A 121,896-nucleotide genomic window follows, 5' to 3' on the forward strand; every position below is an offset into this window, starting at 1 on the left:
GCCGGAGCGCATGACTTGGGGAGCATAGAGTGGATCCCCATTCACCCCTGAGCTGAGCACCCTTGTGCAGGGCACAGCCTTGGGGACCCTAGGAACAGCATGGAGTTTGGAGTTAGGTAGAGTCTACTTTGAATATACTTCCAGACATTTACTAGTTATGATCCCGAGCCAATTACTTAACATCTCAATTCAGAATTGTGTCAATGCAGGCAAGTTCTTTCCATGTTTGGCTGAAAGAGCAGACAATATCGTCACATCCCCAGGAAAGCATTCCTCACCTACCCCCTTAAAGATTAGGTCAGGCCCCTGAAATGCTATAAAGCATCCCATAGAATGCCATCCCACCAGCCACACACTCATCCTTGTTTAAAATTTGATGGATGTTTTTCTTTCCCTATAGTTCTCAATGGACTGGCAATGTCTGAAGACGTTTTTGTTTGTTACTCTGGGGAGTGGGTACTAGTGTTATTTAGTGAGTAGAGGGAGCCCAGGGATGCTGCTAAACATTCTAAACTCCACAGGACAGCTCCCACAAAAAAGACTCATCCATCAAAATGTGTGTGATGTCGAGAGAGAAACCCTGCTGTGGAATGCAAGTTCTGTGAGGACAGGGACTTTGTTTTGTTCACCACTGGTTCTAGGCCTCACGTAGACTTTGCCACAGCGAGGTATTTGGTACATATTGATGACTGATGCTTGTGTAGTCTGTTCTCTGGGGCTAGACTGACATCAGATTGAACTTTGTTTCCCAAGGGCTGAACTCAGGGCTCAACATGTAGTCAATAAATCATCACAAATGAGTGAATGAATGAATCCTTCCATCCACCCACCCACCCATCCACCCACCTGTCTACCCATCCACCCGTCCACCCGTCCACCCACCCATCCATCCATGAATAACCCCCATGAGGCCTCATGCCAAGAATACTTCTGTAGGGTCTCCTGACACCAGTTTCGGTTTTACTATTACCCACCTATGTCATCTTATGAATTTGGCACGTATTTTTTTAGACCAACATTGTCCAATAGAACTTTCTGTAATTGAGGAAATGTTATATATCTATGCAGTCCAATACCGCAGTCAGTAACCATATGTGGCTACTGCACACTTGAAATGTAGCTAGTGCTATTTTACTTAATTTAAATATAAATAGCCGCATGTGGCTAGTAGCTACTGTATTTCAAGAGCATAAGTCTAGATATTTTAGAAGATTTTTATATTCAGTATTATATCACATATATTGTACCCATGTAAAAATAGTATTGTTGTATGAGTTTTTATGTACATATATTTTTCACTTGGCTCTTTGATTCATTCTGTTCTTGACATCTGTCCACTTAGATCTACTCATTCGTGCTTTATGGTATGAATATTTTATGTTTCATTTAGTCATTCCTCTACTGATGGATGTTGTGGTTGTTTCTTTCTTTCTTTTTTTCTCTCTGACACAAATAGTGCTGCAATGAACACCTTTGAGTGTCTCCGTAGGCTTCTTCTTGGTAGCTCTCAAAGGCGGAATTGCTGGGTCATAGTGTGTGCATAGGTTTAATTTCATTAGTTCCTGCCAAAATCATGCCCTAATTTTTCCTCCTGGAAAATTAGAGGGGTTCAGTGGCTTCTAAGGTTTTCTCCCCCAGCTCTAAAACCCAATCTTTCTGAGACAATAGAGGTGAGAGGCAGACTTAAAACTCCTGGCAGTGACCTGGCATATACTGTGCTCGGATTCAGCGGAAACAGATAATATCCAGGGTCATGTGTTCCCAGTTCTCTCTCTCTAGGTCCCTGGGAAGAGAAAGCGCCAAAACACACCAGATCAAGTTTTCTTTTAATCCTCTAATGAAGTGGATAAAAGTTTCTGACAGTGGAAAACTCCAATTATTCAATTACATTAAAATAAATCTGTCACTAGGCTTGGAAACTCAAGCTTTGCTTATATAGCTACAAAAGTAAAAAGGTTTCCATGCTACACAGTTTTTCTAACTTCCCCCCACGTGATTGTGATTTAGAGTCATTTTACCCACTCACACCTGCTGTTACCCAACTGTTAATATCCATGCACTGAATGATAAAACAGATTGTAAGAGAAATCCTAGCTAATCCCAGTAAATATCTCATTTCTACTCATTTCGAATGTGTCCATTATATCTGGGTAGTAACCACAATTCAGGATATTAGAATATGCCCACACTTAGGCAAATATATATTCTATTCTTTAGAAATTAAAGATACAATAGACTTTGACATCTGTCCATGACTCATTTCCGTATGATTACAAACTCATGAGAGGGTTTTAACCCACTTATCTGAGTGGGGAAATAGTGTTAGGACAATATGGGCTTTCCCATCACCTATTTAGTTGTAGATACTCAGTCCTAGACAGTATATTAATAAGAATATATATAAAGATGCATAAGATAGTTCGGTGTTGATTCTGCACTGATATACGTTAACTATCTCCAGATATTAGGATTAAGTTTGCTAAAAACAAAACTTTAGAACAAGACAAAACAATTTGGTGGTTTCCCTCCCACGGTAGACTTGCTTATTACAGAAGTTTTGGAAATTATAGAAAAGCAGAAGGAATAATAAAAGGATGATCACTATTACTATTTTGGGGTAGTTCCTTCCCATTTTTAAAAGAAATTCTTTCACATTTTAAAGTTTAAAAAATACAAGAAAATACAAAGGATAACAACAACAACAAAAACCCACACCCATACTCTCACCATTAACTGAGAAATAACCATTAACACTTTGTAATATTTGCTAACAATCTTTGTTTTGCTTCTCTATTTTTTTAAAAAACAGGAAATATTGAAGATAAAGCTAAAGGCTGATTTAACCACCACTTCCTATCATGAAGCTGGAATTTTCCCTTCTAGTTCTTTGAAAATATATATACATACACACATGTATGTGCGTTTATATAGAGAGATATGCATATACTATATAGATATATATACATGTTTTATATAAAACAGTACATATGAGTGGTTTTTTAAAAGTTGTTCTTATTTATAGTTTTTATTGATTTATTTATTTCGATCTATGCTGATGCAGAGTGCTGTTGTGGTATACTGATACTATACGGATTACTTTACATCTTAATATTCCTCTTGAGGAATGGGAACCCTGAACAAGATAGGACAGTAAAATCTCAATTCCCTCATCTGTGAAATGGGAACAGTAACAGTGTCTAACTCAGAGAGTAGATGTGATGATTAAATGACAGTGACTGATAATATGTATGAACATTGAGAACTCGGGGCCTGCCTGACGTGTGCGCTTCTCCTCATTTCCCTCCAGCGCCGGCTGCTTGCTTCACTCCCAGTTCTTTCTGTGTGACCTTGAGCCACGTCCCTGACCCCTGTGAGCTGCACTTTTCTCATCTTTATAATGGGCATAATAATAATGGTACCTATCTCTAGGTTGTAACACATACAACCAGCAAAGGCTTTGTCTCCAGAATATATTAAAGATGCTAACAAAAGGCAAAGAACTCAAATAAAAACGTGGGCCAAGGAAACAAACAGAAGGAGAATTTAAATAAATTTCTGAAAAGATGCTCAAACTTGTTAATAATAGGAAACTGCAAAGTCAAGCAATGAGATACATACATGGGATGGCACACTTCACCAAGTACAACAACAGTTACTGGTGACGTTTGTGTTACAATATTGTACTTTACAAAGCACTTTCTCACACTTTAGCTCATTTTCTCCATAACTCTGTGAATGACAAAGGTATTGTTATAACCCCATTTTGCCGAGGAGGAGACTGAGGTTTCAGAGTGGTTAAGAGATTTATGCATTTAGTAAGTGGCAGAGTGGAGAATCAAAATATTGTGCTTTTTCCACCTGCCCTGGTAGTTTTTGAGCTCCACTAAAGCAGATAATGCCACCTTTTTCCAGTTTAGAGTAGAAAAAGAATTAACTGGCCAAATTTCTTCAATTATAATTTTTTTCTGATGAGTTTTTCTTAAATGGATACCTCATGCTTGTCTGTACAGAGTTGTCTTGGATATAGCATGAAGTTATATATTTTGTGATTTTAAGTTTCTCTATCAGCATTTCTACAGTGTTCTGCAGAGAGCTTGGATTTCCAGGTGTTGTGCCATGGGAATATATTTTTAAATTGTTGCATTATGTTATGCTGAGTAAGCCCTGGAACCTGCAAGTCAAACACATTTTAGGTTCCAAAATAATGGTAAAAAGCTACTATGGACTTGCTTCACTCTCTTCCATTACAAGCATTGTTTCTTCTTACTGCTGAGCAAAGTAAAATTTATTGGGGGGTATATCCAAAGGAAGTAATTTTTAAAAGGCTATAAACACAGATTAGCTACAAGGATGTTCATCTCAGTGGTATTTACAAAGGTTTTCAAAAGGAAATAAGCTAAATGCCAAAAGAAGGGGATTGGCTAATAAATTAAGATATATTATATAACAAAATATTCCTCTGCCATCATACATTATTATAAATACTTACTGATGTGTACTGATGTTCACAGTTGCATCGAGAAAGCAGGATAACAGTATACACAGTGTACCCCATTTTTGTATATGTGATGTAAATATATACAGGCAAATTCCAGTATGATATATAGTAAATGGTCTTATCTATGTGGTGGTTTATGAGTTTTTGAATAATTCTTATTTATTAACTTCTTATTTATATTTTCAGCGATTATTTTTAGATAATAACACATATTGCTTTTGCAGTATATAACCACATAACTTATTTTTAATTTTTAAATAAACCCACTCAGGCCTTTATAAAGCATTAGTAAACACATTACCTGCTGCGTTCTTTCAAAGTAGAGAGCAAAGGAAGAGGGAAATGGCATGTACAGAATTTAATTTAGACATAAGAATTTCCTGCAGGTAAAACCTTTAATCTGTTAAAATGGGAAGGGTTTAGGTGAAACTATTAGGTGAAGGGAGGTGGTCAGAGTGCTGACTCCTGAGGCTGAGCTGAATGTCCAGTGGCGGAGAGGCTTTGAAGGTAGAAAATAAAAGGCTTTCTAAAGCTGGCTTCCTAGGATACAAATTGCCTTGGTAATGATTCTGAGATGCAGTCAGTTCACAAGCATGCGCTGAGGACAGAGTTTTGAGGAGAGAAAAATAGAATTTCAGATTTCAATTATTCATTCATTCATTCTTTGCTCAACAATTATTGATTGCTCACTCCAAATCCAGCACTGTGCTAAGTGTGGGGCTCTGCTCTTTACACATTTGCAATTTAGCTGGCGAGATAAAAGATGAATATGTGAAATCATTTGAGAAGGACTGGAACTCAGAAGGAAAAGCTAGGTAACTTAGTACAATTAAGAAGCGATCAGAATAGTTGTGATTAGTAAGAATAGGCTTCCAGAAGATTGGAATTAAAAAACCTTAAGAAAGTTTCAGTGAAGAGATAATAACTAAAGAGCTTTTGACTAGTAATCTGATATCTCACATGTACCGATTGTCATTTCATTGATGAGATGTACGTCTGCTTCTCCAAAATTTGAGATATTAAAAAAATGTGCTTTCCACAAAAATATTTAGCTCTTTCCTATTAAGAAAGGATCAGGTAAAACAAGATAGAAAAATATCAGAATCTTACAATTTCAGAGAGGAAGGTTACCTTTGCGATTATGTAGTTTGTGGCAGATACTGGAATTGTCTGTCCAACATCTGTCCTTCCCCTCTTCCTTGCCAACTGACCCCCAATTGTGTTCAGAGCGTCAATGTACTCATCTGAAAACACCACACATTTCCTAACTTTCCTTTCAGGTGGAGGGACCATGTGACACAGTCCTGGCCAATGAGATGTAAGTAGAAGCCACCATGTGGGTCTTCCAGGGACCAGAGTTGTCCCTTAGGCCCCTTAGCCTTCCTTCCTCCTCATGCCTAGAATGCAGACAGGATGACTAGAGGTGACAGCCGCCTTGTAAGCATGAGAACAAGGGCCACTTGGAAAGCTGGCAGAGGGGAAAGCCTGTGTGCCTGTTGGCATCATGGTCCTGCAGATTTGTCCTGGATTGCCTAATCTGGACTTCTCGCATGAGAAAAATAAAACCTCTAAACCACCGGTGTCTGTTACTAGCAGCCAAACACAATGCCTGTCTGATAAATAATCTAACCCACTTATTTCACAGAGAGGAGACAGAGGCCCAAGAGAGTTCCATAAACCTGGGCAGATTGTATCAAATTAAGACTTTCTCACTTTGCAGTGACAGAAACCCAATCCCAAACCTCTTAAGCGCGCGCACACACACACACACACACACACACGGAATTTATCAATTTGGATAATTGAAGTCAGCCATGGCTTCCTCCAGAGACTCAAGTTAATTTTTTTCAGATTCTAGTTTTTCTCTCTCCCCAACTCTAGGCAGTGCTTCCTCTGCTCCCTCCACATCAGAGAGGCCCTTTTCTTTTTGTGGCAAGGTGCTGCCAGCAGCTCCAGCCTCACCTCACCCAGGATTAGGTCCAGAGGGAAAGTAGAAACGCCTCCTTGGAGGGGAGTCACACTGCTCAGGAGAAATATGACTGTTTGCTGGGCATCCTTGAACTAGAACTTAGGACTCCTGGTTCCAAGTCAGTTCAGGTTCTACTGCATCAAATAGCCCTTGATAAACTTAACATAAATAAGTACAACTACCTATCAGATATTTCGTTGGAGCCTGTGAACGAAGACATGCTCCTTTGGTAGCTTTTGACCACTGAGGTATGTGAATACTGTAGAGAAAACACAAAGTCTATCTAGAAGAAATTAGACTTAATTGGGTGCCATATCTAAAGACGGCCCCCAACACTGAAGACCAGGTCAGATTTGGGGCTCTACCAATAGTTTGGACAAAATGCTATGGAAACCCAAAGGAGAGAACAATTAATATTTCTTGGAAAGGTTCAGGATGAATTCACAGATGAAGTACTATCTGAACTAGACTTTGAAGGATACAAATAGGATTTTTGCAGGTAGAGTAACTGAAGAGTAAATAAATGAACATTCTCTCTCAGCCTCATAGTTTATAATTAGCCTCTTACACCTGTGGGCAGATCCCTTGCATGCCTCTTCCCTGTTTGGAGCAGTCCCCACTCCCTTATTCAGCCGAAACGAATGCTTCTCAGGTGGAATATGTTATTTCTAAAATAAGTCTAGTTTATCCAATAACTTCAACGTAGCCCTTCCACTCTGAGGCTTAGTTGTGGATGACCAATTCAACTATTTTATCATTGCATCCTTAGTCTAAGTATTTAGCCATAATCCTCAGCAAGCTGAAAAAGGACACTGTTTCTTTGACCACCCACTGACAAAGTCCAATGAAGCTCAGGTATTTCTTGGGATATTTGTATCAACACATAATGGCTGTGATGCATCACAATGTAAACATTTGTATGTCAGGACTTTGCCCGGCAACTGTCTAGCCTCTTGTAATCACTGTAGGACCCTGGGGTTGCAGTGAAGGGATATCAGCTCTGGGTAGAGAAAAAAGAGTGGTGTGTGTGTTGAATGGCATTCCTTCCTCTTTCCCTCTATCAGCTCACTAAGAAACCAAAAAGGTAATTTACTTCTAGATACCTGCACAGGACTCTAGCGTAGCACCTGTCACAGTGCATGTCTTTGCTTAAAAGTCACCTCCCCTGTCAGGCTGAGAGCTGACTTCTTATATTCATCTTTGTAATGTCTTTGTATTTCCTGCACCTACCATGGTTCCTGGAGCCCATTTATGGAAAGAGAAAATAATGGATTTGCTTCATATAGAATTGGGTTATGGATCTTTCCCTCCTCTAGAAATCTTATGAAAGTTAAACACCTTTTTCCAAGGGAAAAGATGCATGTAGGTGGAAGCTTGCAAAACTTTGTATACACGTTTAGGGAGATCACAGATGCCTTGAAACAAACCCATAGACCTCAGGTTAAAATGCCCTGAATTAAGAGAGAGGGTAATAAGAAATTGTAAAATAACTTCTCATTCATATTCTTGGTCAAACTAATATCACAGCTGAGGTGGGGTTACTAGACTCAAATAGTATAATTAGATGTGGAAAGGTCATCTTACAAACCCAAGGGGGCGGTATGAAGGCCAGTGTGGGTAAGGGCCTGTGCGCATTTACATAGGTCTAAACCGCTCACTGTTGGGATGACCTAGCGACATCTTCCTTCCTTTCTTGGTTTAATGGGTTCGGAGTTTTTTATTTTCCCATTAATATTTCTCCTCCCTAATGCACCCTTCGAGTTTCTCTGGCGTTTACTTCCTTTCTCACTGCTGAGTCCTCCAGATTCAAGCCGATTGCACCCTGTCTCAGGACTTGCAATTATTCCAGATCTTGAGAGACAGAACTGGTCTCTGTGAGACTTCAGAGGAGAACTCTGACTCAGACCAGCTCGTAAAGTACAGGAGCACTTCATCCAAGTGAACGAGGTGACTGATGATCAGGTATCGGCACTTTGAAAGACGTAAGCAATGAGAATGTTCTAAACCCTATGGCAAGACTATCAAAACAAATTTCTCCTTCAGAAATATTTGCTAGAACACGTTCTTGAGGATAAAAATTGACATATAATCAAATAAGACTTTGGTTACAATTTCATCACAAATGCTATTTCCCACCACTATCAATTCTCCATTATTATTTTGTGCTCCCAGGGTGGGGCAAAGGTAATTTGCAGTTTACATTTTTTTTTTTTGTCCATGACTTGAATCTTTCTGGAAATTTTCCTTTCAGGTTTTGTGTTTGTTTAGCAAGTTCTTTACACTATACGTGTGACTAAAATCATTTTAATAGCCTTAACTGTATTACAATGACAAGGATCCTGTAGATCTTGTGACAACACATTCCTCTGTTGAGTTTATTTAATTTCTTTTCAGTGGTTGATACTTGAACCTTTTTCATTTGGAGTAGATCCAGCAACACACAATTCACCAAGTGCCTGAACAGGTCCAGGAGGGGTTAAAGAACACACCACCAATATAAAAACTGCCACTCTATTGTGTAATCTACACAACCTTGTAGTTGAATCTAGGTTCTTGTGAAATTTCAATCGAGTAACTTCAGGAATGTGATATGACGATGGGGAAGTAATACAAAGAAATTCTACAAACTACGAAATTCGCTTTACGTTTTGTTCCATAATCCTATTGTACTCTCCAAGGAGAGGAAATTTCCAAATTTTATGGCTTAAAGTGTTATTTTTCATCGTGCACACAGGAAGTTTTATGAAGGTATATGCTTGGGTGATGGGGTGGTTTTTAAAATACAACATGAGACTATTTCGAATATCAAATAAAAGGGGAAGCAACAGACACTAATGACTACAGAGGGAAATAACGTTGGAACTAGGGGTAGAATGTAATTTACTAAAGATACAATGATCAGATAGTTATTTTTGATAACCCTGAATATCATGTAGGTCATATAGTATTTTGTGATCAGAGCTGAGCAAACACTGTTTACTAATTAATTTGTGTTTTTAGTCACTGACATTTTAAGGACAAAATGAAAATCTAGGTCTTCATGCTGTTGCAAAATGTGGCTGTGAAAACTATCCGTCTAAGCAGTTTTTCAAAAAAAATGTATCTCTCTAAAAGAACATGGTGGGGGCGGAGGGGGGGGAACCACTGAATTTTCAAATAGCCATTTAGATATAATCACTGCTTATTGCAGGGCCTGATGGGGTGGGGCTCAAGCCCAAAGAATCACAGTCTAGGAGAATTCACAATCCAGGTCAAGTCACACTTTGGGAGACCCCTCTTCACTTTGCTCTTCGCTTATTAGGGGAAATCTGATTAACATATACAATAAAAGCATTTGTACTAGGAAACAAAAAGAGGAAGAGGCCTTGCCAATTTCTGACTTCTTAATTAGGGTCAGGACGGTATCTGGGGATTTCCTATACCCTAAGTTTGTTGAATGATTACATAGGTCTGGGGAAATGGAATATGCTGAGTGATTCACCCAACTTTTTTTTTTTTTAGTATTGGGGTTCTGCCTTGCAATTTCCTCTTCTGGCATTACGTGTTGACTAATGGAGGGGGTAGGTCTCCAACAGGTGTTTACTCGTACTTGGATTCAAAAGCCTTGGCCTAGGCCTTGGCCTCTTGGGCAATGTGGGGTTTAAGCCTTCTTCTCTCAAATGAGTGGGTCTCTGATCAGTTATGAAGGGACTTCCCTTGAGACTTATTACAACAGCATACCGTGGGATGGATATTTGAAGGTAGCTTTCTGTTCTGTTTCGCCATCTTGGGGTGGCTCTGAAAAGCTTTCTTACCTCTGAGAGGAAGAAAATGTGGATAGGGTTGATTGATTACTACACAGAATGCAGTGAAGATAATTGGGCAACCTGAGTCAGACGTTCAGATAGAAAGATAGGTAGACTGTGATGACACAAGTTTAAATTCTAGGTCTGCAGGTAAAGCTTTGCAAAGGGCCTCACCCCAGAGACACCTGCAAAAGGGCCTTCTTTGGGCAGGGTTTCTCCCCCATCCCCAGCACCCCAAGTCCAGACCGATTGCCTTAATTCCTGGGGAAAAGGGCTCTCTCTCTCTTTACATGTACATGTTTCTGTGTGTGTGTGTGTATACTTGTATATATAACAACAGACTGTTTTTTATGATTCGTAACTATCTTTGTAGATAAAATAACAAAAGCAAAACCAAGTCAAGTATCTTAAAAACTTTGCTCCGGTGGCGGCTGGCATCAATATTCTACACGATTAAAATGATTTCCCAACATGCATACCCTTCACTCCACTTGATATCTTAATAGCTTGATTAAAAATTTCTCATAAGTCTATTAGACTCAGGAAACGGTCTGCGGTGTAGGTGAGGATTTTCAGTTTTTGCAATGGAAACTTTTGGCCCTATGAACAGAATAGCAAAAACTCAATGAAATGTGCTCTTCCTGCCATCCTTGCTTCGTCCAAAGGTAAAAACTGAAAAAGTGCTTGGAAGAGTGGTGGTTAGTTTTTTGGCTCTCCCTCCCCCCCCCCGCCTTTTTTGCTCGAAAATAGCAAGGTGGATTCATATGATCCCATTTTTAAATTATCTTCTATCTCCCACTCCGAATAAGCAGGGCCACCTTAGCCCAATCAGAAAGATCTTTTATTATTATTATTTTCAGCCTCTAAAGGACATAGGGCGGAGTGGGGTGGGGGAAGGGCAAAGAAAGGCGTGAAGATACTTTAAAAACAACTTGAGGTTTTTCGAATATGGTCTGCCATTTCCTAATTAAGAAATTAGTTTGACAGTCCTTTGGCCAACTCAATTTAGACACCGCTATGAAAACCCCAAAGGTCTGGTGACCGTCTGAGCGACGAAACTCCATGCCCGTGCTGGACCCAAGCCGCGCGCCCAGCCGCCAGCTCGGGGGTCCTTTCCCTCCGGGCGCAGACCTCTCGGCTCCCCAGGTCTGTGGCCAGCGCTCAGCTCAGGGCTGCACCGCCGGCCCCGGGCTCGCTCCCTCCCGGGCGGACACCCCCCCGTCTCCCCCCTCCCAGCCGGCGGGACCTATTCCGGGCTGGGCAACAGCGGCAGCCGGGCCGCGGAGGCAGGAAGCGAAGCCCTCGATGCTGTTCCACCGGCGCGCCTTCCCGCCCTCCCGTGGTAGCCACGGCTCTTCCGGTCTTTGAGCTGCCCCCTCCGCGCCTGCGCAGTGCCCCGCGGGGGGCGGAGCTCAGATTCCTGTCAGCAGCAGCGGCGGCGGAGGCGACCGTCAGTTTTCTCTGAAGAGAAGCACCAAACGGACCCGTTGGCTCTTTCCCCTCCCTCCCCCCCGCCCTGAACCCCTCTCCTGGCTCGTCGGGATTTAGTCCCTGTGGAGTTTCCTCTCCACCCTGCCACCGAGTCCTCGGTCCTCGGCCCGGTGGAAGTCCCTGCCCTCGAGGAGGAGGAGGAGGCAGCGGCAGCCGCCCTCGCCTCGCCGCCCCCGGTTCGGTGCCCGCGGTCCCGGAGAGGAGGTGCCGCCGCCACCGCCGCTCCCCCCCCCTCCCGCTGCCCTCGGGCCGGGCTGGGTCGAGCTGCGATGCCCTCGGACTTCATCTCATTGCTCAGCGCGGACCTAGACCTGGAATCTCCCAAGTCTCTCTACTCGCGAGGTGAGTCAGGCTGACGGCTGGGGCGTGGGGGCGGGGAGGCCGGGCCCGGGGAGAGCCGGAGGGGTCCCGTTTCGGAGGCGGAGGGACAGCCGAGCCCTGGCCGGGATGGCCCGACCTGGGGGGTGGGGAGAGTCCGCTGGGGTTGGGAGATGGTGGAAGCCGCCGGGGAGGAGTGGCGGCCCCTCCCCCGTGGAGCCGCTGGCCGCTCCGGGCCCAAATGCCGTCGGCCCCCGGGTCTCTGCGGCACCGGCCGCATCGAGCCGCTCTGAGAGTCCCTCGGCCCGTCCGGCCCCGCCACGCTCCTGGAGCAGCCGACAGCGCCCCCCCCCCCCCGCTCCGGGATCACCCCCGACTGGGCCCCGCGCTCGCGCCACCGCGATGCGTGGGGCCGCGGCTCCTGTTACCAGGACCATCCTCCCCGGCAAAGTTGCCCCCAAACCGGCGGCGAGGCCTGGAGCTGGTGCTGGGTGCAGGGTCACCATTTTCTCCCCCTCCAGGTTGTTTGTGCATCGTCGCTTTACTCCCCTCTCGCTCCGGCGCAGTCCACTCCCTCCCCTTGTTGGGACGGCCCCCCTTCGCCCGGGCGGTCTGCCTTTCCTCGTCATCTTATTGCTGGAAGGGGCCCGAATTTTCTGTCTTTTTCTCTCCTACCTCCCTGTGGCATTCCCATTACTTACTTCTCCCTCTCTCTTACAAAAATAGGGGTGCCGTCTCTGCATTAGTTTGATTCCTCTCCTGTCCCCCCGGGGCGCCAGCTCAGGCATGGACGCTGTCCTTTGAGAATTTTCTATTTCGTGGCTGTTGAAGGGCTCGTCGCAGGGAGAGGGGCACTGGACAGAGATTCCCATTTAAGAGTTCTTTTGGCTGGGAGCGTGAAGGGGGCTCACAGGATCTAAAATATTAATACTTTAGCTGATCTGTACTGGGGTTAAATTCCTACACTGGACACCACAAGAATGTGTTAGAACAGGTTCCCTGGGCAAGGGGCGTCAAACCAAAATGTTCCCACTGCCCTCTTCGCCACTTTTAAACTCCTGGGAGGGGGCAAAAGACGTAATTGGGTTATTAATGATTGATTTCACCGTGTTCTTAAAAATTACGTGCCATTCTGAGCCTCCTTCCTGAGAAATTATACGTTTGCTCAAGTGTTTGGTTTGATAACATCTATCCACTGATTTCACCCCTTCCAAAGAGGGGGACTTAAGTTTCCCATTCGTGTATTTAAATTGTTTAAGTGAATCGGAGTGAGATGGTTTACTCCGCAAGGTCCTGGACTTTATTGTAGACTGATGATTGAGTTTGTACACAGAGTCCTACTTAGTAACTATAGCCATTGTCTGTTGCTCTGATGACTTTAGTTGGCAGTCACCGTCCTGGAAGATGTTTTTTGGGCAACGTTACCTGAAGTAGTTTGGAAATGTAGCTTTGAGTGTCGGAAGGCGTTATCAAGAGATGATTCTTAGAGGAGGGCAAATGTGGTACAATTGGGTACTAAAAATAGTCAAGACATTAACACCATTTGGGCAGTAATCATCAGATAATTTTCCATGAAAGAAATGCTTTATGGAAATCTAAGTTTAGCATAGAGACCGTTGTACAGACAATTTAGCCTTCTTTCACAGAGAATGTATTCACAAATACGGGCTTTAGCTCCTAAAGATACATGGCAGTTATGTAAGAGATGTATGCTATCCTTGGCTGAAAAAAAAAATCATTCAGCATAAAAAGTACTTAATGCTTTTTGTGTTTTTCAGATTCTCTGAAGTTACACCCATCCCAGAATTTTCATAGAGCTGGACTATTGGAAGGTCAGCAGAGTGCCATTTTAAAGCATATTGTGTGAGTATGCAAAGGCTTTCTCTGAAATGGAGTTTAAATGAGAAAGTGTGAAACTTTGCAAACTCATACAATGTAGTTTTCTCCTAAAGAGCCTGATCCTTCTTTTAGAGCAGCTGAATGTTTCAGTGGATTTTGTGGGTTGCGTTTGATGTGATTGTTAGCTATTGTATCTGCTTGGAGAAGCCTTGAACCCCTCCTCACCCTACCCCCCAAAAGCATTAAAGATTATGTGTTGGGTGTTCTATCTTAGAATTCCAGATATTTAGTAAATAGCTTTTTACAAGCAAACTGAATATGAAAAGGCTCAAACAAGATCATGAATATAACTAAAAGAGTGACACCAAACACATACTTAGTTTGAAAATTCAGTTTTTATATGTTAAGCATTTTAAAGTGATATATTAATTACTTATTATAAAAGCATTGATGTCATTACTATTGCATTATTTTTAAAGATGAGGAAAGCCAAGTAGTAGAGATGATGATTGAGCTGTGCTTAGAAAAAAGGGTTTTAGAATGTTCTGGAAACAATAGAATATGTAGGATAATACAGACAATTGAGGATTACTTCAGAAAACTTTATTTTGTGTTGTTTTTAGCATTTTAAGATAAAAAAATGTTTTTATAATTCTTGAAGTGATTTCACATGTATTATCTTTGACTCTCACAATCCTAGAATTGCACTGCAAGGACATTTATTTCCCCAATGTAAAGATGAGTAACCTGAGGCCGAAATTAAGAGACTTGGAAGGGCGAGGAGTCACACAGTACCAGAAACAATGCTTTTTGTATTTTAGTTGATGTCCTTTACCCAAAGCCAAGCTGCCATTGTAACATATATATGTAACCAGTGCCCTGTGGGGGGGGGGTGGGGGTGGGCTCAGGTTCTTACACATTTTGTGGCCCACTTAAAAAGGACCCTAAATATTTAAGTTTGACTTAAGTGTAGGTGTTTGTTTTCTATATGGTAGTCTGGTATAGGGGAGAAAGATGTGGGTTTTGTAATTGAGCTTAAATTTGAGTACCAGTTTGGCTATTTATTAGCCCTATGACCTTGGCAAGTGATTTTACCTCTCTAAATTTTGTAAGAGTCTATTTATAAAAATGTATATAATCACTTAAATTTAGTGAGCTAATGTTTATGACAATGTCTAGTATAGTATCTGGCTTAATAAATTTTTTGTTTGTTTGTGTAAGCTGAATTGTTTTAACTATAGTTTAGAGCATATAGAAGGTTCTCAAGTTATTGATTATATTTATACTTACAAGAAGCCCATAGATATATATTAGTTTGAAAATCAACTACAATATTAGATGAGGAATTATTAGAAGTGTTTCTTAGTGAAGTAGATTTCTTATTTTTGTTCATACTGTTCAATTTGTGACCATGTTGTAGAGTCATATTTGTGTGTGCAAACCCATCTATTCTCTGGAGAAAGCAGGGGGGGGGGGAGTTAATTATTTAAGCAAATATTTTTAACAAGTTGTTAGAAATGCAGACAACCATTTATTATGTATATTTATGTGTTTGTGCCTAAATTACTTTCATTAATTTTAGGTTTTGGTTGTGAGAGGATACATAGATATTTAAAGTAAGACCACTCTTTTACAGATGATATATAAAATGATATATAAAATGTATAAGTATCAAGTATGTCATGTCCTTTTATATGTATGATACAGGGTATCATAAGAAAGATGTTCGCTTCTGTATGAAAGTCTTTAATCTGTGTAACCAATGTCTACTTTTAACCTTTAAATGGACATTTTAAAGAATACACAAAAGTAGAGGTAATAAAATACTGAACATCCACCCATCCGGGAGATTGCAGCACATACCCGGGTCAGGGCACATACCCGGGTTGTGGGCTCAGTTGCCAGTACGGGGGGCATGCAGGAGGCAGCTGATCAGTGACTCCCTGTCATCATTAATGTTTCTCTCTCTCTCTCCTTCTCCCTTTCTCTCTCTGAAATCAATAAAAACATATTAAAAAATAATGAAAGTCCATATACCCATCACTAAGCTTTGTTAGTAATTGATGTCTAATCTTGTTCCTGTTATCCTCTACCCTTCCCCAAGCTGTATTATTTTAAAACAAATCCCAGACATCATATCATTTTATACACAAACACTTCTGTGTTATAGTGACATTTCTTATATTAATTTAAAAAATATTCTCTTTTATTCCAGGAAATGTGTTTCTAATTTATTTTAACAAAGTCTCTGTGTCTTCCCTCCTCCCTTTTCAAGATATAATAGAGCAGGAAGCTACTGCTTCTAGTGTATAGTGTAATTTCTAATCTGTGTTGAAATTATAGGCCATGCCTGGCCAGGCGTGGCTCAGCGGTTGAGCATTGACCTATGATCCAGGCGATCGGGGTTCGATTCCCTGTCAGGGCACATGCCCGAGTTGTGGGCTGCAGCCAATCAATGACCCTCTCATCATTGATGTTTCTCTCTCTCTCTCCCCCTCTCCTGTCCTCTCTGTGAAATCAATAAAAATATATTAAAAAAAAAAGAAGAAGTTATAGGCCATGTAGTCAGATTTGGGTTCAAATCCTTGTTCCAACATTTGTGTATGCCTTTGGCTTAGTCATTTTATTTATCTTTTTGTGCTTCAATTTTCTCATCTTTAAATGGGGACAACAATAGTATCTTCTTTATAGGTTGTTGTTGAGGCAAATTCATGTAAAGCCTTTAACATAGCATATAGTAAGAGCTCAATAAATGTTGGCTAAATTTTTAAACAACAGCCATCTATATAGTGCATACTTTTTCCAAATTTAAGTCCTTTCTTTAGGAAAATAAGGTTGGAAAACCTGCAATTGGGTATTAAGCTTTAAAAATAGATTTAGACTTAAAATGTCTTTACCATTTAATTAAGTTTGCATTTATCCTGCATATCAATGCTGCTCCTTCTTGTTACTACCTTTTTTTTTTTAAGATAGGAAATTAATTTTTTAAAATTGAGGTATAGTTGGCATATAACATTGTATTAGTTTAAGATGGACACTGCGATGATTAGATATTTGAACATATTGGGAAATGATCACCACAATAAGTCTAGTTAACTAGGTTACCATACTGCTTTTTAAATTTAATGTGGTGATTGCCTGACAGTGGGAAAAGGAAGGGTCTAGCTATTTAATGCAATCATACATAGCCATTAAAATGTTTCTGATGACCCCATAATTACACATGAAACTTTTAATAAAATAAGTAAATAAAAAACATACTTTTGCAATTATGTTAAAAATAACTTGCAAAAAGTATCTTGGACAAAAGTATATGCTAGAAGTTTCTACTTTTTGATTCTATTTTTGCATTTTCCCTACTGTTAAAGAAGATAGTTTGTATATATTAAAAATAAAAAGATGATTTACAGTTAGGGTGTTCAGATTTGAAGACTAGGATTCCTCTTTGGAGTACCTAGACAAAAAGTTCAATTACAGAGAGAAAGGTACCATTTCTTACACTTTCAGTATTGAAAAATATTGATTATGGCATATATTGTTTGCCATATAAAAACTGAAATAAAAATTCAACTAAGTGGAAGTATACAAATAAGATTAACTAAGAGATCATCCTAGAAATATAGGGGTGTAAGATAAGATGGTAGAAAATCAGATAAAACAGGAAAAACAAGCAAATTGGAAAAATCAAATAATAAAAGTAGATTAAAAAATTTAAATGCTTTTAATAGTGTGAGTTAGATTATGATGGATCAAAGTAACTGGTTACATGAGAACTAAACACCAATATGATGCAGTCTGGTATGAATTAAACATTTAAGATTAGAAAATTTTAAAAAGAAAATATGAAACATTACAGTGAGTTAGGGGAAACTAAACTTTTTTTTTTTTTTTTTTTACTACCGTCAACCTATTTGATATGGTATAATGCATAATTATGCTTTATAGTTCACAAATGGAAATCCTAAAAGTAGTAGCAGTGTCTTACTGACTTCATGGAATATTTCTGAATTGCCATTAGGCCTGATTTATTTCTTTTCCTAGGATCTGTGTTAGTAAGGTAGTTAGGCCATTAACTCTTACATGATGAAATGTGTGAAGATATCTTATTGGAAAGGATTTCTTGAAAATATTTAACATTAAAAATAGTCTATTGGATTCTTTTCTTGTTTAGTATCTATTAACCTATTGACTCATACCTAGTAAACTAAAAATATCGTTAGGGAAATGAAGCTCAGACATATGACAAAAGTCATACAGTTCATCCCAACTTTTTTTTTTAATCCCATGCAGAATTGTGGATATATGGAAGCAGAACTGAGCTTTTTTTCTTTTTTAAATATGATTTTATTGGTTTTTAGAGAGAGAAGAAGGGAGAGGGATAGAACCATCACTGTGGCTGCCTCCTACGTGCCCCCTACTGGGTATTGAGTCTGCATCCGGGCATGTGCCCTGGCCGGGAATTGAACCGGTGACCCCTCTGTGCATGGGACAACTCTCAACTGAGCCACACCAGCCAGGACCATCCCAACTTCTTGCTTCTAGGATCTATCTCTCTGATTTCTTACCGTTTGTTTTTGTGTCCCTTCCTAAACTCTGCTTTCATGATTTTTCTTCAGTCCTAGAATTCTGTTATTACAGTAAGAGGATAGAAATTCGTATTTAATCAGGTGGTTCTTGGCCTGCTCTTAATTGACTCTTGACTATACTGTAATTATTCCAGGAGTCCCCTAAAACTTGAAAGTGGTAGTACGGAAAAACGTTTCTTATTGTAATCAATATAATATACAGGGTGGGGCAAAAGTAGGTTTACAATAGTTCGTATGGAAAATAATACAATGATTAATAAATAATAATACAAGAATAAACTGTTTATTTGCCCCACCCTGTATAAAAAGCCACTTTTATTAGGAAAATTTAACTCATCATATGCTTTTCTATTAAGAATTAACAAGTAATTTGAAAAAAAGAAAACATCAAATTGATATGTGAGACATTAGTTGGGCCTGATTACTTACTGACAGAGGATAGTCTTGTTAGCTCAAGAGAGGTAAAAGGCATTCTTCAATAGAAATGTTGCTTATTAAACTTACTGTCTTTTCTTGTTGCTAAGGTTTTATTTCAGGTTACGTAAAAGAGATTTATGTCTCTTTTTTGTTTGCTGTTTTAATAAAAATCAAGGTTATAAAAGGTATAATAAAAGGTATAACAAAAATATAATACACTAATTATAAACATGTACTTGAATGAAAACGACATTTTCCTTATGGATTAACTACAGATAATAATTTCAGCTCCCAAATATAAGTAAAATCTGATATTGTGATAAAGGATCTATATTTTTGATGATTTCATCTGAAAATGTGATTTTCAGTTACTTTTATAACTATTGAAAAATAGATTTTTTTCTCTTGCTTTTATTTTTAATACAATAGTCCCACCTTATCCATGGTTTTGCTTTCTGAGTTTAGTTATCTGTAGTCAGCCCCAATCTGAAAATATTAAATGGAAAATTCCAAAAATAAACAATTGAGACGATATTTTGAGAAAGATCACTTCCACATAATGTTTATTACAATATATTGTTATAATCGTTCTATTTTATTTTACTTATTGTGGTTGATCTCTTACTGTGTCTAATTTATAAATTAAACTTTCTCATAGGTAAGCATGCATAGATAGGGTTTGGTATTATTTGAGATCTCAGGCATCCACTGGGGATCTTGGAATGTATCCCCCTTGGATAAGGGATTTACTTGATACATAGGTGGTGATTATTACTGCTGGCCAGCCATGAATGTTTATTGCATCTTTCCCATTCAGAAACGTTATGGTTGGTCTTTTAGTACATTTGGGACTTGGTTTTGAAGGTAAGAACAAGAACAGAAAAGTTTCTAATAGTGAGCCAAGTTGTTGATTATTCTTATCTTTATAAATTTGGCTTTAGGTTCAAAAATCTACTTAAAGCAGTCTTTGTAGGACATTTTAAAAGAAACAATGTTTGTAGTTAAAGAGAAGAAAGAATAATAAATTCAGTGTTATTGTGATTGAAAACATTTTTGAGCAGGTATGTGTATTAGCATTTTATAGATATTTTTCACATTTAATTTTCAGAAGAACCTTATGAGATAGTATCAGTATCCCTACTTCAAAAGTGAGCAAACAGGATTTACTAATTTCCCCAAGGTCGTATAGCTAGTGGCGGAGGCTGGAATTTGAAACCTGACAGTTTTACTCCAGAATTTTGAGCTTTTCCTGACTTTCCTATAGTACAAACAATTTATAATTGTCATTTACACTTTGGGCCCTAATAAGTTTACACCACTGTTCAGATAGTGTGAGAAGAGTACTTTGTATAGGATTCTTTAGCTAAGCAATTTCCATAAAGTAATGTGAGAAATTCTGTAAGCCACACATAAAACTCAGTAAAGAACGTGATGATGACCCTTTGGAGGAATATTTTAACACTCAAAATTAGCAAATCATTGCCTAACTTCATGGGTGTCTTTAAGATTTAATTGAAGCACGTTGCTGGTTGAACCATCTCTGTCTTGACCAATGATGGTCTCAGGAGTGAAAAGGAAAGCAAGCCACAACCTAAGGAGAATTACTTTAGAAATGGAGGATGCCATGGGGCTCTGATTTCTTTGGCAGTAGTTTTATGGAAGCATAATAATCATTTTACCCCATTTCTGCTGGTATGTTTCATAGCCTAAGTTTGAAAAGAAATGAGCAACAGAAAAAAAACAGTACTAATAGAGCCTCAAGAGTTGGTTTTATTTCTTGATATGGTTGGTCTTTGCTTCTGAACTTCCTGAAAATACTGTGTTAGGTATTTTTAAAAAAGAATTTTAATTCTAGTTTGGCCTTGAGACCTTGTAGAAAATCATGTAACCATTCCTTCTCTTTGTCAGAGAAACTATCAGTCTTGCTTACTTAAGAGTGCTGAGGAAGAACAACTGAAAGAATGTTAGAGGACTTCAAAAACTATGAAATGCTATATGAATAGCAATATTTTACCTAGGGCCCTATTAATTTGCTTTGGTTTTTCTTTTCACTGTCCTTCCCCCAAACCCCCTGCTTTTTTTTTTTTTTTATCTTCCCCTTCTATGCATGTCTGCATTTTCTCATGGTACTCTCTACATTTTGCTTGTTGGTTCTGCTGTTACTACTTGTATCTTCTCTTTCTCTTCTCTCTCTCTTTTTTTTTTAAACAAACAAACCATCCTTATAGAGGTACAGAGGAACACCCATTTTAAGTGATCCATGAATTTTTAACAAGTATATACATTTGTATAATCATCACAGACAAGATACAGAGCATTTCAATCACCCCCTAAAGCTACCTCTTGCTTTTTTGTACTCAGTTCTGCCCATTCTAGCCCCTCAGGCAACTGCCGATCTGTTTTTCTTACCATAGATTAGTTTTGCCTTTTTTGGAATTTCTGTAAATGGATTTATACAATGTATACTCTTTCCTCTTTAATTTTCATTGTTCAAGTACTACAACCTTCTAAAAAGGAAAGCTATTTTATAAAGGACAAAAGGTAACAAGACCTTTTTTATTCTCATTTATTTCTATATTCTATAATGTAGCCAAATCACTAAGATTTTTGCCTGCCCAGCCGGGCGTGGCTCAGCAGTTGAGCATCGACCTAGGATCCTGAAGATTGAGGTTCGATTCCCGGTTGGGGCACATGCCCGGGTTGAGGGCTTGATCCCCAATGACTCTCTCATTATTGGTGTTTCTATCTCTCTCTCTCTCCCTCTCCTTTCCTCTCTCTGAAATCAATAAAGATATAAAAAAAAATTTAAAAAAAAGATTTTTGCCCATTTAAAATACAATTATTTGTCTTTTTATTGTTGCATTGTATGAGTTCTTTATATATTCTATATACAAGTCCCTTATCAGATATATGATTTGCAGAAATTTTCTCCAAATCTGTGAATTTTCTTTTGACTTTCTTGGTATTGTCTTTTGATGCACAAACATTTTTAATTTTGTTAAAGTCCATGTTTTCTATTTTTGTTATTGCATTGCTCTTGCTTTGTGTCATATTTAAGAAACTGTTGGCTAATCCAAGGTTGTAAAGATTTATACGTATGTTTTCTTCTAAAAGTTTTATGGTCTTGGCTCTTATAGTCTTAGGTCTTTGATCCATTTTGAATTTTTGTATATGGGTGTGAGATTGGGGTCCAACTTCATTCTTTTGCATGTGGGTATCTATTTACCCTAACACTATTTATTGAAAAGACTATTGTTTCCCGTTGAATAGTCTTGACACCCTTGTTGAAAATCAGTTGGCCATAGATATATGGGTTTATTTCTGGATTCTCAATTCTTTTCCAGTCATCTCTGTGTTCATCCTTATGACAGTAGCATACTGTCTTGATTACTATAGCTTTGAAATATGTTTTGAAATTGGGAAGAATGTGTCTTTGAACTTTGTTCTTCATATATAGGATTGTTTTGGCTATTCAGAGTCCCGAGAATTTCCATTTGAATTTAGGATCAGTTTCGCAATTTCTGCAAACAAAAAATGAGCTGTGATTTTCATAGGGATTGCATTGACTTGATTTGTCAGTTTGAGAAGTATTGCCATCCTAAAAATATTAAGTATTTCTCTCTATGAGGTTGAGATGTCTTCCTTTTATTTAAGTCTTTAATTTCTTTCAACGTTTTGTAGTTTTCATACAATAAATTTTATACTTTGTAAAATATTTATTTTTAAGTATTTCACTCTTTTTAATCGTTGTTTTAAGTAGTAATAAAGTTATGGAAAGAATTTGAGGATAGTTCTCTCAAAATTTAGGAAAGCTATAGTTTTGAAGTCCTAGAATATGCATATATTCAGGAAATGAAACCCAAATCATGATAAGATAATTAACTGTGAAATACTAGAATCAACCACAGAATTAAAGCTGCAATAAACCATAAAATACATTGAGTGAAGTCCAGTTTTGTTTTAAAAGTTATACTGGATGGTAATTTTCTCAAGGGCAGCGACTGTACCTTGTATTCTCATAGCATATGGCACAAGTGCTTTATATCTGAAAAGGGCTTGATATTTATTGAATAAATGAATGAATATCACATCCAGAAAAGAAGGAAGGAATGGTATTGGAAGTCTGAGAGAACTGTGCTCTAGTTTTATACAGCTATATAGAAAGCTTCAGTTGAAATAATAATTGCATTAAAATGACTACCAATGGAAACCTAGGCTGTTAAAGAATTGGAGCTATTTAGTCTGTAAAGACAAAGATTTAGATAATTAAGATGAAAATGGAGGTGGATTTGTTCACTAATACTCAAATAAGCAAGTTCTCTTGAAGCATGAAAGCGACAGCTCAGGGCAAAATGTATGACTATGTAATGTAGAGAGCAAAAGTTCTCTTAAGGGAACTTTTATATGTTACAGACTGGGGAAAAAAAAATCTAGAATGGTTAATTAAAGTAATAGATAATAGGACCACCATGGGTAACTGAGAAAGCTAGAGATAGGACCTTAATTTTATAGCATAAAAAAATTGTCTGGTGCCTTTTTCAGAAAATATAATTTTTCCCAACAGAACTTTTTTCCCACTGTGATCGGGAGGATTTTTTGGGGGGGAGAGGAGGTGGTCTTAATTTAAAAAGGGGTTTTCAAAAGCCTGTGAACCACAGAACAGAATAATCAATTAATATGAGGTGATTGTGAAACTGGAAATAGACCTATTTGCTCAATATTATCTCAATTCTTTTACCAGGCATACTTTCTCTGGGACTTTAGTAGAGTGAAGTGGGGAATGTGTGTGGGTACATGTAAGGATCACTTCTGTCAAACCCCAACCCACAATAACTATTAAATTAATCTTGTAATTTTTAACTGTCATATTCCAGGAACAAACTTCACTTTAAAAACATTAAGTCAATGGGAAGTAGGACTTAGCAATATTATTTATAGATAGATTTTTAAATATATCTATTTCATGTGCAGAAACACTGCATAGAAATTTTTTAGCTTTTAATTTCTGCAGGGTCCTAGAAACAGTGAGTGTAGCATCTAAAACACTGATTTGGGACTACCAAGCTTGTGTTATTCCACTACTTTTGGAATAATTGTATTAAGAGATAAGAATGCTTTTTAAACTTTTTTTTTTCCTGCTAGGAATTAGTCTTTGAATTGTGAGATATTTATTTATTTACTCTTCACCCAAGGATATGTTTCTTGCTTTTTAGAGAGAGAGGAAGGAAGAGAGAGAGAGAGAGAAAAATAATGTGAGAGCGAAACATGTATTGGTTGCTTCCCATATGTTCCTGACTGACCAGGACCCAAAACCTATGTATGTGACCTGAATAGGAATTGACTCCACAACCTTTTGGTGTATGGGACGATGCGCCAATCAACTGAGCCACACGGCCAGGGCTTGAATTAGGAGATTTTAAGTCCAGAAGAGTTGGAGGTTTTTTGTTTGGGCTTTTTTTGGGCATTTTACTCCTATGATTGATACTTTTTTTAATTAAAACATTTTTGAGATATAATTGATATATTAACAGTGTATTAATTTTAGATATATAACATGATTTGATATATGTATATATTGGGAATTATTACCACAATAACTTTAATTAACATCCATCACAACACATAGTTACAATATTTTTTCTTGTGATAAGAACTTTAAACATGTACTATCTTGGCAATTTTCAAATATACAATACAGTATTGATAACTATAGACGCCATGCTCTTGTACATTACATCCCCAGAACTTATTTATCTTATAACTGGAAGTTTGTACCATTGACCACCTTCACCCATTTTGCCCACCCTCTTCTGCCCCTGCTCCCTTCCCCTGCCCCCTTTCCCCTACCCCCTGCCCCCTGCTTCTGGCAACCACCAATCTGTTCTCTGTATTTAGTAGTTCAGTTCTTTGGTTTTTGGTTTTTAGATTACACACATAAGTGAGATTATTTGTCTTTGTCTGACTTATTTTGTTATGTGGTATATCCATTTAATAGAAGAATATTCAGCCATAAAAAGGAATGAATTATTGATACACTCTACAGCATGGATGATCTTTGAAAACATGCTAAGTGAAAGAAGCCAGTCACAAAAGACCATATATTGTATGATTCCATTTATATGAAATGTGCAAAGTAGACATATCTATAGAGGCAGAAAGTAGATTAGTGGCTCCTAAGGATAGGTTGAGGGTTGGGGGATAGAGGGATGATAGTTAAGGGGTTTGGGGTTTTTGGGGGGTGATACAAATGTTCTAAAATTTATTGTGGTTTTTGTACAACTCTGTGAATATACTAAAGCCAAGTGTCTATCAACAGATGAATATATAAATAAAATGTGGTACATACTTAAGTATTCCCCCTTAAAAAGGAATGAAATTCTGGTACATCTTATAACATGGATGAACCTTGAAAACATATGCTAAATGAAATAAGCCAGACCAAAAAAGTGTTTCCCCAACATCAAATATTGTATGATTTCATGAATCCATGATTCCATGAGGTATCTAGAATAGAGACAGAAAACAGAATAGTGGTCACCAAGGAAAATGGGGAGAGGGCAATGGGGAGTTACTGTTTAATGGGTACAGAGTTTATGTTTTAGATGATGAAGAAGTTCTGGAAATGGATACTGGTGATGGTCATGCACAACATTGTGAATGAAGTTAATGCCATTGAATTGTACACTTTTAAAAATGGATACAATGGTAAATTTTATGTATATTTTTACCACAAAATATATGTTAAAAACAAAATTAATTTTAAGAGTCTGAGATATACCAAGTGTTTGTAAAGTTAATGAGGCAAGACAGAGATAATTGTGTGGTGGCACATGGAAAGGAGACTGTTTTCATTTTTCCATTTAACAGAGTATGTATATTTTAGTTGTTTTATGTTTAATCACTTATGGTTTTCTTCCATTTTTATAAAGTTAGATTTTCTCTTGCTTTTCTACATGGGACCCAAAATCTTTATCTTTAAATGTAAGTGCAATGACTTAAACACCACTGAGTGTGCAACATCTCGGATAATCAAAACAAATTTTTGATGAGCCAAACTAGGCTACAGATGACTTTGTGAAAAATTCATGAAGTAGACACATTAACCTCATTTAGATTGGAAAATTTTTGATTATTAATATGCATGGTTGATTCATTTTGTTGATTTCTGGAAAGCAAATGTTTATAGTATTTCATAGTAGCAAGAAGATTGCAGTTTTCCGATAAATGTCACAGAATTGTGGCAGTGAGCCAGGAAGAAGAAAAGCTGCATTAGTGAAGTGAGAGACACACTTCTGTAACTATGGAAACTATAAACCCTACTAAGTCTCAAAAAGGTATTCTCTTTGTATTTGTATTATTAATTAGACATTAGTAGAAGTTAATGAGGACCCTGGATAACTGCTGGACTAAATATAGGTATAATTGTATTCATCACAAGACCTGGGTAAAAGGCACTATTGGGTAGTATTTGTTTTGTATGAATGTTAAAGTACTTAATTTATTTATCTTTGATTTATTATGGTCCTCAACCACTAGAATACTTTATATATAAAAAGATGTTTTCCTGGATTATTGCCACAGCTCAAGTTTTAAGTTTATCTGAGAGTGAGAGAATATGAACATAATTTAAGTTAGTAAAATTAAATTAATCTTGACTGGTACTTGTATGTTTATTGGTAAATGCATATTAATCTGTGCACAAGTAAATTTTATGAATAAATAATGTTTTAGGTATAAGTTGGCACACTGGTAATTTACAATAATTTTTATAAAACAACTAGTGCTTTCCTGATGGATACCCTGACTGGCCTATAAGTTTAATGTTTCCCCTAATTATAGAAACTGACTTACTTCTAAGAATACTTAAGATTGGGTCTGTAATCAAGGTTGCCTGTACTCATTTGGTGGAATTATAATGGGCTGTTGAGGTCGAAAGCTTCAGAAGGGAGGTGGTGGCTAATTCTAAAAATAGAAAGGTAACCTAGAGCTGAAAGACAACCATTGAGTAATTGTGTTCTCACCATATATGTTTACTTATTTGTGTGTAAGTCCAAAAGTGAATTTTCCCTTAAATTCAGTTGTGTTTTGTTCTCTTGTACACTTCTACTAGGAAGTATTTCTTCAATTTGCTAGGCTTTTTTAGAAACATAAATGGAAAAAGAGGTAATTGTATTAGTCCAGGTGAGACAGATCAGGATGGTAGTAGTGGAGGTAGCAAGAAGTGATGGAATTCTGGATATACTGTATCTTGTAGGAAAAGCAGACAGGATTTGTTTATGGATTGGATGTGAAATGTGAGAGAAAACGTTGAGTGAAAAATGATACCAAAATTTATTTTTTTTTAAAATATATGTTTATTGATTTCAGAGAGAGGAAGGGAGAGGAAGAGAGAGAGAAACAACAATGATGAAAGAGTCGTCATTGACCAGCTGCCTCCTGCTCGCCCCTGACTGGGAATCGAGCCCACAACCCGGGCATGTGTCCTGACCAGGAATCGAACTGCGATCTCCTGGATCCTAGATCGATGCTCAACTGCTGAGCCACGCCTGGCTGGGCCCAAAATTTGTGAATCGAGAGACTAGAAGAATGGAGTTCTCATTTAATGAGATGGCAAAGACTCTGATGGGTGGGTAGGTGAGGGGGAAGTAAATCAAAAGATTGGTTTTGGACGTATTAAGGATGAAATGTCTATATAAGTATCCAAATGGAGATATTGAGTAGGTATTTATATCTATAAATCTGGAAGTAGAGGCAAACGTTGATCATCAGCAACTTACAGAGATCATTGGAGTTACAGTTGAAGTTGAAATTAACAATCAGGAGAGAAGAATGAGAAAGAAGGTTGAAGATTCATTTCCCTGGGGTGGAGGGGGCAAAATGTTTTAGGGGCATGCAAAAAGGAGTAAACTAAAGAGGAGTCAATGAGGGAAGAAAAAAGAACAGCAGAAGATAGTGGGAAGAGGAGTTACCAGAAAGCAGTAGTCACTAGTGTCAATTCGGAGTTACTGGTAACAGAAATTTTAATGGAGTAGTGGAACAGGAGCCAAATAGTAGTTAGTTCGGTAATAAATGTGAGTAGAGAAAGTGGAGGCAGCTAGTAAAGGCACCTTTTGTTGTATTAAGTGTGGTTGTGAAGGGAACGGAAGGTGGAAGCTAGAAAGATTCAATACGAATAGAAATCTTGTGGAGTGAGGGAATTAAAGATAAAGGATAGGAAAGAAAGTTTTGGAGGAGTAAGGAAGAAAAGGGTATCCAGTACACAAGGTTGCTTCTTTTCTTGAGCCTAAAGAGACAGAGGTAAGGATAATTTATATCTGGGAAAGGATGTATGGGAAATTCATGCCCTATTGCCTGTGTTCTCTCTGGAGAAATAGACAAGTCATTTGCCAAGAATGATAGATAAACAGTGATTTTAAGAGCATCATTGTGAGGAGTGGGGTGGGGGATTGCTGAGGAAGAATACTTAAAATAAAATAAAAAGATTTCCTGAGCTAGATTAAGGGAAGCTAGAGAAATCTTGGTTATCATTTTTTGTTTAATATTTACAAATGAAATCTATGTTTTTATTATAAATCATGTATCAAAGAATCTTTAATGATAGAAGGAAATGTTCATTATGACTTAAATTTTTAAAAAGGAAGATATAAACATTATTCCAGTTTTATTTTTAAAAAAGACTAATAGGAAATAGACTAAAATGTTAGAATGACGATCTCTGAGAATTGGGATTTGAAGCGACTTTATTTTCTCCTTTATACCTAAAAAGTTTTCCATCCCTTTTATAACTTAATAAACCATAAAGATGTTAAAATAGGAATCTTCATATATTAGAACATTCTTTTTTATTTATTTTTATTTAATTTATTGGGGTGACATTGGTTAATAAAATCATATAGGTTTCAGATGTACATCTGTATATTGTATTGTGTGTTCACCACTCCAAGTCAAGCCTCCTTTCATTACCATTTATCCTCCCTTTACCCTCTTCTACCTCCCTCTGGTAATCATCATACTGTTGTCTGTATCTGTGAGGTTTTTTGTGGGGGTTTTTGCTTAATCCCTTCACCTTTTTCACCGAGTCCCTCAACTCCACCTTCCCTCTGACAACTGTCTGTCTGTTCTCTGTATCTATGAGTGAGTGTTTCTGTTTTGATTGTTTTGTTCATTAGATTCCACGTATAAGTGAAATCATATGGTACATGTCTTTTTTTGACTCGCTTATTTCACTTAGCATAATACTCTCCAGGTCTATCCATGCTGTTGCAAAGGGTAAGGTTTCCTTCTTTTTTATTTTTAATGGCCGAGTACTATTCTATTTTATAAATGTACCACAGCTTTTTTACCCACTCACCTACTGATGGGCACTTGGGCTGCTTCCAAAAATCTTGGCTATTATAAATAGAGCTGCAATGAACATAAGGGTGCATATATTCTTTTGAATTAGTTTTTTGGGTTTCTTCATATACATTCCCAGAAGTGGAATCTCTGGGTCATAAGGCAGTTCCATTTTTAATATTTTGAGGTTACTCCATACTGCTTTCCACAGTGGCTGCACCAGTCTGTATTCCCACTAACAGTGCTCGAGAGTTCCCTTTTCTCTACATTCTTGTCAACACTTGTTTGTTGATTTATTGATGATAGCCTTTCTGACAGGTGTGAGATGATATCTCATTGTGGTTTTAATTTGCATTTCTCTGACGGTTAGTGACGTTGAGCATCTTTTCATATGTCCACTGGCCATCTGTATGTCCTCTTTGGAGAAGTGTCTGTTTAGTTCCTTTATCAATTTTTTAATTGGATTGTTTGTTTTTTTGGTGTTGAGTTGTATAAATTCTTTATAAATTTTGGATATTAACTCCTTATTAGATGTATTATTGGCGAATGTTCTCCCATTCAGTGGGTTGTCTTTTCATTTTGTTGGTGGTTTTATTTGCTGTGTAAAAACTTTTTAGTTTGATGTAGTCCCATTTGTTTATTTTTTCTTTTGTTTCCCTTGCCCGAAGAGACATCAGAAAAAATATTGCTACAAGAAATGTCTGAGATTTTACTGCCTATGTTTTCTTCTAGGATTTTTATGGTTTTGAGTCTTAAATTTAAGTCTTTAATCCATTTTGAGTTTATTCTTGTGTATGGTGTAAGAAGGTGGCCTAGTTTCATTTTTTTGCACATATCTGCCCAATTTTCCCAGCACCATTATTTATTGAAGAGACAATCTTTACCCCATGATATGTTCTTGCTTCCTTTGTCAAATATTAATTGACCATAAAAGTGTGAGTTTATTTCTGGGCTCTCTTTTATGTTCCATGGATCTATATGTCTGTTTTTATGCCAGTGCCATGCTGTTTTCATTCCTGTGGCCTTGCATACTTTGTTATCAGGTAGTGTGATTCCGCCAACTTTGTTCTTCTTTTTCAAGATTGCTGTGGCTATTCGGAGTCATTTTTGGTTCCATATAAATTTTTGGAATATTCTTGTTCTGTAAAATACGCCATTGGTATCTCGATAGGAATTGTGTTGAATTCATAGGATGTGTCAAAAATGTATACACACTTTAACAGCTGGTAACTCACTTAATTCTCACTCCTTTTCAGTGTTTATAAATTACTTTATAATCATTCAAAGTGTGTATACATTTTTTTGGGACACCCTATATAGATTGCTTTGGGTAGTATGGACATTTTAATGATGTTAATGCTTCCTATCAATGAACACAGAATATGCTTCCACTTATTTGTATCTTCTTCAGTTTCTTTCTTTAGTGTCTTATAATTTCCCAAGTACAGGTCTTTTATATCCTTGGTTAAATTTATCCCTAGATATTTTATTTTATTTTTATTTTTTTAATGCAATTGTAAGTAGGATTGTTAAGTTTCCCTTTCTAATAGTTCATTATTAGTGCAACTGATTTCTGGATATTTACTTTGTATCCTGCTACTTTACTGAATTCATTTATCAGTTCTAGTAGTTTTTGGTGTAATCTTTAGGGTTCTCTCTATGTAGTATCATATCATCTGCAAATGACGACAGTTTTACCTCTTCTTTTCCAGTTTGTATGCCTTTTATATTTTCTTCTTGTCTGATTGCTGTGGCTAGGAGTTCTAGTACTATGTAGAATAAGAGTGGTGCAAGCGGACATCCCTGTCTTGTTTCCGATCTTAAGGGAAATACTTTTAGTTTTTAGAATGACCTTTTGTGTCTGGCTTCTTTCATTTCTTTCAGCATAATGTTTTCAAGATTTATCCACCTGTAGCATCTGTTAATACTTCATTTCTTCTTACGGATGAATACTATTCCATTGTATGGATACTGCAATTTGCTCATCCATTCATTTTCTGATGGCCATTTGGATTGTTTTTACCTTTTGACTCTTCTGTCTAGTGCTGCTAGTCACATGCTATGAACATGCATACATATATATTTGAATTACAAGCTTTCAATTCTTTTGGGTATAGAAAGTGAGTTTTTTAAAGTGGCTTTTATTGGATTGTTTAAAATTCTTAAAAAACATAACCAAAATAAAATGGAAAAGCACTATGTTATATAGAGTACATATTTGTATTCGTATCATCTTGCATGGAGCCTTATACGTATTAGATGCTTAGTAAATTTTAAATTGAACTGTTGGTTTTTGAGAAACTGCTTTCCAATTCTGATTTTGCTGTCAAGTATCTGATTTTGGGCAAATTCTAAATCTCTGGCGCTACATAGATATAGTTTCTATATCTATGAACTATATAGTTTCTATATATATAACATAAGGGAATAGACTGGGTAAACTCTTTAGAAGTTGGATTTTAAATTCTATGAAAGCCTATGCTTTTTTGAAAAAAATGTTTTTATTGATTTGAGAGAGAGAGGAAGAGAGGTGGCGGGGGGTGGGGGGGAGAGAGAGAGAGAAACACATTGATAGGCTGCCTCCTGCACACCCCGTACTGGGGATCGAGCCTGAAACCCAGGCATGTGCCCTGATCAGGAATTGAATTGGTGACCTTTTGGTGCATAGGACCACGTTCAACCAACTGAGCAACACCAGCCCGTGCAAGTCTATACCTTTTTAAAAATAGGAAGTGTTTTGGTACTACGTCTTTATTTTACTCTCTGGAAGATCAGGTACTTACCAGCCCTTGACCATTGTATACAATTTCTTTCTCATTATATTTGGCTTTGGAGAGGGATCAAGAAAGTTGAGACCACTGTTTTAATCTTTTGTTTTCCCCTCCTCCCATTTCAGAAAAAGACCTCAACCTTGCAACTCCTAGTATAGAAATTGGAAACTCAGATGCCTACAAGGACTCAGTGTAATATAAATCAGTGAAATTGGCTATATCAGTAACTGGAAAGGACACTAAAAGAGGCAGCTTCAGTTTTCCTTGTGGGAATATGTACTTAATGTTGCCAGATCTTGTGATTCATCAAGAGAAGCCAGAAATCGGATTTTTATGTAAAATCCCATTATTAAATGTTGACATCTAATTCAGAATGTTTAAAACACTGTTCAGGCCAAACAGAACACTTCTTTTTAATTTTTTCCTGTTCATTTGGATATCTTTATTATACAAATTTTTGATCTTGCTGAAATTAGCAAGTCTTATGTCTACATTTTTTGTTGTACTGATTAGAGCTAAATAAAAAGTATATTACTTGCTTCCTTAAATTTATCTTAAACATATATTCGTTTGTAGGACCATAAGCCATTGGTTTGATTGCTACCTGATGCAAGCTTCCTGAAAATAACTATTAGGATAAAACAAATGTTTGCATTATTTTTAATTGAATATTGGGTTGACATTGGTTAATAAACTTATTTGGGTTTCAGGTGGACAATTCTATAATACATCATCTGTATATTGTATTGTGTGTCTCCTTCCATCACCATTTATCCCCACTATACCCTCTTCTGCCTCTCCCAAGCCCTCTTCCCCTCTGGTAATCACCATACTGTTGTCGTCTGTGTCTATGAGTTTTTGTGTGTGTTTTCGTAATCCCTTCACCTTTTTCACCAAACCCCACAACCTCCTTCCTCTCTGACAGCTGTCAATCTGTTCTCTATGAGTCTTGTTTCTATTTCAAACAGAACGCTTCTGCAGTCCAGATTTGTACCATAGAAAGTGCAAGACCTACAGAAAGAAAAGCTGTGTATTTTGAAGTGAAATTAGAGTCATCTTGCAATGGGCATGAGGTATTCACTTGATTGCCTTTGGAATAAAAGAAACAATGCTCATGGAATATCTCAGTAACACCATCTCATTGCTTGCCCTTTTGAGGGTAGGAATTATGACTTTTATTTTTATTAGTAGCTCAAATTAATATATCTATAACTCAGTGGTTCCTAGTAATCCCTCAGTGAATGCATGCAATTTAAGCAGATGTGGCTCCATCTGTAACAGAGCTTATAGGTTTATGGTGGAGACAGTCACAGATTATAAACAGTTTACATGTAAACTTTTGGCACATTTTAGGTTGGGGAAACAGCTGCAGTACTGTATTGTTAATGTGTGTTTAGCTCTTGTTTACCCTCACATCTGTATTTTTAGTCTTCCTAGGGCAATAATAATTATTGTGGTATTTTTTACTTTGTTTCCCTTCCCTAAAAACTGAACTAATTTGAATAAGCAGAACTTAATTGTTTTTGTTTTTTAAAGGGACTGGCCACACATTAGATACTCCTCTTCTGAGTTATTTTATATGAACTATTTCATGCATCCATTCATCAATAAACATTATCTTAACCTTATTAAAGGTACCAAGGCCTGGAATGATCTGCTCTCTCTCTGCTAACTTTATCTCATGCTAGCTAAGGGAATTCCTTGATTACTATAGTTTAGCTACACTGTGCACCTTTAAGTTACTCAAATATGCTATGTCTTTTTCTGCCTGAGGACTTTTGCACATGCTGTTGTCTCAGATTGTCTTGCTTCTTTCTCTACTCTTTCAGTTGCGGTTCTTTCTTATTCTTAGAAACCTGTTAGAGAGGCCTTCCCTGATTATCATCTCTTAAAGTTGTTTCCACATTATTCTTTTGTTTTGTTTTGTTTTTGTTAATCCTTACCCGATGATATTTTTCCCATTGATTTTTAGAGAGTGGAAGGGAGGGAGGGAGCAGGAAGAAGCTGGGAAGAGAGAGAGAAACATTTATGTGAGAGAGAGACATCGATTGGTTGTCTCCCTCATGTGCCCCGAACCTGGGCTGGGGATCGAACCTGCAACCCAGGAATGTGCCCTTGACTGGGAATCGAACCCAAGACCCTTTGGCACGCAGGCCATCACTCCAACCAGAGACACACTGGCCAGGGCTCCATGTTATTCTTAATTACAAATTCCTGTTTGTTTTTTCATAGCATTTATCCCACTTGGAATTTAGAAAAATTATTTCCTTCTCTTTTTGTTTCTGTCATTACAGAAAAACTCAAGGACAGCAAACTGTTTTTGTCGTACTTAATTTTGTATCTTTGGCTCACAGTAAATTACTTTGGAATGAATTAATCATCAGCATAATAATCATAGCGTATGCCTATGCTATTCTGGACAGTGCATTCTAGTTGTATTGTATATTTTATTGCTAGCACTCACAACTCTACAAGGTAGTTATTACTGTCATGTTATAAATGAGACAACTAAGAAAGGCTTAGTATGGTAAGTAACTTGCCCAAAGTCAAGAAAATAAGTGATAGAACTAAAATGAAAGCCCATTTCTTACTGCCTTTGCTCTTTTATTATGACATGCTACTTACCTCTTATTTATTGTAAATAATACTGATATCCTGACACAAGGATCATAGTTTGTATAGTGATTGTAGATATTTCTAAGGAACTTGTGGCTCTTTCCTTCATCCTTTATCCCCCTTCATGCAAAAAAGATTACAATTATATTTGAATGCCTATGAATCATCTGCTATATATAGTACATCCTGATTTCGACTATCTGATCAAGCCAAATGAGAATTCATGTACTTTTGTTTAATAATAATATCGACATCTTCTAGTATCAGAACTTTTATCTCAGTCTTAATTCCTTAATTATTCTGTATGATATAATTGGCCTTTTAAACATTAGTAGGTATAGAAGAGCTTCTTAACTGCCTCTTTATCATCTTGCTTCTAGAGCATGGTCACAGGCAAATAGAAATAATTGAATTCTCTCCTAGAGCACTTTGAAGCCATCTCACTGAAGTCCTTCAATTTTTTACCTCTTCATCTCAAAAATTTGTTTATGTCTTCTCACTTTCTATTTTCTATTTCTCTCATGTCATTGGAAGAAATGCCCAGTTTTTTCCAATGCATTCTCAATCTCCTGAACTTGATTTCATGACATACTTTACCTCACCTAAATATTTTCTGACTCTCCTTTTTCATTATTTTCTTTCACGTTTTGTTTCCTAATTGTAGTGGTTGTCAAACTGTGTGTAGCTACGCTTTCTTTGGAGATACCTTTGCACATGATATCATTTCAAAAGAAATTAAACTGAAAGTTAGAAAATGAATTCCTTATAGTATAGTATGGTTTAATCCTATACTGCCCTAGAAAACTATTGTATTATATTTATTGCTATACTGATTTCAACTTCTTCACCATCCAATTGTCCCTTAACCCTTTGTTAGCATCAGGCACTCTCTAGGAGGTTCAGTTGTGATTTCACAAGTGCCAAATTTGATGGTGTTTTCTTAATTAAATCTATTCTTATGTCCTCTCTTGGATCTTCAAGCTTTTTTCATTACTGGATATTTTCCTTATTCTGTCAAGTATACACAGTTTTTTCTTCCACACAATAAAATAAATTTTTTATTTGGCCCTGTCTTCTTATGTCTCTGTTTCCTTCTCTTTGGAAGGACTTTGTGAAATAGTAGCCTATATTTCTGCTTACACTGCATTTACTTTCTCACTTCTGTTTGGTCTTCAACTTTGTGCCTCTGGCTCTGTCCCCATCACTCCCTTGATACTTCTTTGGCAAAAGTATCAAGAAGTACCTTTTGCCACATCAAATAAAATGCATTCTTTCAAGTTTTTTCTTATTTGAACTAAATGAGGCATTTTCATTTTTGGCAGTCCACTCCCAAGACGAGGAGGAGGATGACGACTACTACTCCTTTTTCTTCTTCCTCCTCCTTCTTCTAAAAATATGTTTTTATTGATTTTAAAGAGAGAGGAAGGGAGAGGGATAAAGTGACAAAAACACCGATCAGCTGCCTCCTGCATGCCCCCTACTGGGTATCGAGCTTGCAACCTGGGCTTGTGCACTGATTGGGAATCAAACCAGTGACCTCTTGGTGCATGGGACTAGGCTTAACCAACTGAGCCACACTGGCCAGGCTCAAGACTTCTTTTTTTTGACACTGTACTCACCAGGCCCTCCTCTGACTCTTCTCTAGCTTCTCTCCCGGCTTCTTTTGTCATTCTATCTGACTTTCTGCCTCCTCATTCTTTGTACAGTCTTTCAGCAATTTAGGTATTTCCACAGTTCGGTTTTCTTGCTCATTTTTTTCCCCCAGCAAAGTAATTTTATTTCCTAGTACATAATAAACATATACACCCAGTATCTTGCATGTTTATTCACAAATGACTTCCAAATTCCAGTAACTGCTTTGATATATAAGCATGTACTAAAAGTCATCTTAGCTAAGACATGAAAAATGCTTTTGTACAGTTAACACACTGTATATATTGGATTGGTCACAGCAGAATTTGCTTTGTTAGTTAGATTAGTCCTATAAATTTAAAGCTTTGAAAAGCCACTGCATTCATCAAACAAATGTTTGTTTGTGCTAAGCACTGTGCTATTACTGAGGAAACGTAGTGAATGAGACTGACACAGCCACTGTCTTCATGATGTGTGTAGTCTAATAGGAAAATACATATGGATAAAGTGGAAATTGTGGAACAGTGTGTGACAAGTATTTTGGCAGAGGAAATACATAGGAGGGATACCTAACTAAAATTGGAGTGATCAGGAAGTGTTTCTTGGGAAGAAGTAACAATTGAAAGGGGCTGTGGGAACATGGTCAGTGTTTCAGGTAGAAACTATAGCATTTCCAAGGAAATAAAGGTAAGGGAGTAACTACGTGGCTGAGAATTGAAAGTATCATATCTTGAGAGTATGGAGGGAAAGAAGAGAATGGAGAGGGATAAGGCTGCAGGGTCGCTCATAAATATTCATTCAACAGATATTTAGTGTTCTGTTATTTTATAGCTCTACTGCCACATAATTATGCAATTTAATAGCCTAGTTTGTATTCTTTGCAGCAACAAAGGACAGTCAAACTAGGTTTTATAAGATATCTTAGTCTGTGATATTTGCTTTTTCCTATAGACTGGTGTTTGATAGGTTTATACTGGTTATATTACTAGACCTGACTCAAAAGACTCAGACACTTTTCTTTTTTTAAATATGTTATTGATTTCAGAGAGATGAAAGGAGAGGGAGAGATAGATAGAAACATCAATGATGAGAGTCATTGATCGGCTGTCTCCTGCACACCCGGTGCTGGGGACTGAGCCTGCAACCGGACATGTGCCCTGATCTGGAATCAAACCGTGATTTCCTGGTTCATAGGTCGACGCTCAACCACTGAGCTACACCAGTGGGTATGAATTTTACCCATTGACAATCATTGGTTTTACCCAGGAGAGATAATCCTAGAACATTTCTCTCACGCTCAAAATAACAAGAACTGTGCTAATTTATTTCATTATTTTAGGTATTATTCAAGTCTGCATGTATAAAATCTAAGTGTCAAATATCCAAAATTAGCTGTGTGAAATAGCAATTGTCATTTTAGTCACGGAAGATAAACAACATTCATTTCCTTTTTATTTTAAAATTTTTTATTTTTAGCTTCACCCTAGGATATGTTTATTGATTTGAGAGAGAGAGAGGGAAACATCGATGTGAGAGAGAAACATCAATTGGTTGCCTCCTGTGTTCTCTCTGACCTGGTATTGAACCCCCAACCTAGGTATGTACCCTGGCTGGGAATCGAGCCTGCACCCTTTTTGGTGTACAGGATGATGCTCCAACCAATTGATCCACCTGGCCAGGGCTCATTTCCTCTTTTTGATTTGTAAATATAATTTTTTTTTTCTTCAAGGTTTAAAAATTTAGCTAATCTGCAGAGAATGGTTTTGGTTCTTTGTTGCTGTTTTTTTCCTACTGTTTAGGAAAAAATAGTTAACTAACAATACTTAAAGAAGCCAGTACATTTGAGGATGAATTTCATGCTTTAAAGTGATGGTTCTTAGCCAGATCATCTGTGGAGCTTTATAAAACTACATATTCTTTGATTCTGTTTACTGTAAACCCTTATTCAGTGGGTCTGTGATGGAATCCCAGGCAACTTCATTCAGGAAAAAATATATATGTTTTTGTTGATTACCGTCTTAAAATTCAGGGGCAGAGTAATGAACTTGGTCATTTGTTTATTGCCACTCATGTTAGACAAATATTTTTTATCTCTGTAAACAATTAGTTTATGTCTAAAAGTATGAGGTTTGCACATTTCTTCTGTTTATTGTTGATAATCCTTGTGTAGAGTACAAAAGACAAAGTGAGCCTTGTTGATTTTCTCTATCGGAAGGAGGAAAAAATCCATTTTACGTAAATAGAAAAGAAATTTTATAGAAAATAACTTTTAAAATCACTGAAAATGAAGACACTACAACATAAAAAGTAATTTTTGTTTGTTCATTATGAAAATGGTGATTTAGGTGATGATGGGGTAGAAGCTGAAAGATGGGACATGGGGAATAGGGTATTTAGGGTAGAAAATACTATAAGATAATTACACTTCTAGTTGAGGTAGTAGGACATTTTGGTAATGATAACAAGGAAAACAAGATGGATGTTTGTTTGTTGGTTTATTTGTTTTGTTTTCCCTCACTAGGATTATGGGTATAAAAACAAGAATTAATGCTTTAGGATTGTTTGGGTAGAATCAATCAAGGTAGATGATTTGCTCATTCATTCACGTGTTTATTCATTAAGCACATCATTGAAGTGCCCATTATGGCCAGACACAATAATAATATAGCAAATAAAATAGAGGAAGTTTCTAACTTCAGTGTTCTAATGCATAGACAGGAATACTCGGGAAATAATTTATCTTTCAGCCAGCTGCCCTGCTCAGGACCCAGCTTTAACCTGTCTTGGCTATGCTAACTAAGCAAGTCATAACCTAATTAGAACATAATTTCTTCTCTGTAAAAACTGAGGGTCATGCTGAATACTTTCACCACTTCTACCTCTGAATTTTGTACTTTTTATGTGAATTTAAGACTAATCTCATAAAACCACATTCATTCCCTTGATACAATTCTTGCCTTGCCCTTTTATATTATCTTTTTTTTTGCACATAACATTTATATCTTGATACTGATTCCATTGGTTATTTATGTACTTGCAGTCTACCTCACTGGACTAAGCTGTTTGAAAACAGAGATGCAGGTTACTTTAGCATCTTCCCTGTGCACACAAACTTAATTAGTGGTGACAAAGTTAGTTTTTTTGTTTTTTGGGTTTTTTAGAAAATAAATTCCTGAGAATGGCCTATAAACTTAGAAATAACACTGAAGTTAAGAACTCCATCTATTTTCCCCCCTGTATTATTGTGCCTGGCACATAATGGATAATTTTTTTAAAAATATATGTCTTCATTGATTTCAGAGAGAGGAAAGGAGAGGGAGAGAGAGATAGAAACATCAATGATGAGAGTCATTGATTGGCTGCCTCCTGCACGCCCCCTTCTGGAGATCGAGTCTGCAACCTGGGCATGTGCCCTGACCAGGAATTGTACCGCAATCTCCTGGATCCTAGGTCGACGCTAAATAGCTGAGCCACGCTGGCCAGGCTGGATAATCTTATAATGTGCTTAATGAATGAATGAGCAAATAATTATTTATAATTAACTATCTTTTCAAGACAAGAAAACAAATTAATATACATAAAATATTAATTCTACTTTTTTCCAATGATAGAGTATTGCATAAATTTATAAGTACATGGTTATTATAGTTTAAAAAGAAATGACTATTAATTATATGGTTATATAATATAGTTAACTATTAATGGAATAGAGCTCTATTCATTATTAGGTTTGTAAACATTCAGCTAAATTATAAGTGTGTATTCATTACATTAAGTGTGTACTATAAAGGTTTAAAATAGATATATATAGAGAGAAATTTCTACTGCTTATGTTCCAGAAATGAACTTATTTTAGTGATACTATAATTAAATGTGAGTTTAGTAAGGGCAGAAAATTGTAGAACACTGGAGCCTCTTTCTCTCTTTAGCAATTGGTCACCATAGTTTAAGTCCATTAAACAGAAGGTCCATGACTCAGAATTTTGTCTCCTTTGTTACGGATATACCCCCAGGACCTAGCACAGTTCTTGGCATGCACCAAGGCAGTCAGTATATATTTAATAAATGCATGAATAAATGAATGAGGATATTTATTGAACTTTGCTTCATTCTGTAGCAAGTATAGTATTGTCACCTTACCACTGATGTTATTTAAAGTTATTACTTTTTATATTAACAGAATTTCTGAACTAATATGAAATTTAGAAAATTTCCTGCAGCTTAATTCACAACTTAGAATTATTACCTAGTAGCTTTCCTTAGTGTTTGATAACCTCATCAGCAAACATTGAGTGCCTGTTGTAAGATACTGCTAAACTTTAGTTATTCAAAGGAGACATACCATAATTTATGTCCTTGAAGAATTTTCACCTACTAATTGAAGAGATAGAAAATCAACATAAAGATGACGCATAGCAAGATGAGGATGTCAAAGATATAGTGCACATGAAAAATTGTTATGTTCAATGAAAAGTTTGATATTAAGTTTATGTGCATTATTATTCAACTTCAAAAATATGCATAGAAAAATGTGGAAAGGAAACATAAATATACTAGTGTTTTAATATTTACCTTTGGAGGTCATGGGGAAATTTAATTTTTATTTCTTGCATATCTGTATTTTGAAAAGCAAGCAGTACTTTAAATAATTTTCTGTCTCAGTTCTAGGACAGATTTTGTATACAAAGCAAGAATACAGCAGTCTGTATGCCCAGCATCATCAGTTGCTAGACCTCTCTTCATCAGTTTTCTAAACATGTTTAAATTCATATTATATTTGCCATTCTCGCTGCACTATCAAAGTATCTGGCTTTGTTTGTTTCGTTAATTTTAGACAGAAATCGTAGCAAAAGTGAGAGGGAGTACACTGTAGATCATTTTTGATGGCCAGATATCCAAATATGAAGACATGAAATAAGCTAGTATCCCTTTGGAAATTGCAATTTTAAAAAGTAAAACAGAGCTGAAGTTTTGGATTTCGTAGTAATTAACTGTTAAATTTTTCGTGAAATGTGCACATGTGCCTCTATGTAATTTTGGAACATTCTCAAACTTATAAAATAGCTGTAAGTACAGTGCAAAGATTTCCTAAATTATTTTAGAGGAAGTTGCTGACATGGCGCCCCATCACCTCTGACTACTTTAGTATGTATTTCTAACAAACAAGGATATTCTCCAACATAATCACAATATAACCACCATAATTTTAAAAATAACATCAGTACATTTTTTTCCATCTTATCCTCGGACCCTATGTAGGTTTCTTCAGATGTTCTAGTAATGTCTTGTATAATATAATGGTCTGGTTTAGACTTACATGTCTATTTAATTGTCATGTCCTATTAGTTTCCTTCAGTATGAAGTAGTTCCTTGGTCTTTCCTGGACTTTCATGGTTCTGATACTTTTGAAGATCAGAAGTTAGTTATTTTGTGGAATGTTTTTTTAAATTTGGGATTGTATGCTTCCTCATGATTACATTCAAATGATGCATCTTTGACAAGAATATCACAGAAATGATGTATTCTTACTGCATTCTCGCAGATGACATACAATTTTGATTTGTGTCACTATTGATACTCACTTTAATCACTTGATTAAGGTGGTTTCTGTCAGACTTATCCCTGTTTCTCCTTTGTAGTTAGTAAATTTTTTGTTGAGGTGTACTTTAAAACCACATAAATATCTCATTCCTCATCATACTTCTTATCCTCCTCACCCCACTGGGCTTCTGATACTCAGCCCTGGGTCCTCCTTGCCCCTGATGGACTCTGTCTGAACTCTACAGTTTTCACAGTTCTATTGTAAAAGTATTATTGTAAGATCTTTGAAAATTATAAATTAGCTGTAAATGTCAGCGCTTTATGTCATAGATATGATTTTGAAGGTTTTTTCCTTCTAGAACAGCCTTAAGTAATTTTTTCAGAAAATAATATAAATAAATTAAGAATGTAGAGAATCAGAATGGTTAGTTCAATAGTATACTCAATTCTGCATTTTATAAGTGTTACTAAGTTACTTAGAAAATAATTGTGATGTTTTTTAAGTGAAAAATAATACCCACTAGAAAAATATATATGATGTGCTATCTTAAAATGATTGCAAATCTCCGGTTAGTTTTCTTATTCCTCAAGTTGATATAATTCATGCTGCTGTATATTATTTATAATTACTTTAGGACGCTAGCTTGTTTTAGGAAAACAATAATAAAATACATTCAAGAAGAAGTGATATGATTAAGTAAATATGTGACAGCAAACTAGTAAATTGACTTGAACTTAGAAAAATTTGTTAAAACAGAGCATTACCTACCAGTTATTCTTGGACTTCATAACCTTTTAGAAACCAAATATCCAGTAGACCTGCAGCCAGTACATTTTTCCAGTGGAGATGCCAAGTATGATGACTGTCAAGCCTGAAGTGTTTTTAACAGAATGAATGCTGTCTCTCTTCAATGCAGAACTATGTTGGCACAGTGGAGGTGCCAGACATTTTGTTTTAGAATATCTAATGTGAAACCATAGCCTTCCAGCTTATTGAGAGAGTTAATAGAGAGATGCAAGAGTAAGACATTTAGTTCCCAAACCATTTGCAAGGACTTTTTGATAGTTTCTTTTAACTCTTTTGTGTACTAAAGTAGCTTTGTATTTAAAGTTAAAAAAAAAAAGTGAAATCCCATTTTACAAATAAGATACATACATTTATAAATGGATTTTTCAGCTTGGTCTGCATGGCTCAGCAGTTGAGCATCAACCTATGATCCAGGAGATTGTGGTTCAATTCCTGGTCAGGGCACCTGCCCAGGTTGTGGGCTCGATCCCCAGCAGGGGGTGTGCAGGAGGCAGCCGATCAGTGACTCAGTCTCATCATTGATCTATCTCTCTCTCTTTCTCTCTCTCTCTCTCTGAAATCAATCAAAAAATATAAAATAAAAATAAAAATAAATGGATTTTTCAGTATTATGTAGTTTTTGTATCTTATACCGGGAAGCATTCATTATTTGAATAACATCTGTGCTGAGCATTAATTCACTTTCTGTTAAATTTTTTAAGCAGTCCCCAAAAGTATCATCCTTTTCACCACAGTTTTTCCATTTAGCTACTTGCTTGACAATTGAACAGAAACACCTTACTTACAGAGATGGAGTTTAATCTGTAGTATTGGTTGTATACAACTTTTATTTATTTTGATACCTGGAAGTAAATAAAATAGTCTTCTAAGAAGTCACAAAGTAGGTGGGCTCTCTTACAATTTTGGTCTTTACTTTCTGACCCTAAAGCAATTGGGAACATTGAATACTGTCAAGTCAACAATGGTGAGATGGAGATAAAAATTCCAAAAATATATGTAATTTACAGAGTTCTTTTTAACAGATCATTTTTATTTAAGCCTTTTAATAACTCTGTGAGGCTGTGTACTATCCATGCATAACTTTAATTTTTATTGTATTTAGTGATTATATATTTTAGTAAAAATAACATTCCTGAACCCACTGTCAGCCCAACTTATTTCTGCTCCTTCTCTGTCCTACCTATCTCCTTGTCTCCCCATCAAAGGAAACCACTGTCCTAAACTTTATATTTCTCATTCCCTTCTTGTTTTATCACGTGTTTTTCATTTTTTACTATTACTCAAACCTCAAATTCTTTATTGGTAAAACCTACCTTACAGGATTGGGTTTTTTTGTTTTGTTCTGTTTTTTTAATATGTCTTTATTGATTTCAGAGAGAGGAAGGGGATTGAGAGATAGAAACATCAATGAGAGAGCCATTAATGGGTTGCCTCCGACACGCCCCCTGCTGGGGATTGAGCCTGCAACCTGGGCATGTGCCCTGGCTGGGAATCAAACCACAATCTCCTGGATCACAGGTCAATGCTCAACTGATGAGCCACGCCACCCAGGCTTACAGGATTGTTTTGAAATCAAGTCAGAATATGTCTATGATGAGATTTGCATACTGCCTGCCTCCTGCCCCAAGTACTCAATAAATGGCAGCTGTAATTATATTATTAATGTTGTTACTTTGCTGAGAACAAGAAAAGCATGCTTTTCTTGGCTGTTTCCTTTGTTTTAATCTCCCTGGACTTTTCTGGGGGAAAGTGAGGAAAGATGGGGGTTTGAAATCTTTTTATCTTTTCCTGGAACTGAGCAAAATGTAGAACAAAGCAGTAGAGAATGGGATTTAGGCAACTAGCAGTTAGGGAACAGATTTCCCAAATGAGAAGGGGGAAAAAAAATCTGCACTATTAAGTTACCAAGTGTTCCTTCTCTTTCACTGCCTTGTGCCCTCATGATAGGATTTCTGTCAACTTTGAGCTTGATGCAGTGTAGTGAGACTTTCATCCCTCATAATCAATGTTGAAGAATAAAGGACCAAATTGACCCAGAAATAATCAGTTACAAAAATGAATCCATTAGAATTTACTAATGACCAAGCAAACAAGCCAGTCGGCCCATTTTTACACTGTTCACCTTCCCACCCAACATTGGGAAGCATTAGTTTGCTTTCAATATCTGAAAATTATTTCATTTCTTCCTTCCCCCTAATTGCCCTGGGCTCTGTACAATTGCACCAACATTAGACAAATTCTTGCTCTTCTGAGCTTGTTTCCCCCTTTTGCCTAATTACTTTTATCATACATTTATGTTAATAATTTATGTTAACTGAGTTATTTATTTTAGCACACTTGCCCTAATTCTACTACCCGGATACTTTTAAGTAGTTGTATTGGGATTTTGGTCAACTAAAATTCATTAATGAACCATTAAGTTAATTAAACATTATTGCACAAGTTATTAGCAACATCAATAGAAAAAAAAATACATAAGACAGCAGTGGCAGATTGATGACAGAATTCCTTAGCAAACAAAAGTAAAATCTAAATTTTAAAAAGAGAGTGAGTGCATTTTTTGGTTTGTTTTGTTAGTCCTCACGGGAGGATATTTTTTTCATTGTTTTTTAGACAGAGTGGAAGGGAGGGAGGGAGGCAGGGGGGGAGAGAGAGAAAGAGAGAGAAACATCAATTGGTTGCCTCCTGTATGCACCCTGACCCGGGATGGAATCCACAACCTAGGTATGTGCCCTGACTAGGAATGGAACCAGCAACCTTTTTGGTGTATGGGACAATGCTCCAACCAACTGAGCCACCTGGGCAGGGCTAAATTGATTGTTTACTTTGAATGAAGATAATTTCATAGTATAACTTCTAATTTTAGCTTTCCTTCACAACATTCTTTCTTATCGCTATCCACAGCAAAGTTAACATGCTTACTTTAATGGTTAACTGGGAGGATCAAAGTATTTATGAATTCAGTAATCAGTTAGCTAAAAGTATCGTTTGTTACCAAGGCTAAAATGTCTTATATGGCTACCTGTGGTATTTTAACCACTCATATAAATAATTAATAATCTTTAGTTGTTGGATTGTTGGGTTTCATGGAATATTAGACAGGTCCCTTAAACTCTGTGCCTTGGTTCTTTGGAAACGGCATATGATTCTAATTGGTGTTTTGAGGTTCTTCCAATGTTAATTCTATCTTTAGAGGATATGTTGAGAATTCTTTCTGTGCAAAAACCATATAATAATTATAAAATAATTTCTTAAACAGTAGATATAAATTTAATTTTATGAATATGTAGATTATTATAAAATACATTATAAAGAAATAATATTCTTGCCCTGGCCGGTGTGGCTCAGTTGGTTAAGCATCATTCCATGCACCTACAGGTTGCCAGTTCAGTTCCGTCAGGACACATGCCCAGGTTGCTGGCTCTATCCCTAGTAGGGGGCATGCAAGAGGTAGCCAATGGTTCTCTCTCATCAGTGTTTCTCTCTCTCTCCCTCTCCCTTTCTGTCTCTCTCTAAAATTAATAAAAACATATTTTTAAAAGGAGAAAGAATATTCTTTAATCTGGGATAGAAAAGTAATCATAATCTAATATAGGTAATAATACTTTTTGATTTAAGAATATTCTATACTTGTATCTTTCTAGATTTGGAGATTTCTCAGAGATAAGGATTTCCTTGAGCCATGACGTTAATTTTTTAGCTTCGTTAGGAAGGAAAAATGCGTTATGATAGCAAATTAAAATATTTGCTAAAAGGTGCTGTGTAAAAGCACAGGACTAGATTAATGGGTTAATTGGAGAAGGCATTTTAAAGCTGACATACGATGTAATATACCTATCTCAATATGTAAAGGTTGGTAGTTACACTCATTATACAGGGAGATATTGGAACATCTTGGGTTATTTGACATTCTTCTATTCTGTTTAGTTTTATCCATTTTTAAAATTTAATAACTTTTTCTGGAGACCATCTTTAGCATAAAGGATAAAGCCAAGAAGAAAACGAGGCAGAACTAATGGAAAATTTACTCTTCTGTTCAATAATACTACATAATAAAAGAAAAATACTTGCTAGTAATTTTTTACAGCAGTAATTTTATGGAGTTATGTGTGTGTGTGAATAATGTAGTTCTCATATGTTAAAAAGACATATTTGCGCTCATATATTAGGCTATTAACTTAAGTTCTTTTCAAAATTTTTTCTCTCCCCCCCCCACAGAATCTGTCTATGATCTTCTCCCAAAGGAGTTACAGTTACCTCCATCTAGAGAAACAGCTGTAGCATCAATGAGTCAGACAAGTGGTGGTGAGGCAGGCTCGCCTCCTCCAGCTGTAGTTGCTGCTGGTATGCATTTCATTTCACTTTATTAAAGAAAACTAGGGTATTATCTGGCCAACATGAACAGTGCTGGTAAAGTTCATATCAAAAAGAGTGTGATTTGAGGCTTTTAGGAGGTTTTAAAATACATACTTTTAAAACTAAAATTTTTTAATGTAACTTTATTGATACAATTATTATTTCTTAAAATTTCACATTGGCACATTATTAGTGCCATCTCCTAGAATGGACCTTATCTTCAACTATGGGAATGAGTTTAAAGCTCAGTGGTTGACTGCACATAAGAAGGTTAAATACCAAGCCATGGTTAGAAAATTATATTTGTTAAATTATATTTAAAAATTATTTTTTAAAATTTGCTTTAAAAAAAGGAAAAAATTTTTACTTTGTATAATCTGAAAAAGGACACAAACACTCAAGTCTCTTTTCTGTTTGTAGCAAGTTACTATAACCTTTTCCCTACATCTGAAAACATATGTGACTTTATAGTTATTTTAAATTTAGTTGAAAGTAAGATTTAAATGTAATGTTTATATAAATACATTTTTATGTCAATTTAAAATATGGCAATTAATGTTTGAAATTTATCAAGCTTATTTTTACTCAGCTCTCAAATCATACACTTTATAAGTTCTATAAAACTGGTTCAAATTTTGATTGAATTAGAATAAAAGATAGACAAGCTAACAGAAAAAAGTCTTGATAAATTAATATGAATGCTTTAAAAAAATTGTTTGCCCAACTGTGTTTTTCTTTTAGTTGGGTTTATAGACTGCTAAGTGTGTTTGGTTTAAAAAAAAAAAAAAAAAAAAAAGGAAAAAAATTATATACTCTGAAGTTTTAGTCTACTAATTAGAGGTTTCTTGTCTAATATGATACCTCTCATCTTTTCAAATGGTACTTAAAGTCCACCAGAACATTGTTTTCAGTTAATTGTTGTTGTTTTTTTTTTGTTTTTTTTTTTTTTCAAAAGAACAGTGAAGTGGAAGGTTGTTATTTAAGTGAGGATATTGGTACTATTGTAGAATTTCAGCTATTTTTCTTGTATATGTTAGCCTATGTACCTTTAACCTTGTGTATCAATCTTTCCCGAGCTGTATAGTGTAGGTTGCTGCCTTCCTAGTTGAAGGCCGGAAAACTTTAAACATGGCAAAGAAACTTATCAGCCCTGCTCACTGTTCATGTGTTGCCAGACATTTTCTAACAGATACTGTGGATTTAATTGTGAACTTTTTAGTATTGAAATTTGTGAGATGACCTCGTTTCACTTTATGTCCACTGGGTTCTAAAATGTCCCTGAATATCTTTTCTGGAATTCAAAGTTTTAATCTCGTTTAAAATTTGTATCAGACAATGAAATACGAAAAAATATTTTTTAATGAAATATTTCACTTTAAGTCCACAGGTAGAAATTGACTAACTGATTTCTTTTGTATCTTTTGAGATTGTTTTTTAAAGACATGTTGAATCTGTATAGAACTAAAAGTCTGTTTCTTCTGTGCTTTTAAACATCTGTTGACAGTAGATCCAGTTCCTTTTAAAAGCTGAAAAAGATGTTAGCTAGTTTTGGAAAAAGAACACTTCCTTTTAAATAATACCAAACTGAATTCAAAAGTTTTTATATATAAATATTGAAAATTCTTGAATTTGGGTCACTAATGGAATGTTGATCCTTTCTTCCTCCCTCTATCCCTTTCTCCCTATATTTGAGAAAACCGTCTCTAGATAAATTAGATTGAAAGCTATCAGTTGAAAAATCCCGAAAATATGAGAATTCACCCAGGAAGTATTCTGAAGTAATAAATTCTTATTAGATCGAGAAGTTATTACTTTATAATGACGGTGAAGAGAGTAAGGAGGTAACCTTAACAGTTTTCTTATATTCACACACAGAAAGTTTCTATGATCTAAAACCAAGTCATTTGTAATTTTTAAAACATAAATTTAGTTTTAGTAACCAACATAGTGTTATTCTAGGAGGCTAATGTCTTATTGGTAGAATAAAGCCTTTGTTATATAACATTATAGGTAAGAGAGTTTAAACTACAAAATAATTATTGTAGGGAAATCAATTAGTATATATCATTAGAGTTGTCTTTTTTATTTGACCTATTAATATCCTCTGTGACATAACTGTCAAAGAGGGAGATTTAGAGTAAATTACCACTCAGTGTTTTCTGGCCAAAATACTAGATTTCTCGAGAAAGGCACATTAGACTTCTGTGAGTTTTTTTTTAATCTTTAGCATTTGCTGTTTAAGTATGAAATGCATAAAAATGACGACTCTTGATGTAGTTAATTCTTCAGAGTTTTGAAGGAGCCGGATTGGCTGCTATCAGTTATGAGGGCCTGGTGGGAACAGACTTCTAGTTCTGCCATAAAGGTTTGTGTTTCACAAGTTCTAAATCAATTTAAATTTTGAAATTTAAAGGCTGGGCATGTAGGTGTTCATGTACATTCTTTACTATTTAATTTTTAAAATGTGTTTCTCAGATTCACCAAACTAAATATTTTCCCTTTACACATTACTGAAGGAATGAGTAAACATGGTGCTGCTAATCCACAATCCAGAATATTGGGTAAAAGAGTATCTCTCAAATCTTTTTCTGCCTCTACACTATTTCTACTTTTACAAAGTCCCAGCAATAACATCTTTTTATCCGGTAAGTCCCAGGGGTTGAGGGTGGGGGAAAGAGGACTGACTTCTACACAACTCCTTTCCTCTCTATGGGGTCAAGTGTCAAAATCTGGGAGGTATAGTGAAGAATCACCAGTCTGAAATTTGTACTCCCCATTTTTTAAAGACCTCTGTTTTTGTCCCGCCGGAAGGGTAGTTAAGAGTTTGAAGTTCAATATGTGAATGAACAAAAGTTTTAGAAATACAGGCTTTCTGAACAGTATTATAGGTTGTCAGTAGTTAAGAGAGAGGCCATTTTCCTAATACAAAAAAGTTATGCAAATGAATTGCTATTTTTTGGCAAAACAAATTGGTCAAGAAGAAATACAAATTGTGAAATGATTTTTGTTTTTTTGGTGTGGTTCCTATAGTATGTTACAAAGAACTAAAATGTAAGAATTTAGGAGAAATAAAACAGTTACACCAGAATTTGGAGTTTTTGAAAAGAGACATGGCAAATATTTTTCTTAAATAACAGCTTTATTGAGATATAGTACACATACCAATTAAACGTATTTTAAATCTACTTATATGTTTATAGTTTTTATCCTTAGATTTACTTAATTTGTATAAAATAGGAAGTCTTTGACAGAAGTTGACAAAAATCTTTGATCATTTTAAGGAATTAAATTACTTTCTTGTTCTTTCCTAGACTTTATTTGTCTTCATTTTGGGATATGACATTATATTTATTAGTTTATATCAAAATATGATTTTGCTACGGTAACTGTTTCTTTAAAAATTTTTAATTTTAATTTTTTAGTAAACAGTTAAACCATACATTTTATGATTCAGCTAGAGAATCTTAAGAATAGCTAGTTAGTCATTCTTTTGTTATTTACATAAAGTTGTTATTTTACTTTTAGTAATTATATATATGTACTCTTTTGGGAATATATTCTCAGTGCACTAATACTTTGTAGTAGTTTTTAACATATATGGGTATATATACACTCATAAAGCATGTACAATACAAACCTCTATTGAATATTTCCACTAGTTGGATCACTGGAGATTTTTAATGTTTTAATTTAAATTAACTTTACATAAAGTGATCCATATAATAAACTTAGAAGAGACTTATGAAATAGTGCTTTGAGTTCTATAACATAGCAATTAATAAATCTCAAATACCTAACAAATATTTTCTATACTTAAAGAACTTACTTGAGTGCTATTTACACTGTAGGAGAACACACTAAAGAACTAAATTAATGTTCTGTAATCAAAGAACAGCTATGCTTTAATTAATTTCAGACATCTTAATCACCTAAATTAAAATTTTAGGAATTTCTAAACCATCCATAATAACAAAACTGAACAAAAATTGAGTTGAAAAAAATTAAAGTTGTCATGTTTTAGTTCTTACTATGTGATAGGAATTATTATACTGGACAATTTGCATATTATCATATCTCAGTCCTTCCAGGGACCCTTTCTTCTTACTGGAGTCTAAGTTCTTTTCTCCTTGCCATTATTCTTTAGAGAATTTAGCATTGTGTGCTCTCACTTTAGTTAAGGAAACACAAAATCCTGGAAGGCACTGCATTGGATATTGAGTTGAAAAAGCTATACCTCTTCTCCTCTGCAAGTTTTAGGATCTACAAAATGGGAATATGATTTCTGGAAGAATATTATTAATAGAAGTGATTCACAACATCAGAATTCTATAACCCGTTGAATTTATTATAACAAATTTACTTGTGTTAGAAAATATGTATTTACAGTTATATAATTTGAATTTTCTTGAGTTGACTAAATTTGAGGAATACATTTGCCTTTGATTCCTCTCCTGGGTTAACTAGGTTAACATATTTCAGAATTTTGGCCATTTATGTAGTGTACTATTCCTAAGATTACACCCAAAGCCTATTGGCAGGAAAGGTAATCCACCTGTATAACCTATGTATTGGTGTTGTGAGCTAAAATGTAAATTGCTCTTGGTTATCTCATATGGCCATTTCTATTTTTCCTAGAAAACGGAACCATTTCCAGAAGAAGGTCAGGTCCTAGTTATAAAAATGTTACAATTAGGTTTAAAAAGTCTCCTCATTCTGTCTTTTTACTGAAATTACATAGTAAATCTAAATACATACATTTATACATATAGAAATTATATATGTACATATGTATGTGTGTGTAGACTTATGCTGACATCTGCCTTATCAGAATGAAAAGCATAAGCAAACTTAGGCCATAGCAGTTAATTCAGAAACAACTACCAGTTCAGGAGGCTATCCATATTATAAATTTTAATTAACAAAAAGTACATTTTCCCTTTTTATTGTTCTCAATTTTTAGCAATAACTTTTATAAATTTTGTGATTTATTCAGTCTCTGATACAATAAGCACATTTTTATATTACCTGAGTCTATAGAATAGCATTTTAAAACTGTTAACAGATTCTCAACCATCCATACGCCAAGTACATACATGAAATTGACACAATTTCTATTTTTATGTGTTTTGTACAATTTTGCATTATTAATGCATATAAGTGGACTTACTTTTTCATATCACCAGTAAGATTGATAATATCAGAAGAAGAAAGTATTACTATAACTCAGAGATTTTCAACCTTTTTTCATCTCGTGGCACACATAAACTAATTACTAAAAATTATGCGGCATGCCAAAAAATGTTTTTGCCGATCTGACCAAAAAATAGGTGTAATTTTCATTGGTTTACAGAGAAATAATAATAGTAATTACCTACCCCTTTTTTGCTCCAAAGTGACTTTTTAAAAAATCAGGTACCTATACTTGTATGTAAGGATTTCTGGTACCAAGAATTAACCAGTCAGACATAGCCTTATTATGTGACATGACCAATAAGATGCAACTTACTATATGACCTATGTATTTATGGCTCAAGACAGGACATTCACACCCATAGGCTATTGTTGTGTTGGCTGTTGTCATTTTTTATTTGACAATCTAAGGGAAAAGAGGTCAGTGCTCTGACTAGTCAGTTATTGCATATTTTAAAAATTCTTGAGGTGTACTGGTTGAAAATCACTGCCATAACTGTTTTACAACAATTAGTTGTAAAATAATAAAGTTGTAATAATTAGTTGTAATAATAAAGTTGTATAAATAACACCCCAGCTGGGACAGAAGTGAAGGGAATACATTAGGAAACAACAAACGACTTCACCTGTTTGTATGACATATTTTTCTCTTAAAAATAAAATCATGCACCTGGCCGGGCGTGGCCCAGCGTTTGAGCATCGACCTAGGATCCAGGCTATCGGGGTTCGATTCCCGGTCAGGGCACATGCTTGGGTTGCGGGCTGCAGCCTATCAGTGACTCTCTCATCATTGATGTTTCTATCTCTCTCTCTCCGTCTCCTTTCCTCTCTCTGAAATCAATAAAGATATATTTAAAATAAAAAATAAAATCATGCATAGTAAAATGTTATCATTTGTTAAATATGAACAGAGGGTACTACCATTGGTGTTTAGTTTTAAATATTTCATAATTTAAAAAACACCAGGTGGCAGTTGATTAAAATAGTCAAAATGCCCAATGCACTGTGCTCTTTAAAAGTAACAAAGGTGTGTAGCATACCTAAATTAGATACTTGATCAAATTTTTTTCCCATAAGTAAGGGTACATTGACTTTTCATCCATAAATACAAGTAGATACTCATTGGCAGTGTGTTTTTAGCCCAGTGGTGTAAAATTCATTCTTCCCCTATCACTCCTTCATAGCAAGGTATTGTCAATTAAGTTAAATCAGAAAATGAATGAGAAAGCACTACAACATGCCAGGTCCGTATGGCCACAGTCTAGATAAAAACAAAAACAAAAACAACACACACACATATTATAGTTTTATTTTTTGAACGTATGAAATATAATAAAATTAGCATGGGCTTTGGAATCATAAAGAATTAATTGAATCTGATTGCTATCATATAATTTCTATAATATAGACAATCTTGTGGAAGTTAAATTTCTAGTAATATTACCCTTGTAACTAGACAATAATACCAACTTTTTCTTAATGTTACTATAAACATAAATATGTAAAATACTTAACATTACCTGACAATTAGTGATCATTCATTAAACATTGACCTTCCTCTCATATGTTTCTCCTTTCATTTGTTAGTAACATTTTAAAAATAGATCTTATTTTTATAAAAACAGTTTTTTAAACTTTATTTTGCTTCTTTCTTTCCATTCTCACCCAGTCTGTTTTTTACCTTATTTTGAAGTTTTGCATATCAGTTGAGATATAGCCACACACATGAGCCATGGGGTTTATTTTCAGATTTATTCTTTTACATTGACACGTTATCAGTGGGAACCCTTCTTTGTAAAAGGAATATTGATAGAGGATGAGTCAGAGAGAGAACAGACAGTTCCCAAAAGAATGATTCCATAAAGTTAACTAAGAGTTCTTCCTAGAATTCTTTTCCCACTTTTTAAAAATGAAATGATAAATGTAATCAGTTTTCAAAGCTCGTGGTAGAGAAATTTATGACTTCTATTTTTTTGCCTAGACAATTTATTTTTTCTACAATTGGATCTAATATACACTCTAATCCATACCCAATTGTAAAACCTGATTGGTTAATGAAATTAGAAGATAATACAGGTACTATTTTCTTTTTCTGGTCACCTGTAAAAGAAGAAATGTGAAGACATTGAACTAGTGTTTGCAGGCATACCTTTTATTATTTATAAACTATTTTAAAATGTACTATATGTACTAAATACTATACTAAAATGTACTAAATGTACTATATAAAGCATTGAAGTGATCTTCAAATAGCATCCCTCAGAACTTTTTTCTCTCCAGTTTTTATTTAAGTTAATGTAGTGATAATCTCTGTTTTGTCTTAAAGCAACAATACCTTTCAAGTGGTAAAAAAGTTGTCCCTTTTTTTAAACTTGTACTTCCTACAGTTTTTGACAATGTAATAAACTTAGTTATCAGCTAGTATAATTATTTACGTAACTTTTATAAGTATTGCGATTTATCCAGTTTCTGATGGAATAAGCACATTTTTATATTACCTGCCTCTATAGCATTCTGAAACTGTTCAGAGATTCTTAATACGTCTTTTGTGTTTCAGTTATTTGAGGTAAAGAATTCTTTCTGGGCTTTAGTCTTTTCACCCGTTGTTAACCAGTGATGTTACCCTGCAGTACTACTTAAATGACCAGATGGTAGAAAGCATCTTTCTCTTCCAGTAGGAGGGGATTTAAAAACCAAATTCTATAATGTGTGCCTAGTATATATTTTATGTTATGCTTAGATACTTTGGGTTGAATAGGACAAAAGATATATTTAAAACATTGCTCATAAGTGTCAGGACACTTAACATTTTTCTAAGCATGTTTCAGGAAACATTCTTTAATAAATATTGTGTGCCTATATTAATGGCACACTGACAAAGTAAAAGTAATTATTTTAGTAGATTTCAGATTAAAAATGGGAGAGTATTTATTGTGTAATATTAGAATGCTGACTGGCAGTTTGATGGACTGGGGAAGAAAAAGATGGTTTCCAGCAAATCAGTAACAAACTTTTCACCTTCAGCAATAGTGCTAATTATTTTTTAAAATAGACCCTTTAGAATCAGACATGTTATGCACAGCAGCATATCTAATTTGAAAGTGTAAATTGGTAACTTTTTTGAGGGGGGATGAGGAAGTATGTGGAAGTTGGCCTGAGGAATGAAAATATTCTTTTGCTATTAAAATGTTAATATTTCTTGCTGGTGAGTATATCCTCTAACACTCTTTAAGGGAATTTGGGTGAAGGCACAGCCTAAAAACACCTGTGTGAGAGAACATTCTGGTTTATGGATTAGATTGCATTAGTAAACAGGAGAACAATTTGGTGAATATGAGTTAACAAAAATTCTGGGTAAGAAATTTTCCCATTTGCATTTATTTGAATGTGAATAATTTAGTTCCTTTAACGTTTGTTTTAAAACATTGCTTATTGTAGCATGTAAACTTATGTTGGGTGGGAAAAGTACAAATGGGAAATTGAAATGTTTTAAGCATATAAATTAAATGATCAACCCTAAAATTTTTTTGTTTTTTGGGGGGGGTTTTTGATAAAGTAATCTGGATTGCTTATTTTATATGCTGGGATGCTAGCTGTTTTTTCTATTAATACACTTAACTTGCATTCTAGCTTCGCCATTCAGAGACAGGCATCGTGTGGTGGGTTGTGTGACAGTGTCTGTCAATAGTGAAGACAAATAGTGCCAGAGACACTTAACCCATCCAATCTCACCCAGGGTATAGGTCGGTTTTCAGACTTCTTCATAAGTCTTTTTTTCTTTCTTTCTTTCTTCTTTCCTTCCTTTCATTTTTTGTTTTTTGTTTTGTTTCTAAATAGTGGATTGATACTGATTGAAAACTAAAATTTTTGGTAAAGTTTTAAACTTTACATTAATACTGTAAGAAAAAGAAGAAAAGTAGAAAACGAAGGTTGGCATGTAAGGTGTTGACAAAGCAGGTTTGCAGCCACTTTGTGTGTCCTAGATTTTTCAGTCCCTTGGCAACATGAATGTTGGCCTTATAATTTTTTTCTCAATATCTTTTTTCTTTGATGTGAAAATATATCCTTGTATCTGGTAACTTTATCAAACAAGATAGATATTTAGATCTGAAGTTATTGTTACCAGTAAGAAAAATGAAATACTTAAAAACAATAACTAAGGTTGAACAGTAAGTGTTTTAGACCAGAAATTGTTTCTAAACATCCTGTGTTGTTTTTGATTATTTTCCGAATAGTTAATAGTTTGCTCCTTCTCCGTTCCACTATTGGTTCACTTAACACACTTGTAAAATTTTATGGCTTTTGTTTTAATGGCTTTCTTAGGAAATGCGACTGATTTTTGCACTAATATTGAAAAGCTATAAAGTATATATGCTTATTTAAATGCTAGGGGACACATTGTTATCTTGAAAGCTTAGTTAAATGTAATTTCTGTCATATATTTTAAATCAGTAAAAGGTATTTGTTTCTTCTAAGGACTTTAAAGAATGTTTCTAATTTCAGAGCTTTCTATAAAAAAGCTTAATTAGTTCCATATAAAGTATCATCTCTTTTAATAGTATTTTAAGCATTAAAATGATATGGTAATTAAAATAATTTCTAGTTCACAAATCTAGAGCTAATTGTTCTTAATTTTAAAATATTGTATAAGCAAGGAGTATATAAAATCTATATGGGTTTCTATTATGTAGTAGTATTTAAAAATCCGTTTTCTCCATGTAATCAAATTAATAGTACTTATAAATCCTCTGGGTTATCCTTGTAGATATTATCTGCCACTCTTTTTGTCCAACTACTTTGAATATTTATAGTTAACCTTAATGATTCCATCTTCTTAAAAGAAGACATATGTCCAACTGAAGTTCACTATCATTACCGACATTTTACCTAGTAATTGGCTGCCCTTAATAATAGAATTATTAGAACATTATAGATGTGATACTTCCCTTCATTTAAAAATTTTAGAATTAATCTATTCTTTTGAGATTATAAATTTACATTAGTAAATTGTAGAAATGGTCTATAGGTTTTCTCTTTGGTTTGCTGTGCTGTCTGTGGTCACAGATAATACTGTGGGAAAATAAAATCCTTCTAGGTTCAAAGATAACTTTTTCCTAAAAGAAGAAAATCAATAAAAATTTATTTACACATTACTTAGGTGAAAGGATAAGTTTAAGAAAAAATTTAAGAAAAACTTCCATCTTTATGAAGGATTGGTAAGGGATTTAAAGAACAAATAAAATTATAAAGTTATAAAACAAATACATTATAACTACTCTGCTCAATGAGAAAATAAAAGCAGTTACTAAAACATTTTTATGTTTGAGTTTTTGTATTTTAATATGCAGCAATTAAGCATAGTCTCTACATTCCTAATAGATAAAAATGGAGACTCAAAACCAAAAAATAGTGAAGAAAGGTAGCATATTTTATTTATAAGAACTTATAAATGAAAAAGAATATATACTTGAGGCAGGATTGCATTAGCATTTTTGTTCTACTGAATGTCAATTAAGTTTTTTCTTGATATTTAATGATACAGTGACCTTTAGTTATATTTATAATATTTCCAGGAATGTTTTTTAGTGTTTTTCTGGGAATGCTTAGAAACAACAAACTAGTATTGAGAAATCTAATATGTTCTTGATAGTATTTTTATGCATTTGTTTTTAATAGATATTAAGGATTTTTATTCTTAGCAAATGTATAGGTTAGTGTACAAGTAGGTAGTTTAGTTTATATATAGTTTTAAGATAGAAAGTTATTATAGCGCTCTTCACAGAAATAGCAAATAGTTACCTCTAAATTCTTAAGTTACGTCTAAACCTTTCCCCACTATCAGATATATAGTCTAAGTATTTTGAGTAGTAAATCTTTTTTTAAATAAGCCTGATGTGTCCATTATGAACACATTGGTACATTTACTTGCCAGTTTAACTTTAATATAATTCAGAACCCATATCAAATACTGGCTTCCCATAAGTTAATTTAACAACAGATAGCATGCAAGGCACTATGTTAAGCGTTGGAAGAGCCTAAGATAAGATACTGTCCATGCTCTCAAGGGGCTCACAGTTCCTACCCTCCACCACCTCACTTGGCATTATTAATGCTCTTCGGCGATGTCTTGCTGATCTTTATGTGGAAGATTTTATACACCACTATAATCTTCATCAGAGCAACAATGATACTGTGGTAAAGACTTTTATAGTTTTATTTGTTATAGTCTTAAAGTGAGTAGAATCTTTGTAATTTAGGGTCAAACTGAGGTAGGCTTTAAAAAGTAATACTCTTTAAATTAAAGGATGCTTACTACTGTCTTCTGACAGAATTTATGTTTTCAGTGTCATAGTTTTGTACTAATGAACTTTTTAATTGAATAACTATATCCAGGAAACTGCAGGTAAAATATTAAAATTGTCTGTTAGGTTCCAAGGAAAATGTATAGAATATTTTAGTTTATGTAGGGTATGAGATCACAGTTTGGCATACCTGTCCTGGAACAGACATTTATGTATGATTATATCAATTGGGTTTTATAACCGTGTTTGTTTTGATAAGATTTGCAAGATAAACTCATATAGTATACCAAAGAGCAATGCTGGGCTATATCTTGCAGATTAAATTTATAAAAACCACATAACTTGCTTTTGAGTTCATAGTTGATTTTCACCTGAACTTTCCATCTGTCCAAGACAGGGATCCCTGCGATGTTCATATTCTGCATTCTCATGTGGATGGTACTTAGATTGAAAAAGCGTGGGTGGGGGAAAGCTGTTTATAGAAATGTATAGAAATACAAGTTCACAGCATTCATGCTGCATGCTTTGTGTGTTCCACTGCAAATATTGCATGCTGCATACTTGTATTTCTCTGAAAATGAAGAACATGGGTTTGTACACACATAAAAATTTAGTTTCACTTTTGCCAATAGTTGGAACAGATGGAGGAATGTTAGACATAATTTTTCTATTTTTCTAAAATGAATTCTTTCATTTTTCAAAAAACAAGGGGAAAACTTGTTATTTAAACCCAAAGTGGCTACAAATCAGCTCCTAAACTGTCACTGACATTAGCATCTAGATTTTGTAGTTTTTACAGATCTTTTAAAATATTTATTTACTAAGAAAAGATTGCATTAATGCATGATACAAAATTGATAAATTTTTCTTTAAATTGGAATGCAGTTTAAAATGACTGAATTTTCCAATTTCAGCTACTGAATTTGACAAGGATACAAACTGGAAAATGGAACTGGTATCATCTAATTGCTCTAAGTTCTTTGACTTACGGCAGTTGGGAGTAATCTCTCGTGTGGCATTATGTAGATCACATTATTGATGCTAATATTAATTACTATACTCTTTAGCCTTAAAAGTAATGAAAAATTGTGAGTTTAGTTCTTTCGAATGATTTAAGTGTTTTTGTACATGTTTTCATTTTAAAATTAAATCTTTGGCACTTGGCTTTTGATTATCTAGACATCATTGGCATTCTTACATTTCACTCTTTATATTATAATTGATATGAATGTTACAATTCCAATAACTGCATATCACAATTTTAAGTTTCATCATACCACTTTAAAACAGTGGCATACTTGGCTATAGATAAAAATTAATTTTAGATATAAACATATCTTTTAGTTGTCTGTCATGTTACCTATTTTTATTTTTGTGTATATAATTATAAACCTTTCCATATCTTATACAAGATAAAATGGTATTTGTAAAATTTTAGGACTGACAGCGTCCAACCTTAACATTATTAGTGTGCCTCTAAGGTTATGCTGTTAAGGATTTAAAGTAGTAGCTTTCAATGAGCTATTCTGCCAGTTGCCACACATTTTGAAAAGATCTACTTAAATCTTTTTTGCTAAGCATAATAGATAACCGGTTTTATAAAAAAACATTTTTTTTTGTAGGAACCAATTCTGGTGATCTCTGGAGATTTTTCCTGCTTAATTCTTTGTTGTTAGATTCCAGCCAATAAAATTTGCTATTACTCATATGGTATTAGGAAATTCATTTAATAGTTTAAATCAAGCAGGCCCTTAAAGAGAGAGGAAATGGACAGTGATAACCAGTTGCTGAGTATGTAATCAAATACTTTATACGAGAACTCCATCCAATAATCAGTCCTTACTCTGTTTTCCATTCTGCCATTTAAGATGGATTTATTTATTTTAGAGACCATGGTTTTGAACTACCACTTCGAACTTCTAGAGACCGTCAGTGGTTAACTTGCTTATCTTCTACAACCCAGCATGTTCCAAATCAAACCTTTTTCACTTTTATTCTTCTATATCATGGTGACAACAATCATAGTGACATAGTGACGGTACCAGTTCCATTTTGCCTCCAATTCAGTTGATTATATATTTTTTCTCTTTATTTCTCATTTTATAATTGATATCTGGAATAATCAGCAGCTCTTTTCTCATTTATTTTCTCATATTTTTATTCCAGGATTTGCCTCTGAAGCAGGGAGTGTCTGCATTAAAAATGACCTGTAGTTCTCTGCTTCATAGGTTAGAAACTTATTTTAATATTTTGTGGCTAAGCACAGTCCCACTTTTCAAATTCTGTAATAAATTATTTAATTGGCATTGAATGTGGACCAGAAGCATATATTTTATATTGGGGTTTTCTTTATTATTTTAAATGATTACAATTCAACCAAACATCCAGCTGAGGCAATAAAAGCTTTGTTCTTGCTTTACAGCTTAAAACATTAAATGAGATTTTTTAAAAAATCTATCAATTATAGCACAAGTAAAATAATGCTATTTGGGCATTTTTTAAAAAATGCATTTCTTAGGCCTTGTATTGCTTGAAGCATTGATATTCTAAAACTTAACCAAATTCCAACTATTCATTTTGGGGAAAAACAATCAGTTCACAAATCACATTTTCAATGGGACTGCTAGCCAGCATAGGTGAAAACATGTATAGTGTATTTACTCTTAAATTGTACACTGCAGATGCTTCTTCAGCTCCCTCCTCTTCCTCCATGGGCGGTGCTTGCAGCTCCTTTACCACCTCTTCCAGCCCTACCATTTATTCTACCTCAGTCACCGACAGCAAGGCTATGCAAGTGGAGAGCTGCTCCTCAGCCTTGGGGGTAAGTAACAGAGGGGTAAGTGAAAAGCAGTTAACCAGTAACACAGTTCAGCAGCATCCATCAACACCGAAGAGGCACACAGTCTTGTACATCTCACCACCACCTGAGGACTTGTTGGATAACAGTCGGATGTCCTGCCAGGATGAGGGGTGTGGATTGGAATCTGAGCAGAGCTGCAGTATGTGGATGGAGGATTCCCCCTCCAACTTCAGTAACATGAGCACCAGTTCCTACAATGATAACACTGAGGTACCTCGTAAATCACGAAAACGAAATCCAAAGCAGAGGCCGGGGGTCAAACGACGAGATTGTGAAGAATCTAATATGGATATATTTGATGCCGACAGTGCCAAAGCACCTCATTATGTGCTTTCTCAACTTACCACGGACAACAAAGGCAACTCAAAAGCAGGAAATGGGTTGGTATTCACTTTTTTTTTTTTAAGTTCTATCACCATTATGCAAAACAAAACAAAACAAATCATTCCCCACTTTTCTTAATTGCTCAGCTCAAGTTTGCATATAAAGCAAAGATACTAATTTTATCATTGAAATACCTGAAAATTTTAACTGAAAATTACCAAGCTTCACTTAGAGAAAAAATAAAATATCAACAGATTTTAGCAATAGGTATATTACTATGGGTATGATTAAGTAGTATAAAATAAAATAATCTGTTTTGAAATAACTTTTAAATTTCAAATAGATTTATATTTTAAAAGGATTTAAGAATATTTTTACTTATAAAAATAACTAGCATGTATTGACTAGCTAAAACAGCTCAAAACATTCATAAAGGGCTAGTTTGTGTTCTCTTTCACATCATCTCTCCATATGATTCAATCAATTTCCATTTTTGTGAGGATTTTAGACTTTTTTTATTTCATAAAAATAAGAGAAAGACTGAATTGATGACTTGATTTTCATCATTTAGATTTATATATTTATTTTAATTGATTTGGGATTTTTAAATTTTAATTTAATTTATTCCATCACCATTTATCCCCTCCATGCCCTCTTCCCCATCCACCCTGCCCCTCCCCAAATCATCACACTGTTGTCCATGTTCATGAATTTTCTCTCTTTTTTGCTCAATTCTCCCCTCACCCCCCACCCCAGCTGTTTGGAATTTAATGAACAAACTGAACTGCCAAGCAAAATAGAGACAGACTCAATAGACAGAGAGCAGACAGACAGCTCTGATTTGGGATTTTTAAAAAATACATCATTAATTTTTTTTTCTGTGCTTCTGTATTATGCATTCAAAGGGTGATAGAACAGGATCATAGTAGGTGTTTGAGTTTACATTGATTTCTGCCAGTGCACAACACTCTCTAAATATATTTCTGTAACTATATTACAGAATATTCACTGCTATATAGTACAGAATACTATGACTTATTTTTAACTTTTTAATTCCTTTAGTACTTTTATTTAATATTTAATTGCTAGACTTTTTAATTAGAGTTTCCTATAGTATATTCAACATAGTTTTATAAAATTTAACACATTGGATTTTTGAGAGATTGTTAGTTGCCCCAGGATCTGCAATTTCAGGTTGTCACAGAAGTGATGGAGAAGCTTTTGATTTGTTTACTACTTGATGACATCATTGATATATATATATTTTTAAATATGTTTTTATTGATTTCAAAGAGAGGAAGGGAGAAGGAGAGAGTGAGAGAGATAGAAACATCAATGATGAGAATCATTGATTGGCTGCCTCCTGCACACCTCCCCACTGGGGGATCAAGTCTGCAACTGGGACGTGTACCCTGACCAGGAATCAAACCTTGATCTCCTGGATCATAGGTCGATGCTCAACTGCTGAACCATGCCAGCTGGGCTCATTTTTTAAAATTTATTTTATTTTTTTAATATATCTTTATTGATTTCAGAGAGAGGACAGGAGAGGGAGAGAGAGAGATAAAAACATCAATGATCTGCTACCTCCTGCACACCTCCTACTGGGGATCGAAGCCCGCAACCCAGGCATGTGCCCTGACCAGGAATTAAACCTCAATAAGTTAAACTAATTGAGTAGTACAGAGAGTATTTTTAATGTATATTAAAACTTATCCTTAAATATTCTCTCAAACATTTTGAAAGTTATACTTACCATTTAAGCAATAATTATTCTCTGCTACTTGCTTCTCTGCTCTTATTTAAAACTCCTTTGGGGTGATACAGTTAAGTGAAAATGCACGTTTACCTGTTTTTTATTTTTAGAAAGCCCAGATTAGGAAATTATCTAAAAAAATCCACCAGGTATAATCTTTCTTAAAATGTTTCCATTAGCAGATTCAAGAATTCTAGAACATATGTGTATAACTATTACCTATACAATAATGCTCTGAACCATGAAACATGAGGTCACTGGTTAGACTCCTGGTCAGGGCACATGCCTGGGTTGCCAGCTTGATCCCCAGCAGGGGACATGCAGGAGGTAGTTGATGGTTGCCTCTTTCTCTCTCTCTCTCTCCATTCCTCTCTCTCAAATCAATAAAAACATATCTTTTAAATTTTTTTAAAAATAATGTTCTGAAACAGCACAGAACTAAAAAGCTCATGTACATCTATCGTTAAATACAGGTATATGTTTATTTGGGATTCAGTGGAAAAAGGGTTTTGTTTTTAAGTTCCAGAAGAGAGTTTTTTATTTTCATACTGAAATAAATGTTAAAGTTTCAAATGAAAAACAAATAAAATTTTGACTTTGAGTTAGTCAACACACATGGTTTGCAGTTGCTATTAAATCAATATCTTAGAGCATCCTTTTAGTTGCTAGAAGGGATACTGCCCCATTCATGAATTGCTTATTAAAGCCAATTAGATCTTGGGGGGTAAAAACATAAAACAGATATTTGACCTACTTCCTTTCTGCTTCTGCTTTTTGTATGATATATCTTAGAAATGATTTGAGATTACTCAGGGAAAGTATAATAACATTTGTCAAGATAAAATCTCTCATGAAATAATACCTGGAACAGAAATTCATCAAGCAGGAAAAGAAATGTCCAGCTTCTTACGTAGTGAAAAATATTTGACTCTAGCATATGGAAATGATGGAAGAAGCTTAAATTTTGAATTATTAAGAACTCTGTCAAGAAAAGGATAAAGCAATATATAAATATAGAGAAAAATAGGCCTTTGAAGACAATTAAGAGGATCTCAAGTTAAAGTCCCAAATTTTTCAACAAGAAAAATGTTAGGAACATGAAACATATTTAGAAATATTTTGAGAGAGAGATATGGAGCCTTAAATCTAATATGCCATAAACTTATAATTTATATAATGCTAAATTATAGAAAATGTACTCTCAAATATGTTCTGTACAGCAGTTTATTGATCGCTAAGGTGGAAATAGCATTTTCATATGATTACAATATTACATAAAATTTATGCCCTGGCTGGTGTTGCTCAGTGGTTAGAGCATCGGCCTGTGCACTGAAGGGTCACTGGTTCTACCCTGTCAAGGCACATACCTGGGTTGCAGGTTTGATCCCCAACCTGGCCCTGGTTGGGATGCATGCGGGAGGCAACCAATCGATGTGTCTCTTTCACATCAATGTTTCTCTCTCTCTCTCTCTCTCTCCCTCTCCCCCCTCTCCCTCTCCCTCTCTCCCCCCTCCCTCCTTTCCTTCCTCCCTTCCTCCCTCCCTCCTTTCCACTCCCTCTAAAAAATCATGGAGCCCAGCTGGTGTGGCTCAGTGGTTGAGCATCTACCCATAAACCAGGAAGTCACAGTTCGATTCCCAGTCAGGGCACATGCCTGGGTTGCGGGCTCGATCTCTAGTAGGGGGCGTACAGGAGGCAGTCAATTGATGTTTTTCTCTCATCAATGTTTCTTGCTCTCTCTCCCTTACTCTCTCTCTCAAAAAATCAATAAAAATATATATTTTTTAAAAATCAATGGAAAAAATATCCTCAAGTGAGGATTAGCAACAACAACAAAAGAGTTATTAAGAAAACAAAATCATTTAAAAACAGAAACTACTAGGCATTTAAACATTCCTATCCATATCCTTAAATTCTTCAACTAAATGTCCTGAGACTAGCCCTATATTTCTTCTAGGTGGTCCTAGAAATTAAGATATGTTATCTGGATGTGAAACCTTTTTTAGGCATTTTTATAGTGAAAATTATTTTTGTGGCATAGACAATCAGAAGGATATATAGTACAAAGGAATTAGAATGCCATTTTAATACTTCTGAACAGAATATGCCAAGAGAGTGGATTTTCTTTTTAGATGCCATTTAGAAGTAAAGTCCATACAATTAAACTGATACTTTCTTGTTTTTTCTTAAGCCATCATGCCTTAAAAATTAGTAATTTGAATGGCTAATAATTAGTTGATGTTTTCAATAGTCTTACATGTCTAGAAATCTAAATATATATGTGTTCTATTTTTACATTTAAGCCTAGAGAATAAAGATAGTTTTAAGGGCTTTTTAAAGTATCATTTCATAAATTGTTTAGTTACATGTGCTATTCTTCTTTAAGCCCTAATGTGTATACTTTGTCAACTCATTCAACAGTCTTCTTCCAAAATGAAATATTTTGTTTTACTGAAATAGTAAAACTCATTATCAACTATTCTCATAAATATTAACTTTGCTAGCATAAGTGAATATAAAAATTGTATCTTTCCAAGTTAATTGATATGCTAAATTTTCCTTATATTTCAAACTAAAGTGTTCCTTTTTCTATTATAAATTTGATAGCTATTAATTACAGATATTTGAAAACTGTAGAAATAGAAGAAGAAAAGAAATAACCCGTAATCTAGTCACTCAGTACAACTGCTATTAGCATTTTGCTCTATTTCCTTTTAGTCCCTTGCAGTGCACCTTTGGGAGATGTTTTTACATTAGTTTCAGTAAGTGAATATTTTTACTTTCATTTTAAAATGACTGAAAAACAAGATACCATTATAAAAATTTTATGAATAAGGGACTGCACATTACATTCAGAGCAAATGTTTGCATTTCTACCCAGAATGATGAAAAGAAAAATAGGATTTATTGCTCATTGTTTCAGCTTCAACTTGATACTTTTGTTCATAGCATTTATTCTTCCAGGGCCTTTTAAATGACTTACTCAGGTAATCTTTGACTTAATTATGTCAAACTTACTGGCATGCCTTAGCCACTTATTATTGTAGAAACTCCTTTTTCCCTCTGCTTTCCTTACTTTTGTCCCTTTCTTCTTTCTGTTTGCTTTTGTAAACAAATTTTTCCCCCAGCACCTACTCTTTAGGAATTGTACAAGATTGAGGCAATATAAAGATGATTGAATACTACTTGTCCTCAAAACTTACCAGTCAGTCTTACTATACATCCCTTTGTATCCCTTCTTTCCTCCATTCTTCTGTCCCTTCCTTAGCCGTGGTTTGGACTCTGAATGGAACCAGGACTGGTTTTGTTACTGATAATTTGAGACAAAAACATGGTTAGAGGTGGAAGGGTAAACATTAGAGCTAGTTTTAGGGCTGCTTAGCCACCACTGCTCCTCTATGTTTGAAGTCATAATATTCCTCCAGGAGCCTGTTTGGTTTGGGGGGAAATTTTGTCCACAGTCATGTCTTGGCTTCTGAATCATCATTGTTACTGTAAACTTAGAACTGGGAGGCTCATACAGAAAGCATTATAGGCCCTGACTTTTTAAAAGTGTGCATGGATAATTTCAACTTATTTTAAAACTAACAATATTGTTTTCTATTTATTTTTATGACATATTTGCAGTGCTTCAGATTAAATGTGTTTACCTAAAGTCCTAACCACCATTTGAAATATTTTTCTTTGAATCCATATTCCACATAGAAAATGAATGATAAAATAAATGTAAGAAACGCAATTAAAAAAAATAAGTTAGCCCTGGTGGTTGTTGCTCAATGGTTAGAGCATCGGTCCATTCACCAAAAGGTCTTGGGTTTGATTCCCAGTCAAGGGCACATACCTGGGTTGCAGGTTTGATCCCCAGCCCTGGTTGAGGTGCATGTGGGAGGCAACCAATCGATGTGTCTCGCTCACATCCATGTTTCTCTCTCTCACTTTCTCTCCTTCCCCTTTTCCCTCTCTTTCACTCTCTCTAAAAATCAGTGGAAAAAATATCCTTGAGTGAGGATTAACAAAAAAATAATAAGTTAAAAAATAAGTTAGATTGCCTTTCTGTAAAGCCCAGATTATAAAATTTTTGTGTGCTAAGAGCTTTAATTATTTAACTAATCACAAATTAAAATGCTCTGAAAAATTATACTTCTGGGAAAGATTGTTTAGAGTAAAGCTAATTTCCAATAAAAATTGAATCACTGATTTTTTAAATTATAATTTTCTCAGTTTGATGTCCTGAGAAAAGTATCCAAAAGAGTGTTCTACATGTACCTTCAGTTTTTTTAAGGCCCTTTGTTTGTTTCTTTTTTGCTACCCCCACTTTTTTTTTTTTTTGCCTTTCAAGTCTGATTAGAAAATAATGGTAGTTAATCTCATAGCTTTATATAACATTCACATATATATGTAATTTAAAAAATTTATTTTGACTGAAGTACAGTGTGAAAGGTTTTAAGTAACATTAGCTATATTCTTTTCTGTTATTCCCAGTTTATTGCATTCATTCTTCCTTCCTCCTACCACATATATGCCCTTTGTTTTCCTTGTCCAATTTTCTTTTATTTTTGCATCGTTAGTTAAATTTTATTACAAAGTTTTAAAATATACTTTATTGTGGAATGTATCTTCCCTTAGACTGTATTTTGTCAGTAAGACAATCGGTTGTTTTTAATGTTACTGCCTATTCTGTTTCCTTCTTTATCTTAGATGACTTTTGTAAAAACAACACTTTTTGATGCTTTTTCCATGTTGTGCTTTCACTTCTCAGAACATTGGAAAACCAAAAAGGAACTGGAATAAAGAAAAGCCCTATGTTGTGTGGACAGTATCCTGTTAAAAGTGAAGGAAAGGAGCTGAAGATACTTATACAACCTGAGACCCAGCATAGAGCTCGGTACCTGACTGAGGGTAGTCGTGGCTCAGTTAAGGACAGAACACAGCAAGGCTTTCCTACAGTAAAGGTATTTTTTAAAATTTAGCAATATATGAAGAATTTTCTCCAGTTTTACTTATTCATTATTTTGTTTTTAACTAGCAAGAACTGCCTGAAATTGAAGGATAGGCTTGCTAACTATATATAATAGAAATTAAAGTAAAAGTCTGACTGAACCATAAGCTAAATATTATTACTTTGATATCACTTGAATTTTAGTTTAAATGAAGGAGATGAGAATGTGTTCTGATAAGAAAAGTATCTGGAAATCATGAATTATCTTCCCCTTATATTTGACATTAGTAGCAACCATATTAGATTCTTCCCAAACTTTATATTTAAGAAATTTTAAAGTGAATTCAAATAAATATTTAAGAAATTATTATAGACTTAGAAAATAAGGTTTTTAAAATGGCTAATGTAATTAGGACTATTCAACTCAGGAAAGGATTGGCTGATAGGTAACAAGTCTTTAGTTTACGAACTAGGATATCAACTGAGTCTTCATCTGTTCAGAACTTATGCTAAAGAAAAAAAGGGACTTAAATTTTAGCACCTGGGATGCCTTGTTACAAAGAATATTTCTCTTTGAAGACAAACCAAAAAAAGTGGGTGGGAGATGTTTAACAAGTGTTCTAACTCCTTGCAAAGTACCAAACAGGTTGGAATTTTGGCTGGTCACATGGTAGGTTCTTGATAAATAGTTTGTGTAAATGTGTTAGTTAAACAGTATTTAGTTGGACTGCCTTTCATTTTATACTTGAATGAAATCATGGTAGAAACTTGGGATCAGGAAATTTATCGGTGACCATTTGTAAAGTTGGTCAATAGTCACATGTACAATATGATTTCTACCCCTCTACTACTCACAACATCAACCCATCTGCAGTCCCCTAAACTCAAAACAAGTAACAGGCAAGTGAGACATTTAAGTTATGCTTTTTGTAAATATTTATCTAACGTAGACATTCTGATAGTTTGGACAGTATTTTTTACCTAATTGCTTTGTCTTTAAATTTTGCTTTATCTAAGTACTTGTCTGATCAGAAGTATTGTTAGATAATTGCCTAACTATGGTAGGAAGTGGACTGACCTTAAAAGTTGATTCATTCATTCAACAAATATTGCATCCCTCTATGTGTCAGACACTGTTTTAGGTTCTGCTGACTGACAGTTTGGAAAGGTTGCTTATTTGCCTCATTATGATATCATTTTACAGAGATACAGCTATACTGGGTTAGAAAAGCTGTATGAGTTTTTCCCCCCAAGCATTTTGATGTACATTGTACAAGTTATTTGGTGATTTTCTGCATTCTATATTAGCAGCTTCAATGTTTAACTATAAACCTTGTCAAGAATCAGCATTGAAAACATTTGTTCCCAAATCCTGTTTTAAATATTTATTCTTCAGCATACAAGTTATAATTTAATTTATGAAGGCTTGCTAGAGACCTCTAATGATCAATGTAGACCCTGGTTTGATCTAGCAATTTTTCAGACCATAATGTTTTGGTCCAGGATTTCATGATGTTGTATGTATGCATCTAGTGTATGAAAATGAATTCCATTTTTCTATTATTTATATAGCTATACTTCAGACACTTCTACTCAACAAATAGCTTTAAGAGAGTAAAAATTTAGTATATGTATTCTCATTTAATCATGATGATAATGGTGCCACCAACACGGTTTAGTGACTTTTCCATTAGCGGTGGTGGTAAATCCTGAGTAAATCACAGGCTTTTTTGGCAGTCCATAAATTTAGAAATATCTAACGCATTGTGTATTCATTCTCATCTGCTTATATATGTTAATTATAACTGATACTTTTATCATTAAACCTATAATTGTAATTAAAATGTGATTATTGCAGCCCTGGCTGGGTTGTTCAATTGGTTGGAGCATTGTCCATACACCAAAAGGTTACAGGTTTGATTCCCAGTCAGGGCACATACCTAGGTTGTGGGTTCAATCCCCAGTTGGGGCGTGTACAGGAGGTAGCTGATTGATGTTTCTCTCTTTCTGTCCCTCTCGCTCTCTCTTCCTCTCGCTCTCCCTTCCTCTCTCTCTAAAATCAATAAAAACATATCCTTGGATGAGGATTTAAAAAAATGTAATTATTGCAGAATTTAAATTTACGATTTTTTGCAGAAACTTAGCCAACTTTCCTTTATGAAAATATTTTACCTCTCTTTTTTTCTTGAGGATTTAAATTATTTCTTTATTATAATCCAGTTACAAATATAAGACTTGGTACTAAATGTTTGATTTAACAATTAGATTATTTGAAAGGCTAATTAGTGTTTATGCTCCATGTTATCTCACTCCAGCTGGAAGGCCATAATGAGCCAGTAGTGTTGCAAGTGTTTGTGGGTAATGATTCTGGTCGAGTGAAACCACATGGATTTTATCAGGCCTGCAGGGTAACTGGACGAAATACAACTCCCTGCAAAGAAGTGGACATTGAAGGCACTACTGTTATAGAAGTTGGCCTTGATCCAAACAACAACATGACACTAGCGTAAGTACTTAGTAAAATTTTTTTTATTATATACATAATTGTATATAATGACAGGAAAATTTTTTTGTTTCTAATGTATAAAAGAAGATTTTGAGTATTTATTAAAATGTTTTAAATGTGACAAATTTAAAAATAGATTAATGAAGAATGGTAATGGGTTAAAATTAACTCTTACTCTTTGCTAGAGCATTCCTGTAGTGAAAAGCAGGGAAATAAAAGCCAGGTGGAATGCTGGCTTTTTGGAAAATAATATAGACTTATTTGTTGGAATTAATAATATTAACATTAGAAATAAAAATTATAATTTGGTTTGCTTTCCTAAGCTCTGTTTTCTTAGTGCTTGTTTTAGAAACTGTTTAACAGAGACCATCATGGTCCCTTCACCTATATTTTTATTTATTTATTTCTAAAGAATAGCTTATTGATTTTTAGAGAGAATGAAAAGGAGAGGGAGAGAGAAACACCCATGTGAGAGTGCAACATCAGTTGGCTGCCTCCTGCAGGCCCCCTCTAGGGGTTGAGTCCAAAACCGCCATGTACCCTTGACTGTGAATCAAATTGGCAACATTCTGGTGCACACGACTATGCCCAACCAACTGCGCCACACTGGCCAGGGCAACTTTGACCCATCTTGGTGTGAAAAAGCATACATCTAGTCTAAATTCACCTTCTGGTTCTTATTTTCCTATATTACAAAAAAATTATGTCCTTCTGGGACTATATATTTTTCATTTTAAGCATTTTCATTGCCTGAAAAATATTAGAAGTGTTAATGTATTGATGTAGAGTAGACCTATGTTGTAATTATTTGTATTGGATAGCTAAAGACTTTCTCTAGTTGGTTTTCAGTTTCTTTTTGAAAGCCATTTTTGCATAGGTTAGTAAGAAGTTAATTGGAAAAGAAAATTTGGAAAAATATCCAGTAAAATTTTATTTTTAATTTTTTGAAAATTATAAAAATAAAAGTATATAGTGGAAGAAAGGAAGGGAATAATTGATTATGAAAATAGTACCTAATCATTGTAAGTTGAAAATACAGAATAATTAAAAAATAATAAATAGCCTGGCTGGTGTGGCTCAGTGGTTGAGCATCAACCCATACACCAGGAGGTCACAAGTTTGATTCCCAGTAAGGCAAGTGCCCAGGTTGTGGGCTCAGTCCCCTAGTGAGGGCCCATGTAGGAAGCAGCCGATTGATGTTGATGTTTCTCTTTCATCGATGTTTCTCTCTCCCTCTCCCTTCCTCTCCCTTTAAAAATCAATAAAAACATATTTTAAAAAATAATAATAATAAATAAGTAACAATCAGAAAAGGCTAAAACCATACTCCTCAAAAGCCAACTTCCCAGAAGTAACCACTCTTTTGATACTCACCTTTCCATCCTTTTTTCTGATAAAATTGAAATAATATTGTACCTACTATTTTGTAACCTACTTTTTACTTATGAGTATTTTCCCATAACATTAAATATTATCCTATATCATACATTTTTTTTTATGTTTCTCAGATACCACTTTAGTCAAGTGATGGGGAGGGGGTGGTTAAAGATGGTGATTATTTTCAAGCAAATTCACCTGCCCCAAGGTGAACAGCCTGGGCTGCCAAGAACAGAAAAATGTTCTCCTTCCCCAGGGACTCCTCCCCCCTTTCCTGAACTGGTAGGACAGAATTTCAGGAAGAGTGAGCACAAAAGGCTGGGCAAATGAAGGGAGGAGCCAGGTAGATTTCAGAATTCTTCCCATGCAAACGGGAACTAGACCTGTGGTATCTCTCTTAAGGCAACACCCCAATTCCATGCACTTTGGCTTAAGGTCAAACTGCCTCCCTGCAGAGGCTGACAGCCAACATGTATTTCATAACACTACTTCCAGCAGTGCACCCAGAACCCTAAGCAGTTGTGGCCACCATACAACAAATACAACCTGCAGGCCAGAACCTTCTAGGCCTTCCTCTTCACTGGTCCCTCAGCTGCTAGTGTGTCTGCCTGCCTGACTGTAGAAGAGCACCCAGTATGTGTGTGGCTGGGTGGTGCTGGAGGGGCCAGAAAAAGCAACAGTGCAAATCAAATGTAGGTTCTGGAGCTGGATCAACATGGTAACAGGACCAGTCACAGCCTACGGAAGGTCCCATGTGGCCCTCTGTCTTCTATTAATTCTTCTCTAGGCTGTTTCTGGTCAGGATAGCTTTAGGGACAAGTCCAGCTTGTCCCTAAGGCTCACCACCTGGGTGTGGTCTTTGCCTAGCAGCTCATCCAACTTTTGGTCCTCCCGACGCTCTTCTCCTCCTCCACAGGCTGGGGATCCTTTTCCCTAATGAACCATTCCAGGTGGTAGCCCACAGCCCCGACCACGAAGGCCACAGCAAATGTGACATAGGGAGCATAAGTACACACCACGGTCCAAAACACAAGCCACATGACATCTTGCAGCGGCATGCACTGCCCAGTCCAGCCCCCGCCCTCTGCTGGCTTCCCTATATCATACATTTTTATGACTATGTTGTATTCCATTCTTTTGGGGACAGTTACTAATATTTTTAAAACTAAAACCCATTTCCTCTATTTTAATATCTGAATTAACTGCCAAAAACAAGAGGCTAAACTTATTTACTTAAAAACAAAACAGCAAAAGTATCTTTTGTAAATCATTACTTATGTTCAGATTTTGAAATAGTGATTTTATTTTTTTGTTCTTTTTTCCATTATAAATGAAAAGCTAAGAAGATTAGGAATTAGGAATATTCAGAATTTACCCTTCTCTACCTTTTGAAATTGGAACCTTATAATTACATTACATATTCAAAAATTAATAAGGAAACAACTTTAAAAAAAAGAGACTGCTTTTATTTAAAACATTGTATTCTGTGTACAACAGAAAATACCAGTTAATGTATTTTTTTCTTTGTTTAGGGTGGACTGCGTAGGGATATTGAAATTGAGAAATGCTGATGTTGAAGCCAGAATAGGAATTGCTGGTTCCAAGAAAAAAAGCACTCGTGCCAGATTGGTTTTTCGAGTTAATATCACAAGGAAAGATGGCTCTACTTTGACACTGCAGACACCCTCTTCTCCGATTTTATGTAGTAAGTAAGAAAATAGGAGATATTAAATATATGGAGGTTGGTTTTTTGTGGGGTTTTTTTTTTTCTATTAACCTTTCAGACATCTCTAAATTTCAGATGTTTCACATACTCCAGCTTTTGGTCATGCAAAATTTGAAACATTAAAAGCTATAGTCAGATTTTCTATACTAAAGGTAGATAATTTTGAATAAAATTCAAAGGATGTATAGCATTTTGTAGTTTTCTAGTGTCTTCCTATATTGATTTAAAAAAAAAAATTTGAATAGTTTACCAGAAGTAAATTGGAAAGCCAAAGAATTTTCCCAGCATCTTCATTGTGTGATAAATTGCTGTGATCCTAACTGTGTTTTGTGTTGTGAACATAAGAAACAGTAGGTAAAATATATGCATCTCCTGTGTTCATTGCAGCATTATTTTTGTTTTATTATTTTTTAAAATATATCTTTATTGGTTTCAGAGAGAAGAAGGGAGGGGGGCAGAGGTAGAAACATCAATGATGAGAGAGTCGTTGATCGGCTGCCTCCTGCACACTGCCCGCTGGGGATCAATCCCGCAACTCGGGCATGTGCCCTGACTGGGAATCGAACCTCGATCTCCTGGGTCCTAGGCTGATGCTCAGCTGCTAAGCCATGCCCTGCCTGGCTCATTGCAGCATTATTTACAATAGCGAAGATATGGAAGCATCCTGGGTGTCCTTCAACAGATGAACAGATAAAAAAGATATACACACAATGGAATATTAGTCAAAACAAAAAAAGAAATCTTACCATTTGTAACAACATGAATGGGCCTACAGAGTATTGTGCTAAGTGAAATAAGTCAGAGATAAACAAATACTGTATGATTTTACTTATATGTGGAATATAAAACAAACAAAAACAAATGAACAAACAAAACAGACTCATAGATGAGAACAAAATGATTGTTGCCAGAGGGGGACGAGGTGGGGCTATGGGTGAAAAGGTGAAGGAATAAGAGGTGAACAAATAAGTCACAGGTACAGCACAAGGAATAGAGTCAATAATATAAAAACTTTGTCCCGTGACTTATTGTGATGATCACATCATAACGTATATAAATGTCAAATCACTATGTTATGCACTTGAAAATAATATAATAATTTATGTTAAATATACTTAAAGAAAAGAAACAGTAAGGTAAGCAGAACTTTGTAAATATACAGCGGTTGGATTTCTGATTACAAATTTGAATATTATAGTATTGTGTTTAGAAATGGGAAACGAAATTCTTATTTTGCTAACCTTGGCACAGAAAGTAAATGATATGTATGTGTGTTTAAATTCAATCATGTTGTTGAATGCACCTCATTATATATTCTGGTTTCCCTCTAATGAGTATTATTACAAATAATAAATAGGAAATTTTTTCCTTTATACGACACTCAAGAAGATTTTCATCAAGAGTAATTTTCTTTGGCATTTTTTCTTTGGAATTTATACCTGAATTAAAAAGAACAGAAGAGACCCATTCCATTCAGTTGAATTTCTTGTTGGGATATCACTGGTATTTTGACCTTGCTACCCCTTAGGACAGTTACAGGGCCTTTGTTATTTTATTGTAGCTTAGTTTTGTCAAATTATTTATCCTTTGTAAAACTTGTTTTTCCTTTCCCTTTAATTCATTTCAGAAATTATTGTAACCATACTTTAGCTTGGCAAACACCCTAATTTTAGAAAGAAAGTTCAAAAGTATCTTTCTGATCTTAAGAGAGCTCAAATGAATTTCTCTATTTTTTCATTATTTTGAAAAATTTATTTTGATACTAGTATTTCTTTGGGGTATTTCTGTGTAATGTTCAGTTTTAAATAGGCTGCTTTTAAAGATTGTAGGTTCTGTCCAATGGGCATGGCTCAGCAATTAAGCATCAACCTAGGATTCAGGAGATTGTGATTCAATTCCCAGTCAGGGCATATGCTTGGATTGTGGGTTCCATCCCCAGTCGGCGGCATGCAGGAGGCAGCCAATCAATGATGACTCTCTCATAATTATTTATGTTTCAACTTTTTCTCTCCTTCTCCCTTCCTCTCTCTGAAATCAATAAAGATATATTTTAAAAATAATAATAAAGATTGTAGGTTCCATGTTCATTCTATCACATTCAATAGGGACAGAATCAGTAATCTGTAGATGGTTCATTGCGTTCTAAATCTTTTTTAATAGGGGTACTTCAGTTTTGAATTTATTGTAATTCACAAGATGTGCCATTGAATGTTATTAGGATGGAGTTCCAATTTTAGTGGGGCATATTCAGTTTTTCTTTTACGTAACCTAATGCTTTGAGTATGACCATAGCTACTCTCTGAAGGCCAGAGCCAGGAGATGCTAGATAATTCAGACCATACTGCTTTAGCAGGGACTGAGAGATGGTTGCCAACTTTATTTGTTTGTTCCTTCTTGCATTAGTTTGTTCATTTATTTCTTCATTTTCTATGCAGTAAGGTGTTGTTAAAGTGTATAAGTATATCCAGCTAAAGGTGGTAGAAAGTACTAAAGAAATAGAAAACATGTTTTCTGAAATTTTTCATCTGTAATTATTATTATCACTTGTTAATTATCACCGTTAATGAGAATATATGTCCACATTGTCAAAAAAGTATATCTTGGGAGGTTGTGTCCGACGTGGATATGAAAGCCCTAAGAAGCAGCAGCATACAGTGGAAGGCATATATAGCTAATAATAAAAGTTATCATGTTTTGAACTCTAACTGTATGCCAGGGATTTTCTTAATAACTTTATAGGCATTATGTCACTTAACCCTTACCATCACATTATATATGGATTCCATTCTACAGTTGATAAAATTGAGACTTTTAGAGAGATTATTTCCTCAGGCCACATAGCTAGTACATAGCGAGACCAGGATTCTAACCCTCTGCTTTTAGTCACTGTGCTATATTGCCATCACGATCAGTTAAATTGCAGTGCTGAAAAACCAAATTTGAACAATTCATTTCCTTGTAGCCATAGCCTCTGCATGGTTAGGACTATAGTTAAAGTTTGAAATTCTGTTAGAGAACTGTTTCCTCTATCTAGGAGATTTATGTTGTATAATTTAGGGTTTTTTTTTATGACTTTAGAAAGTAGATCAAAATTTGTATTAGGGGATTTTACTTGAATACCTGTAGTATCCCTTCCATTTCCTTTTGTAAATGTCATTTATTATGGAGGTATAGGATATATATTTTTATCCCTTTAGTTGACTATTTGGCACTTGCAGTCTGCCTAGAGAAACTGGATTAGATAAACATAGGCAGAACTTTCTTTTAAATAAAGGGGTACCTTATGCAGTATACTTCCTGTAACTCTTTTAGAAGAGGAAGTGTTAGAATAATAATTTGTGAATAAGTTTACATGATAAAGAGCTTTCATGTTTCTTATTAATGTTACTATTTTCATACATACAGACTGATTTTTTCTTCATTGTATAACATAGCTTAAAATAATTCTAATGGTAATTTCTATGAACATCAATTAGATCTAATCATTGAGGCAAGAGTCTAATAATCCTCTTGATCTGCACACTCCTCCTAATGGTTTGATTTGATTTTTTTAAAGATCTATCATCCTGTTTAATGAATGTCGTCATTCTGTGTTCAAAATGTAATTTTATTTGATCATTAGAGGTTTTCATTAAATATACTACCCAAAGGTGTGTAGGTTGGTCAGACAATCTTGCTTTATTGTTTAAAGCAATGGAAAAATATCCTCGGGTAAGGATTAAAAAAAAAGTTCCACTTGTAATTGAAGTTAGACACATAGGAGGTAGAGAAATTGAGATGAAAATACCAACTTTATTACCGACAGAACTGACAGTAAAATGACTGGCTTCTTCATAAATCTATCCGCCCAGTCAGAGCAGCCCTCCACAGTGGCAGGCTTCTTACCAACTGGCAGTGGCAGCAAACAGCCTAAAATGTATGCTTTGCACAGGGAGGCAGATGCAGAAGAGGGGGGACATGGCGGCGGATGATGCCCAATCCCAGCATCTAACCCCCGCATAGTTACAGTCTCATCCTCTCTGCTGGGCATTGCTCCAGTGAGTTTCCCACTGATAATTATACTACATTATTCTATTTGATCCTGACAGTAACTTTGTGATGTTAATAGAATAGACATGATTAGTTTCATTTTTTTATAAAACAAGAAAGGAAAGAAATCTTGTTTGTTCAAGGTAGGACATGGCAGATGAATGAGACAGCTGATTTTATTTGCCCATTGTTTAGAGATAGTATCTACTACAGAATGTAGGAAGGATTTTATTTTGATCAACTGTTACGTAATAGTGGATATACTTCTTAGATTATATAGCTTATAATTCATAATTTATTAGCAGGGTATTGGCATATAGGTACTTAATTGATTATTTTAAATTTATATGCAATCAGATTCATGCTTTCTGTCCCATAGACTTTTTTTTCTTTTATAATAGTTTACTGAGTTATAATTCACATGCCATATAATTTAGCCTTTCAAAGTATAAAATTCAGTGGTTTTTATTATATTCACAAAGTTGTGCAACCATCACCATTATCTAATTTTATAACATTTTTATCATCACCTCAAAAAGAAACCCTGTACCTATTAGCACTCACTCTCCATTCTCCTCTCACCATAGCCCTTGGAAACCACTGTTCTACTTTCTGTCTCTATGGATTTGCCTATTCTGGACATTTCATATAAATGAAATCATACAATATGTGGCCTTTTGTCTGGCTTCTTTCACTTGGCATAATATTTTCAAGGTCCATCAGTATCGTATCATATCAGTACTTCATTCTTTTTTTACAGATGAATGATATTCCATTATTTGGATATACCACATTTTGTTTATTCATTAAGTCATTGATGGACATTTGTTTTTTCCCCCATCTTTTGGCTATTGTCGTGCTGCTCTTAGCATATGTGTACAAGTTTTTGTGTGGACCTGTGTTTTCAGTTCTCTTGGGTATATACCTTGGAGTAGAATTGCTGGACCATATGGTAGACAGTTTCTTGTTTAACATTTCTCTGAAATCCATTTTATGACTCATAGAAAACAGGTTTTTTTAGTCACCATTTTTCTATACTTTTACTCCCTGTCTTAACATCATTTTTCTGAAAATATTGAAATGAAGTAAGTTATTTTGATCAGTTCCAGTTTGATCATTTTGTCTCTGTTCCTCAGACATTTTATTTGACCTGTTTTTAAAAACAATGTGATATAGCCTGGCCAGGCATGGCTCAGCGGCTGAGTATCGACCTAGGATCCAGGAGACCAAGGTTCGATTTCCGGTCAGGGCACATGCCTAGGATGTGGGCTCAGTCCCCTGTCGGGGGCGTGCAGGAGGCAGCCGATCAATCACTCTCTCATCATTGGTGTTTCTATCTCTCTCTCCCTCTCCCTTTCCCTCTCTGAAATCAATAAAGATATATATTTAAAACAAACAAAAAAACCCCAATGTGATATATAACTAAAATTTTTCATATTCGTGGCATCAGTCAGCAAATTTTGGCAGGCAGTAAAATTGTTCTGGTGAGGTGTTCTTTTTTTTAATTAGTTGTGCTTATTGAGGCTACAGTTTAATTCCTAGAAACAGTACAGTGTTCTAACAAAATAGTGTCTCATTGTCATTCATTCAATCATTTATTCAGTATGAATGCAGTGCTGATCAATCTTGGCTATCTGTTAAAGTCCCCCTTACTGCATTAAAATAAAAAATAAAAAAGACATGCCACTTAATCTCCAAAAGTAGGTCTTAGGATAGTTTTGGGAAAGCTTCATAGTTAAAGGATAGTTTCAATGTGCCCAACTCGGGAAGTAAAGACATGATAGCTTAAGGAGCTTAAAAATCTAGCAGGCTAGGGTGAAAATAGACAAGCAAACTCATTATATTCTAAAATGATATAAAGGCATGAATAAGGAAACGTAGAAAAGAAGAACATCTAACCCAGACTGCTTGGCGACGGTAAAATGTGTCCTATGTCTTCAAGGACAAATAGAGCAGAATGGGATTTAGATGGTCATTCTGGATAGAAGGAACAGGGTATAAATATACTCAATGAAAGAGTATGCTTCCTTTGTGGAAATGAAAGAGTTTGATGTGATTGGAGAAGTGGTAAGATTTGAGGCCAGTAGAGCTAGGCAGGATCTCTTCCATAAAGAGACTTGTGTGTTGAGCTAAAGAATTTGAATTTTATCCTGACTACTTTAGGGAGCCTGAGGCTTGAACTTAGACTTTGGAGTGGAGTATATGAGGGGAGAGGAAAAGTAAACATATAAATAATACATAGTGAAACAAAGGACCCCCAAAATCTTTTTAAAATTAAAAATAAGAGTATCTGTTCCATTAAAGGTTTCTGATTTGTGTTTATTTCCATAAATATAACAATTTTGGCGAGTTTGAGCAGTTGGAGTAGAATGAGAGGTGAAAAGGAAATAGGTTAATAAGAAGGGTTACAGTTGGAATGGGAGGTAGAAGGAAACAGGAAGATGAGAGGGAGGTAGAAAAGGAAAAGGGGCTAAAAGGTGATGGAGGTGGAAGGGAGGAGAGGAAACAGATTCTTGATATTCCATCTAGAGACACTCAATGGAAAAAAGGCCTAATGCCAGAATTCATGTTGTGCCTTGTGACCTTCTGCTTCTGTCTGTTGGTTTAACAGTGGCCATTGGATCCATCGTCTGTCTTTTGTTTGTATGCCTTTAAAGGGATGGAAGAACCATCCCCTTTACATTCTTAACATCTTTAGATTTGTCCAGACAATAAACGTATATATGGTTTTTTTATTTGATATATTGTTTATATTATTTAGTCATACTTTATCAAACTAAGAATATGAATCTTCATACTTTTTTGGTATTCACCCTCCTGTAGTAATTTTTTATTACTTTTTTTATTAGTTTACATTCAGTATTATTTTGTATTAGTTTCAGGTATACAGCACAGTGGTCAAACAATCATACACTTCACAAAGTGCTCCTCCTGATATTTCCAGTACCCACCTGGCACCATACATAGTTATTTCAATATTATTATTATTATTTTTTTATTTCAATATTATTGACTATATTCCCTATGTTGTACTTTACATCCCCATGACTATTCAGTAGCTCTCAATTTGCAATTCTTAATCCCCTCACCTTTTTCACCGAGTCCCCTAATCCCTCTCCCTTTTGGCAGCCATCAGTCTATTCTCTGTATCTACGAGTCTGTTTCAGTTTTGTTTGTTCATTTATTTTGTTCTTTAGGTTTTACAAGTGAAATCATATAGTATTTGTCTTTCTTTGACTTATTTCTCTTAGCATAATACCCTCTAGATGCTGTTGCAAATGGTAAGATTTCCTTCTTTTTTATGGCTGGGTAATATTCCATTGTATATATGTACCACCACTTTTTTATCCACTTGTCTGTTGATGGGAACTTGGGTTGCTTCCATAACTTGGCTATTGTAAGTAATGCTGCAATGAGCTTAGGGGTGCATATATTCTTTTAAATTAGTGTTTTGGGTTTCTTCAGATATATACCCAGGAGTGGAATTGCTGGGTCATAAGGCAGTTTTATTTTTAAATTTTTGAGGTAACTCCATACTATTTTCCATGGTGACTGCACAAATCTACATTCTCACCTACAATGCACAAGAGTTCCCTTTTCCCCACATCCTCCCCAACACTTATTTGTTGACTTATTAATAACAGCCATTCTGACAGGTGATGTCTCATTGTGGTTTTAATTTGCATTTTTCTGATGATTAGTGATGTTGAGCATTATTTCATGTGTTTTTGGCCATTGGTATATCTTCTTTGGAGAAGTGTCTATTCAGGTCCTCTGCCTGATTTTTAATTGGATTGTTTTTTATTTTGAATTGTATGAATTCTTTATAAACTTTGGATATTAATCCCTTATCAGATGTGTCATTGGCAAATATCTTCTTCTATTCAGTAGATTGTCTTTTCGTTTTGTTGACAATTTCCTTTGATGTGCAAACACTTTTTTAAAAAATATGTTTTTATTGATTTTAGAGAGAGGAAGGGAGAGGGAGAAAGAGAAACATCGATTGGCTGCCTCCTGTACACTGCTACTGGGGACTGAGCTCGAAACACAGGCATATATGCCCTGACCAGGAATTAAATGATCCGCCTTTTGTTGCATGGAAGATGCTCAACCAACTGAGCCATACCAGCCAGGGCTATGCAAAACCTTTTTAGTTTGATATAGTCCCATTTGTTTACTTCTTTCTTTGTTTCCCTCGCCCAAAGACTGTAGTTATTCTTTTAATACAGCTAAATTAATCATAGCTTTCTTCAATAATGTATGTTAGATTTTATCTTATAATGCTTATTGTAGTAAATCTGACTGAATTTAATAATAAGTTCCTGCTTCCCTTATGTCTGTCTATCTTACAACTTTAAGAAAAAAAATACATTGAGTAAACTTTTCTTCTCTTCACAGACATTATTAAAAAGCTTTACTAATTCTTTGGACAGGTTGAAATATTTGCTTTGTTGTTTTTCAGCATTCAGATATTCATTACTTTTTTCAGTTTTGTTTTTTAGACCACAATTTGAAAGCATCTTAAAAACACAGTTTTCATAATACCAGAAAAGTGGCTACTTTTTTTATGTTACAATTTTTTAAGTAGTGCGATCACTTTCAAGAGTCAACTTACTAATTACTTAAAGATAAAACTAAAACAGTTAATGCTTAAATAATCCTGATTGTAGCTCTGTTTGGTATGAAGTCTGTCCTGTTGGGTAAATATTAAACTTTTTTAAAAGAAAAGACTTTTTTTTTTTTTTAATATATCTTTATCGACTTCAGAAAATGGAAGGGAGAGGGAGAGAGAAAGATCAGTGATGAGAGAGTTGTTCTTGACCGGCTGCCTCCTGCACACCTCCAACCAGCGATCAAGCCCATTACCCGGGCATGTGCCCTGACCAGGAATTAAACTTCGATCTTCTGGATCCTAGGTTGATGCTCAACCACTGAGCCACACCTGGCCAGGCAAGAGAAAAGAGGCTTTTTAAGGTCAAACATTTAAAGTTAAATTACCTTGAATAGTAGTAGCAGACTAGTTTCTTGTGTAATGTAAATATAAATATATATGAGATAAATATACACTGTACTTTCAGAAGTGCCTTGTTTTGCCATCTTAGGCCTTTAATACATAAAAGGAAAAAATGAGATACAAAAAAAAATTTTTTTATAATATTCAGTGAAGTGGAATTTCCACATAGTATTTGAAAATGGGGGGAAAGGTTATAGACTTTCCATTCATTTTGTTAATACAATATATTTATATACTTTTGCACCTCTTATTGTTTGCTAGTAAAAATAATATTTACCATATTTTTAATGTCCCTTAAAAACACATATTTAGTTCCAGAGTTACTCCAAAAAGTTATAAATTAGTTCAGTTAATTTTTCATTTAAAAAGGGTGTGTAATTGCCAGTGTCTGACCAATAACTATTTCCATTCTCTTCGTACATTAACCCTGTGGGTTCTAGACAGTGTGTATGAATATATATTCATAATTTTTAAAATTCTCAGACATTGCTGAAAATGTCATTTGCCATTTATATATTTAATAAGGATAGGATACTTGTTTGTATCAATAAGTGATACAAACTTAAAAACTGAAAAGCTAAAGGATGCTGCAGTAACAAGCAACCAAAAAAAAAATCAATGGCTTAAAACAACAAAGTTTTTCTTCTCCCTCACTTTATGATATTGGCTGCATTCTGGGATCCGGGCTGAAGAAGCTTCCCTTATCTGGGATATTGCCATTTTTGTAGTGGAGGAAAAAGGAGATGGTCAAACCATCTGAGGCCCTTAAAACTTTTGAGTGGAACTGGCACATTACTTCAGTTCTCATTTCATTATTCACAAAAGTCACGTGGCTGATCCTGATGTGAGTGGAGTGAGAATTACAGCCTTTCCACTAGGGAAAGAGGAGCAGTGAATGTTTTTACATTAACAGTTTCCCACATTACATTCTTGTAAAGATAAAATGAACTATTAAATATATAAGTATCTAAGGAGAAAAAACTTAAACTTTTCCTAAAGTTTAGTGGAATATCTCATTAAATTATAAGTTGATGACATATATGTTTGCAGTATATATGTTGTGAAGGTTTACTAAAACAACAAATAGTGTAATTTCATTAACCAATGTCACCCCAATAAATTTAATTTAAAAGATGAGTGTAACTATATCAAAGTGCTTAACTTTAAGGGAAACAGTTTTTTGAGCACTTAAAATGTATTTATTTACATACACCAGTATCCCAGAAAGTATTCTGGTAGAAAACTAATCGTTAGGTGTCAATAAGGAAGAATGTTTCTGGAGTCATACTATACCCGCTTCTTGGATATTTAGTGTACATCAGAATATGAAATGCTTGGAGAAATCCTTTTGTTCATTTAGTTTTGCTTAACAGAGTATTTCCCTGATTTCCTTGACTTTGGACCCTGATTTGCTAAGCAATACCTAATAAATTTTTGTAAGGAAATCCTGGGATGAGGAAGTTGGTAAGCTGATTAAAATTTATTCATTACTATAGCTGGATCTTCAGTGCTTGTCGACTTCTTTGTTAATTTTAGTAGTGGTTTGTCAGTCTTTGCAATAGAAAATCAAGTGTGGTTTCTTTTTTAATCTCAGCATACCCCATCCAGTTCATGGAAATTTCTCTGGTAGAATTATTCTGAATTGGATGCAGTCTATGTTCAGGTACTCTTTTGATGTGGATCCTCTGACTCCTGGATCTGGATCCTTAAAGAAGCCTCGCTACCATCCAGAGACACTCATTGCCTCAGAAATCTCATAATGGCATAACATAGTTGACATTTTTAAGGATAGAATTGTGGGACAAGCATGTTTTTACAGTCCTAAAAAATATTATTAAGACAAAAACATGGCCAAGTTCACATTTTAAAACTTTTTTATTCCTGTAATGAGAAAACAAAGATGACATATGATAAAGGAAAACCTAAAATCGTAGATATTAATCCATTCCTATATAATCTTACAAGAGTAAGTAAAAATTAGTATGGACTTTTCTATTTTTTCTGTTCTCTGTTTGGGTAAAAGTTTAGAATAAAGGAAGTCAATTTAGAGATCAACAAAGACAACTTATTATAGAACTGGATAATTGAGGGTTGATTTTAGATAAGAAATGTGTTGGTGGTTCTTTTTATGGAATGCTTATGTATATCCACAGCTCAACCAGCAGGAGTGCCAGAAATCTTAAAGAAAAGCTTGCATAGCTGTTCAGTGAAAGGAGAGGAAGAAGTATTTTTAATCGGCAAGAACTTTCTGAAAGGAACTAAAGTGATTTTCCAAGAAAATGTTTCTGGTAAGTAGACATAATACTACTGGTATAGAAACTGTTGCATATTTCACTTTGTTGTAAAACTATAAAGTAAAAAAATTTTCAAAATTTTAGTAAGCCATTGTTTTTATTTCAATCAGATGAAAACTCTTGGAAGTCAGAAGCTGAAATCGACATGGAATTATTTCATCAGGTATAATTTAAGACTTTTTATAGTTTAATTGTTTACTCTGAGAAATTTGGCTTTGTTCTGAAATTGCCTGAATCAACAGATCAAATTTTTTCTTTATATGAGATTGATGTAAATCATTTAAAGTTTCTTTATTGAGTTTCTTTAGCTGAGCTAGGACTATGCCACTGCTACTAGAAGTGACAATTCTTTATTTTAAAAAGTTTAAGATCCTGAAACATTAATCAGAAAGAATATATGCACCCCTATATTCTGTTCATAGCAGCGCAATTTACAATAGCTAAGATCTGGAAATAGCCCAAGTGCCCATCAGTAGATGAGTGGATAAAAAAGCTGTGGGATATTTACACCATGGAATACTATGCATTTGTAAAGAAGAAGGATCTTTTACCCTTTGGGACAGCGTGGATGGACCTGGAAAATGTTATGCTAAGCACAATAAGCCAGGCAGAGAAAGACAAACATCACATGACCTCACTTATATGTGAAATGTAAAGAACTTAATAAACTGATGAACAAAATAGATTCAGTGACATGGAAGCATGGATCAGACTAAGGAATCTCAGTGGGAAGGTAGGGGAGGGTGGGTGGGTGGGGAGAGATTAACCAAAGAATTTAAATGCATATAAGCACAACCCATGGACACAGACAATAATGTGGGGAAGGCCTGGGGACGGGAGTAGGTCAATGGGGAAAAAAAGGGACATCTGTAGTATTTTGAATAATAAAAAACAAAACAAAACAAAAAAAAACATAAAAGGAATTCAAGAATATGGCTAAAGCCCGGCCAGTGTGCCTAAGTGGTTGAGGGTCGACCTACGAACCACGAAGTAAAGGTTAGATTCTTGGTCAGGACACGTGCCTGAGTTGCAGGCTTGATCCTCAGTAGGGAGCTTGCAGGAGGCAGTTGATAGATGTTTCTCTTTCATTAGTGTTTCTATCTCTGTATCCCTCTCCCTTCCTCTCTCTTTAAAATCAATAAAAACATATTTTAAAAATGGAAAAAAAAGTTTAAGAGCATCAGCAAATTGCCATTGCTAATAAATAAAACATTTCTTTCCTAATATTTATTTGCTCTGGGGATTTGGGTTATCTTAACCTACTATTAGTTAAAGCAAAGCAAATCATATTTATTGAGTACCTACTATGTGCCAGGTGTTTTTATGTTTGTTAGTTACCTGTTTGCATTCAGAAGTATAATTTGTTACACTTGTATTAAAGAGTATGTATTTGTAGGCACTCACTATGTATTGTTTTTAGATAACAAGGAAAAAGAGCTTAAAAACAAGAATAAAGAAATGACTTAAGAATTAGTATGTAGAGCAAATAGGAGCAAACTAAGATGTTGAGACAAGCTGAAGAGAAGGACACATTTATATGCAAATCAGATAGAAGACACGCAGAACAGTGGTATGTTTAGGTAGAGATCAGAGAGAACAGGGAAGTGGGAACATACTAATGTATAAAATACCCAAAGCCTAAAATATAGCATGAAATGCTGATAGGAATAGAAAAGAGCACATGAAAACAAGCAGAGAGATAGAAGAGGCAAAAAATTAAGAATCTGTATTCAGTTTATCAAAAAAGTTTGTAACTCCTTTGTGTTCAATTAATTTTTATTTCTTTGTGTTATAAGAAAAATCTTAGACACAAAATAAGTGCTCAGAAATTGAAACCTTGACCTTGGCCTTATCTGTCACATGTTCTTTTCAACTGAGTCAGCTGATTATAATCTCAGTAAAAAATGTCATCAAATTCACTTCACCCTCAACTGTCATCATTTGCCTCCTACATATCACATCCTCAGTACAAAAGCATAATCACCATCCCTTGGTGTTCCTTCCCATTACTATACTGTACCAGGGAAGGAGAGAGTAAGTCTAATGTGGTTCACAGCATCTTCCAAGAAGGTGGAGCACCCTTGAGCAAGTGCTGATGAAGCATTTATGAACTCTTTCCTTTTCTTATACGGATGCTTCTGCCACTGTTCTGAAAACAAAACAAAACAAAAAACAACAACTTTGATTTCCAGGTTTTGGTAAACTCAACCCTGTTTTCCTAAATGAGAGTAAATTTGGCTAAACTGAACCCTATTTGGCTAAGTGATTAGGAAGCAGTGAACTGACTTGTGAAATACATCTCAATTAAGATTGTACAGAATGTATGGTAACTGATACTGTGCTTGGTGGGCATATTTTTCCCTCAAAATGTATTCATTCTTTTATTCAATAAATATAGTTATGTGTATTTTGTGTAAGGTGCTTAACAGGATAGATGAAGAACAAAACATCCTATGTTCTTTGGAACTTACATTCTTGAGTCTGGAGAGAGACAAAAAACTAAGCAAATAATCACAGTAATTTCAGTTAGTGATAAATGCTGTTTTAGAAATAAACAAGATTGTATGATTAGGACAGATGGTCAGAGAAGGCTTCTCTGAGTAGGTAACATTTAAATAACACCTGAAAATAGGTAAAGAACTAGCCATTTGATGTAGTGAAGGAAGAATATTCTAGTGGGAGAGAACAGTGAATTGTAAAGGCTCTGAGGTATAAATGAATTTAGTGTGTTAAGAGAATGGACTGAGAAGGTCAGTATGGCTAGAGTATAAACTATCTGGGGAGAATAGGAATGAGATAAAGTTCTCAGGGCAGGAACCTTGTGAATCATTGTAAAGCATTTGGATTTTATCTTAAAAGCAATTTTAAGGTTAATATCCTGATACCTTTGAACCTGAGCTTTAAAATACATTTTTTTCTAGTCAGATTTTTGAACTTTATAGCTAGCTAATAGGAAATGTACTTAATTATAATTTTTTATCTCAAAATTTTGATTTAGGTATTGCTTCTTTTCTGACTCTTGTAATTTTCTTTCAATTAGAATCATCTTATTGTGAAGGTTCCCCCATATCATGACCAACATATAACTTTGCCAGTGTCAGTGGGAATATATGTAGTGACCAATGCTGGAAGATCTCATGAAGTTCAGCCATTCACTTACACTCCAGACCCAGGTATGTCAAAATAAAAAATTTTGAACTAAAATGAATGATTAATTTCTAATACTTTGGAAGGATATGAACACCAGCCAGCCAAAAAAACAAAAAACCACAACAAAAACCAGTTATATATTAGTATTTTTTGAAGATATTATTATTTCCTAAGAAGATGGCCACCAAATACTGCTTTTACTCTTATGTTTAAGGGTATCATTTCTGCCTTGTGCTCTAATAATAAATGAAAAGCTAGGAATGCTCTGAAGTCAGACTCTCCAGAGTTATCGTACAGCTTACTCTTTAGTAAGAATTACCATTCATTGAGTACCTCTAATGTGCAGAAAAGTGAAAGTGACAACTTCAGAAAACTGCTAATAGTTTAGTCTAGCTGGCTTGCACGACGCATTTTGGGGAGGTGAGAGAGATGCTTGAAGTGATAAGTGATAAAAATCACAAATAGAGTTTTATGCCTGTAACATTTTCTAATCTGTGTAATTAAAAATATCAAAGACTGCTGGTGAATTAAATATGATTTTAAGCATTTAGGTAAAATAGATGCTTTAAAAACCAGAGCAGTAAGAGCAATTGAAATGTTAAAAGTTTAGAAGATCTGCCCTGGTTGGATAGCTCAGTTGGGGTTAGAGCATTAATCTTTTTTTTTTTTTTTTTTTAATAGCAGCAGCTGGTGCTTTGAATGTAAATGTGAAGAAGGAAATATCTAGTCCAGCAAGACCTTGCTCTTTTGAAGAGGCCATGAAAGGTACTAAGTTGATTCTCAAAAATTGTAAATAGGTGATCCTATGTATTTTCTCTAGCAAACTTTATTATTTTGTATTCTCTTATGTACTTGGAACACTTAGCAGGGTGTCTTCCATACTGTAAAACAAATATTTGTTTTTTACTGAATGCAGAGACTTGTTTCCCAACTTGATATTTCCCTTCATTCACCATATAAACAACTTTTTTTAAAACATGTTGGAGTGGAGGAATTTTTTGTTTTGTTTTCCATTCTCCAATATTAAAAATCTTAAAAGTATATCTAAAGTACAATAATGTATGTCAAAAATAGAGTCAATGAAACTTTTGGCTATGAATAAGATTAGTACTTGACATTGAGACTGAAGAGACCAAAATGTGAACTATCAGCATTTGAAAAAGTTGCTTTAGGTTCTTTCTTCTGGCATCTTTATTTACTCCCCTGCCAATCCGAAGAGGTAATGAAGATATCATCAAGATGTTATGTGGTAGATACTTTTCTTAGCAGATTTCTAATACAGCTATGATACTTGATGATACTTTTGTGCCATTATAAATGAAGATGTCTTTTACTTATATTTTTCTACCATGAAATTCATTATTTAAATCAAATTAAATTATAAAATTAAAAATACTTACATTTTTAAAGGGAATAATATGCTTAATAAATTTTATCAAATACGATGGATTTTTTTCTATTGTCAGAAGTAAAATTTAGCATTCATGTATATAATGTGTTCAGTATAGCTTGCCGTTATAATTTCTGACCGTGAACACTCTCCAGAGTAGATTAGTGGGAAATTAAGCACTGATGAGTAAACTGCCAGGATTATCTGGCTCAACTACATTCAGCCAACAAATATTCATTAATTGCTTACTATATACCAGGCAATAAGAACAAAATCGCTGCCTTCATGGAACTCACATTGTAATAGAATTCAAAAGCAGGAATAACAGTTGAATATCACCACATCAACTTAAAACAACACTAATAGTCTTTCAAATTGTCCTGTGAGATGGGTCATATATACTTTTAAATGCCTGATGTTTTCTCTCAGTAAAAATTAGATTTTGAGCTGAATTGTGTTGCTATTGGTAGAACTAGGTGCAAATAGGTCCAGAGGACTCATGAATAAATGAAACATTTCTGAGAATAATAAAGGGTAGAATGTCCAAAGTAAATTTAAGAGCACTTTCTCCTTCCTCAACATAATCAGTTCCCACAGGAATTATTTCCAGCCAATTGACTGTCAGACACGTTGAAGTAAGACCAGAAAGTTTGAAATATTTCTAAATCAGAATATTTACAAAGGTAGCAGTCTTACTCATATACCATATACCATTTAAAATTCCTCTTTGTAGCCAAGATTTCTTCTTAATATCAAATTAAGAAATTTAACAGCTACATATTCTGTGGAATCTGTATTTCTCTCCACAGGGTCTCAAAGTAGTGGTAATCTTTTAAATAAGGATTTGGGTATGTGTTCAATTCAGAAGGCTGTCATTAGTGATATCAGTAGGTGTTCCTAAGTCTGCCAAATGGCTGACTCAAGTAGTAAAAAGAAAAAGAATGAAGGGGAAAAAGTAGATATAATGAAGTGATAAAACATACCTCATCTGCTATATATTGCTTCTCCTTGGTGTAAATCTCTTCTGAAAATGGGATTATTTTAAGTCCTGTCTAAAAAGGAAATGTGTTCATGTGTCAACTTGGCAAATTCAAGTTTTCTAAGACATTACTTTAGAAAAGCCAAATTTATTTGGTTACTTGGTGGCATTTTCTAATGAGAAGCTTGAGATTTGTTGAGAGAAATTTTCAGACAATCCTGTGGTCTTTAAAAAGTTTTGACTTTATACTGCAAGGTAGCCATGTACTAAAAGGAGAGTGTAGCAGTTGTAATTGAGTATCTTTAACTTCATGGAGATTTCCAAGTTGTATCCTATAATATTTCCTGATTGTGTTGAGAAGTATAATTCAAGGCCCCTTAGAAGAGTCCTGGGAGATACAGCTTGATATTGGAGCTGCTTAAGCAGGTTGATATTTAACCTGCAGACCCAGGAGTCCACAAGCCAATGCTACTTCAAAAAAGAGGGCACATTTCAATATACCAGTTTTGTATCTCCTGCTACATAGCATAAAAAAATAGACTTTTTAAATCATGGTTAATAGTCATCACACTATAGAATGAAATAGTTGATGACTTCAGTGATTTTAAACTTTTCTTTTTTCTCTCGTGTGTGTGTGTGCGTGCACAGCAATGAAAACTACTGGATGTAACCTAGATAAAGTAAATATTCTTCCTAATGCTTTGATCACTCCACTCATATCAAGCAGTATGATTAAGAGTGAAGATGTTACTCCGATGGAAGTAACAGCAGAAAAGAGATCATCTCCTATTTTTAAGGTAAGCCAGCCACATTGACCAGTGACCAACATCTTAACCTTAAATATAAAAATTGCTTTTTATATTTTAAGTGGTTTGATTTCTTTCCCCCATGTTTATGCTTTTTACTTTTTCTCTTTCACATTTGTTTCTCTTTGGATGCACTTGATGAATTTTGCTTTTCAGAGTAAACGCTTTTATACTCCAATAAAATAGCCTGCCTTTAAAGTATTTTCCAGTATCCACTTTTGACAAGGAAGGAATTAATATATTAGCTAGACCTGTGGGATCGAGAGTATAAATGAAAGTACTGGGTTAGCATTTTCAAAATTAGAGATATTTTTATTTCTTTTTCTTTCCCACTCTTTTTCTGTAATTCCCTTTCCCTTTTTCGCTTGTTTTCCTCTTATAATGTTACCAGGAAACTGCAAAATGGAGATTTTTTTTTTCACTTGCTATTAATTCATGAACCGTAGAATTAATGTTCTTACTGTCATAAGCATGTCAATAGCTGATTATTTTACTTCCTTGTTTGCCTATCTTTGCTTATAATACATATTTTAAAAATATTCTTTAGACAATCAGACATGTTATCACCAAGGAACAGTCTTATATCTGTTTTCCAAATAATAATAATATAGAGTGGAAAATAGGTCCTGCATATGTATATGTTTTTAGAATAATATTTTTGAAGTATCATATGAGCTCATTTAATGTTTATTTATACATATTATTTGGGTATTTTTATTTTTTAGACTACAAAGACAGTTGGATCAACTCAACAGACATTAGAAAATATCTCTAACATTGCAGGAAATGGGTCTTTTTCGTCATCGTCATCTTCTCACTTACCCTCTGAAAATGAAAAGCAGCAGCAGATTCAGCCCAAAGCATACAACCCAGAGACCCTGACAACTATCCAAACACAGGACATTTCACAGCCTGGTACCTTTCCAGCTGTTTCTGCTTCTAGTCAGCTGCCTAACAGTGATGCACTACTGCAGCAGGCTACACAGTTTCAGACAAGAGAAACTCAATCTAGAGAGGTATTGCAGTCAGATGGTACTGTGGTTAATTTGTCACACCTGACTGAGGCATCACAGCAACAGCAGCAGTCACCACTACAAGAACAAGCACAGACTTTACAGCAGCAGATTTCATCAAGTATTTTCCCATCACCAAGCAGTGTGAGTCAGCTACAGAACACGATTCAGCAGTTGCAAGCAGGAAGTTTTACCGGCAGTACTGCTAGTGGCAGCAGTGGAAGTGTTGACTTGGTCCAACAAGTTTTAGAGGCACAACAACAGTTATCTTCAGTTTTATTTTCTACTCCAGATGGTAATGAGAATGTTCAAGAACAGCTTAGTGCAGACATTTTTCAACAAGTCAGTCAGATTCAAAATAGTGTAAGCCCTGGAATATTTTCCTCAACAGAGCCAGCAGTCCATACCAGACCAGATAACTTAATAGCTGGAAGAGCTGAAAGTGTTCACCCACAGACTGAAAACACATTATCTAATCAACAGCAGCAGCAACAGCAGCAGCAGGTGATGGAATCATCAGCTGCAATGGTGATGGAGATGCAACAGAGTATCTGCCAGGCGGCTGCCCAGATTCAGTCGGAGTTATTTCCTTCAACTGCTTCAGCAAATGGAAACCTTCAGCAGTCTCCAGTTTACCAGCAGACCCCTCATATGATGAGTGCATTATCTACCAATGAGGACATGCAAATGCAGTGTGAATTGTTTTCTTCTCCTCCTGCAGTTTCTGGAAATGAAACTACTACAACCACCACACAGCAGGTTGCAACCCCTGGCACTACCATGTTTCAGACGTCAAGTTCAGGAGATGGAGAAGAAACGGGCACACAAGCAAAACAGATTCAGAACAGTGTCTTTCAGACCATGGTCCAAATGCAACATAGTGGGGACAATCAACCTCAAGTTAACCTTTTTTCATCTACAAAAAGTATGATGAGTGTTCAAAATAGTGGTGCCCAGCAACAAGGTAATGGTTTATTCCAGCAGAGTAATGAGATGATGTCACTCCAATCTGGGAATTTTTTGCAGCAGCCTTCTCATTCACAGGCTCAACTTTTTCATCCTCAAAATCCTATTGCTGATGCTCAGAACCTTTCCCAGGAAACCCAAGGTTCTATTTTTCACAGTCCAAGTCCTATTGTCCATAGTCAAACTTCTACATCCTCCACTGATCAGATGCAGCCTCCAATGTTTCACTCTCAAAGTACTATGGCTGTGTTGCAGGGCTCTAATGTTCCTCAAGACCAGCAGTCAGCCAACATATTTCTTTCCCAGAGTCCAATGAATAATCTTCAAACTAACGCAGTAGCCCAAGAAGAACAGATTTCATTTTTTGCAGCTCAGAACTCAATTTCTCCACTTCAATCAACGTCAAACACTGAGCAGCAAGCTGCTTTCCAACAGCAGCCTCCAATATCACACATTCAGACCCCTATGCTTTCCCAAGAACAGGCACAACCCTCCCAGCAAGGTCTGTTTCAGCCTCAGGTGTCCCTGGGCTCCCTTCCTCCTAACCCAATGCCTCAAAACCAACAAGGGACAATCTTCCAGTCACAGCACTCAATAGTTGCCATCCAGAGTAACTCTCCATCCCAGGAGCAGCAGCAGCAGCAGCAGCAGCAACAGCAGCAGCAGCAGCAGCAGCAACAGCAGAGCATTTTATTCAGTAACCAAAATACCATGGCTACAATGGCATCTCAGAAGCAACCACCACCAAACATGATATTCAACCCAAGTCAGAATCCAATGGCTAATCAGGAGCAACAGAACCAGTCAATTTTTCACCAACAAAATAATATGGCCCCAATGAATCAGGAGCAGCAGCCCATGCAATTTCAGAACCAGCCCACAGTTTCCTCACTTCAGAACCCAGGTCCTACCCAGTCTGAATCGTCACAGACTTCTTTGTTCCATAGCTCTCCTCAGATTCAGTTGGTCCAGGGGTCACCCAGTTCTCAAGAGCAGCAAGTAACTCTCTTCCTCTCTCCAGCATCCATGTCTGCGTTGCAGACCAGTATAAACCAACAAGACATGCAACAGTCTCCTCTTTATTCCCCTCAGAACAACATGCCTGGAATCCAAGGAGCCACAGCTTCACCTCAGCCACAAGCTACTTTATTTCACAACACTACAGGAGGCACAATGAACCAACTACAAAATTCTCCTGGTTCATCTCAGCAGACTTCAGGAATGTTCTTATTTGGCATTCAAAATAGTAAGAAACACTTTCTTATTTCTCATTTCTTAAATGTTATTGGTTTAAATGGTCAGAGTACTGTTATTATTAGAAGGAAGCAAAACACAGTGGTTTTAAGAACACAGATTGCAGTTTGGCGGAACTGAGTTCAAGTCCCAGCTCTCCCGTGCATAGACTGAGATGCTAGACAAGTGATTTGACTGGTGTGAGCTTCAGTTTGTGCATCTAGGGTGGTGGTAGTATTGAGTACTCGGCAAGGCTATGGGAGGATTAAATGCGAGAGTGTGGAGAAACATATGTGCTTGCCGCTTTCACCTATGAACTTGAAAGGAAAATGAATGACAGAAAATCTGAGCGAATTAAATTAAGTAGTTTCCAGGGAGGTAAGAACCCACCTTTAATGTTAATGTACCAAGGAAATTATATAGAACTTAGGATGATAACTAGATAAAGTTGTGTTTGTATATCACTTAGAGGAAACCAAAGATGAATATCGGTACTTTTCAGTAAAACCTTTTTGTGGGGCTGTCAGGGGCCTCAACTTTAGTTCTCTGCTTAGTGAACACAATAATGACTTAACCCCAGCAACTAATTCATATCTTCTTATGAATCTTAACAGAAAGTAACTAATCAGGTAGCTTCTCTATTTTAAATGTCTCTGCAGACTGTAATCAGCTTTTAACTTCTGGACCAGCTGCATTGCCAGATCAGTTGATGGCTATAAGTCAACCAGGCCAACCACAAAATGAGGGCCAGCCACCTGTGACAACACTTCTTTCTCAGCAAATGCCAGAGAATTCTCCACTGGCATCCTCTATAAACACCAATCAGAACATTGAAAAGATTGATTTGCTTGTTTCATTGCAAAACCAAGGGAACAACATGACTGGCTCCTTTTAACTGGTATGTAAGTATTGCATTTTGGCTTCTTTCTTATTAAAAAGCATCAATGAATTTTATTCTCAGCAGATTTGGGTTAAGTAATAGCACTGTTTAGACACTAATTTTTTAAAATGTGGTGTTCTCAAGATGGCACTTTTTTACTCTGAATAAGTTACTCGATGAGTGATACCTTGTGATCATATTGTTAATACTGGGCAATCCTTCTAGCTCTAAACTTCTTTGCCTTGGAATGACAGAAAATTTGATGTATGTATTATATATTAGATATAATAATGTCTCATTTCTCTTTTCCTCAAGAAATATTGAGTCAGAAAACTCTGTGGAAGTCTAAATATGATAAAGTAGTACTGTAATATACTTTGGGATCATTCGGGGTAACAGGAACTTTATAAATGCTTTCCCTCTCTAGTGAGTTATATTAAATGTCTTCTTTTTTTAGAAATTCCATGAAGAAAATCCTGATTCCAAGATTTCCTGAGATATTGTGATTCCATGAAGATTATTGAACTGTTACTTTAAAAACAAAACGAAATATGAAAAACTGTGATTGAGTAAACGGATAGATTTCACCCTTGCTGCCTGTTGCAGTGATTAGCCACCATTGTTAACATGTTCATATTTTATATTCCTAATAACAATGATGACTGAGAATCTATTTGAGTTTCCAGCTGACAGAATTAATTGTTGCTATTTTCCTAGACACTATTTCTTCAAAAGTACAGTTTAAACTTAAAAGCTGTATTGCTCAGTTCTTATTGCTATTAGAAAATAATTCATATTGTCATGTTTACTTTTGTTCTTCATTATTTTCTTCCCTGCATTGTTTTAGTCAGATAACAGCTTCTGAAAAAGGAAAATTCAAATAACTAAGGCTGTGATTTTCAATATAAAAAAACACAGCTATTGGCCAAAGTGAAGGAGTCTTTTTTCAGTTTTTATAGAAAAACTGGAGAGGTAACATTCTGACAAGTAAGCTGTATTAAGAGCTCTACACAGATAAGAAGCTTCTTTATCACAAAGGCAGACAACACACAACTGGAAACAGCTGGAATGCTATTGATTTTATTTTTCAGATTGTTGTTAATTCTCTGCATTTCTGGTGAGGGGTTCAGCCATAACTGCATAGAAAAATAATTATCTTGCTCTATAAAAAATGAAAGGGATAATATTATGGTAAATTATGTTCTGATATCTTCCGGTAGCAGTTTAAACTGACACAGCAATTTAAGTCTGTTTTCTTCTTAACCCAAGCTTGGACTGGTTGTTCCCTTTTTATATTCGTCTATATTATTCCCCTCTTTTTCACTTTATTTTAGATAGTTGGTAATATATTCCTAGCTTTGTGACCCTGTAGCATCTTAAAGGAAAAGGCCACTTTGATCTGGGGTAACCCAGCAAGTCCTGCAGCACAGGTGGGGCTGGGAGTACCTTTTTAGGAATGGGGAGAGCTGATTCCTGAGAAACAAGAAACAATGCATTTTTCCCCATGAACGGTGCTGTTGTGAAGTCTTCAAAATTTTCCCTCTAATAGGAAACAGTGTAAATTTTAATTTTAAAAAGGCAAAGTAAAATTTCTTGGAATATCACTTCTCCCTGAGCTGCAGAGAGTGTAATTCACTTGTCACCTCAGTGCTTTATAGTTTGAAGTGGTCACTTATCTGATGGTTCCCACAAACCTTAGGCTTTACAGGGTCATGTCATTGACTTAAAATGAAGAATTAACTTGTGTTACATCTATAGAGAGCAAAATAACACACTCCAGAACTTGCAGTTGTAGTGTTAGTTATACAGTTTTGGGTGTTCTCATCACCCATGGGATGCCTGCTTCTCACTACAACCTGTTGTCTGGACACATGCTTTGTCCTATTTTTCTTTTGGCCTATAGAAAGCTGGTAATACAGTTTAAGGCCAAATTGTGTGTGGCTTCTATATGTAGATAAGATGTTTCGGCCTTCTTGTCAGTTTCATTTATTTTTTAAGTGTACCAAAAATAGCCTGTTAATTGTTGAAGGCTACTTTTCTGTTGTTTTATTTTTTTCTATCCTATGCATTTAGTTGAACTTAGTGGAATTGTGGTCTTGGTTTTGTTTATACAGCCAGATTTTTTCTCCCTCTTTGTGATGATCTTCCTTGGTTCTTTGAATGTGCTCTTCTTCTAATTTGTTTTTTCTTTGTTCTCATATATTCTTCCCTCCAACCCCAACCTTTCTTTCTCTCTCTGATTGAGAGGCATTAAATTACGTTTTCAGTAGTACAGGCTTCTTGCCGATATGAAGGGAACTTTTCAGAAAGAGACCTACTCTGGGTCATTTAATTTTGAATACAGTTTTCAATCGTTCAAGTTTTGGATGGTTTATATCAAATGTGTGTTTCATTTTTTTGGAAAGCTATATTTTGTATTTAGGAAATGGTATACTATTTTGCTATTTGTACTGAGTGAGTACATTGGCATAAATATAGAAATTTATATATATACATATATATAAACTATTCTTTTTTGCCACACATTTTTGTGGTAAATTTGTGAGTTTGTCTGATGTTCTACCACAACGTGGCGTCTGATAACAGTGAGGGGGGGGGGTTTGTTATGTCTTTATTGAGTATTTAAGTATCTTTTGAAACAAATGACCTGTTCATCTGTGGCCATTCCATCAGGCAGTTCTTGATGTTCTTAGTGGGCTAAAGGCAGCTTATTGTGTGTTTGCTGGATCTTTCACTCAGCAAAATGTTAGAGTAAGGAAACCCATCTAGGCAGTTGTGTCAAATGGTGTTTCATGAGAATGAGCCATTCAGTCTTTGCTCACTATATATTTAATATTTTATTGTTATTGTTATTATTATTAATTGGCTTTCTGTGTTCTATGCTTTTTATTTATGAAGACACTAAAAAATGTTTGTAACTTTAATAACATTTTCCCCATCTTGTAATATCCAGAGCTACTTTATAAATTCTCTGAACTGAAATCATTTTCCTCAGTATATCCCTTCTGTCCCCACCCGTATCAAGAAAAATTACCCAATATAGTTCAGGTTATGAGAAAGACCAGCCACACAATCCAGTGCTTGAGTTTTAAAATGTAAAACTCCAGCTGCAGAGGGTTGACAAATGTCAGAAAGCTTACCCAGCAGGTATAAAAATAAGTAGAAATAAAATACTATTTATTTCTGAGTTTTCTGAATTTTTTTCTAAGAGATTATACAGGAGACTCGGGAAGTCTGTTTGTTCACCAAGTTCTAATTAGAATGTTAACATTGCTCTGTGGATTAAGTGGTGGCAAGAAGACTGGCTGTGTGCTGACTTCTGTTCTGTTGTTTAGCAAGAGGTTTATCGTTGTACAATGCCGATTGCCAATGCCAAGTCACTAGGGACCAATTTTCTGTTTTATATTATCTAAATTTAGAACAGAACATACACCTGAACTGTAATGGTTTGATTGGACAGAGGCAGAAAACCCAATTTTTATTTTGATAAATTTTGTGGTTATTTATACAAGGGCTGCGCTATGCTACCATATTCTTATTCAATAATGATGTTATTTTTTTTAACATTGTTAAATGTTCCTTACCCCTAAAGGTCAATGTTAGGTACAACATTCTGAATATACAATTTGGTTACAAAAGTATTTATCTTCTTATTGAAGAGTTAGCTTAGTGGTCAGTGGTTGATACTTGTGCTAATAATGCAGTTTCCAGATTACTGTTACAAGTTATAGCTACATATAGAAGAGACTTCGTGAGCCAGCAAAGGCCTTGGAAACAACAATTTATTGGATTTATTAATGGCAGAAGGTTAAAAATAAGTTACAAACCACATGTTATTCTTTTGAATTGTTACATTCAATTGTTCTTGCTTTTAGCAACTCACATTAATGCTTGGAGCTTATCTCTGTGTCTGTGTGTGTGTTTATGTGTGTTTTATTTCTTACTGTCATTCCATTATATATCCACACCAACATAGGAGAAGATCATTAGAAGTCGTATTTTGCTTCTGAGCTTTATCATGTTACCTTTGTAATTAAGAGTCATGTTATTTAGCCAGTGCAAATCTGTTTTCACCAGTCTCCCTAGAACAGGTTTTTAGAGGGCTTTGTTTATTATAGACGCAGTATTAATGAGGTATCTTCCTTCTTTCCCTCCTCTAGAACTAAGATAATAATTCTTTTGACTATTTTAGCCATTATAGATTCTTGTTTTGGAAAAGTGAAATCTGTTTAGATGCATCAGTAATTAAAGAACAAAATTAAAGACTTAATCAAAGTCTCAAATTCAGCATGGTTTCAAAATATTCACTAGGGTAACTTGAAAATTTTTCATTTTTCTGGTGAAAGTTTCTGTTCTCATATCTGTTTCTTAGTTGATTTTTAAAAATTGATTGAAAATTATATAAGACCTCTAAGCTTTACTCAGCTTCATGACCACAGGCTGCATCCTTAACCAAGACAACCATGTTGTAGCTGCATGCCTTGGTTATATGGAGGGAGGGGCTTAATGAGAGACACTGAATAGTTCAGCAGCTTTATTAGAATAATAACTCAGAGAATACACCCTAGTAAGTGGTTTAGGAAAATCTAATAACATATATAAAAAGGTTTTCTCCTCTGCTTATTTGTATCACTAGAGCTAAATTCTGGAGATAATGTTCATAATGTAGTAAATATCAAAATAATACCTACAATGTCATTTGTGAATTGTCCCAGGGCTCTAATTCTTTAATTCCCATAGATTTTCATGCCATTCTAGCCTCACTTATTAATAAAATTATATTTTTACTCTACTTTCTCTTTTAGGAAAAAATTTAAAATTAGTATTTTATAACTAGATTAAATGGGAAAGTGCCTTTTACCATGATAGTGCCCCCTTTTTTGTAATTTCCTTTTTTGCTATTGCCAAAAACACAAATTATTTTAATGGGTCCCAACTTTCCACTTTTCCACTTAATCATTCTTTTCTTGCATTTCTTTCTTTTCTTTTTGAAATTCTAATCGGCTTTATTAAGCAATTTGTGAATCAGGCAGCATCCCATCTAGCAACTAGAAGGGCACTCCAAGGGGTTGTGCAAAATGGAAGGTTTTTATAGCTCTATTTCTTAATCATCATAGGAAACAACTTATAAGTATCTAACTCCCTTTGGCATAAGAGTAACAGAAGATACATTACCAGAATTGTTCCATTGAGGGAGGGTAAGTAAAAATTACAGAATTATCCTATTTAGGCTTTATGTAAATTAACTAAATTTGTCTTCATCTCAACCAACTAATGATAGGTCTTACCTGAATGCTAACGAAAATTTTACTACTTGTAAGACTCAATGCCCACAAATGTGTATAAATTTCAGGAAGTGTTTAAAGCATCTTCTGTGATCTTAATTAGATGAATGAAAATAAATCACAAACACATAGTTTAAATAAAGCCTGGTAATGTCAGTTTTTCTAACTGGACAGAGCCAAGTAATTAATTATAGTGCACTTCTTACTCATCAGAACCTCAGTAATCTAGCTATAAAAAATAGTGTTAAAGGAAATGAAGTTATATCTGAGTCCCTACAGCACTAAGATAATTCCTTTCAACCAGGTACAGTTGAATTGAGTGTCCCTCTGGTTTTTGTTAATTTTGCCTATGTTCCAGCTCCTTAACATGGTGGTAGTGCCTGAGGAAAGGGCCATCAGCAACAGGTCAGGATAGAAGTAGCTTTAGGATGAGCTGCTATCCTCTATGTGTTTCCATGGTTGTTAGTGACACTGAAGACTGCAAACATTTATGCAATATTCTTAATACCCTGTTGATATTATGCACTTTAATCATTCCAAAGAAGTCTATAATGCTGAATAGTGGTGATGCCTTCTTGATGAATACATCTTAACTATGTAGAATATTTATGTCCCTTTTTGTTTTGGATAGCAACTTGGTGTAAGTGTTATGTGAATATTTTCTAAAATGACTGTAGTAGGACTTAGACAGGATTTAGACTTTTGAAATGTAATTGACTATAAGGGGAAATGATTACACTTCAGGAAATCATTTTAGAAACATTAAAATGATCAGTTTTACTAATTTATATGTTTGAGAGTTAATTAAAACCAGCCCTCTTCCCTATATATTTTGTGTCATGTACATAAGAACATTATAGTATATAGTTTTTTACATAAACAGTATGTATAAACCAGTGGTTCTCAAAATATGGTCCTTAGCCTACAAGCCAACATCAGCATCACCTGGTAAACTAGTTAGAAATGCTGATTCTTAGGTCCTGTCCCAGACACACTGAATCAGAAACTCTTGAGTGGGGCTCAGTAGTCTGTGCTTTAATGCCCTCCAGGTGATGCTGATGCACACATCAAGTTTGAGAGCCACTAGTGTAAACTATTAACAGTAAAATCTAGAAAGCTGTTTCTTCCCTACTCATATAGATGGAGTTATACATTGTTCCGGTTACTCGTAATCTTTTATTGGCAATGATTATTTATTCTCCGTACTGCTTGTAGTGTATTTTATGTGTTTATATAATTAGTCTGGTTATCGGTGACTCAGTTAACTTAGTTTGGCAAGTCCTACCACTTACTAAAACGTTTACATTAAGTGACTGATTTAAAGATATAGGTGCAATGTTCTATATTTCTTTTCATTGTTATTACATTTAAGTAGCTAATATAATTGACAGGTGCTAAATTCTTCTGTTTATTCATAAAATGGGTACATTGTGGGCAGTGATAATACAAGCTTTTTTTTTTCATTGCCTCTTATTTTACCAGCAGACAACAATTTTGGTCTGGCTAGGCCAACTCTCAGAACAAAATTGTCATTCCTATACTTATATTTGTATCTGAGATATTAAATAAGATGGCTTGGCCAGATCAACAAAGCACCTTATTTAATTTCTTTTTTTAATACATGAAACTTCTTTAAAAGTAGCTTGCTTTGTATGAGAACTGTTGCAGTGGAGATATAACTATTCTTGGAACTTATGCTTCAGACAAGAGTTATTTACTGAAATAAATATTACACAAGACAGTAATGCATCGTATAATTTGGGCATTCTCCCTTGTCAATGTATGGATCATGGCAAATATAAACTAGCCACAAAGCAAATCGATTTGTTCATTTTAATCTTCCTGTGTAATTTAATACCTCTGTGATTATTCTAATCTTCTTCCCACTGTTTACAAATCACCAATTAATTAACTCATGAAAGAAAAATTCACATTTCAAAATAATAATATTCTCTATAAAAACCACCACCGCTTAATACTAGCAGTGGAAATGTAAGTGGCTTACTCTACAAACTATGGTGCTGGCAAATACATAGGCAAACTGTTGGGAGATGCTCCAGCTACATTCCTCCTTTCTTGTTTCCTTTCCTCTCTCCCTTACTTGATTGTTTAATATATTCCTGTACCCAAAGCATTCTACCCCACAATTCTATTTGACTTTAACTTGTAATATCTCCTTTAAAAGCCCCATGTTTTAGCGTCATATCACTCCTGCTCTTTTTTTTCCCAGAGTAATTTGCCTGGTTTGAATAGTTCATAGGGATCACTTAATATTTTAGCTAATGAACCTCAGGACAACACACACACACACACACACACACACACACACACGCACCATCTCAGATGTTTGAGAGTGGGTTTGGAATCAGACTAACGTGTCTGATAAAGACCTGTCCTGCACTTAAGTGTTTATGACTTTAGGGACTACAAACTGATTCCAATGACATTCAGCTAATTTCTTTTCATCTAATGAATGTATCTTCTCACCTTGTTCCCTTACTTCTAATTGATAAGCTCCAAGTAGTTGCTAATTTTTGACAACTTTTACTTAGTGTTTTGATAAATATATTACAAGTATTTCATTAACCTATTCTCAAGTGGTTTAGCTGCCATTCTGCCATTTAAATTTTATTTTACTTGCTTGAGCACACTGATCAACCACTGAACTGCCTTCTTCCATTGTCCTGCAATGACTAAGGGTTACATTTTTGTGTATATGGCTTTCATAGTTGGGGTTACAGAGCACTGACACTAGATATTTTCAGTTTGTTCTCTGGGGGAATTTCATTTGCATCTATGTTTTTAGCTATCTGTGATAACTTGTTAAATATTAAAAAGATATTTTGCTTCTATTGGAACATTTGTATACTCGCAACTATATTTCTGTAAACAGCTGCAGTCAAAAATAAAAAATTGAAAGTTTTCATTTTGCATTGAGTAACTATCTTTTTTCCCCCTCAAACTTTGTGGATAAATTCGTATTCATGAATGTCATTTTTGAGCAACATGTGTATGTGGCTGAAGTTATAAAATCATTAGGAAAAGCCTTGGTTGGTTGGGCATCGTCCTGTGCACCAAAAGGTTGCCAGTTTGATTGTGAGGGTGCATGCCCGGGTTTTGGGTTCAGTCCCTGGTGGGGGGTGGCGGTGTGTGTGCAGGAAGCAGACGATCAATGTTGCACTCTTACATCAATATCTCTCTCCCTCCCCCTTCCTTTCTCTCTAAAAAGTCAATTTTTTTAAATCTTAAAAAAAATCATTAGGAAAAGGTATGAAATACAGAAATATTTTCAAGTAATTATTTTGTGCTTTCTGTTTTGCCAGTATACAAAGTGCTTAGTGTGACAGAATTGTTTTACTTAGTTTAAATGTTGCATCCTTAGTAAAATAGTGTATACACATGGTAGCAAATCATGTTGCATGGAGGTGCTTTTGATAAACACCAAGTCTCCCTACCCCTCAGTCTCACATCCAGAGGCAATCTCTTTTTATTCTTTTGGCAGTTATTTCCTCATGTATAAATTAGTGTTTACCAGAATGTAACATATAGCAACATATATCACTAGTGGTACTCAAAATGATTTCAGGTGATACATGGGAAACATTACTTACAAACATAGTACATATGTTTTAATGTGCATTAGAAAAAAATATAATGTGTATACATACTAGACTAAGGGGGAGATGTGAGTCAAATTAAAGAAAAATATTAAGCCCTGGCAGGTATACCTAGAGATCACCAGTTCGATTCCCAGTCAGTGCACATGCCCTGGTTACGGACTCGATCCCCAGTAGGAGGCGTGCAGGAGGCAGCCTATCATTTCTCTCTCATCGATGTCTCTCTCTCATCAATAAAAACATATTTAAAAAAATAAACACTAATATAGATGATACATGGATATTGTGAATATGATATGTAAAAAGCTGATGTTTCAGAAGTACTGCTTTAGACAGTGTCTGTTGATTCTGTGAAAATGACTGATTTTTTTTTTTTTTGAGAGGAAGGGAGAAAGAGAAACATCTATGTGAGAGAAACATCAATCCGTTGCCTCCTGTATGCACCCCGCCTGGGCATCAAACCTGAAACCTAGGTATGTACCCTGACTGGGCATCAAACCAGCATCCTTTTCCTTGTACAGGACGATGCTCCCATCAACTCAGCCACCCCGCCAGGGTGAAAGTGACTGAATTTTTAACATATCCAAATGTATCTAAATGAGTTGTCACTTTAGGAGGATTAAATTAATTATATATTTTTTTATTTATAAATATATAATTTATTTCAACAATGTTGCCAATGTTCAAAATATGTTTAAAAGTTGTCTTCTTTTGGCATTTATTTGACTTCAATAGCACTGGAAAGGAGTAATAGCCAAATGAAATTTAGTAACTGTAAATATCAAAAATACTTTGGTCCAGAAAAACGGCATAAGTGGGCAAAAGACTGATCTGAAGATGAGACTACAAGCGGCCGCCAGAAAAGCTGATGCAATCCAAGTTACAGTATCCAGAGCAAGGGAAATAGTTGTCCTGCTTTACTCCGGGCTGGTAAGAGTACTGCTCTGTCATCTTGTAAGGAGCAAATTCTCAGCAACCATATAACCATAAGAACTGAAACATCATTTACCCCTGCTGGGACACAGCAGGAACTCTAGAAGTATAAAAGCAGCTATAGTTTCTCAACAGCAACACTTAATGGTCTTGCTCTCAGGAAGAGGTACTGATTGCTGCTCTTGCGCTCTATTTGATGGTGCCAGTGTCCTTGCTTCCACCTAGGCGATACAATATTTTAAGGCACAGGCTCTTGAGTTTGCCTTCCTAGGTGGAGTTTTTGCTCCTACCTAGTCTTTAACCTCTCCATTCCTCAATTTCTTACCTCTAAGATGGAAACAAAAATACGACCCTCCTCTTCAGAGTTGCTGCAAGAATTAAGTAAATGAATCCATGTAAAATTAGTTGCTGGCACACATAAATGCCTAACAAGTGTTACCTTGTATTTGTCGTATTAGCCTGTTATTACTCTGCTCTTCTGTCTCTTGTGCACTGGATCCCATATCCTTTTGCTTTTTCAAAGACATCTTCCTTTAATTGTCCCCATTCTCCAAAATAAAAACATCTCTCTCTCTGAGTTGTTCTGACTAGTCTATAAATGTCCCTTATCTCTTAAAAAATTAAATAACTTCCTTTGACTACACATCTCCCCACACAGTTTCCACTTCTCCTATTCTTGTAGCTTCCTATTATCCAGCTGCCTACTTGACAGCCTCACTTGGCTGTCTTAGCTATTTCAAACGTAACATGTCTGAAGTCATATTTTGTTCCACCCTTCCCATCCCCCACCATTGCCCCCAGTACCCTTTCCAGATTCTTCCTCAACTTAGATGGAATCTCCATTCTTCCAACTGCTTAAGCCAAAATACCATTAAGGTTTTGTTGTTTTTTTATCTGACCTAGATCCAACCCATCATTAAATTCTGTTACTCTCATCTTTGAAATATGTCCAGAATCCAACCACTTCTCAATACTTCTATGGCTATCACCTTGGTCCCAAAACATATGTAGATTGTGACAACAGCTTCCAAAAATTCTCCTGCTTGCATCATTGCCTCTTATACTTGATTCCTCACATACCAGCCAGAATTAAACACAAGTCAGATTATGTTACACTTCTGCTCTAAACCCTCCGGTGACTTCCTATCTTTACAAGCTTATGAGGCCCTCTGTGACCTGATCCAAGCTATGTGTCTGACCTGTCATCTCTTCCTTTCTCTACTTGAGTGACTTCCTTTCTCACCCACAAACATACTAAGGGTGCTCCTGCCTCAGGGTTTGCACTCACATCGCTCCTGCCTGGAGTGTTCTTCCTTCAGATAGCCACACGTCTCTCTCACTTTATCAGGTCTTTGCCCAAAAGAAGCCTTATTGGAAAGGTCTTCCTTGATCACCCTGTGTAAAGCAAGACTCTTGTATCCCATCACGAACCCTCCTTCTCTTTTTCTTCCTAGCATTTATCACCACTTGACATACTTGTTCCTCTCTCATTCTCTAGAATGCAAACTCCATGAGGGCAGGCACTTTGCTACATTCCCAATACCCAGAAGAGTGCCAAGCCCATTGATTGGATAAATCTAGATAAGTCAGGCAAACCAGAATAAATACTGCCCCCTGGCATTTGTTTATTGCATTGTTTTTCTTGATTTCTACACCACTCTTCTTTCCTGGATCTTTAAATGTCCTTTAAAGCCTGGCTGGCGTGGCTCAGTGGTTGAGCATCGACCTATGATCCGGGAGATCGCGGTTTGATTCCCTGTCAGGGCACATTCCCCGGTTGCGGGCTCGATCCCCAGTAGGGGGCTTGCAGGAGGCAGCCGATCAATGACTCTCTCATCATTGATGTTTCTATCTCTTCCTCCCTCCCCTTTCCTCCCTCTGAAATCAATAAAGATATATATATATATATTTAAATGTCATTTAAATTTCCCAAGAGGGTCTTAATCAGTGTTTCATTACCATTCAGTATGAAGCAGCCTTGTTGGGTAAACTCTCAAGCCAAGTCACCTGATAGGCTCTGGTCATATTTTATTGCTGAATCCTCTCACCCCATCCTCCTCAGGAGGTTCCACTTTTGCATGAATGCCTCTTTCTCAAACTTCACTGAAATCAAAGAGCACTGGTTTGTTTTGCAGAAATGGATTTTATTTCATTTGGAACTTCTAGAAACATATACAAAATTGCAGTGAGGATGAAGGCAAAAGAAAATATTTTCAAACTGAAGCACCAAGCCATCTGTCATCATGGATGCTGTAAAAGGAAAAAATACCCAGTGACTGTCGGCATCTGGCAACCAAGGTTCCCTAGCCTGACGCCATCATTTTCTTGGCAGGTAGGAAGCTGCTCCCAGTACCAGGCAACCTTGCTTTGCATCATTTGCTCTTTTCTTCCAGTGCACCACAAGAGGGCAGTCTCTCCTCACGTTCCAGCTCTATGGAGCTGCGCTTAACAAGTTCAAGGTGAAATAAGAATATTGTGCCAAAATTGTTCACCAAAGTAAATCGAACTCTAGGCTTACAATTTTACCCCAAAAATTGTGGGACCAAATACATCCTCAAAAGGAAAGTTACCAGTTTAGCAATGATACAGGAAAAACTTTCCAGATGGTCATATAGATCAGAAATAAAGCAGTGTTTGTAAGAATTGTAAGGCTGTTTTTTAAGAATTGGGGTACTATTTCTTTTCTTGAATTCAGTCATTGTAGCAAATTGTAGTATACAGATATGTTGTTTTATTTCTGCAGACAGTACATTAGAAAATTGAGTTAAAGGAGACTTTTATTAGCTTTTCATTTCAGGGTATCTGTGCACACTGTATACAAGTAATAGGAGTTAAAGGAAGAATAACCACACTCATATGAGGCATATCAGTCACTATGCTGTAACTAAAACCAATGTATATCACAAACAAGCATAGATTACTAACTACTAAACAAGTCCCTCAGGTCCGACAGATTAAGTCATTGCTTTCTCTGGGGAATTCCCTTTTGCTGTAAACCACAGAGAGGTAATGAAAAGAAAAATAAATCATTGGATGCTTTCTAGCCAGATTTAACCCTAAAGATTTATCCCTAAAAGAGGGATTAAGTTGTGTGCACGACCTTAAAGAATATTGTCTAGCATCTTTCTGTACCTTTCCCTACTTTATACTTTAAGTGGCCTCTTGAACCTAATCAGATTTTGCCATGATAGCAATTGTAAGAATCAGTTATGTTTAATAAAACTACCCAAAAATGTATGAATAGTCTATTCTCTCCCCTTGTGTTTTAAGAAAAACACAAATCTTAAAAACTAAAGGAAGCCTGAAAAAGATACCTAGATTTGGCTACATTTTAGAAGGAAATCAAGTCCTGTGTATCTTACTCTCTGGCTTTGATCTGGTTTTCGGGTGGGATGGATTTGCCCAAGTGATGACCCACAGAAAGGCCAAACTTCTTGTTTTTCTGCTGTTCCTGGACCTCCTTTTTCATTAAGAATCCTGCCTGGAAGTTTAGGTCAAAGAAACTAGTAGGAGCAAAATACAATGCAGTCTCATCCCAAATATTCTCCAGCCGTTTCTTCCATCCTTCCAGGATCTGAAGGCGGGTATCCGCGGGAACATGCCCAATGCTGTATGTCAGTTGAGGTTCTAAGACCTGGAAGCCACAGAAATGCAGGGTGCCACTCTGGGGATACACAAAGCACAAAGGCGAGTCACGTACAAACCCCTAACAGCCTGTACCATATGCAAATCACAAAGGTTATCCGGGCTTCCCAATAAGACCCTCTGATGTGGAGGCCTGAGGCACCCTGGAGAATCCGTTTAGAGCTCTATTCTCTCGCTTTCTGCTCTTCATACCTAGCTGTTACCTATTTTAGCCTATTCAGCTGTGCTCTTCTTTTTTTTATCTTTATTGTTGAAAGTATTATAGATATCCCCTTTTTCCCCCCCACTGATCCCCTCCATCCTGCATCTGCCTCCCCCCCCCCCGCCAGCCTTCACCACACTATTGTCTGTGTCCATGGGTTATGCATACATGCATATAAGTTCTTTGATTAATCTCTCCCCACCCAATCCCCCACCCCCGCCTTCCCACTGAGATCCCGCAGTCTGCTCCATGCTTCTATGTCTCTGGATCTATTTTGTTCCTCAATCTATTTTATTAGATTCTACACATGAGTGAGATCATGTACAACGGAATCAGGAAGAATCAGAAAACTTGAATAGGTTAATAACAACTGATGAAATTGAAGCAGTAATAATAAAAACTCGCAGCAAACAAAAACCCTGGTCTGGATGACTTCACAGGGGAGCTTTCTAATTCTTTAAGTTGTAGAGTTAGATTACTAAAAATTTTTCTTGCTTTTTGAGGTAGGCCTGTAGCGCTATGAACTTCCCTCTTAGGACTGCTTTTGCTGTGTCCCATTGATTTTGGGTGGTTGTGTGTTCATTTTATTTGTTCCCAGGAAGTTTTTGATTTCTTTCTTGATCTTATTGGTAACCCACTCATTGTTTAATAACATGTTATTTAGCCTCCATGTGTTTGAATGTTTTTGAGTGTTTTTACTATAGTTGATTTCTAATGTCATGCCCTTGTGATCTGAGATGCTTGATATGATTTCAATATTCTTGAACTTGTAGATACTTGTTTTGTGTCCTAACATGTGGTCTATCTTTGAGAATGACCCATGTGCACTTGAGAGGAATGTATATTCTGCAGCGTTGGGGTAAAATGTTCTGTAAATATCAATTAAATCGTCTGATTTAGTGTGCCCTTTAGTCACCCTTTCTGTGTTGACTTTTTGTCTGGAAGATCTATCCAGTGAAGTCAGTGGGGTGTTAAAGTCCATGACTATGACTGTATTGCTGTTGATCTCTCCCTTAAAATCCTTGAAGTTATTATTGATAGGTCCTGACTTATTGCCATTTTAATTCTTTATGCCTATGTTTCTCTATTTCTTCTTATTATTACAGCAGTCCCTTTAACATTTCCTGAAATTGGTGGTGATAAACTCCTTTAGCCTTTTTTGGTCTGGAAAGCTCTTTATTTCACCATCTATTTTGAATGATAGCTTTGCTGGATATAGTAGTCTTGGTTTCAGATCCTTGTTTTGCACTACTTTAAATACTTCATGCCATTCCCATCTGGCCTGTAGAGTTTGATGAGAAATCATCTGACGGCCTTATGGGAGCTCCTTTGTAGGTATCAGATTGCTTTTCTCTTGCTGCCTTTAATATTCTCTCTGTCTAGAATTTTTTGGCATTTTAATTATGATGTGTCTGGGCATGGCCCTCTTTGGATTCTTCTTGCTTGGGACTCTCTGTGCCTTCTGAACTTGTGTGACTTTTTCCTTCACCAGGTTAGGGAAGTTTTCTGCCATTATTTCTTCAAACAGGTTCTCTAACCCTTGCTTACTTTTGACCTCTTCTGGCACTCATATGATATGAATATTGTTATGTTTCATGCTGTCCCACAGCTCCCTTAGACTATCCTCCTTTTTTTAAATTGTTTTTTCTTTTTGGATCTCTGGTTGAGTGATTTTTTTTTCTACCCTGTGTTCTAATTCGCTGATCCGACCCTCAGCTTCCTCTAATCTGCTGTTTATTCCTTCCAATGTATTATTTCTGCTATGTTGTTCTTAATTTCCTTCATAGTTTCCATATCTTTTTCCATGCTGTTGAGGATCCTTATAATCAGCATTCTGAACTCTATATCTGATAGATTGCTTATCTCCATTTCATTTAGTTCTTTTTCTGGAGACTTCTCTTGTTCTTTCACTTGAGGCTTGTGTTTTTGTCTCCCCATTTTGGCTGCCTGTTGGGGTTTGTTTCTATGTATTAGGTAGATCTGCTAGGACTCTCAGTCTTTTTGGAGGCTCTCTGGTGCAGGTCAGTGTCCAACACAGTTTATGACTGGCCCTGAGTACCGTGTTTGGAGCTATCAATAACCCTCGGCTTTAGGTCTCCTCTGCTGGGGCTGGGTGCGTTTTCCAGGACCAAGATGCACACCAAAGTCTGCTTTTCCAAGGCCCAGGTCCAGAAGCAGATCAGGAAAAGACTCAAAGCACTCTGAGGTCTGCCTCTGCCTGCAGGCTGATTAATCTGATTCTCTTAATGAGCCTCAGTCTGTAGAAACTCCTCTGGGTAGAGCGAGAGGTTTTACAGCAGGGTGGGGTAATTGCTTCCCCTTCAGGCAAAAGCTGCTTGGAAGGTAAATGTCTACTTGAGAAAGAGGTCCTCTACAGTATGGGGGAATGACTCGGCACAGGAATCCAGATGGGTGCCTTCTGATCTCTATCTCCAGAGCCTACAACCCTAGATTATCTTCATACAGCTCCAGACTACTCTGCCCTCCCTCTGCTGGAGCCCAAGGTGAGTGGCTGCACATGAAACTTTGTGCATTGGCTCTTTAAGAGGGTACCTGCATTTCCAGCTATCTCTTCCTGGCAGACAGAAACCCAACAGCTTTTCACAGCCAGATGTTATGTGGGCACCTTTCTCAGTCCTCGTGCTCTTGGCTGGGCAGCCCAGCCTGGGGTTTAGGCCCGAGTCCTCAGTGGGAACCCCCCACAGCTGAGATATCCCCCGGGACCTTCAGCTGTTGCCTGTGGGAGCCCGGGCAGCCCTCTTGTGACTCCGCACTTCCCACCAGTCTCTGGGCTGTCTCCCCTTTTCCTCCTTGGTTATGAGGGTGCTCCCCAGCTCACTTCAGTTGCAGCTGATTACCCAGGATGGTCTTTTGATATTTTAGTTGTAATTCCAGTTTGGTCTGGGGAGAGTGTCAGTGTACCTTCCACTCAGTCCACTGCCATCTTTAATCACTCTGTGCTCTTCTTTATATGAATAAAACCTTAAAACGGTGCCAGCCTGGGATCCTCTGTCAAAAGTGCCAGGAGTTCATCCCAGGCAGCGTGGCTCAGTCAGCTGGGCACTGTCCATGCACTGAAATGTTGCTGGTTAGATTCATGATCAGGACACATGCCTGGGTTTCAGGCTTGATCCCCGGTCAGGGTGCATATGGGAGGCAGGCAGTCGGTGTTTTGCCTTCAGGTGAATGTTTCTCTCCCTCTCCCTTCTTCTCTAAAAAAATCAGTTAAAAAATCTTTTTTAAAAAATGCACCAGAAGTTCCATTCCACGAGGGAGATTTGCAGCTGCCTGGCAGCCGACTCCTGCCTGCTTTTCCCTGCCTCTCCATAGAACTAGGTGAGTCTTAATGAATGGTCCTTACCATTTATCTTCCAACAGTAATGTTAATTCTCCAATATTATAGGTGACCACCTCATTTGCTCTTCTCTCCACTCCTCTTCCTTAGAAGAGATAATCTGGAGAGTCCAGTGACCACCAAAAAGCATATTTCAGACTTCAGTTTACTTGCTGAACTAAAGCATTTCTTAAAATTGGGGGGTGAGGGGAGCTCTAATGGTCTGTGAGGCTGTAGCACCCACTTGGAGAAAGACAGGAAGACTGGAGAGAGAAGTCAGTCATGTGAAGAGACTCAGACCACTTGGCGTTACCAATCTAGGGGTTATCTACACTAGTTATCAGGTAGGAGAGAGCGGTGTGTGGACACGTGCACACGGAGGTTATTCTGTAAGCACGGGGGCCTGGGAGGACAGGTAAGTCTTAAAAGGAAGCTCCCTGTAGTTCTGAATCACTACAATGCTTTCACCGCAGGTGTGTTTTCAGTTGTTATCTTGAGGATTTGGACCCCGTAGAAAGTTTAATCAATTAATCTCCCTTAAGGTTCACTGAAAATGAGGTACCTGAATTGGCCAGAGAATGATATTCATGTCCCCATGGACACCCTGCAGAGAGTACATTGATTCGCTGCCGCCAGTGGTTATGGACAGCACTGTTTTCTTATTCTGTAAAAGAAAAGTCATCACCTGAGCATTTCCTTGGTGACAGGAAGTTAATGAAACAGCCCCAGGGAAAGAACACACATCCACCCATCTGTTGTTGATGTTACTTCCTACACTGGCTCCTCAGAGGCAAGGAGTATGACTCTGCAGAAGTACCAGCCTGGAAGATGGGGCCACAGGCAGGTGCGGAGGGACAAGCCAAGGATGCCATACTCCTGGGTGTGGCAAATCCAGGGAAGGTTGTCACGGAAATGCAAGATCAGTGTTGACTGCTAGTGCCAAATATGAGTTATCTGTTTATTGTTTTATTATGTCTCACCATAATACCTAGATACCTAGGCAAGTATCTAGGCATGTAATCTAGAAGGTCTCAAAATGTTTCCTGCATAGTATCTGTGTCTCTGAAAAACAAAGACAGACTATTTCTTTTTATTATGGAAAATTTCAATATAAAGGAAATAGTACAGTTGACCCTTGAACAATGTAAGGGTTAGGTGGCACCACCCTCAAAGTAGTCAAAAATCCATATATTACTTTTGTCTGCCTAAAAACTTAACTACTCATAGCCTACTGTTGACCGGAAGCCTTACCAATAACGTAAACAGTTGATTAACACATATTTTGTATGTTATATGTACTATATACTGTATTCTTAGAATAAAGTAAGCTAGACAAAAGAAGATGTTAATTTAGAAAACATAAGGAAGAGGAAATACATTTACAGTATTTATTTTTAAAAAAATCCATGTATAAGTGGACCCGTACAGTTCAAACCTGTGTTGTCCAAAGGTCAACTGTATAATGAAGCATCTACCACCCAGCTTCAACTCTCAGTAGTTTGCCATTCTAGTTTTATCTAATCCCCTTACCCCTTACCTGTATTTTAAAACAAATCCTAATCATGTCAAAATATCTGTTAAAACATAATTATGCATCTCTTCCAAAAGGATCTGAAGCCTGACCTTAGTATCTAATTGTGCTCAAAACTCTGCCTCAGGACTGAATCTCCCCAGCACCCAGCTGTTAGAAAAAGCAGAACCATCCACCTACCCGGAAAGGTCCCTTGTCATACATGGCAGCGTACGTGTAGGCAAACTCCCCAATGAGCACTCGTTCAAACCAGCCTTTCAGGATGGCAGGGACTCCAAACCACTGCAGTGGGAACTGGGGGACAAAGGACAAAGAGGTCAGATCGGGGACCCAAGGCTCAGGGTCCGCACTGAGGGCGAGCCTTTCTTCAAGCCCGTGTCATTCCTTCTGGAGGAGACAGCACATTGAAAGACAAGCGTCATCTTTTGTCAGTCAACCTGACGCTCCTGTTTCTACCTAAAGGTACAAATACTGGGTTGGTGTGAAGAAGGCCACATGCGTATAAGATTTGTTTCTATGAAATCACGTTTGACAATGAAGTTTTAGACAGCAAGCCTGCAAACAAATATGTGATGCCTAAATGACTCTTTTGTCAAGTGCTTGCTTTAAAATAGGTGTAGTATCAAAAATATGAGGCATGTACCTTGTGCTCACAGATGTAAAATCGTACCAGTTAGAATAAACATAGCCACTCACATTTGCAAACAAAATTATCAGTGTGACTAAGGTTTATTAGGGGATTCCCATGAGAGTCTTGTGCCTTTTGTCCTCATAAAAGCAGAGCAAGCACTGTACCGGTATTTCTCTCCTTGACTCATGATTCAAAGGCAGTGACAACTGGAACAAGCCCAGAAGAAAACAACTAGGACACAGAAGGAATTTGTAGGAACCAATCCCTCTCTCTTTGAAGGGTTGCTGACCTACAGGAAAGGAAGGGGCTGAGGAAGCAGGGTTTTAGAACAGAAAGAACGCAGGATTGAAAGTGAGTGGTGTTCTCACCCTGAATCCGTCACTAACTCAATGCCTGACCTTTGCCGCACGAGCCCCAGACCTTCTCTAGTAGCTTCTCCCGTTCTCACATTTATGACTCTCCAACTGAGAGGGACCAGATCCGCAGCTGTTAGGAAGGATGGGTAGGGTGTTCAGGCAACTAGATTTGCTTCCCTGTGGATGTTCTGCGGTTAGGGTTGAAAATAGACTTGTTTGGTTGGCTTGCAGGGTGTTAAGAGCTTACTCTCCCTCAAGTTGTTTTCGGAGAAGTGAGTAAACTGAGCAGGGGACGAGCCCATAGGGCATGTTGGTATGAATTAAAGCACTCCTTCCCAGGACACTTTATTTCCATGTTGACAAACTGTCACACATAGTACACTGATTTTTCTAGAATTACACTTTTCCTGTCATCTGTTGGGAAAGTGTTATAATAAATATACAAATCTGCATTGCCCTTTAGTATGTTGCTATTTTGCAGTGACAACCTGCACAGTTGTACTGACAGTAAAGAAAATGTATGCATCAGATTGTAGCTAAATTAAAAGACCACTGACTTCTTTTCCAATTCTAAAATATGGTGATTCTAAGATGCGGAATTGAAAGCTGCTACTGCTGCTGCCTTGGCTGCATTAGGATAAGATGCAGTAGACAACCTGGACCAAGAAGGCATCCTTTGTGGCTAATGGTGTGTGGCTTTGACTCGTAACAACAGGCCTGGGGTAGAACAAGACTTCAGAGGTTGGATTCTTTGCAGATGACTGAATACTTGCAAAAACCACAGCCAGTATCACCCTTACGACATTTCCAATGTCATATAAGTTCCATGTTCAAGATCAAGAAGCTAATTGGAATTGGTAGAAGTAAAGTCATTGAGTACCGTCTGGCATTCTCAAAAAAAGATGACTGACAAGGAACCTAGGCATTGCCAGTACTGACTGCTAAACGGTGAGGCAGCTTCCAGAAGAAAGCTACGGTTTGCTGCTGAAACACAGTAAGCAGGACAGTGCATATCAGCTGGGAAGCTCCAACGGCAGAGCAGTCAATCTCATGAATCGCTCCACAAACTGATCAGGGTGCTTACAGAGAGGGAAAGAACTGCAGACTTCACTGAGAGATTCCATGAATCACTCACTGATTCACTGCAGCATCATTTACAATAGCCAACATATGAAATGAACTTACGTATCCATCAACAAACAGGTAAAGAAGATGTGGTACGTAAACACAATGGAGTATTACTCAGCCATGAAAAGAATGAAATCTTACCATTTGTGACAACATGGATGGGACCTGGAGGGTATTATGCTAAGTGAAATAAGTCAGACAGAGAAAGACAACTACGATTTCACTTTTATGTGGAATCTAAAGAACAAATAAATGAAAAACTAAAATAGAAACATACTCATAATTACAGAGAACAGACTGATTGTTGCCAGAGGGGAAGGGGCTTAGGAGCTGGCTATAAATGGTGAAGGGATTAACAAGTACCTATTGGCAGTTACAAAATAGTCACGGGGATGTAAAGTACAGCGTTAGAGAATATAGTCAATGATGTAATGACTGTGTATGGTCCCAGGTGGGTACAGGACTTACGGGGGGAATCACTTCATAAGTTATATAAATATGCCTAACCACTATGCTGTGCACCTGAAACTAATATAATATTGAACATCAACTATAACTGAAAAATTAAATTAAAAAAATACTAATTGAAAAAAAGATTAAAACCGATGCCATCTTTGAAATCGCATTTATATTTTCAAGGTAATATGGCCCCAGTCACAGTACCTATAAATCTGTGCAGTGGTGCACGTTTGAAGGAATCACCTTTCTTTACAGAGAATGTGGTAAAGGGGGTAAGTGAGTTTTCTAAGATCACGTGGCTAATTAGGTGGCAAGTCTAGGACAATAAGAATTCAAGTATCCTGCCCTGCCTGGTGTGGCTCAGTTGGTCGGAGCGTCATCCCATGCACTGAAGGGCTGGGGCTTCGATCCCTGGTCAGAGCACACACCCAGGTTGCAGGTTCAATCCCCAGTTGGGGTGCGTACAGGAGGCAACCGATCCATGTCCCTCACATTGATTTTTCTCTCTTTCTCTCCAGCCCCCCTTTCCCTTCCTCTCTCAACTCTAAAAACACATCCTCAGGTGAAGATTAAAAAGAAGAAGAATTTAAGTGTCCTGACACCCCTTCTGATGTCCTACCACACCTGAAAAATCACAAGGTCTGCAGCTTCCAGCTTCTTTTGTTCAGCCACAATATCTGGGCTCAGGCGGCCTTCTTTATAAGCTAGAACAGACTCGGCCGGATACTGAAAGTTCTCAGGGTCCTTCAGGTTACCTGCAGGGATGAAAGAGAGGGGCTGAGGCCATGCGGCCAAGGTGGGACCAGAGAGCCCACAGGTGAAAAGTTCCACAAAGACCTATTTAAAGGGGGGAGCTGTTCCTGCCTGTGATGTCCTTCCTGGAGATGACAGGATTGAAGTTCATGGCATACAGGTCCGACACAGTGACCTCCCATCCTTTCCTCTTCAAAGCCTCTACAGCAGCCTCCTTCATGGCATAGTTGAAGGACGTCCTCTCGGCATGGGCCAGTACAATCAGTGCTTTTCTGGCTGTTTAGACACATGCAAAGCATATGGGGGGGAAAATCAGTTTTTGTTTTAAACTATCCCACTAACACACCACATATAGCCATAACTTATTAGCAGATTAAAGACCTAAATTTTTGTAAAATAAAACTATTAGAATAGTATAGGAGGAAAGGGAGAATTTGTATCACCTCAGGATAGAGAATACTTTTTAAGAAAGACTGAAGATTCAGAAACCATGAAGGAAAAGCTTGACAGCTAGAGTCACATAAAAACAAAAAACAAACGGTGTACTGAAAGGCAGTAAACAGAGTCAAAAGACAAACAACTAGGAACTAGGAGGAGGAATCCTCAACGCTTATCACAGTTCAAATCTGAAAATGCCTACACATAATTAGAAGACAAGTGGTGCAGTGGAAAAGTCAAGCAGATGAACACACTCTTCACATAGGAGGAAATGCAAATGGCAATACATAAATGAGAAGATGCCCTGCCTGGCCTGTCAGGAAAAGCAAATAAAAATGAGGCATTATTTACCTGTCGGATTGGCAAAACAATTTAGGACAAGCAACATCGAAGGCTATCGAGATTGCACGAGAACTTGGCACATTGCCGGTGAACTGCCTCCGCCTTTAGGGAAATGAATCAGGCTGAATCTCTTAAATTTTAAAAGCACATAGATCTCTCTCTTTTTTTTTAATATATATCTTTATTGACTTCAGGGAGAGAGAGAGAGAGAGAAACATCAGTGATGAGAGAGTCATTGATCGGCCGCCTCCTGCACGCCCTGGACCAGTGATGGAGCCCCCAACCCGGGCATGTGCCCTGACCGGGAATTGAACCTCGATCTCCTGGATCCTAGGTTGAGGCTCAACTGCTGAGCCACACCCGGCCAGGCAAAGCACATACATCTTTGATATAACTAACTTCAGAGAATCTGTTCTACAGGCTGAAAGTGTCGGGACACAGGAGCAAGGATGGGTTTTGTACTGTTTTTTCCATTGACAAAAATTAGAAATAATGCAATTGTCTCTTTTAGGGGAGCATTTAAATAAATTATGGTACATACATACATACTACAGAATATTATGCTATTAACAAGAATGAGTTAACTATATACAGTGACCTCGAAAGATATCCATGATATATTAACTGACAAAATGAAGTGAATGTGAATCCATTTTTATGAAAAACAAAGAAAGAAGCTACATATAGGTCTTCCCCCAAAACGTATACACACTTTTAACAGCTGATGGCTGTTAAGTGAAATGTATTTCAATAAATACTGCCTTTATAATTATTTCAAAGTGTGTGTCTACATTTTTGGGGGACACTGTATGTAGGTAGATTTGCAGTAAATTGGAAAAATGATGTGGAATGACTGTATGAAACTACTAATAGTTTCCTTAGATAACTAAGAAATGGCAAAGGGGGAGAGGCAGAGGGGAAAGACGAACTTTTTCTTGGCCACCTCTGTACTGATGAAGTTGTTAGAACAAGCCTGCTTTCCTTTTGCAGTAACAGCAATGAATGGCTGCTTGTGCATGTGCTAGGCACTGCTCTTAAGTGCTTTGCACTTTTTCAGTTATCACGGTGGCCCTAGGAGGTAGATACTGTTAGTATCCCCATATTATGGATGAGAAAACTGAGGCACAGAAAAGTTAAGCAAGTTGCTACCCGATTTTACATAGTAAGTGGGGAAGCTGGAATGATCTAAAGTGCAGAGACATGAGTAAACCCATGCTGTCATGTGGGGGATGTGGGGAGGAGCACCAGGGACAGGCAGCTCACCACCAGCGTTTCTCCTAAGCACGGTGCCCGTTTCATACCTTGCTGACGCTTAACAGGGATGACTGTGGGTGGAGCTGGGAGAGACAGAACTGGCAACATTTCTTGTTTGAAGAAAACTAGAAAGGAGCGCTTAAGCCTTCAGTTCTCTGCCTGCTTTTATTATGAACCACACCTGGCATGGGCAGCTCCTGTTAGGTTAAATTCAGTCACGTGTACGCGTCAGGCCCCTGAACACACCAAAAAAGAGGGTCTCCAAGCTTGCTCCTGGCATTTCTGACTATAAACTCTGACTTGGTGGAATATAAGTGTGATGAGGAGTTAAATGCTGTGACTTATCTGCTTCAGAAGGCCTGGGAAAACGGAAAGGAATTTCTGAAGCTGCCTAAACAAATTTCCACCGCCGACTCGACTCATGGGCTGAACACTACGGGGAGAAGGGTGAGTGCGTTACGCTCTGTCCTGCATTTTCTTTGTCATTTACCTTGGCTCAGTCATATCAGTGTTTACTGAACACTGCTTTGCTGATTTTTACTCTCTCGGCTTATTTGCTGTCAATATATACATTTACTTCTTACCAATATTAACAAGCATTTCCTAGGTAGTAAAACATAAAGTTGCGTCCCAGAAAATACGGAAGTCAGGATACCTATGCCTTGCTTTTAAGATGAGACACTAGTCCAGCCGGGCCTGGCTCAGCGGTTGAGCATCGACCTAGGATCCAGGAGATCGAGGTTCGATTCCTGGTCAGGGCCCATGCCGGGGTTGCAGGCTCCATCCCCGGTCGCGGGCGTGCAGGAGGCAGCTGATCAATGACTCTCTCATCATTGATGTTTCTCTCTCCCTCTCCCTTCCTCTCTGAAATCAATAAACATATGTTTAAAAAAAAAAAAAAAAGAGACACAAACAGGAAGAACTTATCTGCAAGAAATATAACTGCCCTGGCAGGGTAGCTCATTTAGAGCATTGTCCGATAGCATGTGCCAAGATTGTGGGTTTGATCCCTGGTCAGGGCACGTACAAGCATCAAGCAGTGAATGTCAAGCAATGAATGTCAAGCAATGAATGCATCAAGAAGTGGAACAACAAATCAGTGTTTCCCTCCCCCCTTTCCTTTCACTCTCTTTCTAAAGTCAATAAGTTAAAAAAGGGGGGGGGAAAGAATTTACCCAAAGAGAGCTGATTAAAACACCAACCCAAAAAACCAGCGGCCTTGGCCCGAGAGGAGAGGCGAGGGACAGTTCCCCGGGAGCCTGTCGTCTGTGGGGCCGGCGCGTTAGGAAAGGCCTTCAGGAGGAGCTGCTGCGGGCTGAGTCTCCTGGGGCGAGCGGGACCCCGGGCAGCAGCCGCTGCGGGATGAGGTGCATTTCCGCTTGCCCTGCACCCGTTTTCCTATCGGAGGGAGCGACCGCGTCTCAGCGGCCGGCAGTCTCCCTGCGCGGCTTCTCCGCCCGGCGCGGGAGGCAGGTCCCCTCCCCTGGTGTGCTGGGGGCGAGGAGGGAGGAGCTCCCCGCTCCGGGGTCGTCCCGGGACCCTAACGCCTTCGCTTCTAGCGTTTTGCGTCCAGGAAGGAACTCGGGCGAGCGGTCCCGGCGCCGCGGGGGGCGGGCTGCGCGCCGCGGGACTCACCGGCCATGGCTCGGGCGGGCTGCGGGCTGGGGCTGCGGGCTGCGGGCTGCGGGCTGGGGCTGCGGGCTGCGGGCTGCGGATGCCGCGAGGTTGCAGGAGCCTTTGGGTGCTGAGGGCGGGGCAGGGCGGCTTTATATCTGGCCTCGCCCAACCCGGGCCCCTCACGCCTGGCATCCGGGCCCCGGGCCCGGGGCGGGGCCTGTCCTGGCTGCCTTTCCAGGGAGGGAGGGGAGCCTGGGGCGTGGGGTAGGGGCCCCTGGAGGTGGGAGAAGGGTGCCCTGGGGGTGACAGGGCGGTGCGGGGGGCCTCGTGGGGCAGGGGGGGGCAGGAGGCGCGCCCCTCGGGCCACAGTCCTGCAAACAGCGGGGGGCCCCAGGAGGAAGTTTCCGAGGGAGCCCTGCGGGGGCTGGGCAGCCCCTTTGTTTCTCTCTGGGTCCCGGGGAAACTGCCCCCGCACTTGGGACGGGGAGACACGAGGGCGGTGCGGGCGACCGCGGCTGTTTAGTTTTAGATTCGCTGACTCACGGTGACGGGGGTGGAAGCGTCGGGGGCTGAGGGACGTCCGAGGCGGCCTGGGGCGCGCTCCGGGAAAGCGCGCTGGGGCCGGGGGGCTGGGGGCGCGTCCGAGGCGGCCTGGGGCGCGCTCCGGGAAAGCGC

At 36.5% G+C, this 121,896-nt stretch overlaps 2 protein-coding genes and 1 pseudogene across 11 annotated transcripts; 1 reads left to right on the forward strand and 2 right to left on the reverse strand.

The window, feature by feature from the left end:
* The first annotated feature begins 11,652 nt into the window (after positions 1–11,652).
* Positions 11,653–96,623, forward strand: NFAT5 (nuclear factor of activated T cells 5). 8 transcript variants are annotated; one of them, XM_081118554.1, is made up of 16 exons: positions 11,653–12,085; positions 13,840–13,893; positions 46,825–46,950; positions 60,621–60,682; positions 61,136–61,694; positions 68,154–68,346; positions 70,649–70,839; positions 73,749–73,921; positions 85,139–85,273; positions 85,390–85,442; positions 88,320–88,452; positions 89,111–89,194; positions 91,447–91,595; positions 92,330–94,829; positions 95,476–95,714; positions 96,154–96,623. In XM_081118554.1, exons 5-15 carry the CDS (start codon positions 61,165–61,167, stop codon positions 95,709–95,711), a joined length of 4,377 nt encoding a protein of 1,458 aa, XP_080974680.1. In that variant the 5' UTR covers positions 11,653–12,085; positions 13,840–13,893; positions 46,825–46,950; positions 60,621–60,682; positions 61,136–61,164; the 3' UTR covers positions 95,712–95,714; positions 96,154–96,623. The 8 variants fall into 8 exon arrangements, with proteins under 8 accessions (XP_080974680.1, XP_080974681.1, XP_080974675.1 ...); XM_081118555.1 differs by lacking the exon at positions 13,840–13,893; XM_081118549.1 differs by lacking the exon at positions 60,621–60,682 and having other exon boundaries at positions 11,660–12,085.
* Positions 72,989–73,256, reverse strand: LOC308547756 (small integral membrane protein 12 pseudogene; annotated as a pseudogene). Its single transcript has one exon. The product of its transcript is annotated as a small integral membrane protein 12 pseudogene (transcript).
* An 11,041-nt stretch (positions 96,624–107,664) lies between the features above and the next one.
* NQO1 (NAD(P)H quinone dehydrogenase 1) lies at positions 107,665–121,422 on the reverse strand. 2 transcript variants are annotated; one of them, XM_081118399.1, is made up of 7 exons: positions 121,240–121,422; positions 117,682–117,846; positions 117,442–117,572; positions 114,424–114,537; positions 113,275–113,376; positions 108,894–109,195; positions 107,665–107,781 (listed from the first exon to the last, which is right to left on the reverse strand). In XM_081118399.1, the coding sequence occupies exons 1-7, from the start codon at positions 121,244–121,246 to the stop codon at positions 107,745–107,747; spliced, it is 858 nt and encodes a 285-aa protein (XP_080974525.1). In that variant the 5' UTR covers positions 121,247–121,422; the 3' UTR covers positions 107,665–107,744. The 2 variants fall into 2 exon arrangements, with proteins under 2 accessions (XP_080974525.1, XP_080974526.1); XM_081118400.1 differs by having other exon boundaries at positions 107,666–107,781; positions 120,807–121,347.
* Between the last annotated feature and the right edge of the window lie 474 nt (positions 121,423–121,896).

This window comes from Miniopterus schreibersii (genome assembly GCF_964146895.1).
Source record: "Miniopterus schreibersii genome assembly, chromosome: 18".
Taxonomy (NCBI): Eukaryota; Metazoa; Chordata; class Mammalia; order Chiroptera; family Miniopteridae; genus Miniopterus; species Miniopterus schreibersii.

Excerpts from the sequence above, each read along its gene's own strand:
- NFAT5 (XM_081118549.1), top strand. The coding sequence starts at position 12,013 with ATGCCCTCGGACTTCATCTCATTGCTCAGCGCGGACCTAGACCTGGAA. Across the intron at positions 46,951-61,135 it reads TCCAGCTGTAGTTGCTGCTG|ATGCTTCTTCAGCTCCCTCC; the intron begins GTATGCATTTCA and ends TGTACACTGCAG. Across the intron at positions 88,453-89,110 it reads CACTTACACTCCAGACCCAG|CAGCAGCTGGTGCTTTGAAT; the intron begins GTATGTCAAAAT and ends TTTTTTTAATAG.
- NQO1 (XM_081118399.1), bottom strand. Across the intron at positions 114,538-117,441 it reads CAGACCTTGTGATTTTTCAG|TTCCCACTGCAGTGGTTTGG; the intron begins GTGTGGTAGGAC and ends TTTGTCCCCCAG. Across the intron at positions 113,377-114,423 it reads ATGACAAGGGACCTTTCCGG|AATAAGAAAACAGTGCTGTC; the intron begins GTAGGTGGATGG and ends TTTCTTTTACAG.